This window comes from Xenopus tropicalis, chromosome 4 (assembly GCF_000004195.4).
Source record: "Xenopus tropicalis strain Nigerian chromosome 4, UCB_Xtro_10.0, whole genome shotgun sequence".
NCBI classification, from domain to species: domain Eukaryota; kingdom Metazoa; phylum Chordata; class Amphibia; order Anura; family Pipidae; genus Xenopus; species Xenopus tropicalis.
Window position 1 is genome coordinate 106,448,860 of NC_030680.2, and position 126,425 is coordinate 106,575,284.

Genomic DNA, 126,425 nt, shown 5'->3' on the forward strand with positions numbered 1-126,425 from the left:
CTGCTATCCCACAGCCACAGTCCCTTCCCAGAGGCTATTATCCCACTGCTACTATAGGCACCATCTCTCCCTACTATACCTGCTATCCTACAGTCCCTTCCCAGGGGCTATTATCCCCCACTGCTACTATAGGCACCATCTCACCCTACTATACCTGCAATCCCACAGCCACAGTCCCTTCCCAGAGGCTATTATCCCACTGCTACTATAGGCACCATCTCTCCCTACTATACCTGTTATCCCACAGCCCCAGTCCCTTCCCAGAGGCTATTATCCCACTGCTACTATAGGCACCACCCCACCCTTCTATACCTGCTAGCCACAGTCCCTTCCCAGAGGCTATTATACCCACTGCTACTATAGGTACCAACTCTCTCTACTAAAACCTTCTGCTACTACTAGGACCATCTCCTGCTGCTACGCCAGCTATGTTAGTGCATCAGAGGCTATTATCCCCACTGCTAATGTAGACATCATTCTATGCTACAATAACAGCTAACCTATGGTCACTGTCCCTTTCCAGAGGCTATTATGTTTATAACTACAGGAGCTACATTTCTGCCTACATAGTTATGAGGTTCATTTGTGGTGTATTATTGGCCTTTCCCTTATTCTTCATAAATACAATTCCTGCTCTGTGGGGTCCCATTATGTGAGTTATGAAGCCCCCTGAAATCCTGCTAAAGACAGCTCTTTGGAGGTTGTTATACTCCTTTCCCTAAATATGCTAAAGGTGCCTCAAGTGTATATGTATAAATTGCTGTAGTGGAGGGAACCAAAGGATACATATTTTCTGCAGATCTGAACAAACATAATGATCTTCTCCAGAAGCCAATCATTATTATTGTGTAAAACTTCTAACCTCTAATAGGAGTAAATTGCATCCAGAGGTGATTCTTATGATATTGTTTCACCCTTTCACATGTTCTTGGCTGCCAATGTTCTTTATGTTAATACTATGTCATTTATTCACTTCCTTAACATGATAATTCTACGTCTGTACGGCAATTGCAGAGAAATGTTGTATATTGAACTTGCAGCATCAAATAACAAGGGTTGTTGCTTCAAACTGTGAGACAAAACCACATTTGGAAAAGTTGTGTCAGAGCCTCATTAAGATAACTAAACCAGGTGGGAAGTTTCGTTTAATGAGCACTTCCATGAAAGCAACGAAACTAATGATAGTCTCAAAGAAGCCTTTGTCTTGCCATGTTCTAATGATCACATTTGTAATTATGCAGGAAGGCCCCCTAGTTTGTTGCTAATGATCAGTAAATAAGAGCAAGGCGTGGGCACATGAAAGGCCAATAATGACAATATGAACTAGGAAGAGTAAATGAGAAAAAGAATAAGTCTAAATAAATATACATAATAGTAAATGTAGTGTCACAGAACTACAATATATTGACTTTTCTTGTGATAGTTCTTTAAAGTGATGCACCAAAGAGGGAAGTAATAATCAGTAGAATGTACAACTTATTTAATATATTAGAAAATACACAAAGCCAATATTAATATGAAAAAGGCATATTTTTTCCCAACTGTGTATGGCGAAACATTTATTCCTGCACAAATGAATTCCCATTAATCTCCCAAACCTTGAACTGCCCTCTTGGTATAGACCTGGAATGGATAGTATTTCTGTTAATATCCCTGATTAGCTTGTGCCTAATTCTCTGAAATCATTTTAGAGACTGACTCCATTCATCTCCTGGAAGGATATGTTTCTTCTGTGGGAACGGTGCTCACTGGGTGTTGTTACATTAGCAAGGGAAATATTGGGTGAGGCAAATGAAAGAATTAAATATGTCCCAATAGATTGATAAATTGCACAACTACTTAATATATTTATTTATTATTAGTGTATTATTTTATGTGTGGCTTTGCATTCACAAGCATGTTTTTTTACTTCCCTGGCCCCCGTTAGTGTGTCCTTGTTCCTCAGAGGGGCACTGGCAAATTTTGTGGGGTTCTCTTGAAGCCATTCGGGAAACATTAGCCAAAGTGCTACACCTTATCTCACCAGATGGTTGTAACACGCAGTACATCTGGAGATGCACGCTCATGATTTAATGTTGATAGCCCTATAAAGCAGGATTTACACAAATATTCAAATTATCAGTTGACCCATATGAATACAATGTGGTTGTAATGTATAATATGATGTATATTGCCTTGCAGGGTTAGCCTGTGCTAGGTGAAAATCCCTGCAAAATGTGCTCCGTCTAACATAATGTATGACTGGATTCATTCTATATTCCCATGTAAGCTCAGACTGTATTTTGATTTCATAAAGGCCGTAATACTTGCCTAAATCTATTTGCCGTTTCCTTTGACGTACTACAATGCACTTTTTTAATGTATCTCATTCTGCTGGTTTTCTTTTACAATACAAAGAAACAGTTTTTCTAAATCTTCATGTTAAAAATAATGGTGCTTTTTGTGCCAAGTATGGTTCATACAAGGTAATAAAACCATTCTGCTATTCACTTAATCACCTATACGGCTAAACAACAACTAGAAGTGAGAAAGAGTCACCCATTTGAAAAGCAATTAAGAGATTTTTTTTTTCTTTTTCTTTCCTTTAGATCTTGTGTAACTAAACGTACTCAATGGCCATTTATTTTTTCTATGCACTGAAATTCTTGGCTTTTCCATAGGGCAATGCAAGCGACTGTTGTGGAAACTAGTATATATTCTCAGTGACTGCTCCACACCTCTAACAATATTAGTTTTCAGTTGATTCAAAATGTTCTGCTCCTAGCCGCATTTAATCATGTTGTGGTTCATAGTCAGAATTTTAATAATATTAAAAAAAAAAAGGTAAATGGAACACAGTGTCATTTTCAACAAGGTTGGGAAAGGGTATACAGTGATAAGTCAGCTTCATTTTAGCTTTTATGAGTTATGTAACACAGCCAGACTGGTTTAACAGCTACATAGTCATTTCATTATGTCTAAAACATAGAAGCCCAGGAGGCCAACTGATCTCTGCAACACTTCCTATTATATGTGGCCATGTGAGAATTCAACATATTGCTAAGGAAGTACATTTAATAGAGGTTAGTGTCTCAAATTCCATGTGTTATTATCTGCTATTTAATAGAGAGTTTAATTTCTGTATTTCAGCAATGCTGTATTATAGACACTGTGGCTTGGAGGAGATTGCCTCTGGAAATTCCCATGCTGTGCTCAATATAAAGACATTATTACACATAACATCTCTCTCACCTGAATCAGGGACAGTGAACTCGGAGGCCCAGGAGTGAGTGCAGCTGTTCTCTTTGTGCTTTCTGGCTGCTCATATATTACTGGTTTCAACATTACAACAAAGTCAGGGATGTACTAACAAGGAACCTTTTAGTGTTTGTAAAACTACAGCTCCAACAAGCAAATGGGTTAATAAATAACATCAATATATGGAGTCTTCTCTAAACTCTATATATTGCTTACCAGCCAGCACTATCTTGTTCATTAGTTAGCTCTCATATTAAGTGCCCGTGCAATAGAGTCATTGCTTTATTTAAGTTACTGTAAAATTCATTATGAGAATTTTTCAGATTTCTGTTTCAATGGTGGCTCTGCCTCCCAGTTTAACTTTGCTTGGTTTAATACCCTAGGAGCAAATCCAACATCTGGCATACAGGCTAAGTGCTACTTACAGGTGCTCACTTTAGGCATTTATCTTCTTTCAGTAGTTATACAGCGCTGTGTGCAAGTGGCAATTTACCCTGCCATGTTCCCCCCATAGACATTTAAGGGGTTACTAAACTCTAAAATTGATCTTATTACAGGAGATAATCCTTTGCAACATAGTTCATAGTTCATATGTTTGTACTACAATTGTATGTCATGACCAGTCTTTTTAACACTAGGCCAGTAGGTTATTTCTCTGCTCTAGAACATCACATTGCTGCTCTCACAAGTCTCTAATGCCTTCTACCTCTTACTGGCACAATGACCATAACGTTCTTTCAGTAGGTTAGGAACATGACTACACTAGTGTAAAGGAGAAGTCAGTTTGGCAAAAATATATCAACAGCTAGGTGCCCAAAGTTTTCTCTTTTATCATTTATCATGTATGGGAAAAAGTACATTGCCAAATTAGCAAAGGTATTTTACATGTCAGCATCTAGGCAGGCCTGGTAGGGAACTGAAGCTTGTCTTTGCTTGTGTCGATGCAGGGCTGTGATTTCCCCCTTCTACTTTGCTTCTGGCAGGGGCCATTAGGACACACCCACCCCTCGTTTCAAAAGGTGTCAGGGACCATAGCAGATTCATGGGGCTCCAATAAAGAGGCCATTTTAAAAGATAATAATGTTGAGCCCAGATTGAAACCAGCACCATTATTATTGCCTACAAGATGGGGGTGGGGCTTCAGTTATGCTATATGTCTCCTTTAACACTAAAATCCAGAGACCAGAGGGAGAGAGATGAAAGGAAGTTGTATCATTTCATGCAATGAAAGTTATTATATATTTTAGTATATTTTTTTTTATTCAGAGAATATACAGCAAGCAGTGTGTGTTCATTAATTAGTGACCAGGCAAGCTCTGGCTTTGAATTGGAAAGCTTGTCTGATTAGCTCATTTGCTGCAAGAGATCAACACATGAAAACTTACTTTGAGCAACACGGCTTTTAGGGGATTTAGGGTTCGTGTTTAATTAGGTGTGAGTTGGCAGAAAGACACTTTACAAGCCAGTTTGACACTTTCTGCTAGTCAATTCAGTGTGTTAAGCAGCCCTCACACCTTCCAGTTTTGACACTTTGCACACAGCTTCTGCCCCCATAGAAATTAATCTTGTGCCAAAGCTAATGCTGATCAAATGTAAGCACTAACACATAACACTTGTACATTTAGATGGGGGAGCAGACCTCCCCTGAAAAGTGCTTCCTGATCTGAAAACATTGCAGTAGCGCTTACTTTTATAAGACTTTCTTAATAAATAGGTGATCTGGTCATCTGAAGTCAGCCCTCAGATAAAGCCAGTATTCTTAAGCTTGGCTAAATAGCTTTCTTTGTAGAAACACGATGGGATTTAACTCTTTCCCATGTGCTACTAAATCTGCCTCTAAATCTACCATTTGCGGTACCATTTGTTACTGTTGCTATTCATCATGTCTGTGTATTTTTTTGTGCCATTAAACAGTGGCAAGGGTCCCAGTTAATCTAACAGTGTTTTAAACAGAGGGTTAAGATGTATAAAAAACACAGAAAACCCTATAGTCTAGAACAAATGTATTGAGATCCATATTGGTGGGATCCACAGCATTATTCTAGGCATGGTCCCATGTACTACTTAAGTTGGCCTGGCTTGAAATAAAGTTTGTCACCTTGGTACTGCTGAAGTGTTCATCCTGCTTTGTATACCTGAACCTGCACTGTTGCTAAAAACAGTGTTTGTTTGTTTTTTTTAAATCTTTGTTTATTAATTTTCAAAAGGAAATAGGTGGTACAGAAGGGAAGAGGGGGACATAGGGGGGAAAAGTATACAGGAGATATGAGATTAATTTCAAAACATAACATAGTCTGTGCGGCATTCATGTATTACATCGTCTCACAAATAAGTAGGTTTATCAACATCAAACTGAGGGAGAAGGGTGTGTGGTCCCATCTTGCTGGAATGATTAGTCACTGTATCACTACAGTCTAAGCCATTTGGGTCTAGGTATTTTTACAATGGCAATAGTGGATTAAAGAAAATGTTTTCCTTCAGTGAATTAGCTGAAGGTGTTTTACCCATGGGTTCGCTTATTACGGAGTATTGCTGTCATTTTTCTCGTCTCTTCCATAGGCAGTACCCAATCAGTGTGGGAGGTTTGGTTTTTTACCACCACTTTGGAATAAGGGCCTTAGCTACCTGCAACATATGAATTAATAGCTTGTTCTTAATTATTTTATTTGAGTTGGGATCAAAGTGGAGGATTACTTTGGGTAGTATCTCTGAGTCAATTTTTTCTTGTATGATTGTCTCTACATTTTCTAGGCTATTTCCCCAATACTTTCCTAGGCTTTTGCAAGTGTACCTTATATGAGTGAAGGTGCCTTCTTCAGACTGACATCTGTAACATTTGTTGGATGAACTAGGAAATATTTTTTGTAATCTTAAGGGTGTGTAGTACCATCTGGACATCAACAGAATTCATTTCTTGTGTTTTGGAAGCAATGGATGGCTTATGGATTATGTTATATATTGCATTCCAGTTTTTATCTGTTAGAGATAACTTTAATTCTTTTTCCCATGGATCTCTATGTTTTTCCCACCAAGGTTGTTGTGTTCTGTCTCGATTAACTTTCAGACTGTTGATGTAATTGTGTATTTGGTTGTAGCACCAGCAATCTCTTGGGTGCACATCCCATCACTTTTGAATTTTAGCTAAGGATATCAGCCTATTATTCTGTAGAAAGTCAATTATTAATGTTGGCCTGTTTTTGTATGTTCCCCAGTGTCAGAATGCTTGTTTGTCTATGCTGGGTGGGAAATCCAGATTTTGTATTAGTGGTTGTAGGCTGTATGGAGAGTAGGAAAGTTTGTATTTGATGTAGTTGTCTTTCCACACTTGCTCTTATTGTAGGGTGTTGTTTAATATTTGTTGGATTATTACTTTCTTTTGCCCATAGGGCGTTGAGGAGGGGTATGTCAGTCACTGCCTGTTCTGCTTCTCGCCATATTTTATCTTTAGTTTGAAACCTCCATTGGAGTATCCTGGACAAATGAATAGCTACATAATATAGATATATATTTGGAACTGATAAACCTCCTTTAGATTTGTTCAATGATAAGATTTTATTATGTATTCTCAGATTTTTGTCTCCCTATATGAATCTGGTTATACTAGCTCTCATCTTTGTAAAAAAACTGTTTTGGGATGGTAATTGGTATATTTTGTAGGAAAAACAATAAGGCACTGCTACCATTTTAACTGCTTGTATCCTTCCCATCCAGGATAGGCATAGTTTATTCCATTTGTTCAATAAAGATGGTATTGAGTCCAGGAGTGGTGGTATGTTATCTTTGTATAGGGAAGATATTGATATTTTGACCCTAGGTATGTTATTTGTTTTTTTTGGTCCACAGGAAAGGAAAATTGTCAACAAGATATGCGCTGTTTTTGTGGGTAAATATATGTTGAGTGCCTCTGATTTACTACAATTTTAAAATTGTATAATTCCCCAAATTTTTTCAATATAGTCAGTGCAATTTTTGGTTTTGTAATAAATAGTAACAAATCATCTGCTAATGCTGCTGCTTTGTGCTTTCTATTATTAGCTATTATGCCTGTTTTGTCTGGATTGTTTCTAATAGGGTTGAGTAAGGTTTCCATCACCATAACAAAAAGAATTGGTGATAGTAAAAACAGTGTTTTTTCAATTATATGTCAGCTTTCATTTTGCAAGCAAATGCATTCTATATGGAAATAGGAAGATCTTGGGAAATAGGGAGATCTTGGAGAATGTAAGGCATAGGTCCAAACAGTATCTTCTGAGAATAAAGATCTCGCCATGCAAAGCACCCACTTTTGTAATTTCTACTCCATTCAGGCACTCCATATCTACTTTAGTCACATTGTTTCCTCAGCTATCAGGGATTCCTCTTCTCTTTCCAGAGGTTTTACTTTAAGAACAAGCTCCTCCCAAATGTGTCAATTTAGACTCAGTATAACTCTTATTTTGTGCTCTGTGCTCCTACTAAGGGCTGCTTCTTCCTATTCCAAAGGGAGACTGGATTACAGGTAACATTCTTTTCCTGGCATGGAGGCATTATCATACAATATGAATAATATGTACAGAAATATGAGTGGAAAGATAACACCTAAATAAATAGAATTTAAATAAAACACCCTAGGCAAAAGGGCAATTTGTGATGGTGGGGGTGGAAAAGAGTTTTAGTTTAATATATTTTGATAATCTAAATACAACTTTTTATTTCCTACACTGGGAGTTGGGCTACTATTGTAATGTATAGTATATATGTGGGGGCCCTGCATAGAATGGGCTATAAATTACAGTGGATATAAAATCAAGTATGCCCTGTTTCCATACTGCATTGTATAAGAAGCCATTTGTGGTAAATTTGACAAAAGCATACAGTATAGAGAATAAATGTGCCTTGCTTATACTTTTTACAGCTATCACTGCTGAACCTTTTGAAATGCATTCTTTGCTTCTGTTTCACAAATGAAGCCTTTAAAATTACTTTTTAAGGCCTGGGGCTGAAGAGACTAATTTTCCTCTTTTAAAATGTGTTTTATTGATTTATATCTATTTTATCAGAGAGTAATTTGAGAACAGCTTGTTCAGCCTGTCTGGACTTGTTTTCTGTGTCGTACTGACCCACCAGGATACCAGGAAAACTCTCGGTGGGCACAGGTATCAGTGGGCCCTCCTGCTCCTGACCATTAGTCCTGCTTCATGGTCATTCCCTATATCTGAATGAGAACAAAGAGGAGAAATAGATGGAAGAATAGATGCTAGCATGTAAATAAAAGAGACCAGGAGAATAAAGAGGTTGGGTGAGGAAAGGAGGAAAAATAGTGTGAAGACTGGGCTTATAGACTAAGGTTTTCTGGTGGGCCCCTGGGGTCCCGGTCCCACACTGCTTATTTTATATATGTTTTATATATACATGTTTTGTGAAAGGGTATGGTTTGAATATATGCCTACATTTGTATGTTGACATGTGTGGCCCTTTCTGTTATGGCAGAATTATAGTCAATGTATTACTATTATGAAAGTATATGTACATGGTCAAATCCGGGATTTCATAATTATATGGTCATTGGGAGATTGTTTTACAATCTGAGTTTATTCCAGAGTTTAAGTGTGTGTGTTGGGTGGATCCCAGGGAAGTTGGTCATAGGCTTGTTTTCATGTTGGGCTCACCATAGAAAACTCGGCAGAATGAACTTGTATTGACAAGGTGAAATTGTAGGCCAGGTTTTTCTGCTTCAGACCATTAACTGGGTGAGACAGCTACACACAATTAGACTAAAATGGGTCAGAGCACCAGAGTTGCTGTTTCACTACTGAAGTTATATTTAGTCACAGCACTAATGCATCCATTGGGCTTGAATAGCCAGCTTTAATTTTTATTTTCAAAAAATATTTTGCTAAATATTGCCCATTGTTTCAGGCAAATAGTAAAACTTTATTTTTCGAAGAGCATGTCCCATTAGCCCTTTAGCTTAGAGTGACCGCTGCAACCGGCATCATGTGCTGCAGAGAATCGTATTTTTTTATAGTGGAAAAACAAACTGACCTACAAAGGGTCAATTAAAGGGGCCTAGCAAAAATAATCACTTCAGTATAGATTTCAGCACATCCATGCCATTTCAATTTCATTTCCATCCCGGATTTATTACTTTTCTTTATTATATGCTTGGCATTCAATACTTTTGTTTTTAAGTTCTTTTATTAAGGCCAGTATAAAGAGAAAGGTTCCCAGAATATTAAGTGAACAATAATGCATGTCTGTGATAGGACCCTGATGATCAAGGAATCATTGCAGATTTCATTCTACTAAGCGTAAGGCAAACAATATTACAAGACTTTATTAAAACTGTGCTTTCAACTTCCAAACAGCATTGTATCCTTTTTCCATTTATCAAATTGCAATCTCCTATATTTCAGTGTATAAAATATTTTTCGGATTTTTTTTTCCCAAACTGTATTTCATTTTATGGCCCTGATTTTGCTCCGTAACTAAATGAACCTCAGTGTCTAGACATTAAACTAATTTGTTGCCAAGTATTAATCTTTTATACTGACCTGGAGAAAACTGGCTACCATGAATTGTCAAATATTTCCCAGGGTGTGAAACAAAGTGCACTACAGGTGTCACAGTACAGATATAAAGCTGAGTAACGGGGAGGCAAAGCCACTGCAATGCCTGAGTCTCCTGTGCTTGGAAAATCATTTTTTTTCTCATTACATGTGAGTTGATTTACTAAGAGAGTATTGCCCACTGTTTAAATGGAGAAAAAGAAATGAAGGAGTAATATCAGTAGTATCACTTAACAACATATGGTCCAGCAAATTAAATTACAAAGCTTTCCACATCTCATTAAGTGCAATGAGTACAGTGAGTTAGTTGAATAAGTCACTTCTTTTTTCAAGTGAGTGGCTGGCAGTGAGTTTTCCTCGCAAGATGTTCCTCATTCTGAGATTAAAAACAAATCTAGAAGGGATTAAGTCAGTTGGTCAAGCCCTTGTATATTTAATTTATTTTCTTCCTACATTGACATAGCAGTGATTCACCTGTCGCATTGTCTAAGAAAAGCACTTTCCCAAAAGCAGATTAGCCAGTGTAATTATAATGTGATTTTAGAGTCAGTGTGAGAATTCCTCCTTTCAGCACTAGGCAACCATGATTTTGGGTAAAGATTTCTTGCAGCAAGTTGTGTTTTTTTTATTTAAGAAAATCATTTTTAAGACCTGTAAAAGTTCTTAACATATTTGGGTACACATTTGGCAGAAGTTTGCAAAATGTTTAAGGAACAGTGAATTAAACAGATAATTAACATTTCGGGATAGTTGGTTGTATTCCAAATTTGATAGAAGAGGTCAGGCAGTTGGACTCCCGCCAGCTACATGGAATGCCATTGCCTTGTTTCTTCTATTATAACTAAAGTCACTGAGAATGATGGAAACTACCTATTTGGATTTGACGAATATATGATATATTCAATAGGTTCTCATTGTGTTTTGAAGAATCATTTAATATATTCATCGAAGACAACAATTTCTTATATGAATATTTAGTTGGCACTTTATGCTGAATATCAATGGCAGCCTAGTTTTAGGCTATTTTTCTTTACAAGGTATGAGCCTACTTTTGGGTTATAGAGTCTGTCACTTTGCTTGCAACTTTTCATTTCCAGGTCTTTTTTTTATTCATGCCCCCAGTAATCTTAAACCACACCTCTTTGGACACTGGTCCACATGTAGCTTCTTGTGCAGGAATGATAATACAGGAGGGAAATGAATGGGGATCAGAAGCGTTGTGAAAACTGGAGCCATACAAGGTTGAAAACTACACTTACAAAAGTTAGGGAACAACAAGGAGGAAGTAACTATACATGCACTTTCTAATATTTTCGAAAGACAAATACAAAGAGAAACATTTTAATAGAAGGCATAGTGGTGCACAGATATCTGGAATTAGTACAATGTAACTTTTTTAAGGGCTTTTACAGCAGATCAACAGTTGAAAAGTGTAAAGTATTTGAGTGTTATTTCACATACGTGCCACTAGGTGGCAATACCGTGGTGTGATGTATGTCTCATGCGCCCCGGAAGTAATAAAGCAGAAGGGAAATACCCTGTTCACTCTCCATGCTCTCATGGACTGTTTTCATGCTAGTTATTGTGCACCTAAAACCAAGTATATAGTTAACATAACTGTGCATATTGATGCCGACATAACAAAAAGATTGTGGTCCGCCTCCTCTTCTTGAATTGCTGCAGATTATAGCATCTACCAACTATATTTCTTCAGTTTCTTTATCCATAGATAACAGACACAAATTGTACACGGAAAGTAAATCCAAAAAAAAGACTTATGTTGTAATTGATATATGAACTTACTGTACCAGCCCAGAGGTTCGGTAGCCCTGTAACGTAGTAATGTCCATGTCTTAAATAGCTGTACACAGCAGCTCCCCACCTTGGATCTTTTAAGGCTATCTTATAAGGGCCAGTGACAGTGCACATGTTCAGTATGCTCGGGGCTGATGTTAAGAAGCTAAGCTTAGGGGTCCTCAGAAATATTCAAAACATTACCAGAGAGTGAGGTTACATTCATCATACCTCGTTCTGCCGATTCAGCCCTGAAGGTAGATTTTGCTCAGGCTCCTTCAATGGCGCCTGCTCAAAATCTTTTAACCCACCCGATCGGCGAGTTGACCAATATCTGCAGCCTTTTGCGATGTTTGTCGCCACGCCGAGTCGCCATACACGCACCGAATATTGTACAAAACAAGGTTTCGTCCGATACCATCAGTGTGTGTATGGCCAATTTTTGTCCTACCCCTCAGAAGCCATATACCAGTGTGTTGCACTGATGGGATCTAAAGAGATTGAATCTGTCTTGCTGTCTGAAAGTTTGGATCTATGGCTCAGAATTGTTAGTATTATCTGTATCTGTGCATAGTTTGCACATAGGGACATAAAAGGCATTTACAGAAGGCTTTTTATTGCATTTCTTGCATTTAGAGGGGTCCTTTTTGGCCCTTGCTAATCTAACCTTAATGTTTTTTTCTTTTTGTTGCACTCCAAGACCTAACCCACAGCAGCCATGTTCCAATATCATCTTGCACTGATGAGATCTAAAAAGATCAAAACATTCTGTGTGCAAGTTTGAAAATGTGGAAATGTGGTCTGAATTATTAGGCTGTAGCCAAAGGAACAAAACCAGGTCATTTGTATGTCTCCATCCATGGTTCCTTATGTGAGGGGTATAACCTCTCAGTTTTTACCTTTTCTTGTCCTTTAAATACAAAAATAAGTAAGTTTTATCAGACAGGTCTATGTAAATACAGCCATAAGTCCTCTGTCAAAAGAAACACAGGATTTATTGTCTTTTTTTGTGTTTACATGTTCTTCTGTGTCAAACTTCCTGCTCTTGAAAAAATCCTTCAGGGCAAGGCCCAAGTCTGCTCAGTTTGCTCCTCTCTCCCCCTCCATTCCCCCCTCACAACTCTCTCCCCCTCCCAACTGTGCTGTGTAATCTGAGCTACCAGCAGCAGCATGGAAACTACTAGAGGTAGTGTCTAGGGATGTTTATCAGGTATGGTAAAGCTTTCTGCAGAATACATATACTGTTCTAGGTGGCACTATTGTGACTAATCTATTGCCAATAACATGCCTTTCCTTCTCCTTTAAAGTAGTACTATGTGTTCAAAAGACTAATTGTACTTCTTGCATTATTAAGGGCCTTTTGCCCACTTTTGACTTTTTCTTTTATGTTTAAGGTGTTAGAATAATAGGATACATAGACAGAGCCATTGTCACAGATTGAAGATGATTCAGTCAGACATTCTACATGCAAGGTGGACATCCATCATCACCTTGTTAGTGGTACACATTATGAACATTATTTTATAATGCACTTTCAGGGTACTATGTGCAACACACTTCAAATGCACTCTGGGACATCATGTGATTGAGGCATCACTTAAAGTAAAACTAAATAAATGAAAACAATAGGAGCCTAACTGATATGGGCTTGGAGCAATACAAGATTTACAAGGGAAATAAATGTACCAATAGTCCTTAGTGATAAACTGAAATAAAATCAATAGAAAAAGAAAAAGAAACAAAGAATAATAATATTAACACTACACTTGCACTTTATGTTTATATTTTTATGCTTTGTGTTTGCTCCCTTGCTTTTAATATTACACCCTATGTCTCCCTATTGTGTGCTGCCCTCTCAAGGTAAGTACTTGTTTGCTTTCTCCTGGATGATCTGTCAGCCAATGGTGCTCAGCTAGTCATTCAGCTGGTAGCTTTTGTTTCCCACTCCTTGCTTGGTTGTTAGTGGCTAAACTCAATGCCATCCTGCCTGACATTCAGTCCAGCAACTTCCATTTGCAGAGTTTGTACTTGTCTGTGTCCAGCGGCCATTCACAATAAATATTACTGCTTAAATTAGATCTTAGAAGGCCTATACTTTCTAACCCTGGATACTTATAAATTTAGTTGTACGTCTATGTCTCTGTATTTCTTCCCTTCCATGTTATGAATAGAAATTCATATAGAGGTATGGGACCTGTTATCCAGAATGCTTGGGACCTGGTGTTTTCTGGATAAGGGATCTTTCTGTAATTTGGATCTCCATACCTTAAGTCTGCTAAAAAAGTAATTTAAACATTGAATAAACCCAATAGGATTGTTTTGCCTCTAATAATGATTAATTGTATCTTAGTTGGGACCAAGTACAAGGTACTGTTTAATTATTACAGAGAAAAAGGAAATATTTTTAAAAAATGTGATATCCTTAAAATGGAGTCTATGAGAGATGGCCTTTTCATAATTCAGAACCTTCTGGATAACGGGTCCCATATCATAATCATATATCATCATACAGTACAGAGTGCCATGTTCCAAAGTTTCAAGCACTAACAGTGCTCTTCTTCAGGGACAAATATATATAGATATATATATATATAATATACACTACAGACCAAGGAAACCTCATTATAGTATTTGTCTTTTCCAATTATCCTTATAGTAATGGGTAGGGCTCCTCCTTCTCTTTCTGTATATATATATATAATATGTATCGCATTACTGCTTGTATCTTTTCATGCCAGAATTCAGGTTCACAAGCAACGTGGCCAGACCCTTCATGGAACCAATTTTTATTTTAGGGAACCTTACCGTTATCTAAGACACCAACTGAGAGCATAGGAGCGGCTCAATTTGTCGATTTTGTTTATCTGCGCGTTGATTTTAATTGACTGAGACTCTTTTTATTATCAGGATAAACAGGTTTTTAAAGCCATTTGTACAACAATTAGTGACTATATGCTCATCTATGTTTCTTGGTATCTGATGCAACTAAAGGAAGAAAAAAATGATATAACAAGTCAAAGGTTAGAAAAAAGGCTCTGCTTAGACAAACTTACCTTTTATTATCCATTCAGAGGTCAAAAAAAGGCTCTGTTTCAAATTACTCTCCTTTAAATCTGTAATGTCTTCCAGGTCCAGATGGCAATCAACAACTAAATTAGTTTAGCAAATATGCTCTTTATTCCTCACTTCACTTAATCCACAGATGGATCGCTATAGAAATAAAGAGAGCATGATTAGTCAGCCAATCAAACTTAAAAACTTTTTTTTTTCATGGCAATGAATAATAACACAATTATAATCCATTAACTTCCTCCAAATCAACGTAATAGAAAACTAAACCTTAATTGTCTCCATTTAAAACTTCGTTCCTTTTGTTTGATGCTGGGAACGCTCCCTCGTATGAAATTAGGAGCCCTTGAACAGCAAACAGTAAACACATATATGGCTCCTGCTATCATTTATTTACAGACAGGCCTTGACAAATGTAATGTCTTCATTAAAAATAAAAAGGGAGCACAATAATCCATGTAGACGAAGGGCTTGAAAAAGAGCACTATCTACAAAAAGCTTCGCCATCGCAAATAAAGTGACTTTGAAGAAAGGGCAGGTGTTCTTACTTTTGGAATGCAGCATCTAAATGCTATTTAGCAAAGAGCTAGGGGCTGGAGCTTTTTTTTTCCTTCAGGAAACAATTATACAAATTATATCTATGAAAGCCAGAGACTAGCTGTGCCTTGAACTCTGTCTATGCGAAGGGAACAATAAGAAATTAATAATTAAATCTATTACATATGCTCATTGCTCAAAACAAAAGATACCTCGGCAGTTCAAATAGTTCGGTATTTTCATTTGAATAGCACTTCCATGTGTTCCCTTTTCCTCATTATATAAGTATTGTATTTTAACTGTAACTGATAAGTTTGCTGCCTTTATGGCTCGAAAACGGCTACATTTTAATGCACAATGTGTGATTGGCATTGACTTCCTTCAGCTTTCGCTTCAAGGATTCTTTGTTTCTTATATAATGAAATTAATTTGCCTTTGTAATTTATCATCTCATGCAGTCAAAATAGCACTTTAAAACTCATTTAAAGATTGTTTCAATCCAAGGCAACTCTTGCCAGGAAAATTGGATGGAAAGCAAACAGCAACCTTGTGGCACTTTTAACTCTATATAAATGTGCTCATTATTGTACTCAGGCAGAATGTGTGCACATTATTACATTCTGCACATTTTGCAACACCACACAACTAAGCTCTACGGTTTCTTTTCGCCCAGGGCAAATCCTTGAGCTACAGTGGCCTGAAATGTGCCAATGCTTTCAGGCATTCACCATTGAACACTGAGCATTATTAGGCTTTTTGGCACAACTACATGGCAGCCAAAACATCTAAACTCTGCCCTGTGCGCTGTTGTACTTGTGGTGTTATTGAGATGGCAGTGTTAATGCCTATACCGAGAGGTACTAAGCCACACATTACTTTCTAGAAGCATCCTAACTTAAACCCACTCACTTGGCTCCTATGACAAAATATGTGAGCCAGCCCATGCAAATGGTACTGCCACTGGTATAGTATTAAAAGGGGAAATCTTAAAGTTACTCTGTTGGCAAATAATGTGGTGGATAGAGGGAATAAGCAACCATAACAAAAAAGCTAAAGATACTTTTGCAAATACATATTATTGTAGTATACAAATGACAGAAGAACTAAAAAGGATACAAAAAAATATACATTATCTTTTAGGACTTTCTGGCAGAATAAGGTCCAGAACAGTTAGGAAAATGGCAAAGGGTAATAAAAGTCTACTAACGTAACAAAAGCTAGCATATGTAACTATCCCTTTAAATTATTTCCTAAACTATAGGTACACAGGGAAGGTTTAATGGTTCACATTATGTCAGTACAAACACTAATAGAAATTCTATTAATATACTGTGGTATGGTACCCAGCATGGGACTCTATTTTAAGGAAATAATTCACATTTATAGACAACATTTTATTTTTCTCTGTAATTATAAAACAATATCTTGAACTTGATCCCAACTAAGATGAATTCTTATTGGTGGCTAAATGATCATGTTGGGTCTATTTAATGTTGAAATGATTTTTTTAGCAAATATAAGGCAAAACAATCCTACTGGGTTTATTCAATGTTTAAATTATTTTTTAGCAGACTTAAGGTATGGAGATCCATCTTACAGAAAGATCCCTTATCCAGAAAACCCCCATTCCCAAGCATTCTGGATAACAGGTCCCATACCTGTACTGTACAACTAGGACCCAAGGTTCAATTCCAACAGGGCGTTATGTGAAACACGATTAAGTGGGGTTCCTCTGGATACTCCCAACTTCCAAAAATATACAGTCAGGTTAACTGCATGATTAAATGTGATAGGGACTTAAGGTCCCCATACACGGGCCGACTATAGCTGCCGATATCGGTCCCTTGGACCGATTCGGCAGCTAATCGGCCCGTGTATGGGGAGAGCAGAGAGGCCTGGCCGACCGATATCTGGCCTGAAATTGGCCAGATCTCGATCGGCCAGGTTAGAAAATCCGGTCGCATCGGGGACCGCATCGGCTCGTTGATGCTGTCCCCGATCCGACTGCCCCATTGCCGCCCACATAATCCGATCGTTTGGCCCCAGGGCCAAACGATCGGATTATTATTTTTTTTTACCTAAATGCTCCCCGATATCGCGATGTCGCCAAGCGAGCGGATCTGCTCGTGTATGGCCACCTTTAGAATGTAAGCCCCACTGGGGCAGGCAATTATATATAATCTCTATAAAGCACAGTGGAACATGCTGATGCTATATAAATAAAGGATGGTGATATTACAGACAATAAAAAGTAATGTCTTTAGACAGCTCAGACAGCTAATACTGGACAAAGTTTACCTTAGTTCTATGGGTGTTTCTAGCTTCTCAATGTCTGAGGGCATAACATTTCTGCAAGTGCAATTGTGTACTTTTAATGGGGTTATTCTGTTACCTTAAGTACCCACAGAGCACTGATACATGATGCACACTGGAAGCAAAGTCATTAAATACCATTTGCCTCCAGGGGGTTTCAAAATAGAGATTTCTGTTGCAGGTGGTTATGTCTTGTAATTTAACTGATATGAACCATTTAACAGCTAACTTTTATTAGTGCAATGAAAATGAGAATAATGAAAATCAACACTCATTAGTTGCTTTGTGTTAATCGACTAGACAAAAGAATGTATAGTTGCATATTGGATGAGGGTGAAAATGACAGCTGGCCATCAGGTTCTACCTTTGTTTCCATAGGAATTCTCCCTAACGGCCTTACTAGGGGCATGGTTCATTGTATCTTACCAATTGTTCTATTGGTGAAAGGTTATCTCACCAAGTCCAACTTGGAAAATGACTGTACACGAATTGCCATATGCTATGGACCCAATCATTAGGATGATGGCCCAAACCCAAAGGAATTGCTATGACAAGAAGTGGGAGAAATGTGTAGCTCTTCTTTTTTTCCCTAATCTGCCAACATCCATGTATTGAAAGGAACCATAACTGAACTAAATTTTCTTTCCTGGCAGATTGACTGGGATGCAGAATTGTCCAAACCACCTGCAGTGGGTCCATTATCAGCCGGTAAAGGCAAAATGAGCCAGACCGCCCAATCACGTGTGCTTTATAGTGACTTTTTGTTACTACACCATTAGTGTAGAAGCAATGCTACTCACATTGGTTTTGTATTAAGTAGCAACTATGTAGCATATTTATTATTGCTTGTGCCTCGGGGCTCGAGCAATTGGTTATAGAAACTGCACGTGATCTCCTGAACCGAAACCTTCCAAAACCCTGTATTGTTACTTTTAAAATCCAGTCAGCAAACAAAATTAATTGATTATAAAATACACATGTAAATTCAGGAGCTCACATGTGGTTTCTGTAACCTAATGCTGGAACAATAATAAATCTGCCCCCCCCATCTTAATCAACCAATGTAATATAGATGCAGTCTGTCCATCAATAAAGAAAGGGGGGGGAAAAGTAAATGGACTAAGAAAGAGCCCTTATTACTGCATGTGAATTAACAATAAGCTTTTGATGAAGAATATACTTAAAGCACTGAAAGCAGATCCTCAGATAATCATTTGGTAATCTAATGTGTCATCAATTCACTAGCATCTAAGGCCGCCAAAATATTACACATTCACAGCACTAGCGACAGATTGCTTCAGTGCGGAAGTCATTGAATTGCTAGTTAGTTAATTTGACTCCAGAAGAAATTCAGACTCAAGAAAGCTTTGTCATCACAGGAAGGGATAGGCAGCAGGGTTAGGCATTTAAAATTCTTTAGTGATGAGTAAGGAGCATTCCTGCCCTGCTGGGGGAGAGAAGGATTGGAGAAGATGCCTGCGGTGCCAGAGGGAGAGAAATCAGCCACAAATAAGGGATTTACAAATTGCTGAACGCTACACTCTACTTTGACTTCATAGACAAGTAATGACTGTGGGGCCTTGCAATTCACAGAGCAGTCCGCAGCCCATAAAAATAGCACCAAATCCAATAGTATAATTGCTTTACAGATTTTTATTGTAATTAGCCATTCCTAAAATTACATTTAACCAAATTAAAGACTCTAATTTCATCTTATTTTTGGCTTTCAAGCAGATTCTTTATTGGATATGTTTGTTGTGAGTGGTTTTGGGGAATAACAATGAGTGAAACAGGAGTTCCATTTAAAGCAGCGTGACTGATACAGAAGCTGTAGGATGAATGAGAGGAAGCAGCATGGGTATCGTTTTTCTTTACAAAGGGGTCAGCAATTAGCTAGTGGCCACTGGCAGAGCAGTCTGTAGGAGATAGTGGAGAAAGGACGGCTGCTCCGGGCCCCGCTCTGTCTGGGGCCCCACAGCAAACGTTACAAAGTCAGATTAAAAAAGTCTCATTGTGCAATACAAATGCTACTCTCGGCTGTGCAGGCAGCAGTGGCATCAGTAGGAGCTAGAAAATTAGTTTCTGGGATAGTAAGGAGAGAGTTGAAGGCTGACCAAATGGTGGACTCCAGCTGTTGTTGACCTACAACTCCCTATATCTGCTGGCTGCCAATGGCTGTGTGCATTTCTGTACCGCAGAACTTGAGGAGCGATCAGAGGTCCTTATCTTGCTATTATTGCTTTACTGCTGTAGATAACACATTAAGGATACCTTCATCGGACCTAGCAACCTTTTTTTATTCAACATATTAATACTTTTCATTAGAGCTGCCGTTATCAGTCAAGTGATTCAGTTTTCTTAAAACTATTTTAAAATAACCAGCAATGATGAAGCCTGCTACATCCCCATGTGTGTAGTGCAGAGCTGGGCCAAGAAGTAATGGCACACCACTCAATACTAGTTGACCCAGAACCCTGCTTGCTGCCCCCCATCTGTCGCCATGCCACCCCCACTGGTAATCAGCCCCTGTTGCTTGCTCCACATGGTCCCCTGCTTCTCCTCTTTGCTTACCCTCTGATTGCACCCACAAACCCTATTGCCCAATAGACATATGCTTCTGCTGCCTCCCCCTATTTTTAGCCCTAGAGCAGTGACAGGCATGAAAGGTGCTGCACACATGGGCACGGAAAGACCCAGTCATTGGGGCGGGGGGGGGGGGAACTAAAGAAAAGTCACTTGAGGTGCCTAACAAATTGCCCACCCACCCCAGTGACTGAGGCTTTCATTGTCTATTAAGCAGGAAAATTAACCAACATATAAGGAACCTTAAAAAATATTGTTTAATACTGTAAATAGATTCAAATGAATAGTCGTATAGTTTAGAGTTATTCCTGATAGTTATACTAAGCCACTAAGTTGCAAGTTCTGACATATTTTTGTATTGTTTGCCTGCCTGAGAATGTTTACTTATCTAGTCTATAGCCTGGCTGGTCTTCAGCTCCTGTCATCCTGTAGCATTCTCTCACCTCAGAAGGATGCCATAGAGCGCAAACTATATATGCACCAAAAGAGGAGAATATTTTAACCCCTTGTGTCTGGACCAGGATAAACCTCAAGGTTTCACTGCAAGAAGAGACAATAGTGTTCGCTTATCACTGCAGTTAGAAGGGAGAATTGGCTTTTCCTTGTCCCTCACTAGTACTTAAGTTCATATACTCTATATAACTGTCTGGACAGCATGAGCAAGCCCACTAAAATAACTAAAATAATAACATACTTGAATAATAACCTGCCATTTTTTGTGGAAGTTCTGATTTAAAGCAGGTAAGATGTCTTTACAAAGTAAAACATGGCCGTTATTCTGCCATTCAGGAACCCCTTTTCTTACTTTTTTGTGCACCTGATGGACCCAATGGCAGAACTTTTATTTTATGGAATGATTCACTGCATCAGAATGAAAAGCCGTGGCATGTACCAAAGCAGAGGGCAGCCCGGGAGCCAGTGCATTTGTTACACAACATTCGGGTTCCCTGCATTATTTAATGACACAGAACCAGAAATGACAAGAAACGTATTGTGATTTACAGGGCAAATCCTTTGCATTTCATACTGTAGGCTAAAAAATCCACAAAATGGACTCACATTCCAAGATACCTAAATAGTTGCACTGGGTAATAATATGGCTGCATGCTGGATATAGAGAACAATTGCATCATATAGAGGGTATAATTATAGCAGTATTGTTTATACATCGAACATATCACTTGGGATATATAGCCAAATATTGTTCTATAGGAGTGCTGTCCAACTTATGTGGTGTCAAGGGGCTGGAATTTCTCTAGCATACATAGTGGATGGCCGCTAAAGGAAACCAGTTTTGACCACTCCCCTTTTTTAAACTGCACTCACTTCAACCACACCCATGCTATCACAAGACCACACCCACATTAATGGCGGTGGCGCAGCAAAAACCCAAATGGTTGGTACTCACTGCTGGGATATCAACCATCATTCAAATGTGAAATAATTATTTTAGGTCATATTAAGACACAACCTTAAATCTGTGGATAGCACAACAACCCCCAGCACATAATTACACACCTTAGGGACCATTTAATGGCTATTTCCAACTACTAACAAACTCCCAGAACAAACCTCTGCCAGGTTCACCAGAGTATGGCACACACAGGCAGCTAAGGGAAGGCAGAGTATGGCACACACAGGCAGCTAAGGGCAGGCAGAGTATGGCACACACAGGCAGCATAGGGCAGACAGAGCATGGAACACACAGGCAGCATAGGGCAGACAGAGCATGGCACACACAGGCAGCATAGGGCAGGCAGAGTATGGCACACAGGCAGAGTAGGGCAGGCAGAGTATGGTACATACAGGCAGAGTATGGCACACACAGGCAGGGTAGGGCAGGCAGAGTATGACACATACGGGCATCATAGGACAGGCAGAGTTTGGCACACACAGGCAGCATAGGGCAGGCAGATTATGGCACACACAGGCAGTACTCTGCCTGCCCTATGCTGCCTGTGTGTGCCATACACAGTACATACAGTTACGCATTGCTGGCACTGTTCCTACAGTCTGAGGTGTAAAGAAGTGAATAATGTGGGAGCTTACAGCCTGAGCCTGAGGTGTGAACAATGCAGTGGGTGAACAATATGTTTAAACAATACAGGGATTTACAGCCTGAATCTGAGGTATGAGCCATGCAGGGGGCCAGTTAATCTCAATGTTGAAACCATTCAAATCTTACACAAAGGTAAACCATTAAAGCAGCCAGACAGGTGGGGGGGTCACACAGAGGGGGTCGCCAGTTGGACAGCACTGTTCTATAGGATACAGTACTTTGTACCCCGTTATAAGGAAGTCAGTATAAATACTAGATTACTATTACTGCATTTAAAGTTATCTCACACAAAAATTCAAAATTAAAGTAGGAAGTCCATTATCTGTGCCTATTGGTGCCACAAGGATGACAGCAAGCCACAATATAGTATCAAAACAATGAGATAAGGGAAGTTGTAACAAAATCTGGAAGGGTTCAAGTTGCCTAGTCCACACTTATATAGTAGTATCACCCACTGTAACCATCAGCACTATTATTCTCTTATTTCTGTCTGTAAGTTACCCTCCTATTTAGATTGTAAGCTCTACAGGACAGGGACCTTTATCCTCTTGTCTCTTGTCACTTAGCTCGGTGGAATCTTTAATGCAACTGTACTTTTAATATATTTGTATTCATTATTGTACTCTGTAATTATGAATTATTGTATTGGTGCCCTACTTTCTTTGTGTCAAGGAAATATCTGAATTCCCCAAATTATCTTTCCTACAAAAAGAAATAGTGCATAGTGGGAGCCAGAAATGCTTTTTCAGCAGTTATGTGTAATAAACAAGAAAATTGAGCCATGTGCCCAACAATATAATCTCCACCCCCTAGTGGTTACGGAGACGTCACCTAAGTCGATGTAATTAAACAACAACAACATAACAAGGAGCAATGGAGAACTTGCAGATCCAGGATGGAATAGGGATCTCAGGGACAATATGAACTGCCTGCCACTGGCCATACACACACTGATAAACTATGTTTCATATGATTTTCTGACCGTGTGTGGACCAATAAATTTATTCCATCTGCGTTTTAGTCGATCAGACAGTCGAATATGGTCAGATAACGATAAAATCTGCACATGTATTGTGTATCTGATGATATCCTTGGGGGACCTACAATGCATTTCCAGGAAGTCACTTTCCTACGATTGGTGTCTGCCAACTATTTCATGTTCAAAACATCCTCCGATTTGTTATTTTTAGGGCTTTACCCTACAATTTCAGTCCGAACATTAGTTTTAGATCATTGCATTTCAACATACAATTAATATCTGAGCGTTCGAGGACTAAAATCTGAACGTGTATGGCCATCTTGACATCTCTACTGTTAGGTCTGCGGACTCGTCTGCCTTCTCCTGCCCCCTCCTTACAAAGTAAAGTTTTACTGAAAATGTGCTTAGTGCTGCTTGCTAGCCTGACCAATTTAACAGCACTAATATTTCATAAAGTAGTTCTATAGACTGTAGAGAGGAAACATTTTGGCATTTTTTACTGCTCTCAATGAGAGCCAGATGTGCTTTACTCCTCATATAGATCAAAGGCGTCAGCCTAGTATGGCTCTGCTCATTAGTTACACTACATACATCCAATGTATCATTTTCCTTGAGGGTGTGTGACAATTAGCAAACAGTTATAATGCATGTTCCACAGATAGGCAATTTGCCACCCATTGTAATATGTGCCTAAGTGGCGATTCTAATTGTTTGGTGGTATTTAAACATGTCACAGTGCCCTCGATGGGCCCTTTATAATACTAATAGGGCTGAGATACTTTTATAAGGTCAAAGACATGGTTTTGCTTTTTAGAAAGAAAGCTGATCAGGCTATTGCTGAGCAAAGTCCATTAGTTACTCCCATATGTGTGTGTGTATTATGCTCTAATGGCAGCCTGAATGTGCCAGCTGCACAACTGATCAAGTCTTGCATTTCTGAATTAGACTTTCACATTTCACATTTCAAATTTTCTTTCACAATAAATGGCCATTTGCTATCAAACAAAGCCAGTTAAGCAGTCTGATAATCTCAACACTTTGGCATAAATACAAATGACAGTATAAGCAGTAGCTATGGCACTATATGTAAGAAATAACCCTCCTGCCTTGAGCTAAGGCCACGTGACATTTCATCGCTCAGTTCCCACTTAATGGCAAGGACCATGTGCCAAGAGTGAATGAATTTACTGTGTAAGCTTGTCCACAAAGGTTTTGGAACAATTAAGCACGCAGGAAAGTAAGATAGTGGCAAGAGGAGCAGGACTTGAAAAGACCCTGTAAAAAGGACATTAAGTCATTTTGTGCATGGAGCTACCAAAAAAACCCATACAAATCAGGGATTGTTTGTCCATATATTTTAATATATCCAAGCTGCCCAACTACATCAAAGTCATCCCTGGTCTGGCCAGTCCTACACTGACTTTCATCTGATTCATTAAGAATTCTACACATTACACAAGGTCTGGGTTTTACCTGCAACTTACTTGCTTACAGGGTTAAAACTTCCAAATGGTTGCCCTTTTATTGGCTCCACTGGGACTGTAGCTAAGAAGGGTGGGAGCTACAACATGGAGCTGGCCTCTGCTCCTGTATAAATTATAGCAATAATGTGGAGTTCTGCTTACCACTAAATTGTAAACCATTAAGCAGGGGTGCAATTAGGCTGTGACCATAAATTTCATTCACAAAAATACATTAAGCAAAATAAGACATTTTGTGCATTAAGTTACTAAAAATGCCTTCCCTTTTAAACAAACCAGGGATTGTTTGTCCATATTGCAATATATTCAAGCTGGCCAACTGCGTCAAAGTCATCCCTGGTCCTACACTCAGTTTTATCTGACCTAACTTACATCAAGTTCAGCCCTTCCAAGTGAACCCAGTACACACAAACCCATACTGACCTATCTATACACTCACATACATAAACCATATATATACAACCACTGATAACCACTAGATATTAGTATCACAATAGCCTTGGATATTCTGCTTGTTCAAGAACTTATCCAGGCCCCTCCTAAAGGCATTAACAGAGTCTGCCATTACCACATCTCTAGGAAGGGCATTCCCCAACCTCACTGCCCTCACCGTGAAAAACCACCTACGCTGCTTCAAATGGAAGCTCCGTTCATCCAGTCTAAAGGGGGGGGGCCTCTGGTGCACTGATCCTTTTTATGGGAAAAAGAACACCCCCTACCTGTCTATAATCCCCCCTAATGTACTTGTACAGAGTAATCATGTCCCCTAACAAGCACCTTTTTTCCAGAGAAAACAACCCCAACCTCTAACCTCATAGCTTAAATCTTCCATCCCCTTTACCAGTTTAGTTGCAGTCTCTGCACTCTCTCCAGCTCATTAATCTCCTTCTTAAGGACTGGAAAAAGAACATGGCAATTGCATTTGAAACTACACGTTGCTGATAGCACTATTGGACATACATGTGCCCTATTGTGCCTTTAGACACTTAACCCTGACAGGAGTCGGCAGGCACTGGGGCATTGTGGGTATGAGCATGCAGGCAGGAATAGCAATCTGTTTCACAATGCCTGGGCCGTGTTTGGCAACAGTTTAACCATCTCTGTATAAACATTTATGGGATTAAATATTGATTAGCCCCCCCTCCACACCACAAATTGTGTACATGTTCATGCTTGATACCTACTTGTTCCTTTTGTGTACAGCACTAAGGGTATATGGGCAGTGGAGGCTGTAGTTTCAATTGCCACCCTCAGCATAGACGGAATCCATTGGGCAGGGAGCTAAAACCAAAGTTTCACAAATAATCTGTTATTTTTTTGTAAGTTTGCAGCAGGAGTCAGTGACCCTGACAACTATGACAACTAGTTCAGCTGTAGGCAGAAAGGCTAGTAATTAAAACAAAAGCAAAAAAACATACAAAATAAAAATGAAAAGTTGATTAGAATAGGTTTGTCTAAAACAAACTAAACGTTCATTTAAAGGTTAACATTCCCTTTAATGTCATTAATGTCATCTAAAGGATCATAGGTTGCCCATGCCTTCTGTATGGCTTACTGACCACAAAAGTTTGGTCTGGTTCTGATACAGGTAAAGTGCTGGGGTCTAGTGTAGCCCTAACTTTAATGTTTGAGGTACCGCTTGGCCAGGGGATAATATTCATTGGACTCCAGGCAATGTTATAGTTATTCTAAATAAGCATGCTGAGCCCTAATACTGTACTGCAGTGTTTCTGATTTGGGTTAGAGGGAGTTACTGAGTATAATGAATAAGGGTTATAAAAGCACCGAGTGGTATCAGTTTTCAGTTTCTAAGGGAATCAAATGTTTGTGCCTTCATTAGGAGAAAAATAAATTGGGCAGATTTTTCCTATTAATTCCTACTGCTTTCAACATACGCTAACTGGGAAAAAGAGCCAAATCTTCCCTTCCTCTTGAACAGCATATGGCCCTAAATTATAAATAATCAGCAAGTACTTATATTCGCTTTCCTTTTGCGCCATCTAGAGGTAACAGAAAAACTTCTGCCTAACCAGCCACATTGCACATTACATGTTGTTCTTATCTGTTTGGGTCTGATAAGAGGGGAATTATAGGGTTTTCAGCACTTTATATAGGGTCTTTCCACAATTTATATAGGGTCTTTCAATAATATCAATGACAGAGCACTTAGATTTTCTGCATCATGTTGCAAGTAAACATACAGCGGCACATAGATCAAACTGTAAATATGAAGCCTCTGTCTGCAGTTTCTTACTTCTAGTTTATTACTTAATTGTACACAGTAGCTCTAAACAAAATGTTAGTATTATATAAATAACTACATTTATATAAATTCATAAAATTTCAAAACTATTAAAATGTTTCCAGTCATTTGTATTTAATTTGTCATTCTGGGTAACACTAAAGGGGTCGTTAACTGACGGTAGGGTAGGGTGCAATGCTCAAAAAAAGGTGCAAGCCACAATGCTTTTTATACTTTACACCCTCTCCCACCACTAGTGCCTATGGCTGCAGTTCTTGCACTTCAGACAGAGCACAACACCTGCATTTCTTCCTTAGACTCAGCACTGCCTGTGTTCATGAGGGGCAGGTAGGGGGAGACATGTAGGTGTACCCCCTCCCATCCCCTAACTCTGCATCATTCAAAGCCTATGGCAGGTACTAAGGATATGGCTGTATTGCCCCCAATGCCACACTCTGCACCACTTGAGTAGAGGGCACAGCATGACCCAGGGCACAAGTGCTTCTTGTACTCACCTTAGGATTTCACAATGTACTGAAATAAATTTCCAGAAACCTGGTTACCCGGTTACTTTATCTAAAGTCTGATAAATGGGCTTGCCATTTGGATCTAGGGGTAAGAAGGGTAAGCACCTGCGTAGGGCGTGATTCTGAGAGAATTTGCAGGCCAGACCTGCCAGCTGACCAGTGAGGAAGCAAGTGGTGGTGTCATTGGGGGTTAAGGGAAGTGGTTGAGAGCATGTAGGGGGCAGGTTTGTGGGGCAACAAGCTAAGCAGCATTGAATTGAGAGGCAACACTACTTGGCCCAGCTCTGGGTAGTTTATTGCCCTGGGCAATAAAATAAATGTTTAATGCCATTGCTTTAGTAGAAGTATTTAAATATGGATAGTATTGTTTTCTGAGAGGTGGCAAGTACTGATACATACAAGAAACATGGTGAGAGGAAGTGTGTGACCCATTAGGGTGAAGACACACAGAGCTATTAAGTAGCAGCTACTTGTCACTTCTATTAAACCCCAGAAAATACTCTGCCTCTGCTAAAACACATGTAGAGGCACTTATCAGTAAATGATCAGCACTGTCTATTTTTGTAGCAGTGACAAGTAGCTTTGTGTAGCTTAATGTTTCAGTCATTATGCATACAGGGGCATTGCGGGGCTCAGGGCTGCCCCGAGGCAGCCAAGTCAATGCTCCCCCCTTGCCCCTGCAATACAACTCCCTGCAGAAGGAGAGCTAAAATTCTGATCTTTAAGGTACTAGTAGCAGCTTTTTGCTGCCCTTAGTAATTTGCAGGGCGCTGCCGCCTGAGGCGACTTTCTCAACTCACTTTATAGCAGCAGCACCTCTATATGCAAGTAAATGTCGTATTATATGTAATGAAACTTTCTCATCTCATCACAATGTACCATTTGCAACATGCTCTGTGTAACTCTTGCACTCTGTGTCTAGCACAACTGCCTCCAGTTTGTCAAAATGGACACAACTGTGCTCGCACTTTGTAAAACTTTGCAGTAAATCGCACGCAGTTGCACCAAATATTTTCACAGTCAGTCCTGGTATTTGCTCCCATCAGTTTTTGTGTTCAGTGTGCAATGATTTCTGTGCCCGATTCTATAGACACAAATGTGCTGCACCTATTGTGGACCTACCACCTGGTCAGAAGGAGACAGTAGCTCGAAAGGTTCACACAGAACGGTGCGTCAATAGATGCAGCAGCGCTTAGTTTAGAATGGAAGGCAGGAAGGACTGATCTCAACTATACAGAAGTGCATAGAGCACATTTGGATGCAAGTTCCTTTAATGAAAGTTGTTTTAAACACAACTCACTGCTGGGAAAAGAGCAAGTTACCCACTGTGTCTGTGGCTTTAAATGAGTCTTTTTATATATATATTATGTACCATATCCAGTAAGTTGTTTCACAGCACTGAGGGGCCCATTTACAAAACAATTTTGAGCTAATTTCATATATTTTCTAACTTTGTATGCGAAAAGTTTGTTAAAATTCCATGAGTTTTCCATGGTTTTCGTTAAATTTCCACAAAAAACTTGTACTTTGTGCTAAGAATGCGAACATTTCGGAATTCGTAAACACTTTGGTTACTTTCCTTGGGACTACCTTTTCGCCGGGTTTGATCTGTCGAGTACTATTGAGTCCTGTGGAAGGCATCAAAGCCAGACATGGAAGGCATCACAGCCAGAAAGGTTTTCGTGGCATAACAAACTTTTCGGCACAAAAATATTGTGACTTTTGGTATGCAATTGCAATATTTTTGTACGAACGATAAAATCATTTTCAAAACATTTTAGCTCTTCAGTAATTATTGTGATTACTCCAAATTTATACCATATTGTGTTTTAAGTCCAGAAAAAATGGATCTTAGTAAATGTGCCCCTGAGTGTCACGTGTAAGCAGCATGCACTGTTGCTTGTTCCATGTCAAACATCCCCTTCATCCCCTATCCTTAAACTGCATACTTTAGAAAATAAATATTTTTTAAAAATGTGCATCATTTTATATGTTTTTTCTTGGCTTGTAGAATCAGAAGTGCAGTTAAAAAGATACACAGGTTCCCTTGTAAATAACATCAATGAAATCACAACAGGTAATTGGTACAATAATACTGTGTGTACTTTATAGATGCAATTTGTCTCAAGTTAATTCTAAACTCTCCCAGTACTTGGATAAATACAAAAAAGCCTCATTATTAAAGGTTTCTATAGTGATGCACTGTAAGTATATTCATGCAAGCACCGCTCCATCTGACCCAGCATGGCACACAGCCCAATGACACAATAATGATATAATAAATGTGAGGAGATGGTTCAACAATTCTGCCACAGTGATTAGACGTGTGTGAAACCTGCGCTGCTGTTGGAGGCACGGTCTAAATGGAAAGGCCATTTGGGGAGAAGCGGATCTTATTCAGCATAAGTAGAAGTTGGATATGCTATCTGTTTGGACCTGCTAAAAACTGCAAATCACGGGCTAAATAAAACTTTCAAATAATATAATGCATTACTGGGGTTACAATCGATCTTTTCTTCTGTCAAAAAAATTGGGGGTGCGGCTGCTGACTAAATTGTCAGCAGTATCACAAGGTCTCAGGACCAAGTGCAAAAACTGCATCTACTGAAGTTCTACCCTCTCTCTGACCATTAGCCAAACTGGCTGCGGCTGGATAAATAAAATCTTTCCCAGCACCCCCCTAATCCCCAACGACTGTGCTCACATTCTTTATAAGGCAAACTAAATCTGAATTAGTATTGCATTTGTACAGTGAATTGAGTTACATTTTGTCATGTTACATCGTTCTGCTAGATGGGATGGCACGAGATGGTATTCCAAAGACTTTAGAATTATTCTTATTTTCAGCTTGTCTGCTCATTCTGATTTTGTTTTGTTTTAAGCCGTCCATACACGCACCGTTAATATTGTACGAAACCTCGTTTCATATGATATTCGGTGAGTGTATGGCGGCTTGTCAAGGTGACTGATATCACAAAAGGCTGCGGATATCCATTGACTCGTCGATCGGCCAGGTTACGGTAAAAGATTTTGAAAATCTATGTTCAGGGCTGAATCAGCAGAAGGAGGTATAATTTCTATTGTTTCTCCCTCCATATCTGACGATTCAGCCCTGAACGTCAATGGAGGGTGGGAACGATATTTCATGCAACCAACGGTCGCATGAAAGATCGGAATTGCTACATGTATGGCCACCTTTAGGCACGTTTGCCACACTGCACAAAGCAAAGTCTTTGAGGTACAGTCCTACTGATCTGAGCTATGGGTTACTGAGAGTCACAGTTCCGCCCTATGATGGGAGATGCTGGGAGTCACAATGCTTGGGGTCACAGATTAGTTTGATGCTTGCTTTACTGTGCTAAGGTTTACAGGGATCACAGTACCATTTCATGCAGTAAAACTAGTGTGGTCCTATGCTGGAGTAGGTGGGAACCCAGTACTATTTTATAATGGAGTATGCTGGGCATGGCCTGGAGTCACAGTGTCTTTTATGTATTATATGAAAGAGACCTTAGATTGTAAGCACCACTAGGGCAGGGATTGATGTGAACAATGTAGGATCTCTGTAAAGCACTGAGAATATGTTGGAAGTATATAAATAAAGGATAATAATAATTACCAGCAGCAGTAAATTTCATCCAGAATACAGGTATGTCAGCACCATATGCACAGCAGTAGGGAAATTCCACAAGTAACGTGTTTGCTTTCAGCAGTATCAAGAACGATCTGGAACAGCACCATTTTTATTCCTACTTAAAAAGCCTTTATTGCACACTTCTTTATTGCACACAGCAACGTTTCAGACCATGTGTGGACTTTTATCAAGCTTACTAAAAATTAAACACCTTCCTTTTTATACCCTTGTACACGTCTAGTGGATACAACCTTAATTGTTAGTAACCTTGATAAAAGGCCACACATGATCTGAAATGTTTCTCTAATGCCCTAAGAAGTGTGCAATAAAGGTTTTTTAAATAAGAATATAAGTGGTGTTGTTCCAGATCACTCTTTGTTGGATATACCGATGGGAAATGGCCATTGGAGAACCTGCACTATTCCAAAGCAAATTCAAGGTGCCATGCTGACTACTATCTATAAAGTTGCTTTCAGCAGTATGTCTGCCCTACAAGTAGTCTGTAAATTGCCTTCAGCGCTATTCTAGAGCCGCAAATGGTGCATTATGGCCTAAAGCAGTCTATCTACCCTACAAGCTGTGTCCGAATAATATAGCAGTATGTAGCAGTAAAAGAAGTATGTGATTTTCAGCAGCAATATCTGTGTCCCACAAGCATTTGCATTGCCTTCAGCAGTATATCAGTCCAGCCTTTCCCTTTTGTTTATTTCCTGCACACATGATATGATGTCCTGCCTTTTGTGAATGTCACTTTCCAGTAGAAAAATGTATTTTCAATATATAAGAGATTTGTTTCCAGACCGGCACACCGTTATTAAAATTTTATACTTTTATTGCAAGTACATTACACAAATGTCCACCATTTCAGTCCTTTTTAGGACCTTTCTAATAAGCACCAAAACGTTGGACATTTGTGTAATGTACTTGCAATAAAAGTATAAAATGTTAACAAGGGTGTGCCGGTCTGGAATTGAATCTCTTATACATTTCCCCCTCTGTATAGAAGGGGGTTAATTCCATTTGTTTTTTTTACCCTCTGGACTGGGATTCAAAAGTACACAGAGACCCAAACAGCCCCAATAAATAGCTACTGTCTGTAGTATCTTATTTGCCAGTCCGGGCCTGATTCCTGTAATGGCCAGGCCTGTACCTAAGAGCAAGTTAAAATGTAAAACTTGTGCTGGGGCTGAGTACTACCCAGGGTTCAGTGTATTCTCATTCTGCCGTTAGTGGCTTCAGTGTCAGACTAGGGTGCCAAGGGCCCACCAGAAAACTGTAGTCCTTAGGCCCACTCTCCCCTTCTCTGTTCTCTCACTTTCTTTAGTCTCTTAATTACTTCTTTATACATACTATTAGCTATCCTTTCCTCCATTTCTTCTGTTTCTTCTCACATGTAATTGAGTAATGGCCATGGTATAGGCATACAAAGCAAATGGTTGGGTGAGCAGGAGGGTCCACTGACACCTGGGCCCACTGGAAGTTTTCCTGGAATCCTGGTGGGCCTGTCCAACATTGAGTGGCCTACTTATAACATGTCAGAAACCAGCAGTGTTGTTATTGTTGTTTTATTATTGCTCAGATACATACGTATGAATTAAACTTTTGTCTATGACTTTGCCATCATGACATGGTAATCTGCCTATGTGAGCGAAGAAGTCTTGCCTTTTCGCGCTGTCAGAATAAAGACAGAAACAGTGTTGTACATGTGTTTTATTCCTTCAGTTCCCAGCTAACTACATCGTCCTGCAGCACATTACATATAGTGCCCCAGTGTACAAATAACACAATTTCCAGCCCTGATTAATTCAATGACTTTTCCACCTTTGTACCCTCAGCACATGGAACATTTTCTTAAAAACCCAGAAAACTTTGCGGGGTGTTTGGGGGGTTTCTGAAATGCCTAAAACATGGTGATAAAAATGCATCATGAGCTGTATGTAACCTGGTAGTAGCAGAGTTCAAGCCCTTACAGCCCACTATACAGGCCCCAAGAACTCCTGATGATTGCAACACTTCTGTCGTCTCCCCATTTTCCTATATTTTTAAATATTTTTATAGTCTAGGAACTTTTTTGATCAAAAAAAAGATGACTGGCAAAATCAAAGGAAAGTATTCTGGAATAAGGATTTCTCATTAGAGTAGCTATGACTACTACTATATATGGTTTTCAGTGCAGAATAAGCTTTGCCTTTATAATTTATAGAACATTCATAGAAATAAGTATATATAAAATGCTTCTTAAATGAGACATATAGCATAACTAAAAGCCTTCAAATGAGGGGTGGGCGTGTCGAAACGGTCCCTGCCAAAAGCACAGTAGGAGGGGGATAGCCAATCACAGCCCTGCAATAGCACAAGCAAAGACAGGCTTTAGTTCCCTATCAGGTCAGCCTAGCTGCTGATTGGTTCCTACAGTGCTGTGTACTGGGTGTTGCCTGCTGCCCTGCTCAGCCTGGGAAAATATGCAGCAGAAAGTGGAATACATGGGTGGCATTAGTAAGGTTTTTGCAGAAATTTTTAATAAACTAAAATATTTTTTTAATGCACATTCCTTCTATATTTAAGGAATAGTATAATGCACTCCACATTCATGTTTTTCACACAATATGTCTCCTTTATATTAAAGGTATATTAACCTTCACTAGACAAAACCCACAAACTTTTAATAACATATCTGGATTTTTTTTTCAAGCTAATTCCTTTTTTATTATAAATAGTAATAATAATTAAAAAATTCCCGAAGTGCCTTCTTTCTGAATAAAATAAATGCATACTGAACTTAACAATACTGAAAACTTGCTACAGCCTGTTCATAGGGTTTCTCATTAGGTCCATTATATCAGCTTAAGGGAGGGAAGTGCTGCCATTGAGTTCACCCACTATTATAATATGGGTTATTCAATGGGTCTTGCTTTCTTTTTTATCAAGACTTGAATTACAGTCCCAATAAGGTTTGTGCTAAATACAGAACAGCCTAGGATGCTTTAAATAAAAAAAAAAACCCTTAGGCTGTATAACATGGTGGAACGGCTGCAGTATTAATAATTGCCTAATAATCTTTATGTGAACATGACTTTCTATCTTTTTAACACTAGATGGCAATATGGGCATGAGTATGGGGAACCCTTATTAAGAGCCTCTACACTAGTTTGCAGACTCTTAAACAACTGGTTAAACATATTTCAGTCTGACAGATTTTAATGTATTCTATAAAATAATTAGAATGGATAGTTCAAACTGTATTTTCAGTTGCCACTGATGACTTATTAAGTGGTGTGTTCTTTAGCAAAGCAATGTAAATATTAGTGCCTAGAGAATAATAATCCAGCGTGTAAGAGTTAGTATACAGAAATAGAGCTGCTGTGAGTGGGCCCGAGATACAGTTTGAGTGACACTATGTAGTAGGGCAAGGTAGCATGGTAGGGCTAGGGTCTGTGAGGAAAACTGAAAACTACAGCCAGTTGAGAGTAGTTCCCTTGTGACAGTAGATCTTGGTCAATATGTGATAATCTGTTTGGTAAATATTTGGAAAATGATTGTTCTCTGGTACATAATGTGGACTGTATGGCCGACATGACAGTTATTGGGTGGCTTCTCATTTTAAACTTGCTAATTATGTGCCCCTGCCCTACTTTTAAAAGAAGAGGAGAGTCTAGGAGAGTCAAAAAGCAAACTAGTTCCCAGCTTCCCATGGGTGCTGCTGGAAGATACACTGGGAATCACTGGGTGAGTGTGCCAGGAATGTTCTTGGCAAGTAACAAGGGGGTTTCTGCTTATGGTTATTTACACTTACTGTCAGTGTGGTGTCAACCCAACAGGGAAGATTTATGTTCTGCTGAGATTGCTTCTCTGATGTTAATGTGGGCTGAGCACCTCGTTTACTGGGAGTATATGAACCTGAACATGACCTGTTGTTTTGGACTTGAAAAAGTCTTAGGTGCTGTGTGCCAACTGTTAGATTAAAGGCTCAACAAACTTTAATACCCACAGCCTGTAGGAATAAATCAATGCCGTAAATATATTAATCAGTGCACCATCCAAGCAACTTTATGGTTGCACCTAAACTGAGATTAGTTGGATAGAAGTGCCATCCTTATCCCTAAATACAACATGGCAGCCATCACAGAAGCACAGATTTGTAGAGCATACGGTGTATTTAACAATAAGTATGTTCCTTTTATACATTATTCTTTTGTTGGTAAAGGAGAACCAAATATCTAAGATAGATGGTTAAATCTTGTCCTGTCTGTTGAAGCACTTGCCTTGGAAGTGTCCATTATTTTAAAGAACAGGGGGCCCCTAGTAACAAGTTGTATTTTGAAACCAGAACCAGGGAATATACATGTGCAGAAATATGCAGGGGAGATGTTTATGTGCATTCTAGCGATATAATCAGACATAGTACACATATAATGCACAAGGTTTACCAACACTAATGGGAAATGAAAGGTAACACTTGTACCAACAAAGTGAGGACAAGGGAGAAGTCCTGAGAATATTTCCATTTCAGACATTCATTCTCTCATGGGGGAAAATAAATAGTCATGTTATTACATTCCCTACTTGGTGCAGATAAATAACAGGACCAGGTAGCTGCATTTCCTTAATAACAGATCTAGGGAGCTGCTCTATTTCCATTCTGTGAGACTGAATTGGCAAGTGGCCCTCAGTGGAGTTTTCTTTCACATGTTCTGGTTTGGCTTCTGGATGGAACAAGTCATTTCATTTCAGCCTTTCCATAAGCAAACCCGCTTTGTGAGCAGTGTTCAAGTTGTTATAGCACAGTCTTGTGAATAAAGCAATCCGCTAGCATTGCCCTTGTTCTCCTGTGACAACAGCCTGCTAATGAGCAGTGCTGGCCAGACATGGGCACAGGATTTAGCAACTATTTGCTACTATTTCCCTATCTTCTACTCAGGCACATACAGATCACATCAATTTCAAGACCAACCTTCTCATTCTCCAACTGTCCTCTTTTCACTCAGTGACAGAAAATCTTCTATCACCATCCAAATCTGATCCTACCTTCAGCATTAACTTCTATAGCATAACAATCACAGGCAGTGCCACACTACAGTTTAGCCAGTATCCTTCTTATATAGATTTATGTTAAAACTGGTGTAATGTTTTGCATACTGGATATTGTATAAAACAAACACACATTAACTACAGCAGTAGATGCCAGACTTTTCCCATTCATGCCTTACTCATGTTCCAACCTTTGTTCAGGCCCCTCAGGTGTATGTACGAGAGAAAAGGCCAGCTAGATTGAGACCGAGGGTGAATAGCCTTCCGCATGAGCCCCCTTAGCACTGGTACAAGCTGGGGGGGGGGGGTTAGGAGACATTGTTCTAGAATAAACCATCCCATCATCATTTATTTTAACCTCTTCTCTTCACACACATCATGGTTATCACATATATAATTATGAATATCATTGAATTCAATCTGGTCATATTATAAACAAATATTCAAATGTAACCACCATGGGTCACCAAGGGACAGTCTTTTTGGGGAATAATTTTCATAGGGCAAAAACAGACCTCGCCACCACCTCCTCATATGGAATTTTTTGGGGCATAGTTATCAAAGGGTGTAAATAGAGTTCAATACTCCTGCACAAGTTCTGCTGAACTTTTTCAATCGATAATAAATATTCCCCTAGGATGAAACCCTAACAAATCCCAGGGGTGATCATAATGGTGGATTTGAGGTTTGTAAGAGTAACGCCAGTGTGCGTGTTAGGAAGTGTTAGCTCACAAATATGTATTTTTTCAAGACTCCACTGAATGTAATAGACTGAGTTGGACTTTGTAAATACAGCAGATAAAGTTGAATGCTGTAAGGCAGTGATCCCCAACCAGTGGCTCGGGGGTAACATGTTGCTCACCAACCCCTTGGATGTTGCTCTCAGTGCCCCCAAACAAGGTAGTTATTTTTGAATTCCTGACTTGGTGGCAAGTTTTGGTTGAATAAAAACAAGATTTACTACCAAATAAAGCCTCCTGTAAGCTGATAGTGTGCATAGAGGCTACCTAATAGCCAATCTTAGCCCTTATTTGAAGTTTGTGTTGCTCTCCAAGTCTTTTTACATTTGACTGTGGCTCACGAGTAAGAAAGGTTGGGGACCCCTGCTGTAAGGGCATGTTGGTTATTAGCCAGTATGGGCATGGCTGTTTGCTGCAGCAACATATTCTTTCGGGAGAGGCTGCAGTTACCCCTTTATGTGCGCCCAATTCCCTTATCCTTGCCTTTTACTCCAAGGCATGCGAGAACATATGAGTGGAAGTGAGGGACGTCAGACATCTAATAATAAGTATAAATGTACATCCTAATAACAGAGTTACAGCCCTCGTTGCTATTTGAATACAATTTTTAGCAGGAGGACAATTTATAAGGCTGAAATATTGATTAGATATAAAAACTCAGAGATGAGCCAAGAGAAAATACATGGCTGAGTGCGACTCTCCAGCCCAGGAGATCAATTTTTCATCCGGAACAATCAATATTGAAAACAGAAGTTCTGCGGCAGTTTGTTACTCTGAAGACTCCGGCTATTACAGAGATATTACGCCTTAATGCAGTTGTATATCAAATGCACTTTTATGGATCACTGCATTCATTTCATGAACGAATCCCAATTTTAGAGCATTTTAAAAATATATTACCTTGGGGGTCATCCTGCTGTGAATCATTTGTTCTATTTATGGAGAAATTCTATGGAGTAGTCAGCTGCTGGCGTGGGCACACAAAAAACAAAGGAAGGAAAGTACATGACTGGGGGAAGCCGTCATATCGTCTCTTCATAAATCCCATTTGCAACTTACACACTGGCTTCCTATATTAAGTTATGGTACAAACAGGCAAAAATAGCATGGTTGGTTGTGTACTTGCTTTCTGAGACTGAGCTGCTTACATTTTCATACAGGTTTCATCCCTTTGTGCACTGGATATGTCAGCTGAAAGTGTCAGTGTTTATTGTGGCTTAAAGGATAAGTAAACCTTACAACATGATGTAAAAGCAATTTAAAATTTACAATCTTCTGGAAGAGATCAGAAGACCCAGATTCCCATCTCCTTCCTGACCTAACAGTACATGCAGGTAACCAGGAACCCCCCCCCCCCCACAAAATGAAATGCTCCCCCTCCTTATGTAGCCAGGGTGAAATGGAGCCCAAACATTGCCTGAAGCAGGACAGTGGCTTGGATCTCCCCAGAGCAGAGCTGGGATGGGAGTAATGGCAACCACTCATAGTCATATATCCATTCATTACGGAGTCTCTAATCCGTAACCAGTGCAGGACAAAAACAAAACAACTGGTGAGAACAGAAATTGTAAAGTTGTTGTCCTGCATCCAAAGTGTATTGGGAAAAGCATCACTTAATAGAGCGTCTCCAGCAGAATCCTGTGTTTTTTTTTTTTTAACACAAACAGATGTTTTTTTATATTTAAATTCTAAAATTTCACATGGGGCTAACCATATTCTTCATTTCCCAGGGTATAACAACCATGTGACTTGTGCTCACACTTTACTACTGTGCTGCAAGTTGGAGTGATATCACCCCCCTCCCAGCAGCGGATCAGCAGAACAATGGGAAGGGAGCAAGATAGCAGCTCCCAGTAGATATCAGAATAGCACTCAATAGTAAGAAATCCAAGTCCGGCTTGGGACTCCTCCAGTTCCATTGGAGTAGGAGAAACAATAGCTTACCTAAAAGCAGTGAGATGGCTGCCTACACACCAATATTACAGCTAAAAAACATACATTTGTTGGTTTAAGATTAAATTTTTAAATGGTAGAGTGAATTATTTGCCATGTGTAATTCTGAGTTAAAACGTACACCATAAAAATCAAGACAGTATCCCTTTAAGCCCAATACTGGGCATTTGAGTTCAGCATTAGCTGAGAAGCCACAGGTTACACACCTTCATGATGACATTTATACAACCAAATGAGAATGAGCAATATTGCTTAGAAGAGCCTGGGTGAAATCACATGGTCAATATACATAAATCTGTGCATTATTTACAGCTTTTTTTATTCTGGTTTGAAATGCTAATATTTAAAACACATTACAAAGCACTTTAGTAAAAAATATCCTACAAGTAAAAGTGTGGAAGTACGAAACCTTGTTACCACAGCTCATCAACTGGATTTGCATTGAATTGCTAAACACTGCAATATACAGAGATCAAAGCAAGGAGCCCACAAAACCAACATAGGAACCAATGATGGCAATGGCAATATCAGTGTTTTCATCCCTGCAATCCTCTATGGCAGCAGTTTTAGTTTCTTTGCTTGTTCAATATGGCTGGAAGGGGAAACAAAATGCAGGTGACTTTCCTGCACTTTAGGGACCTACATCAGCCCTTTTGTTGCTACTGTGCTTTGGGAATTGTGGTTCAACAACAGCTGGGCAGGTGCTTATTGGCCAGGCCTGTAGTAGAGTTTGGCTTTACATAGCTGTAAACCATATACAAAAAGCAAATCTCAGCCCCCAGGGAGGAATAATTACTTGGAAAGTGCCAGAGAAAAATACATTTTAACTGTATTGTTCTACTTTAACTCTTTGTGTACTTTTTCTCAGGAAACCCAAATTACATTAAAAATCAGCTTTGTGACCCAAAAATTAGTTTATAATCATAAATACACATTATTTTAATTACTAATTTCTACTGTAGGAGAAATATCACCTTATTTAAGTAGAAAAAAAAGAAATAATCACAGGAGGGGAAGGGTGATTAGGCACCCTGGGCCAGTGCTTTAAAACTGCAACACTCGGGGGTATTTATGTAGCTGCTAATTCACCACAATCATTTTTTCACTTCTTTCTTTCCCTATTACCACATGCAGATAAGTGCAGGTCAAGAATCGGTATTACACTCCTAACAGCATTCTTACGTGCCTGCAATTAAAGCCACTGTGTTGGGCTGGGTGCAGGCACACAGAGCAGATTTCAGCAGCAAAATGCATACTCAAGCATTTCTGCCCCATGTACCTGCACCCAGGCCAACCCAGTGGCTTTAATCTGCGTAGGCGCAGATTCTCTCCCTGCGTTTATCCACAGACCAAGCATCAACAATGTGTGCAGGTGCCTTTGGGTTGAGTCTACATCTGGCTATTCACTCTAATGTGTGTGTGCAAGAACAGAAAGAAAAGAAGAGCACATAGAAGACCTGGGGGGGAGATTTAAATTTGATTTTTTTTTTTCACAATTCAAATTTTGCTCTAAAAAAAAAACCTCTAGTTCAAATTATGTTTTAGAAACACGAATGTCTGGTATTATCTATAGTCAAGGGAGTCAATGGGAGTTATTCTAGGTGAAGTCAAGTCTAAATATTTGAATGCATAAGAAATATTGGGCAGAATATATTGATTAATATGGCAATGCCTATCCGCCAAGATTCTCTCTGCCCGAATATAACTATTCATTTTTGGGCCAAAATTACCTCCATATACATATGGAAAGGCATTTGGCAGTAGACTGGGGTTTTCTTCATTGGCATATTTATATTAAATGCCACATGTTAACTGCCCTCTACTACCAACATCCCAGTGTACTAGGGGAACAAGCTGACAATGAAATCCAATTGGCAGATTTCACCTTCCCTTAGCAGCAGGGTGTGTGTAGCCAGCAGAGGTATTCCCACTGCATTAAGAGAAATTCTGCCACAGAATTGAAGAATTGTGGACATACTGTCCCTATAAAGAGAAAATAAAAATTCAATCAGTTAGTACTTAATATAAGCTTTGCCTGGATGTGCAGAGGATACATGAGTGCCCTCAAATTGATTTAGATTTCTCAATATACAAAAATGCAATGTTTCTCATTTATGGGACTGTGCTATTTATACTTTGACATGTAGTGGCTTGGGCACGATTCACACTTATGCATTTTTAAGTAGAACGCAAATTAGGACCTTGACTGATTGCCATGATGCCTCAACAGGGGAATTATTATCTAGCCAGCTATTGATGCTTGGGTTCTCTAGATAAATGGAGCGAGCACACAGCAATTTAGAGCTATTTTATTATGTACAGCAGTGGGATGGTCAGTTTGTAGCAAGTGACTATTAATTATAGCAACTAAATGAATGTGAGTACAGATAAATGCATTCCCATGCCTGGCTGCTGCTGCTGCTGATGATCACTCTCTGCTAGTAAAGTACAGATGCTCTGAATAAAAGAGATTTGCATTATATTTCTACTGTATCTCTTTCCTTTACCATATTTACTACTCATATTCAATATTAAATGCCATTATTATGCACTTGTTTATGCCAACTTGTTCCTAATGTAAAGAATAAAGGAACAGCAGCTTTACGAGATAGGAAACTACATCCCTAAGGACTATCAGATGTGAAACAAACAGGTATAAAAAGTAACTATAATGGCACATTTGGTGATTTTGTGTTTGTCATTAGTAGGAAACCGTTCGGACAAGACAGCTGACAAACCACTCAGAATCGTTCCCCATTTGCTCCTTTGGTAATTAATTGCATCCTTAGAGGTATATAAAATCCCTCCCCCCAGCCTGTCACCTCTTAGTTCTGCCACCGGATTGCATCGTAAATTTACTAAGAGGGAGGGGGTTGTACTGCACACACATGACTGATGAAGGTGGCACAGTTAGCAGCAGACTGGAATGCACCCCTGAATGTGGGGGGGGGGGATTCCCAGTGCCCACCCAGTACAAAAAAGCTCAAACATCTTAACGTGCAGCGCAGACTCATATGCCATTACCTTAAGGGTCAGTAAAATACCTTCAAAGTAGCTGTAAAATCTATTTGTCTGAACAGCAACTAAAAAGAAATACCTTGTTAGTAACAGTATCATTTGATAGAAGTAAGTTTTTCATTTACTGAACTAATCCCCATGCAGTCTGTTATTGGTTCCAAGGAACCCTTTTAACTGGTAACATTTCCTTCTAATATAGAAACTAGTAATTAAAAGTAGGCACATAATTATTGGGTCACAAAGATGAATTATACATTAAACCTGTGTCCTATGAGTAAAGGATGAAGAGCTGCTCCTCAAACTGGGCCCCACAGTATGATATGTTCTTTTATATAGGTGATAGAGATACTGAAGGACATTTTTACAAAGTAAGAGTTACTATCTGATCTTCTGCTATAATGTAACTCATTAGGAGATCAAAACATTCCATGTGCTATTGCCTCTAGTGTTTTGCTTAAGGGCAAAGATACACTGAGCTACTTAGTAGCAGCTACTAAATGCCAGAAAACACCCTGCCATAGACAATACAGAGAACTGCCTCAGCTAAAACAGACATAGAGACAACTATCAGTAAATGATCAGCATTGTCTATTATAGTAGCCACGACATGTAGCTGCTACTAGTAGCTGCGTGTGTCTTCACCCTAAGGGCTCTGGCACACGGGGAGATTAGTCGGCCGCGACAAAACTCCCTGTTCACGGACGACTAATCTCCCCGGATTGCCATCCCACCGGCGAAAATGTAAATCGCCGGTGGGATGGCATACGCGGCAGCGCAAGTTTCCTCTCGAGGCAACTTGCACGATTTCAGTGAAATCGCGCCGCCGCGTATGCCATCCCACCGGCGATTTACATTTTCGCCGGTGGGATGGCATTTGGGGGAGATTAGTCGCCCGAGACACAGGAGATTTGTCGCGGGCAACTAATCTCCCCGTGTGCCAGAGCCCTAAAGGATGATGGCAGTTTTGTGCTATTTATAATTCAACTGCACCTATTGAATTGGGCGGTAAAAACAGCTCTTCCCATTACACACAGAATTGCACCATCAGGTGGTTATGGTAGAGATGGTGCTGTTGTATTTACCTGTAAGTGTACACAGTGCTAAAGCCAAGGCAAGCAACCCAGCAATCCCCACACGTGTGTATAAGTGCTTACATTTAAGGAGTGTCCCATGTACACAATAAGCTATGCCACCAACTTTGTGGTCTCTTTATGGAAAATAAACTGAATATAAAAAACTGAATGGGGTATATTTCCCTTGAATTGCAATTATAGTATTTAATTGGCCTAACCCTGTAAAGTGTTTGGAAAACCCTCTACAGGAATGACTGGTGGTATGCATTATTCTTAATGGCAAAACAGTTTTGGCATAAAGGCACCACCAAAGGGTTGTTATGAAGCAGGTACAGAGGACATGATCCCCAGAAATGAGAACACCACCACCACCACACCATTCAATGCTATACCAGTTTCTCTTTAAATGAAAATAAAAAGTGATTTTGTCTGTACAGTGTATATCTGGCGTCATCCAGTGTTCCTTTGCTAAAGCAAGTCCAGATTTGAATTTTGTTTCTGCTCATGGACATGATCTGTTGGCAGAGTTGTTTAGCTGGATATCATGTGAAGGTCACAGTTTCTTAGTGGTGAATATTTGATATGGCTCATTTGATGACAACCATACCAAGCTATTAATGAACCGTCTCAGCGGCACAATTACCAGGTCTGTTGGCCTGAAATTAAGTCCTAAGAACAAAGGTGTAGTCCATTAAACATATACTGTCCTTAGTTCGACTTTGGGTAAATTTTTTCATAGAAAAAGTTCTGTGCTAGAACATAGAGTTCTCCGTCTTTTTCTCGTACTGCATGTGCTCTGACAAACTGGAACTGCTCTAGAGCAAACTCATAGAACTCATTCTCCATCTTCCATATGTCAGACTGCTGAAGCTTTGCAGTTGTCTCCTTCGAAGGGGCCTTCTTTTCTGTAGTCTTTCTGAGATGGGATTTCTTCCCTTAATGCATAACAGAACAGAAGATATAGTTAGAAAAGTGGAGAAATTCTGAATGAAAATACTGACGCTCATTTCACTGATCGGGTCCCATTGTTCTAGTCAGTAATAAACTATTAATGCTATAGTCAGAATCTGTGCCTGTTCAGAATTATATCCCTTTATGTACATGACCAGAATACACTATAGTTGTTATTGCCACATTTACTGGTCTGAATGGAAATACAAGGACTGAAGAATTTTCAGTTTTATCCGATAAAATTAAGTATAGAAGCTGGTATCTGTAAATGCACTGTAGGCAGTGTTTCATCTTAACAGAAGAAGACTAAAATATATACAGTTGAACAAAGATAAAAGTCAGTGCCATGTGCAAAAGTTTGGACACCCTAGTAAGCCACAATTTAGTAGCATCCCCTTAGGCACAGATGACAGTTTGTAAATGCCTTGTTGTTGAAGCTGGATTCTCTTTTCACAGTTTTACATTGGCATCCAAAATGTGCTGATATTTAGTGGAATCCATTCTTCCCCCTACTAGTACATTGTTTCCCGTGCCACTGGCTGTCACACAATACCAAAGCATAATGGAGCAACCACCATGGTTAACAGTTGGCAAGATTTTCTTTTAAATGAAATGTTGCTCCTTTTTTTCTCCAAACAAATCTTTGGTGATTGTGGCAAAAGAGTTCAGTTTTTACTTCATCTGCCCACAGCACTTGTTTCTAAAAGGCCCCCGGGTTTGCATAGATGTTGCCTTGCGGTTGCCGATAATGCCTTCTCTTCATGACTCTTCCATGCAGATCACGTCTGTACAAGCAACAAAGCACCATGTAATGTTAAACATCACCCCTGTACCATCCTAAAATTCCTTTAGTCCTTCTGCCGTCATATGAGAATTTGTCTTTGCGTTTCTGCCATGCATACGAGCAGTTCTCTCTAATTTTGCTAGGTGTTCCAGACCTTGCCAATACTTTCATAGTTCCCCTTTAACTGCAATTTATGATGACAGACAGTAGAAATTGGAGCTGGAAGCATTTTGCAATCTTTTATCACCTTTACCTACTTAGCTTCATTTCCAGATCCACAGTCAGTTGATAAGAGGAGCCCATGTTTACTGAGTGACAGCCCAAAGTTTGAGGTGTCTCTTAATGGCTATTAAGGCCTAAAGAGGTAATTAGGGCTAGGGGCTTTGAAAAAACAGGGTTTATCACCGGACAAGTGGAAAGATGCCCAAACTTTTGTGCATTACGCAATGACTATTTTCTTTGTTCATCTTTTTTTTTCTTTGTTGTTGTGTACTCTTTTTCCCAATTTAAGTCAAATATGTAATTTGGCCAGGGCTGGACAAACGATAACATTCTACTGTATCTAGCACATGCATTCCTTAGTGTCATGGGCAAATAAAATGTGCTAATTCTCTTTTAACAATATAGGAGAAAGCATTATGGATTATGCCTTTAAAATAAAAGATGAATTTATGAGATATTACAACACAGCTATCTTTGAAATGGCAATGGAATAAACTAGAGAAATTAATATAAATGAGTGTTACATGCATTAAAATACAGACTAAAGCAATGTAAATAAAGAAAAGGCCAAGAATGTAAAAAGACCAGCGGCTTTAAATTAGTTTAACATGAAATGTAATCTGTGAATTTGATATTACAAATGGCAGTATCACATAACCACAGTGCAATTAATTTTAAGATAATTTTTGAAATTTATGATTTTGGTGAGCATTTCTCACTAACTGGATTATGGCTTTGCTGTGAAAACTAAAAAACAGGAATCCAATGTTGTTGTAAAATCACCCAGTCCAAGTCAATGCCAAGACCTAGAAAGCTCAGGCTTGATGGGACTTGTTGTTAAATTCATCAAGAGACAAAACCAGAACAACTAACAATTAAAATTTGGCATCAAGACCAGTCTGAAACACTGCTTAATTTATAAGCACTCTAATTCCAAATGGCTGAAAAGCACAGTAGCTCCACATTATATGTATATAATGTATCTCTGCTATCTTTTCTATCTGCTGAGCAGTCAGCACTGAGTTTTTTTCTTCAGTCTGCAATTAACATGCATTATACAGCCAAAGTCAAAAACGTCCCTTGTTAAAAACTTTAGAATGAAAATTGTGACTGTATAGTTCCATATATACCTGAACGGTAAAGCTCTGTTGCACCCCTGAAGAATCTAGGTAATGCTGCCTCTAATAACATAATGAAGTCTTCAAGTTCCTCCGTGACGCCAACTAAAAAGTATTCATTAACAAGGTTGTACTTGGCTTGGTCCAAAGCCCATCTGCTGCCCACATTCCTGAAACGACAGTTTTATTAAGAGAGATCTTTTGGAACAGAGGGAAAAGGGATTTATACATCGACAATTTTTATGCTGGGCAGTCAGTGCAACAGAAGAACCTATTTTATTTCATCAATTTGCATCTCCATAACTGTTACTATGGTAACTGTTGTACTAAAAAAATACAACTGCTAGGACACATTTTTTTTTTGCCAGTGATAAAAACAGAATCAAGAAGAATAGCTGGTAGTAATATTTTATACACTGCCTGCTCTCTCGTTGGCTTTGTTGGTCCTAGCACAAAGCATGCATTGGGACAACTATCTTATATTAGGGAATTTAAATAGCTTTGTTAGGTATAAAAGCTGTTTCTTACTTATGCATTTATTTTACTAATGGTTTCATGAACCTTACCCTGAAGCTACCATTCCAAACTGATATTCAACATTAGTGTTCTCAATGTGTCATGAAAGATCTGCCCCCTTCGGTAAAGCAGGGGGATCCTGGTGAGTGAGGCTGATGTCCATGTGACATCTTGTAAAGCCTAATATATGAATGAATAGATTAGAATCTATTTTTTTTTTTATTATTTCATGCATGCATAATAAATATGGGTGCCACCATGCCAGTGACAATATGGGCATGCTTCTGCACAGGAATTTGAAAGATAACTTAAATGGCTCTCTCTATTTGAATGTACTTAAACCTGCAAGTGCCAGCAAAGGTGGCCACACATGAGCCAATTTGTATAGTATTCCTGTTGGCAAAATAGGCTGATGAAACGTGTGTGGTCTCCCAGGCAATTTGATATTGTTCTGTTCATTTGGGAATTCATCCAAACAATTAGAACACCAGAAAGTGAAGAAGACCTATTTCGTGGTATTTGTCCAAACGGCGCCTTGACTCCTCATACATATCCAGATGGTCAGGACAGTGGGGTCTAAATAGGCCAAACTGCCCAAGCAAATCTTAGCATGCCTTGCTAGCTTTGAAACTTTTGCTGCCATGTATCATACAGGCACTCATGTATATCAAAACTCACAAAAATACCTATATGAAAAATTGAAAATGTATTCTTTTGTCTACAAGATACCTGTTGGATGTATGAACTGCAATCAGCATCCACAATGAATCATTTTAAATGTCTTAGCTTGGTCCAGCTACACCAGCCCTTGTGTACTTTGTTTATGGCATGGTAAATCCTACTCCTTCATGGTTGTTGACCTCCCCCATACAGACACAGGAAGCACTTAACAAAAATTATTTGTTTCAGTTTGTAAGATCCCAATGACAGTTGCATCTCTAAAACGTTATTGCCAGAACATCACTGTTTTAGACAGCGGACGGCTAAATGTCACGGAGAACCTTCTGTACCTGACAGGAGAAACCATAGGGCTCCAAAAGCAACCCCATGCTAACTGGCTGGTCTGCTTCTGATTCAGGTAGACCAGTACTAATTTATCTATTAGCAAATATGTACAACCAGGACAAGTATAATTTCCATGTCACGGAAGAGTGACACTCAGCCACGACAGTGCAGTTATTAATTCAGCCTCTGAATTGGAATAGTTTGCACACAGCAGGATACTAAGCAGTAAAACCGTGCCACTTATTGGGAGTCTAATGAGCTCCTGATCTTTTCATAAATATTTAAATGAAAGTGTTAAAAATTCATTAATATCCTGCTGTCTGTTTACAGAGAGCTTGGCTAATTAGTAAATTTCCAGCTCGCAATAAGCTTTCATTCCATCCTGTCTCAAGCAGATACTTAAGGGCCTATATTCTGTTTGAAAAGGGAAAAGAGTCTAGGTTATATTTTATTTTCTAAGCAGCTTGATTGTTTGGAACATCGAATCAACAATTTGTTTTCTGTATTCAGAACTTAACCTTGGCAGCCATCTCCTGGGAAAGTGGAAAGAAATGCATGAAATATATATAATTCTTCAAAAACTGCACACCTGCAGCTGAAATAACAGCGTACTCTTGGCATGGGCAATATGGTATTGGCGTTACCATCCTGGCTGCACGTGAGCATCTGTTTTGTGAACTACTCCTTTCATTGTGCAGGGTTATCAGTATGGTGCACCCACCCTGGGACAAACCAGTGCTCATGTTATTTCCATTAATTTAAAAAATAATCTATGTAATAAATAAATAAGTCTGCTAATAACTTCAACACAATGTTGGCTTTATAAACCTCAAAAGAAAGCCTATAATGCTAAACCTTGGGGAAATTAATGAGAATGTATTCATGTGAAGTTAATTATTTGAAGTTAATTACTGTTTTAATTGCACTATTTTCCCTTTGTATTTGCCTTATTTGAAATATTAAGAGAAAATGAATTAGTTAATCTCCTACAGGCCTTCCCTATAATTCTACAGTGGAGTTGGGAATTCAACCTGAAGGGTTTGCCTACAGAGGCAATTCTTTTCTCTCTCTCTCCCCCAAGATCAACCGTATCTACAGTGAAATGGCATGATTATCAGTGCTGTGGTTAGCCAGCAAGACACTAAGAGCTGTCTTTCCAAAGGCTTGAATGGTAATTGCCTGGACCCTGCCAGTGAACTCATGGGTCATACAGTTTTTATGCTGGAAACCCCGTGTGTAATTTTCCTACAAGCTGTCAGATGGAAATAGATTGGCTTTGGAATGCCTTACAGTGGCCATACACAGGCCAATAAAAACTGTCGATGGACCGAGTCAACAGCTTATTGGTGCATGTATGAGACCCTCTGACATTTATTAGGCCCACTTTACATTTATGAATATTGAAACAGACATAATATAATGTTGAATCTTTTTTATTTCTTAAGAAAATAGTATTTTATTTATCCTTTGCCAGAGAATCATTTCTTTGTAATTATGAGCACTGACTCACTTAGAGAATCTTGTGCAGAGATGTGTGACTAGATAGTAAAATCCCATGGGCCCCAGTGCATTTGGGCAAAGAGAGTTGTACAGGGAAGAGCAGATGTGATAGTCGTTGCTTTCATACCTAAGCTACCAGTTATAACAGACAGAATGCACTAAAGGAAAGTAATCAGTAAAATAACAATTTCTCTCACTTTACTTAAGATATACATGGGTATATAACAGGTGCTCCAGTCTAGGGTCAGTTTATTTGTAAAATCAGTGCACCCCAGACTCAAATATATGGTATCCCAGTAGTCAATTAACTGGGGGCTTACATTTTTTATGCATTTTTCTTCTGCTGGAACTTATGCAAAATAGCGGTATAAAATCTGGAGTTCGGACAGCAAAATTGCCCATTTAGTATGAGGGCCCAGACTGAGGTTAAATTATAGGGTACATCTTCTATACTGAATACCTCTGGTAGTATAGTAGTGTATCTGTTGCCATGCATTTGCTAACATGATCTGAGCTAAGGGGTGTTTGAGAAAATGCTAATGCACAAAAGGGGAGCAAAACCCCTTACAAATCTCTGCTGTACAACAGAAGTTCAGAGCAAATTACAAGAAAATGAAGATTTCATTGGAATATGCCTTTAGAGCCCCTTGGGTAATTGGGGTCTATCACTTGAACATCTTCATGTTATATGTTAGCCTTCAGCTGGCTAGTTTGGGCAAAACAAACCACAAGAGATCTGAATAACAGTGAAGCAGACAGAGATAACAGCCTGTGCCTATGCATTCACCACTATTTTGTACAGAGGTGTTTCTAAATAAAAATGTGTATACAGAAAATGTTTTTATACCTATTAAATTTTATATTCCCTTTTATATTCTTCCGCGCTTCACAACATAGATTTGTTTCTGGTTTTTAAGCATATGAATTTAGAGTGAAGCACGCTAGCCAAAGGTCTATGAGGGTCACTTTATCACTTACCATTGGTGCAGTGAAGCATGTGACCGGCTGTACAATGCTGAGCTAAAACACATATTAACTTGCCGTCATGGTTTTTTCAGATGCAACTAACAGCAATAAAGTGCCTGGGACTGTCCCCATATTAAGGAGGTAACAACTGGAAATACAATATGATAGTGGCCTAAAGGTGCAAAGGTATACCAATGTTTTTTTCCTGTATCCTTTCACTTTTATCATTCCTACTAAACCAATTTAACTAGCTGTTTGGTTTGCTAGTGGTTACTGTACTGGTGCAAATATGAAACACAGCAGGAAATTATACCGGCTAGACTTTTCCATTCTAATTGTAAGTAACAAAAAGGCCAGTATGTCTTCCCCATGCTATCTGACCTTTGTTTTACAGTGGCTTGCGAAAGTATTCGGCCCCCTTGAACTTTTCCACATTTTGTCACATTACAGCCACAAACATGAATCAATTTTATTGGAATTCCACGTGAAAGACCAATACAAAGTGGTGTACACGTGAGAAGTGGAAGGAAAATCATACATGATTCCAAACATTTTTTACAAATAAATAACTGCAAAGTGGGGTGTGCGTAATTATTCAGCCCCCTGAGTCAATACTTTGTAGAACCACCTTTTGCTGCAATTACAGCTGCCAGGCTTTTAGGGTATGTCTCTACCAGCTTTGCACATCTAGAGACTGAAATCCTTGCCCATTCTTCTTTGCAAAACAGCTCCAGCTCCGTCAGATTAGATGGACATCGTTTGTGAACAAGTTTTAGATCTTGCCACAGATTCTCGATTGGATTTAGATCTGGACTTTGACTGGGCCATTCTAACACATGGATATGTTTTGTTTTAAACCATTCCATTGTTGCCCTGGCTTTATGTTTAGGGTCGTTGTCCTGCTGGAAGGTGAACCTCCGCCCCAGTCTCAAGTCTTTTGCAGACTCCAAGAGGTTTTATTCCAAGATTGCCCTGTATTTGGCTCCATCCATCTTCCCATCAACTCTGAGCAGCTTCCCTGTCCCTGCTGAAGAGAAGCCCCCCCAGAGCATGATGCTGCCACCACCATATCTGACAGTGGGGATGGTGTGTTCAGAGTGATGCGCAGTGTTAGTTTTCCGCCACACATAGCGTTTTGCATTTTGGCCAAAAAGTTCCATTTTGGTCTCATCTGACCAGAGCACCTTCTTCCACATGTTTCTTGTGTCCCCCACATGGCTTGTGGCAAACTGCAAACTTCTTATGGTTTTCTGTTAACAATGGCTTTCTTCTTGCCACTCTTCCATAAAGGCCAACTTTGTGCAGTGCACGACTAATAGTTGTCCTATAGACAGATTCCCCCACCTGAGCTGTAGATCTCTGCAGCTCGTCCAGAGTCACCATGGGCCTCTTGGCTGCATTTCTGATCATCGCTCTCCTTGTTCGGCCTGTGAGTTTAGGTGGACGGCCTTGTCTTGGTAGGTTTACAGTTGTGCCATACTCCTTCCATTTCTGAATGATCGCTTGAACAGTGCTCCGTGGGATGTTCAAGGCTTTGGAAATCTTTTTGTAGCCTAAGCCTGCTTTAAATTTCTCAGTAACTTTATCCCTGACCTGTCTGGTGTGTTCTTTGGACTTCATGGTGTTGATGCTCCCAATATTCTCTTAGACAACCTCTGAGGCCGTCACAGAGCAGCTGTATTTGTACTGACATTAGATTACACACAGGTGCACTCTATTTAGTCATTAGCACTCATCAGGCAATGTCTATGGGCAACTGACTGCACTCAGACCAAAGGGGGCTGAATAATTACGCACACCCCACTTTGCAGTTATTTATTTGTAAAAAATGTTCGGAATCATGTATGATTTTCGTTCCACTTCTCACACGTACACCACTTTGTATTGGTCTTTCACATGGAATTCCAATAAAATTGATTCATGTTTGTGGCTGTAATGTGACAAAATGTGGAAAAGTTCAAGGGGGCCGAATACTTTTGCAAGCCACTGTATATCATAGGGAATTCTTTCATAAAATGTCACAAGCACAGATCTAGGGGGCTTTATTCTATTAAGGCCTCACAAGGTTTTGGTGCTGTTAATATTAGAAATACAGTCCAGGAGATATGCAGATAAAGGATCAATAACTCTGCTATATGCCCCACCACCACCACAAAAATGGTTACAAAACAAATACATAAAAACATTTATTTTTTTGCCTGAAATTGTACTTGTTTGAGAAGCATGAACAAGGCTCTGTACCCATAGAGGTTAACCATGCTTTTGTTGGTGACACAGAACTATTAGTTGCGCTGCATGACAATGTCTTCATTAACCTCATTCGGCCCCGTGGGCCTGTTCCACAAGGAGTGGAAGATAAACCCTGAACACAGGAAAAACAAACTTTTGATCAATTTTCTGCATTTAGCATTGGTCTCTGCTCCTATGGGAACTCCTGGCCATGCTGTGGAACACAAAAACTGTACAGCAAACGCTTGTCTAAACGCTTGAGTTTACAGAGCCTTGGAAGCACAAATGAAACCTCTGAGGGCTGTAACCCTTTAATGGAGTGATTAGATATCAGATAACTGCTTGATCTAGCAAGTCACTACCCAGCAGTAATGGCAATCCTCAGAACAAATAAAGACTTGTGAAATTCAGATGACTGTGATAAGGTGCTTAATTAACAAGGTAAGCCAGCTTTATCTTCCTACCAGCATTCTGAGCTGTGGCCACAGAAGAACGGGATCTGCAGCCAAAGTTTCTCTGGAGCACAGTCAGAGCCTCCAGCTGCTACACATTCATCAAAGGTCTGGAAGAAAGATAAAGATGCACTGTAAGATAGACATTCCAGCCCCACACAACACATTAACCCACTGCACACACAAATGGTTACAAACATAAACACAGTTCTCAGAAAAACAAGTGTTTCTCAAAGTGCACAGTGTTTGCCAAGAGTGATGGAGCCACTGACTGCTACTGGGGCAAGGGATGGCCTTCAGCAACTCTACTCCCAGGCAAACAAGGATGAGGGGAACTGGCAATCACAACAGCTAGTAGACTATTAGCACGAAAACACACGGAACTACTTAGTAGCAGTTACTTGTCACGGCTACTAAACCCCAGAAAATACCCTGCCATAGACAATAATGAGAATTGCCTTTGCTAAAACAATCGTAGAGACAATTATCAGAAAATGATCAGCATTGTCTATTTTATTAGCCATGACAAGTAGCTGCTACTAGTAGCTCTGTGTGCCCCTTAGGGCAAAGACATACGGGGAGATTAGTCGGCTCTTAAGCCATCTAATCGCGACGACTTTTCGCACATAGAGTACAATGGGCGTCACTGCAACTAATCGCTTGCGCATTTTCGCTGTCTGGATTAGTCGCGGTGACTTTTCAAAAAGTCGCAGCGACTACTCGCCCTGTGTGTCTTTGCCTTTAAGGTGGCTGACAAACACTGATCTAAACTTTGTTTTGTGCAATTTTCAGATCATGTGTGGGCTGCAAATAATCATCCTGACAATATTCGCACCATGGCGATTGGTTGTTTAGTTGATCTGTACATGTATTGCCTATCTGACGACAGTCTTCTTTTCCTAATGTGCTTGTTCCAATACTTCTGCAAGTGCTATGACTGTTGTTCGTCACATAATGGCCAAAACATTGTCCAAATTGTTATTTTTCTGACTTTAGTCTTGCAATTTTAATGTTGGTTTTAGATCATGCATTAAAACGTACAATCGCTATTTAAACCTTTGTCGTGCGTCGACTAAAATCTGAATGTGTATGGCCAGCTTTAGTACAAGTATGGTTATCCAGAATGCTCAGGATCTCCATACCTTAAGTGTACAGGTATGGGATCCCTTATCCAGAAACCTGTTATCCAGAAAGTTCCGAATTACGGAAAGCCTGTCTCCCATAGACTCCATTTTAATCAAATAATTCAGAATTTTAAAACTGATTTCCTTTTTCTCTGTAGAAATAAAACAGTACCTTGTACTTGATCCAAACTAAGATTTAAATAATCCTTATTGGATGCAAAACAATCCTATTGGGTTTAATTAATGTTTTATTGATTTTTTAGTAGACTTATGGTATGGAGATCCAAATTACGGAAAGACCCCTTATCCGGAATAAGCTTGGTCCCGAGCATTCTGGATAATGGGTCCTATACCTGTACTAAAAAAAATCATTTAAACATGAAATAAACCCAAGAGGATTGTTTTGCCCACAATAAGGATTAATTTTATCTTAGTTGGGATCAAACATAAGGCACTGTTTTAGTATTACAGATTTTTAAAAATGAGAATAATTTGTTTACAATGGAGTCTTTGGGAGATAGCTTTTCCATAATTCTGAACTTTCTGGGTATCGGGTTTCTGGATAACTGATAACATACCTGTATAAAATACCTGTTCTTGGCATATTTAACTGGAGGACAATGTGTCAATATCCCCTCTACACCTTATAGCATTCATTACATATCTCTTTTACTCATAGGATTGCTCTGTAATAGAAAGTTGCTGTGTTTAAAATAATCTGTTCTATAAACACAATGAAGCATTCTACTTTGTTGGAGGGCATGGCTTCACCAGAGTATAAAAATCACAAAACTAGTTGTTCTGTAGAGAATATGAATAAACAGAGATGAACAAATAAAAAAGGCTCTCTCTGCATTATAATCAACGTCCATAGGTCTCCCTAAATATAAACCTTACTTACGAGAAGAATATTTATTTTATTGGTGGGAGGCATCATCTTTGTGTCAAATTCTCTTACTATAAAAATTAATCTTTAGCCCTCTGCACTAAGAAGATGCTCCTCCAAGGCCAAGAGAAACTTGCTGGGACTCAACCCCTGCCCAGTATGCAGCTGGAGTTCAAACAAGTGCTGAAAATCTGCCCCAGGCCCTAAAGGTAAATGAGGGACCCATTGTCTGGCTTTATTGTATAGAAGAAAAAACACATAGTTGAAATACCTGTTAAGGGCAAGATCCTATAGCTCTTCAGCTTTGCCTGCCTCTGTGATTGCATTCATTCAGCTAAGTGATCTATATAACCTAAAGACACCTTCCCAGCAGCTATTAAACTAAGCTTCAAATCGCTTTACAGCTGAAGGCTTTTAGGGATGCTGAGAGTTGTAGATTACCCAGTCCCTGTCTTGCTTGTTTCCACTAACAACCCATGAGGTATAATTTTCAGATGTATGATGGACATTCCCAGGTGAGAAGCACTGGTTTTCCAGTGATGCTTTCTCTCCACAATGAAGGAGACTGCAAGCACAAAAGAGGGGCTACACAGGCAGAAAGCGGTCAGGCACAAAAACCAAGTAGTTAGAAGTTACTGCACAAGGCTCATTAAATACCTTTTTATCTCCCTGCTTACGTCTCCGTAAACCTGGTCGATAGTCATCACCAAAGCGCAGAAAATAGTAATAGGAGACAAGTCTTTCGATAGGATCTCTAATCACATTTATGTAAATAGGTTTCTTTTTAACGCCAAATCTGAAAGGCACAACATGACAGGTAAGTTCAGGTTGAGAAAGCAGATGAAGGTTAATACTATTATTTCTATGCTCTATATATTGCAACACTGTACAATAGAATAGGGGACAAATACAAACACTACAATAAGACAACCCATTTACAAACACACTTCACAGGGAGATGCAAAATTACTCGGGTAGTACTGGGATAGTACAGGCAGACTGAAGCTGGGATGTTCAAAATGTGTTCTGCCAAACACTGTTGAACTACATCTCTCGGAAGTCCTTGGAAGCCTTCAGCTGTTGGGGAATACTGACTACTGAAGTTCAGGAAACCAGCAGAGCACCAGGAATATATACATCCTTTATAGTGTATTGCAGAGCCCTCTGTTTCTATTAACCCTTGTTTGTTAAAATATTGTGGGACCCATATTTGTTGTAAACTAATGTAAAGTGTTGCATAACTTGTTGCCGCTACATAAATACACAATGATGATCCCTGTTTTAGATAATAATTTATTATTTTCTTCTCATTTTCAGTAGCTAAACACTAGAGGGCGCTGGGGTGCAACATGGATGGCCATTACAATGCTAAGAGGTATAAATCAGCCTGCAATGTGTAGCAACTCCCCAAAGTAACAAAAGATTAGCTAGCGTCTGCACAATCACATGTCTCGCAATGCAAGTACCTAACAATCTCTCACAAAATATAGTTACATACTTTGTAAAATCCAAAAAGGAAATGTGTCCATGATAGAAGCCTGGTTTCATCTCTCTCCAAGAACTGACATTCTTCACAAAGCGCATCTAGAAGAGGAAAGAATTGGTTTTAAACAGTAGGATGCAATGCTGCATTATATGGTCACCTACAGACTGAATCTATGCAAACTTATGGCTGTAATACCCCCAGCTGTGTATTACTATTACAGTATTAATGGGAAAGAAGAGACTGCAGCTGAAGGAATAGTATAAAACAGCAGTCTAATAAAGAGCAAGTTGCTCATGGATGAATAGCAAATGTCCAAGTTCCACAGCTGTTCAATACAATAGGGTCATAATGTGAGTACACTCCACAAAAACACATATATTTTACAGGTAATGGCAAATGGGGTTGTTTCAGGACATTTGTCACACTTGTGGGGCTCACTTGTCAACACTGGGCCACTTTATTTTTGCTTTAATCTTTCTACCTGCAGCTGTCAGGAAAAAAAGCTAATAACTGACTGGTTGCTATGGGTACTGCCCAGGAGTAGATTTGCCCAGACTTATAGGCAATGTAGGCAAGTTTGTTTGGGCTACTTAAATACAGACAGTCATTAACAACCAGCGTTCCATGGCCCCAAGGGGCATATTTATTAACATTTGTAAAAATTATTTTTGCACCTCAACATTTTCCCCTTGAGAAAATTCTCCAGATTTTCCATAGTATTTGACAGAATGCTGGAAAACTAGCTGTGTGTAATTAACCTATTACACACACTTCTGGCATAGAAACTATTTTGTAAATTTTATTTAAATTAACATGGGACTTTTTTTTCAGATTAGCAGGAATCATTCACACATTAAAAGGTACACAAAAAACTGGGACACATGCCCATGAAAAAGTAGAAAAACAGGAGAGCAGGAGTAACATGCAAAGCACATGTAATTACCATACAAAACACACGCGGTGGGAACACTTTACTGCAAGGCAAAAGAGTAAATCACTCCAACTGGATCAATACTAACATGGGAGAATTAATTCTCAAAACTAAAAGGGATTTAAGATCTTTAGATACAAATTCCATGGTTTAGCCTAATAAACGCAATTAAAATAACCATTACCCCAAGAATATCGCACGTCACTCAGGCCATGTCTGTGTCCATGTTGGATGCTTACTTTAAGTCAATTAACTCTGAACTTACTAAATTTATATGGTCAGGAAAAGTCCTGCATTGGGATTCAAAATAGTGCCTAACAGCCCCCACCAGCCCAATAAATAGTGACTGTCTATGGCATCTTACAGCAGCCCCTCTGCCGTTTGCCAGAACCCACAGAATGGCAGTCTAAATAACTTTGTCAATCTGAAGAAATGTCGGCGGTTATGGACGAGCCATACACGTGCTATACAGAGATACAGAGCAATAGACGTGTAATACTTATTGCTGTACTATATTTACATTGAATAAAAACAAAACTGAAAAAATGGAAAATCTGAAAAATCCAATTCACTATTAATACACAAATAAGGCTAATGGCACACAGTTTGTTTCTGTGCCGATGTATATATAAAAAGCTGATTTGCTGCCTTTTGTCCCTACTTTGAGTGTACATTGACAGGCAAGGGATCAGCTTGTAAGCATACACAGAGCGGATCTTGGCATGAAAATTCATCTGAATGCCAGTAGCCTACTAAACAAAAATGACAGGAAGGAGGAATAAGTAATTCAATGCAGAATTATATAAACAAGTGGAAGATGCAAAGGTGGAAGCCACCTAATTTGTTTTTTTAGAAAATAAGAAGGCGCCTATACACTAATCCAGAGCAGAGACCCAATGCGGTGTGTGGCCACCATTGTTTCCAGAGGGCTAACTCCTGATCACTATCAACATCCCATACAGCAGCACAGAAACAAAACTGTTTCATGTGCAGGATTTCCTTCATGCTTCCCAGGATACTCTGTTAATACAGAATGCGGGATGGCACACGCGGCGGGGCGATTTCAGGAAATCGGCGAAAAAGACTCACGAGTCTTTTTCGGCGATTTGAACGAAATTGCGCCGCCGCGTCTGCCATTCCGCTGGCGACTTACATGTTCGCTGGTGGGATGGCAGGGGTAGGCAACTCGGGGAGATTAGTCGCCCACGAACAGGGAGTTTTGTCGCGGGCGACTAATCTCCCCCATGTGCCAGAGCCCTTAGACACCATAGTGACAGAGATTTTGGGACTACATGACATTAAGAAAAGTCATCCTTCTGGACCACAGATACTGGCAGAAAAAGGAAACTAATGGACATTAAATGCCTTTTTGTGCACGAGACAGACAGAAAGACTACTGGTTCTCTTCTAGTTCCTGGGTGACTTCTTATACTGTGAGCTTTCCAATAAACATCTGCTGATCTTACTGTGGGATTCAGAAAACTTAGTTTGATGGGCAAGGCTTGTGCTGACATATATATACCAGAAATATACTGCTTCCTCCCTGCTAAATACATATATAAATACAGACTCCCACATCAAATTCTGATTAGAAGCCAACTGCTATAACGAACATTCTGATTTCTGCTTGATAACTGCACTGCACTGTAAATGGTGTAATCAGATCTCTTGCATAACTAAGTCTGTAATCAACATTTGCAACATTTGCAATTCATTTATTGATATTAACATATTATTATGTCTCCGAGGAAGAAGTATATGAATACTTTTAAAAGAATATGTCTGAATAATCCCATATATGAATCTGTGAGGGTTTACTAAATTGACAAATTTTGAAAAAAATATTACATTCACTCCTTGCCTCCTAAATGACATTTTATTTAGACATTAAAATCAACCAAAATTAGTAATTCATAATTTTCAGCCTCTGCAATTATAATCTCCTCCTAATTGGGGCCCCCTAAGGCACAGATTCAGTCTCCCACGAATATATTGTGGTTTTGCTCCTTGTCCTGATTGACGGCATCACCCTGGCGCATCTTTAGTATAGCATAACATTTTGAAACCCCATTCATTAAGTGCACTAGTACAGAGGACTATGTCAGAGAAATGTCAAATGGGTGTTAAGGTTGCTCAAACACAGTGGCCCGAATGCTCAACCTTTGGCCAGAGCCCCTCTTGAAGTCCAGCCCCTTAGCCTATGAACTATGCTTCCTTAGCTATGTGCAGACAGCTATTACTTAGCTACGTACAGACATAAGAAAATTATTGATATATAAGTGATTCAAACATAGTGCCAAGGATATCTAGGACAGCACATACATATTCACACCAAATTTCACCCTATCTAATCATGCCAGTCTGCCAGTGCACAATGCAGTTCCTCTTCACTATACATGTTCTACTGGCCAGCTCCCAGTAGATCCAAATAGCACTCAATAGTAAGAAATCCAAGTCCAGCTTGCGACTCCTCCAATTACACGGGAGTAGGAGAAACAATAGGTTACCTGAAAGCAGTTCTAATGTGTAGCGCTGGCTCCTTCTGAAAGGCTCAGACTCAGGCACAATGCACTGAGATAGCACTTACACACCAATATTACAACCAAAATATATGTAGTTGTTGGTTTAAGAATAACATTTCAAGTGACAGAATGCGTTACTTGTAATGTACACAGTGTAATTTAGTGATACAAATTATACCATAAAAATCATGGCAGAATTTGTAGCGGAACAGAAGCATGAGGGATGAGCGCATTTTGGCCCAACGTGACAACAGTACTTTTTCTTTTTACTGCCCTTGAAAACAATGAGAATGTAATATAAGGCAATCGCTCGGAGTGCCAAGAGAGATGTGGCACCCTATATTTCTCTCTCTTTTTTGCTAATTGAATATTTAATTTAGTATGTTTCCTATACAATGCTCTGACCTGCTCTAAATGACTTTTTCACAGAAATGATTAGGTACAAAGCACAGCAGTAGCTGCAAAAATAATTGCCTGCAATATTCCTCCAAACAGAAAAGTGCGGCGCAATAAGCAAGACTACAAGAAATGGAAATTAAAACAAAAGACTCACTTTGTACAGCCTGTAATTTTCTAAAATAACAAAATAAATAATTGGTCCAAAGGCAGCAAGATAACAAAGCCACACAAAGCACAATTCACTTTTATGACAAAAAAAAGCTATTTTCACACAGTGTTCTGTGTCTAACAGAACAGACAAGGAATACTGAGAGGTTAAAACCTAAGTTAAGCTACTGGCAATGAGATATTTTTTTACAAATAATTTCATAAATATCAGTATCAGTATTGACTGATATTTATAAGCAAAATAGTTATGGTTCAAATTGAATTAATGCATAACAATATTAGAGCACTCAACTCCTTAACAGTTCTAACAGTCTACAGTGCGGACTATTGGTCAAAAAAGGAAGTAAGAATTCACTTCAGATCAGAGCTTAAATGGTCACCCCAAGAATCAGAAGCAAGGGGCTATAACAATATCAATGGCAAGTACATTGCTGGTAAATATGTTGTTCTTGCCCTGGCTAGTCAGGTGTTTTACTGTTAGGCCAGAGAAGTACTGGCACTGTTGAAAAACATTACAATATTTGGAAGCATATCTACATGTTCCTAAAGATAATCATGTTTATCATGTTTTAAAGAATATTAATTGCCCATTCAAAAGAAGAGCTTTAATCCAGTACTAAAGAGCACTGAAACTAAGATATTACACATAATTCAGCAACCTTAAAGGGAAAAAACCTGCTAGATTCCATAAGGGCATAACAGCCAAAAGCTTGATCAATTTTAATGGCTTAACTCTGTAGTTACGCCGCTGACCTATAGAGTTCATAAAGCACACAGCCCGAGCCAGCACCATGGAAAGAAATGCAAATATTGCCTACCCATGAGAAGCAAATGCAAATTAAAGCAACCAGTGAAGAAATGGCATCTCTCAATCAGCTCCAGACTTGGGAACTTCCAGTAACCTCAAGGCAAACATGCAATGGGATGTACAAAGTTTATAGACAGTGCATAGATTAACACCAGAACCAAGCACATTGATGTTGCACATCATTATTTGTGTGATCTAGCGGAACACAATGTGATAACAGATGCTAGTTATAAGTCATGACTGCAGCTGAACGTTACAGTTGCTCTTCACACAGGGCAACTGTACCAACAAAACCATGATACTAACCAGTTTCCACCCCCCCTTAGGCTCACATTGTTATGCAACCACTTCTCTCACCTTGCTCCATTGTGAAGTCATGGACTCTGGGATGTGTTGTCCCTCTGCTTTCCATAGTGGGCGGTGCACAAATTCTCTGCAAAGCAGAGGGACTTTAAGTCCCAAAAGCCATCACTTCACAATGGAAGAAGGTGAGAAAACAGCTACAACACTGTGAGCCTAAAGGGGGTAGAGAAGTGGTTAATGCAAGCCAACCTGTGGTATCAGATATGTTTAATTTTGAGATGAGATAGCCTCATCTTGCCCTTCCATCCTCAACTATGCCATTCCCCATCCCCTGCAGCCAAAGTCCATATGCTTCACTTCAGTGACAAGACACCATCGTTAGACACTAGTAGTAGACACCTTCCTTCTCACAATGCCTGCTCTGTCAGTCCTGTGCATTGCCCTTAGCTTTCTGGAGGAGCTAGCCATGCTGAAATCTTTGCAGGTTAAAAACAGGAGGTCCAGATGATGTGACCCCACATTTGCAGTATGCCCTGTAGCACGATGATTCACTTAAGCCTCAAGTTAGCATTGTTGTTTCTGCAACAAGGAGTTTAATTATTCTGGTATTATATATATTAAACTGAGGGATGTACAGTGATGAACATAAGTATTTGAATAGCCTGCGATTTTGCAAGTTCTCCCACTTAGAAATCATGGAGGGGTCTGAAATTCACATTGTAGGTGCAGTCCCACTGTGAGAGACAGCATTTAAAAAAAATTCAGGCAATCACATTGTATAATTTTTAAAGAATTTATTTCTATTGCACTGCTGCACATAAGTATTGAACACCTGGCAATCAGCAAGAATTCTGGCTCTCAAAGACCTGTTACTCTGCCTTTAAAAAGTCCACCTCTACTCCACTCATTAATCTAAATTAGCACCTGTCTGAGCTCTTTAAAGACACCTGTCCACCCCACAGTCAGTCAGATTCCAACTACTATCATGGGCAAGACCAAAGAGCTGTCAAAAGACACTAGAGACAAAATTGTGGACCTCCACAAGGCTGGAAAGGGCTACGGGGCAATTGCCAAGCAGCTTGGTGAAAATAGATCAACTGTTGGAGCAATTGTTGGAAAATGGAAGAGGCTAAAGACGACTGTCAGTCTCCCTAGGGCTGCGGCTCCATGCAAGATCTCACCTCGTGGGGTATCACTGATGAAGGTGAGGAATCAGCCCAGAACTACAAGGGAGGAGCTGGCGACAGCCCCGAAACCTGACAGATCTAGAGGAGATCTGTGTGGAGCAGTGGGTCAAAACCTGGTCAAGAACTACAGGAAACGTTTGGCCTCTGTAATTGCAAACAAAGGCTTCTGTACCAAATATTAACCCTGATTTTCTCAGGTGTTCAAATACTTATGTGCAGCAGGGCAATACAAATACATTCTTTAAAAATCATACAATGTGATTTCCTGATTTTTTTTTTTTTTAAATGCTGTCTCTCACAGTGGGAATGCACCTACAATGTGAATTTCAGACCCCTCCATGATTTCTACGTGGGAGAACTTGCAAAATCACAGGGTGTTCAAATACTTATGTTCCTCACTGTAGTTTACCATTTATGTAACCTTTCCATCTCATTAACTACTAGAGGATGAATTGTAACTAGAGGATGAAGGTAGGGGACTAAGATTCATGGAATGTGGGCAAGCCTAAATGAATGTTGCAATGAGTGCAATAGAATATACATGCCAGATTCTGAAAATGCTTAATTAGAAGAATAATTAGAAATGCAAGATTGGTAAGTGTCCTATAAATAAAACATTGATGCGATTTGGTGTTGATCTTTTTAATGAAACTGTAATGCTGATAAAAATGATAGGGTTTATGTTTCATGACAGTTTTCCATAAGTTAGATAGAAGTACAGGTATGGGACCTTTTATCCAGAATACTCCAGATAAGGGATCTTTCCGTAATTTGAATCTTCATAACTTAAGTCTGCTAAAAATCATTTAAATATTGAATAAACCCAATAGGTCTGTTCTGCCCCCAATTAGGGGTAATTATATCTTAGTTGGGATCAAGTACCAGGTACTGTTTTATTATTACTGACAAACGGGAAATCATTTAAAAAAATTAGAGTTATTTGTATAATGGAGTCTATGGGAGATGGCCTTTCCGTAATTCGGAACTTTCTGGATAACGATTTCTGGATAAGGGATCCCATACCTGTAGTACAAAATATCTGATTAAAGAGCTAGTGGGTTTCTCACTGAAGAGTTAAATAGCAAGACCCAGCATACCTACTAACATTATGGCAGGTCTGTGACATTGCAAAGAACAGACAGGCTACAGGGTCTTTCTCATAGCAAAAAACTGAACCCCATGGGATTGACGTCTTACACACAAAGATACTGATAAATCAGCAAATACACTGAAAATAGCTTCAGTTCTGCAATGGCATGAACATTTTAAATACATATTTATGAACTTTAAAATGCCATTTCCCACAAGATCAATATGTACATTAGCTATATTTTGACTTAAACTGGTATTTTATAAATTGCTGATGTAAGAAATATGTGCCTGAGATCTGTGGGGAGTGAGCTGCAAAAGGATTACTGTAGATAGATGGTTTGTTAGCATTACTTCAGGAGACTGGAAAAAGATTATGCAAAGGCACATAGCAGCACACTGGCTTCTGCTATTTTGTGTTGCCCTTGCTGGAAGTGTTCATTGGGTTGCTGGATTGTTAGATACTGCAAGAACACAACGGAAAGGTCAGTAATCCAGCATTTGAATGCGTGCAATAGAAACAATGAAAACCCTTCACTGAAAAAAGGTAAGGACTTGGCTAATGTCTCAACAAATGGTGAACTGCCCAAACCACCCACGCTGTTAGCCATTGACTTTGTATGCCTGTACCAGCACTTACAGGCGGTTTCCATTAAAGTCAACAGGAGGAGTTACAGGCACCAACAGAAAGGAGAAATTACCTTGTGTGCCATCAGCCTAAAACTGACCACCAACAACATTAGGCTATGGAATTTGATATTCATCTTACCTGATCTTGAAGAGACATGACTGGATTATTTTTGGTTGTGTTTATGTGAAGTACATGGTATTTATTTTTTGCACACAGGTCGTAGGCAATATTTGTGAAGGAAGTGCTGGCAGTCTTTGGAACTCTGTTATAAATTATTAAAATATCTTCATCATCATCAAGCACAATTTCCTGCCGGGTGCCATCCATGGAATGCCGCTGCTCTATTTCTCGTACCTCATGACGTGCTATTGCCCTTTCTGAAATGTAAGCAGAGAAATAAAAGATGAACCTTAATAAATTCTTATGGTTGCCTGGTACAGGCAATTTTGGCTCATTAAGTTACCAGGAGCAGCTTTTTGCCACCCCTGGGACCTCGCTAGGCGCTGCCGCCTGAGGCTTCTCAACCCGCCTATGGCAGTAGTGCCCTTGATTTTGTACCATTTTAAAGCTGCCCATACACTTTGTTTGGCAACATCTTTGTCTGAACTGGTTATATATGTGATGGACCAAATCAGGATGATCTGATTGCTGGCCCGGGCCAACTACTGGATCATACTGTGGGCCCATGGAGATCTGTTGGCATCAATGTGGTCCTTGTCTTGGCCAGTATTGGTAGGGCATACACACACCGATATTATCGTACAAAAACCTTGTTACGTCAGATATTCCTTGCGTGTATGGCGGCTTGACAAGACCACCAATATCGCAAAGGCTGCGGATATCGGTTGTCTCAACGAACGGCCAGGTTAAAAATCTACGTTTAGGGCTGATTCGGCAGGTGGAGGTAGAATTTCTATTGTTTCTAACTCCATATCTGACGATTCAGCCCTGAACGTCAATGGAGGGTGGGAACGATCTTTCCAGCGACCGATGATGGCACAAAATATCGTTACTGCTACATGCATGGCCACCTTTATATGGACCAATAAGGTACTAAAATTGTCTGAGTCAACAGCTTTTATCAGCCTCGGTATAGCCAGCTTTACTGACAACACACTAATTGAAGGAAACTGTTCAACATGACAGAAATAAAAATATATATTCAGTATTGAAATTTCATTTTTTTGCAGTTTTTAAAAACTTAATTAAAAGAGCAAATTTTTAAAATATATCCTTTTATTTAGTTTCCATTTAAGTAAATGCAGGAAAACTCTAATCAGTTTTAAATCAGTTCAGTTTGTGTTATAATCCCAAACAGAGACTATAATTGAATTAAATAGGGTACTTGGGACAATATTTCTTGGCATAATTAAGTTACAACATTACATTACAATAAAGCGTTTTTAAACTCAGTGTTATGAGAATTTATTCTTGCTCTAAAGACTATATACCTTTATTAAGCTTCTGACAGAATAGCGCTCAATTAAAGTTCTGCTTTGCATTAAGCAACACAATAGTGAGACAAAGAATAAGTCAGTGCAGGAAAAGTGGCTAATTAGCTTTATTTGCCAACACTTGGCACAAACCCTGGAAGTTATTTTAGGCAGCTAGCTACATTTTGTTGTAAAGCATTTTTGTTACTAAAAAGTCAGATGACGTTTGCTAAATTGCACCCAGCTGAGCCACAACTATTCTGTCTGGTTATTAAACAGAATGTAAATGGTAAAACCCCTCAACAATAAAACACCTTGATTTTGGAGCCACACACTGTAATATGTGCTGAAAGCCACCTTTTGGGGACAGTGTTTAGTCTGCAAAACTATGTTCTATTCAAAGCAACAGTAACACAAAAACATGTTTTATAATTTGCAATTAACCCAGATATGCATATGACTATAACATCCCATCAAACCGGTTTTGTAAACTAACCAAAGACTACAATTGTATATATGTTCATCTACTTTATTTAGTTTTTTCTTTCTGTCTGAAATTGAAAATCTAAATAAAAATATATTGAAAAAAAATATCTGTTAATACTTAAAGGAGAACTATACCTATACCCCCAGGCTATAAAACTTATAGCTTAACTGGCCTGCCTCGACCCCCACCCTCACCTCTCCCTTTTCACATACTCTGTAACTTGCCCGAAAACTGCCCCTATCGCAAACCCCGACCTGAAAGAGCAGAGCAATGTATCAGCATACCTGGGCGCCATCTTCTGCTCAATCATAGAAGCTTCAGGTCTCGCCGCCGACACGGACTCTGCTTGAGCATGCGCAGTTGGGGCAATCAGGAAATCAACTGCAACTGCGCGTGCTCAAGCAGTCTTAAGGAGGAGTAAGCTTTGCCTGATATTATAGCAGTTTTGGGTTGAATTAAATATTAACTATTTTCAAGTTACTATGCCCAATTTAGAAAGAACAATAAAATAATATTTACAGAAGTGTGAAAGTTGCCACTGATTTAACTGGGGAGAACCATTATGCTTATAGGTCTATAGAACAGCCCCTGAAATGGACGAGTAATGGTACCAGTCATGAATATGTAAGTCTATGTAGACTGCTGCCCCAGCTAAGGCAAACAATGTTGCATATACAGTTCTACTGCCCATCGATGGAGAAGAAAAGGCATAATCATTGGGGGTCTCCAAAATGTTAGGCACCCCACAGGGATTATAACCTCCTAACTTTTCTCTCTATGGTCTGGATGCCCATGTGCAGTAGAGTAAATACAAACAGCTTTTCACTTTTACTCTGTATACAGTTATTATTATTAAGGAGGAAACACAGATAGAGACAGGAAGGCTAGTATTTTTTCACAAAAAGGGGGTAAACCCTAATTGCCAAGTAACAACACATGCTTCTTAAGAGGACCCAGCCCAGATAAAGATGGGCAGTTTGGGACAATTTTGAGTATGCTGTTTGACCATCTGGGCATGTATTATATCCTGCAAAATCCTCGCAGATCAAGGATTATCAGACCTGAGCCTAAGCTCTGCAGCTCATCTTCACTTCCTGCTGCTCAGGTAGTCTGCACAAATGGATGCAACATAATACAAAGGTAGGCTATTTTAACCCCAGTCCAATGGAAGTATTGTCCAGGTCATCCTTTGTATGGCTACCTTAAAGGAGAAGGTAAAAACTAAGTAAGCTTTATCAGAAAGGTCTATGTAAATACAGCCCTAAGCACTCATAGAAATGCTGTGTTGAGTCCTCTATCAAAAGAAACACAGGATTCCTTGTCTTCTTTTTTGTAAACATGTTGTTGGAGTGTCTGACTTCCTCTTTTAGAAAGATTCTTCATTCCCGGGGCCAGAGTCTACTCAGCTCTCTCCTGCTTCCCCTCCGACAAGAATGCTAAGAACTCCCTCCACCCTCCCTTAGGAATGTGTGCTCTCAGCTATAACTGCTAGACTGCAAACAGGAAGCTATTTAAAATGGTAGCTGCTGTCTTAAGCAAACAGAGAAAGCTTCTAGGGCTGTTTACTCAGGCATGGTAATGCTTTCTGCAGAATAAATATAGCGATCTAGGTGGCACTAATGTGGCAAATCAATTGGTAGTAAAATGCCTTCTCCTTTAAGTGAATGGCAAGTTATATCTACCAGCAGTAGTGGTAGATTGCCTATTACTAACCTCTCTGAATCTTGTGCTAGAAGAGCAGGACCCACTTGCCTCCTGCACAGACACGCCACAAAATGAAATCTTTCAAGGAAAGGCATTTTGGTATTTTACTGACAATAGATTTGCCACAATAGTGCAAACTAGAACACTTTTTATTCTGCAGAAAGCATTAGAGCCCTAGAAGATCCCTCTGTTTGTTTAAGATAACAGCTGCCATTTTAGCTTGGTCTCAGTAGCTTCCCTGCTGCAGCTCTAGAGGCTGGTAGCTCAGATCACACATTCTGATGGGAGAGGGAGTGAATTCTTGTGGAAGGGAGAGAGGAGAGAGCTGTGCAGACTCTGCCCCAGGAATGAAGGATTTTGAGAGGAAGTCTGATACCTAAGTACATGTGTACACATAAGACAAGAAATCCTGCATTTCTTTTGATAAATGACTCAGAGCAGTTTTTCTGTTAGTGCTTATGGCTGTATTTGCATAGTCATTTCCAATAAATCTTACTTAGTTTTTACCTTTCCTTTTCCTTTAAGGTGACTGACACATCTGCACCAGTTTTACAAGGGAATGGACACTCTTTGCTACAGTCAACCTGCACATCTGGCTTTGGCAATCCACGTGACTCCAGTGCTAGGCAAAAAAGATGGCAACCGCAAAGCAGAATACAAAACAATAAAACTCCAGCACACAGATATCTTTCCAAGCAAATTCAAGTGGGTGGAGGTTTTGGTATAGATCAGCTGATGAACATTGGGGGTTTTTTTAGCTTGACACTTGTAAACACAGGGGTTTGTTTTTATTATTCTGAACACTTTTTGCCACTTTGTCATGTTTTTTTTGATCATGTTGTCTGAACACTGTGATAGCTGCCATGTTTCTCATTTTTTACCAAGGTATGCAAAGGCTGATAATTTGTAGAAACCAAATGACTGAACAAATCTTTGCCAATTCTCATGTATAATTTGCATCAGCTCCCAGCAAGCGCACTAACAGTGCAGCACATACTCTCTTTTTATACAGTTTTATAACATCATCCTGATGTTCAGTTAACACTTTCAATCTTAAGATCATGTACTATGCGATTGAATACACAGCCTTTATTATGTTCTAAGCTGAAAATACTTTATCTTTCTTTGTTACCCCACCCTAACCACTTTATCCTTCTGTAACCCCCCAATTTTTTGTTTCTCTATGAAAAAGCAATAAATAACGACTAAAAAAAAAGGAAAGATGTCTGCTGAGGTTTGCTGTTGTTAGTGACTCTACGGAAATACAAATTCCTGTTTCATAGTCAGAGACTGTGTGTGTTTTTCAGCAGCACTCAGATCTCCCCCCTATTGTGATCTTTCCACTTTTTGTGCCCATTAAAAAGTTCTCTCTCAATATAATTCAAGTTTAAAAAACAGTGTAAAATAAATTCTGTAACAATATTTTATTTCATGGGACGCAGAATGTCACAATGGAGAAAATGTCAAACCTTGAAGGAAAAAATATGATTCAGGGGATATGGAAATAGGACGTTAAACATAATAAACCTTTTTTTCCTCTAAGAGCAAGAACATGGTGACATTTTCCCCAGTAATTTGTATCCCACAGGAAAGCAGATTGCGGTTTATTATGTGCAGCTTGGTGTCCAATTAAACACCCATGTGGCATATATTTTCATTGCGTGCTGTGGTTATAAAGTTATTACCAGCAATGGAATTTAATAGGCAACATGTATTAAAATAGACTTTATACGGCAGATACATGGAACAAAAAGGTTTGTCGCTATGGAACAGACCTTAAAGAAACCAGGCACATGACTCTGCAACAGCAATATGCCTATTAGGCTGATGCCACACGTGGCATTTTTACGTTGCATATTTTCTCAGCCTAAAAACGCCGCACAACCCACACAGCCCCTGACTATGGCATTTTTCAGCCTAGTACTGGTGACGTAGCAAATCCCGTTTCCATGGTGCTAATAGTGGGAAATAGTAAAAAACGCTGCGTATTTCCGCTAGGTCTGGCATCTGCCTTTGTGTATACATAGGAATAGGTTGCTGTGCAAATAACGGCGTATTTCGGCAAACACTTGAAAAATACGTGGTAAGGCGTTTTCAAGCGTATTTATGCATTGTGTGGTTTCCTTCAAGTCTTTTCAAGTTATTTCTATGGATGATGATTTCGTGCGTTTTTCAGCCGCCGAGAGAATTAGAAAATATGCAGCGTAAAAACGCCACGTGTGGCATCAGCCTAACATGGAACTTTTTCAAACCAATTACCACTTTGTGACAGCCTGTATGTTGGTAGGCCCCCCAGAAGCAGATACATTCTAGTGAAATTGCCCTATAGTTGATTGGTCAAAAAGTAAATTAGGGCCAACCTGTGCCTAAGTAAGGTGCATATTTGGTGCATTAACTGACCAGGAATCACAAGCGAGAGAAGAACGATAAAGAATTTTGTTTCAATAATAATTTTATAGGAAGCCAAATGCTTTAGCAGACTAAACAAACAGCCTGCTTTTATACACTTTCCACTAAGCAGATCAATAAAACGATTGGCAAGCATTCCTATGTCGGTCTCATGTAAACATATGTTTTCTATTATTTGGATCACCATGAATTCAGACTCCTCAAAAACAATGAAAATTCACTGCAATGAAAATACATTCATGCAGCTTAGTTACCCTCAAATACAGGTACTGTTTTATCATTACAGTGACAGAGAAAAAGGAAATCACTGAAAAAATGTAAGAATTGCTTGCAAAAATATGACTCTGGAAAAGGGCACTGCTATATTTCAGAGTTTTCTTGATAATGGGTTTCTAGATGAATATCCTATTTAGTTAGTTTAGTTATTTAGCTTTTTGTTCAGCAGCACTTCAGTTTGGTTATTTTGGAAGCTGCCTGGTTGCTAGTGACTTATTTACCATAGCAACCAGGCAGTGGTTTGAATTAGAGACTGGAAAATGAATAGGAGAGGTTCTAAATAGGAATATAAATAGGAAGATAAGTTATAAAAATGACCAGTAATAATACAAATAAAACTGTAGCCTCAGAGCGCAATAGTTTTTTGGCTGCTGGTGTCAGTGACCCCACTTTGAAAGCTGGAGAGTCTGAAGAAGGCAGCAAATAATAATAAAAAATACAAAACAAAAAACAATGGATCATAAACAATGAAAAAAAATGAAAAACTGCTACCAATAGGCCACTCTACAACATACTAAAAGTATGTAAAGGTGAACCACATCTTTAAAAGCTGCAATATTTTACCAGCTAGAGGAGCAGCACGGCCAAGATGTACCCAGATATGAAGGGAGACAGTGTCTCTGCAAGTTACAGACATTTGCTCATGGGTGGTAATAAATGTGTACCAGGTGGCAACAAGGAAGGTAGAAGGGCAAGAGCTCATTAGGGGATTTCTCAGGACCCCTTAAAGGAGAAGGAAAGGTAAAAACTCAGTAAGCTTTATCAGAAAGGTCTATGTAAATACAGCCATAAGCATTCACAGAAACGCTGCACTGAGTCCTCTATCAAAAGAAACACAGGTTTTCTTGTCTTCTTTTTTGGGAACATGTTCTTCGGTATCAGACTTCCTTTGTTTTAGGGCTCCTTCAGGTTTGGGACACGAGTCTGTGCAGTTCTCTCCCTCTCCCCCTGCCTTCTCCTGCTCTCCCCTCCTAAAAGAATGCAAGAACTCACTCCCACCTCCCTTAGGAATGTGTTTTTTAAGCTTCCAATGGCTATATGCAGCAGGAAGCTACCAAGACCAAGCTAAAATGGCAGCTGCTATCAGAGGGAGCTTGTACGGCTCTTTACTCAGGTATAGTAAAGCTTTCTGTAGAATAAATACAGCGATCTAGGTGGCACTAATGTGGCGAATCTATTGGCAGTAAAATTCCAAAATGACTTTCCTTCTCCTTTAAGGCCAGTCTGGCACTACCAAGTATTAGAAAGGGCCATGATATGCTTTATATGACACACGTTAATTGGGTTCATAATTACTGAATATGATCATTGTAAGAGTAAACTGCAAATGGCAAAGAAAGCCTCTGCAGAAAGTGTGGGGTTAAGATTTAATGTACAAATAACCATATTTAGTAATGCCATCTCCAATGGAATAATCCCAAAGATATTGGGACAGAACAGAAAGGGATGCTGTAATAACATTATTCTGCACACAGTAAATAATCTTCACACGCCAAAAGACACACCTGGCGCTCTGCGCTACTGGTGTGTGAGAGAAATGAGCAGCGGGCTGGATTGAATTCCAGCTGGGCCAGAGATCATTAACCAGAATCTAATGCAGCAGCTGTCTGAGAATGTTTATCTAGTGATGCTGAAATGCTGCTTCTGTTTCATTCACCTTTTAGATTCAGCAGGAAATTTGATATAAGCGAAATAATCATCACTTCTAGCAAAGAGTTGCCAGGACTAAGCCTAGAGAAACTCTGCGGCATTTCACTGAATGCCAGGTTTACTGCTTGTCTGTCCAAGTTGGTCAGTGGTATGGTGATTGGAAAATGGAAAGAAGACAGGACATTCTATTAAGCCATTTACATTGCTCACTTTATTATAGTGCAGCTATATAGAGCACAGGGAATACATAGGCACATTAACAAATACCCATATAAAAGCATGCTATATATACTAATATAGCTAAAGCAAATTATAAGATTATTTATCATTTGCATTATTCCCAGCTCTGACAGACTCCGACAAGCCTGAATTGCAAGACAGTAATAATGCTAACTACTGTACCATTGTGCCACCAAGGTAAGGCCCTTCCTGCCATGAGTAATGGTAAGAATCAGTAGTTACCAGGGGCGGCAAAAATCCACCTTTGCACTAGAAGAGCCAAATTTCTGTTTCTTCTGTTTCAAAATGCAATAGCACTCTGTGCACTATCAACACGTGTTGAGAACAAGCAACTTTTAATTGGTAAGGGCAATAAAATCTACATGGGTCGGGGGGGGGGGGGGTTGGGGGGGAAGGATGTCAGGGAATTAGTAGCTGCTACTTGTTTCCAGAGACATAGTCTAACTGGCCAATAAACCAGTAAAATGTGACACTACTATAAAAAACAAGGATGATAATACTTATCCATAATACAGTTAAAGGGACTGTATACGCCTAAAAACACCTTTTCCAAAAATGGGCACAAGAAATAGGGATTGTGTTAAAATTACATTTTGCCTAAAATCTATATTTGCCTATTTTTTTGTCATTATAAAGCACTTGTTTAAAAGTTGCCCAATTTTTTACTGACCTTACTCCCCTCATCCTTTATAAGCTAGCCTATTTCAGAACTGCCTATCTACTTTAAAATAAACAAACCTCTCCCTTCTCTAAGGGCTCTGGCACACGGGGAGATTAGTCGCCCGCGACAAATCTCCCTTTTCGTGGGCGACTAATCTCCCCGAATTGCCATCCCACTGGCAAAAATGTAAATCGCCGTTGGGATGGCAATTCGGGGAGATTAGTCGCCAGCGAAAAAGGGAGATTTGTCGCGGGCGACTAATCTCCCCGTGTGCCAGAGGCCCTAAGCAGAAGCCTTTGAGCAGATTATTATCAGGGGCTTCTCTGTGAACTGGTAAATAGTTTTATGAGCTCCTCTAAGGTTCTGAGGGACCAAAAGTGGCAGAAGTACTAAAGTTAAACTGGCTTCATATGCCAGAAATAACAGAAAGCATAGTTAATTATTAATTAAAACAACAGGCAAAACCTACTGTATGTTCAGAACAATTCCTGTTTATTTAGCTGATGTTGAAAAGGGGATCAGAGTAAAAGAAGACACATATTTAAACAGCGGCAACAAGCTGCACACATTTAACAGATTCCTATATTAGCAAAAGTATATTAAAAGAATAGTAACATCAAAAAAATAAAAGTGCATAAATTAATTACAATATAATGTACTGTTTCTCTTTACTGGTCCAACTGGTGTGTTTGCTTCGAAAGTTTATATAAACAAAACTGCTGGGTAGCCATGGGAGCAGCCATTCGAAGGAGAAAAGGCACAGGTTAAATAGCAGATAACAGATAACCTCTGTAATCTACAATGGTGTTTTATCTATTATCTGCTATGTGGTTGTGCCTTTTCTTTAGCTATTCTGGCTGCCCCCATGGCCACACAGCAGGGTATATATATATATATATATATATATACACAAGTGTAGAAATCAGGCACTCACATAAAGGTAGAGATAAATAATGCCTGGGTGCAGGATAGCAAAGTATAAGTACAGTATGTATACTATAGTACACTATAGTAGTGTTTCTGTAGCAAACATACAACTTTTACCAGTGCAGGGCAACAGTACATTATATTTTTATTGCTTTCTTGCTTTTATTTTTTGGTGTTACTGTTCCTTTATTGGGACATAACACATATGTGCACTAATAAATCAACTGTAATTTTTTTTAATAGAGTAAGCAAATCAATAAGGTGTCTCCTCAGTTTCCCTTTAAATGCATATAGTAGACAATGTGGCATCTCAGGTTAGAAAGCCCTTGCAGACTCGGCATTTGGCACATAGTTATTTCCTAGACAAGAAGCAATTGATCGAGAGTTAGTTGATCAGTTACTGCTCTAAATCACGGCTCGCTAGGGAATGAATTTAACACTAACGGATAAAGGAATAGGCAGCATGTCAGTTATTCGTCATCAACAATTAAAAACTCTGCTCCTGATGCATATGCAAATCTGACTGCATCTTAACCTGCAGAAGCTGCACCATGTAGCAGGGCACAAATAATCCAATAAATCACTATTGCCTACTGCAATGGAATGGATTGCTCTCTCAGGGAAGTAATTTTTCTGGTTAGTGGTGCTAATGTAGAGAATCTATACCAGCTAAAACACATGCAGAAAGCAGACATATTTTATCAGTATGTATAAAACATATCACAAAGAATGTATTTTGCAGGTATGGGATCTGTTAGGCAGAAAGCTCCAAAATATTGGAAGGTCATCCATAGACTCAATTTTAATCAAATAATTCAATTTTTTTTTTTCAATTATCTCCTTTAACCCTGTTAGTTTAAATCAAGTACAAGGTACTGTTTTTTATTATAAGGTAAAATTAATCCTTACTGGATGCAAAAAATCCTATTGGGTTTATTTAATTTTTCAATTATTTTTTATTAGACAAACTATGGTGAGCCAAAGTATGGAAAGATTTATTTCCCTTATTTGGAAAAGCCCAAGTCTCAATCATTCCAAGCGTGTAAGCCTAAATGGAGGTGAGGTGTGTTCCAGAAAACTCTCTGCTCACCATACAATACCCTCGCATATTGCTGGAGGATGGATGTCGCTGAACTGGAATTGTCAAGTTCATTCAGTAAACTGGGCACCAGTTCTTGAAACAAATAACTCTTTACTGCAGAATACAGAACAGGTTTCATGGAGGACAGATATAGATAATACAGTACAGTTGTGCAGTACTACTCACAGATGGAACCTCCAGGAGTGCTTTCCCAGATCAGGGGCTAGTAGTCAGTGGAGAGTATACTTAAACATACTCAATCCTCAAGTCAGGCCCTCTAAGTGGAACCTAAGTGAGATACAGTAGTGCCTAAATCTGTACACTGATGCTTTACAGCATTAAATGCACATTCATAATATATTAAAATATAAAAATGTAAAAAATATGGAAATGTAGAAATGCATTTTGATCTCACAAAAACACAATTACTTGCAATGTATGCTAATTGATGCGTTCAGTACACACTTCAATAGACATATATTCAAATTTCTATGTATAAGGGCTCTAAAGCTAAATTTTAATGAGAAGTTTGAATAATTGTAAGCTCTTTTGGGCAGGGCCCTCTTCACCTTTTGTATCGGTTATTGATTGCTTTATATGTTACTCTGTATGTCCAATGTATGAAACCCGCTTTATAAATAAATGTACACTGCTGCGCATGTGCTCATCTATCTGATTTCTAAATAAAAAGTAAGGCCACCAGAAATCAACAGATTTGTGTCAAATGAATACACAAATGAAATGTGCCAGCTCTGCAAGAACTACACTGCTTTAAAGATTATATTTGTTACACGATATTTTAATTTACCAGACTTAAAGGGGCCCCGGAAATAAACGAGGCAGGAGTGAGGGCACGGGGCCATGATAAGGCTAGGAAAGGCCCGGGGGAGATATGTGTTTAAGGGGCAAGGCATTATGGGAATTGTAGTCCCCAAGCTGATTGGTGGAGAGAAGGAAGGAAGTGATAAAAAGGGGTGTGCGCGAGTCGAGGGAACCATTTTGGAGTTAGCAGCTCCCACCCTTAGTTATGAGGGGGGGGGATAAGGGTAATGGGGAATGGACACTCAGAAGTGGCTTAGTCGCAGCCGGGATGGATTGAGATCAAGGTAGGGCGGAAGGTTAGACGGAGGCTAGTGAGTACAGCCATAGGTTGGTGGAAAATGGGGGCTGTGGTGGCTAGAGAAAGGGGGTTCCTAACCTCAGGAAAATGATTACGGTGGGGGGGTGCAAAGACAGCTTCCACAAAGCAGCCTTCAGCGGCTTGTTGTTATGAGGTTACCAATGAGACTGTTATGTTGTGTTATTTATTTACAGTAATATGTTATTGTTTAATAAATTTATAATGTTGTAAATAAACAGGCTGCGGCCTTTTCTATCCACAAGAGGTTGTCGTGTGTAAGTTTGTTAGGGGAGGTGAGATAAGTGTGAGGGGGTAGTTTGGGAGGGCCGCTAAATTGACACTGCACTTATCATGCTAAAAACCCGCAAAATGTTAGGGAACTACTGGAGCCATTAAGTACTAATAACTACAAATACTAATCTTTCACATAGCTGACAACTCTGTTTATGAATGCAGAGACTGGCATACATAGTGGGTATGTGTGGGCATAATGGTCTTAATGATTTAACCTCATAATGTCACTGTGGATATGAATGCTTCTAAGTACAGAGGGTAAGAAGTACCAGAGAGTTAAAACTGAAAAGTTTTCCCTTGATACAAAGAAATCACAGGACCTTATACAGGTATAGGACCCATTATCCAGAATGCTCGGGACCAAGGGTATTCCGGATAAGGGGTCTTTCCGTAATTTGGATCTCCATACCTTAAGTCTACTAAAAAAATTAATAAAACATTAATTAAACCCAATAGGATTGTTTTGCATCCAATAAGGATGATTTATATCTTAGTTGGGATCAATTACAAGGTTCTGTTTTATTTCTACATAAAAAAAGGAAATCAGTTTTAAAATTCTGAATTATTTGCTTATAATGGAGTCTATGGGAGACGGGCTTTCCGTAATTGGAGCTTTCTGGATAACGGGTTTCCGGATAAGGGGTCCGATACCTGTACTAGTATTCAATTACACATGCTGTCACAAAGTGTACACAGTGCAAGCCATTTGCTTTATGTAATCACCCATTAATGGTGCAGCACTGTGAAATATGTTGGCACCTTTTATTAATAATACCAAAACATGCAATATCTGGTTAGCAATGTACATAGACTTCAATGGAATCACTATGGCTACCTACAATTTGTGCTGCAGACAAAACAGCTATGGAGAGAAAGCAATGGTAAATTAGCCTGAGAACAATGGAGACTCACGTAAGGTTGAAACTGCAGCTTGAGTCAGTAAAAGCTGCCTTAGAAAAACAATGCAATGGAAAGAAAAAATATTGACATTTTAAAGCAACAGTGAGCCCTGCCAGGCTTTGGTAGGAACATGTCAGTATCACTATAAGAAATTTTCAGGCACAAATCTATTGTTGATGCAAAATAACACTATTCTAATATGTTTAAACTAAAACCCTGCCTTTTTCAGCCCTCCATTGATTATCAGTGTTGGTTAAAAAAAAAAACCCTCATTGAAGGCTGCTGCAGCATTGTAATTGGGCTTGGGGAGTAGCAATGTTGGTTTGCCATGCCCCCAAACTTGACCTAAGTAGGTAATACTAGGCAGGCAAAGTATTTGTTTTTACATACTGGATTGGTGTAAGGACAGCTTTTAAAATGATAGACATTTTTCTGTAAAAATCTGTAATGTGTCAGTATCAATAAGGTTTCTATCTGACAGCTCCAAAGGGAAAAGGAAATGAGGCAAAGTGGCACTTTGAATAAATCAGTCAACAGCCTATTACTGAATATTACTGGGTGATGAGTTTATTAGGTAAATAGGAGAATTTGGGCCCTACTGCAAAGAATGACCTTTTCTCTCCCCCACCCTCCTTCCTTTATATTGATATAAATGATTGAAGCATTTGCTGATCTAAGACAACTTGTTATCTAATAAAACTGTGAAACACTCTAAAGATAAATGTTGGTACTAAACCATGAACAGTTTTCAAAATGTAACATTTAATTTGTTGTTCAGCACTTAATCAATAGCAAATCACTTATGGCCATATTTACCGAGAAGCAACACAACATTTTTTCTGGCAATGTGTTTGGCTGTGCAGGCACAGACACTCTACTTACAGTTCTCTTTTTTTTTTTTTAACAGTCTTTATAAAATTTACATTTCAATTCTCCAACCCAGGTTTCTGCAGCTTAACAAGTCTGTCCGCTAGCTATCACAATTTGATACATTATCTGATATATGTCTCAGCAGCAGAAGCTTCCACACATACTCAATATGTTTGCAGTCAGCAGATGAATAAAGTTTTATCACATATTAAAAGTAAAGTGTAAAAATAATTAGCATGTCCATTAATAGAGATTCACTCAGTCATCATCTGTCACAGCTGCATTCTTTGCAAGGTTCAACATCACTTCTTCCTGTGCCATTGCTGAAACCCGAGAAATATTATGGGGGTGCCCCTCCAATAAGGCCGCTAGTAAAAACACCAAAAACATACCTAAATCAATTTTTTACCTCTTTACTTCTAAAAATGACATGATGTCATAGGTCACAAATTACCTTTTACCGAGATAAAGATAAAAGATACATGCCCATGGGTTATACTGGCTTTGTTACTGAGCAAGAGAACACTGCTATGGCCTCAGTATTACAGACCCAGTAATACAAATGCATAGGTAAGAGAACTAGTATGTCTCTTAGGGGCTGATTTACTTACCCACGAACGGGTCGAAATGAGTCCGATTGCGTTTTTTTCGTAATGATCGGTATTTTGCGATTTTTTCGTATGTTTTGCGATTTTTTCGGATTCTTTACGAATTTTTCGTTACCAATACGATTTTTGCGTAAAAACGCGAGTTTTTGTATCCATCACGAAAGTTGCGTAAAAAGTTGCGCATTTTTCGTAGCGTTAAAACTTACGCGAAAAGTTGCGCATTTTTCGTAGCGTTAAAACTTACGCGAAAAGTTGCGCATTTTTCGCGTAAGTTTTAACGCTACGAAAAATGCGCAACTTTTTACGCAACTTTCGTAATGGATACGAAAAACTCGTGTTTTTACGCAAAAATCGTATTGGTAACGAAAAATTCGTAAAGAATCCGAAAAAATCGCAAAACATACGAAAAAGTCGCAAAATGTTCGTTTTCAAGTCGGAACTTTTCCAATTCGGGTCGGATTCGTGGGTTAGTAAATCAGCCCCTTAGAGTAGGGAATCATAGCCTGATTTTGCAATGCAAAGCATTAAACTTGGGTTTCCATTATAGAATGCCCAGAATGCCATTTGTAGAAGCTTACTCTATGAAGTAAAGGGATCACTGAGGCATGGTGGGAAGGCCTTCCCTTTAACAAGCAAACTCAGATTTCCTTGAATAGGCAGTCTGCAAAAGCCTTAACGTGGAAGGGTAGGTGAATTATATGCATAGTTTAAGTCACAAGTATTTTTTGGGACATAGGAAATATACATATAGATAAAATAAATCATGCTAAACGACTTGTTTAGTAGTCGGCAACCTTTAAATTTAATCAATGTTTTTCAAATTAGAAAATGACTTAATATTAATTAGTTAAACCTTTGTGTTCCAATTATTACAATGGAAACAATTTATTTTCTTTATATACACGTCGCCTTTGGTTAAGTGAAATCAGGCACAATGCAAATGATGGATTTACAAACAAACCAGGTCCTTAATGTGTTATTTAAAACTATTAGAAAACCAATTAGGCGTTTAAAGAAAAACATAATAACAGTTCTTACCTAAAAATCACATTCAGATAACTGTAATTCAATAAGAAGACATGCTTGTCAACAGAGACATAATTGTTTTACATAACACTGAATCTTGCTGAACACCTTGACAAGACATTATCAATTTGAAGAAAATAATGAACACTTGATAAACTCTCTTTCATACATTCAATGACTTTACCAAATGGAATTGGAAACAGAAAAAAAAATGGATTAAGGCATTTTACAAGATAAAGCCTGTAAGGGCTCCGAGCTCGAAATGAGAAAAAAAATATTATCTTCCCGAGCTGAAGATTTGCTTGCGTGACCATTTTTTCAGTTTTACAGCAGAGGTAATAAAATGGGCTTAAAATAAAATGACATTATTCTTAAAATGAAGATTGCTTTTACTGATGGAGGGAAAAAAACTGCAAATAGAGATGACACACTTAACTGGATGACAAATAGGGCTGCAGCTATGTTAAATGAGCGAGTAGGGGCAATTTGATGGCTTTGGCATTTCTATTGCATTTTTATATGAGCTGGTATAAGAGAAAAAATTGTGTGATTGTGTTTCATATCCAAAAATTTGAACTATACCAGTTGGTGAAGTAAATATTGCCCTTACAGATTTTATACAAATATATCTAAAGGCAAGAGAAACTAAAAGTACCAGGGGAACCTGAAATATCAGGCCAACCAAAGCACAATTCTGTAGGAGTTCAAGTATTTTGAAGACTTTTAAGGTCAGCCTTTCCAAAAGATAAGTTGAAAACCTGCATTTGGCAGCAAGTTGCAGAAAACAATCTTTATTTTGCACAAAGGACAAAAAATTTGGATAACTTAGGATAACAAAGGATAACTACAGAGGAGAACCACCCTATTGGCCAAAAGAGTAGTGGCATGGCAAATTGCAAGTTTTACTTGTATTCATTCGCTTTTGACACATACCCCACACAGGGCCGCTGCTGGCCAAATGGGTGCCCTAAGCAGAAATTTACTTTTGTGCCCCCTCCCCCAAATATTACAGAAGTTAAAATAAAATAATAAAAAAAACACCTACTATAGGGGCCCCACACACAGTGCCCCCAATTGCCCCCATAGACAATGCCCCCATAGTAAGTGCCCCCAATAGCCCCAATAGATTGATTGACCTATCCGGGACAGCGGGATGCACTATAAAAACCATCGGGACAGTGTTGGGGGGTATGTTATAATATATAAAAATGTTTCTTTTTTGGAGCAGCTGGGATGGTGCCCCCCTGGGAATTGGTGCCCTATGCAGACTGAGTACTTTGCTTATAGGGAGCGGCGGCCCTGACCCCACATATAGCAGGGCCCATATTAGTCTTTTTCTTTTCTTTTTCTAAGGCGGGTGACATTCGGTTAATTTAATCGTTTGGCCCTAGGGTCAATTTTAGGCCAGATTTTGTTCAGGTAGGCCTGTGGGGGGTACCACCTTAAGTCATGCACTGTCAAAGTAGTTTTATATTTAGTACACTTTTTTTTTATTTTTCACAATGTGTTGTGTGTAATTGCATCAGTGTAATCCTCAGCATGAACAAAAATATGCAGGAGGCAAATTTTGTAATGTGGCTAGGGCTTGGCTGCTGTCTTATTGCTGGACATATAAATAACAGATGTATTTGGCTCAAATGTGACAGCCTGCGACCAAACTAAAGCAGTGCCTATATATACACACACATCAGGGGGCTGATTCATTGAAGTCTGAATTACAAGTACGGATTTGCGACAATTTGCATTAAATACGAAAATTTCTGATGTGCGTTGCGAAAAGTCACGTCGTGCTTGTACGAAATTTTGGTATCCAAACGATTGTAAACGGCGCAAATACCTTTGACTTTGAACCTTCAGTGCATGATTTTGGAAGCCTCCCTTTGCATTCAATGGCACTCTGCAGCTCCAACCTGGTCCAAGGAAAGTCATAATACTGAAGCTTGAATGAATTCCAAAACATTTGTACTCGTTGCGACAAATATGATTTTGTCGCAAAGTAAGAAAAAGTCACAGAAATTAACGAAAAAGTCGCATAAAATACGCACAGCTCTAAAAGTTAGAAAAAATTTTAAAAAATTCTATTCATAACCAAATCACACGTTGATAAATGGGCCCCAATGTGTACACGCTGCACTGCTAGGTGCTGATGGCATAAAGGGCTACAGTCACTATGACCTTAGGAAATGAATACATAAACTGCAAAGCTGAACCACACAAGAGCCAATCTCTATCTCTTTTAAAGAAAATGACACAGATATCACTAGACTACAACCCCCAACTATCCTAAAACATAACTCAAGTGTACTGAAACGTGGGGAATTTTGTTGCCTGCACTAAATTGCCAATGGTGTGGTCAACAAAATGCGCCAAAAAATATCTTTGCACTGAAGTCAGACTGAACCGCTGCCATTAAAACATCTATTTGTAGAGGAGCAAATGTTATGTACTCATGCAATCATATGTGTTCAGAAGCAAACATCTGATTGGTTGCTAAAGTTTAAATGTGCATTTATATTACTTATCACTGTATTATTCATAACTCATTTTACTTTTAGGAAATGAAAGTAAATCAAATCTTGAATACTTGATACCTCTATTGCTTCATAAGTTTTTCCCTGAAAGCTTTTAAGAAAGCAGTAAAAGTGCTAAAATATTCCCATTATTATCCATCATTTCCAAGGGCAAGAGACTGTTATGATTTATCTGTTTCTGCATGTGTACATCTAATAGAGGTTTGACAACTGTAGGAAAATCATCAAATCCTATTTAACAATGTGGGCTTTTGTCACATTGTAATTACAAGGACAAGAAAGCCTATCAAACTTCCTGCCAATCAATATTTTGACAGAACAAAATGGACACTTACTCAAAAAATATGTATATGCAGAGTAATGCTACCCATCTAAAGACATGGAAGACAAATCTGCTCTCTGTCTGCTTTAATTCTCTGCAGGCTAGGAGGGTTCCAACCTTTATAGTGCTAGTCCAATATTTGCCCTTGGAGTCATCGAGGTGTGGACTGATAGGCTATGTTCAAGGTGTAGGTAGGAAAGTGGTAATTAGATATATTATTAATTAGATATTACAGGATGTACTGGAGAGCAAAAGACATAGGTGCTCACATGCCTGTTTCTCAGTATACAATCCCTGAACTGACACCTCATTGGAGACACCACCGGCATATTTAATTAACGCTGCAGCCACACACAGAACTGCTGAGCAGACAAACAGGCAGATATTAGTAATATAAAACTGCTAATAGCTTTCAAATGGCTGAGCACAATGAAAACATTTACTTTAATGCTTTGTGTGGGGCTTAACAAAACCATTAATCATTTTCAATAATTTACTTAAACACAAAATAGACTGTAACTACTATGCACATTTACCTGCAAACGCCTACTGCACTCACTGAGGTCTGATTCACACATCAATAGATGTGCCAGAAATGCACTTTCGCAAGCACAAAGCCTGGATACTGGTGCAGACTAAAAAGACTAATGTACAATTGCTACTTGGATCAGATTCTGTACAGTACAGATGTAAGCTGCCAGAACCACAATAGGGGTTTTACTTTGGCTTTGGTATGGTGTCTTATTTATGACCATAAACTTGTAACTAAATACTGCTCTTTTTAAAGTAAAGACTATCCCTGTCTGCAAATTGCTATTTGTCCACTAAACCTTAATGGCATGTAAAAATGTTCCTGAAAGTAATGTAGAAGGGTAAATGCTTTGCATACCTTTATTCAGGCAGTCCCCATAAGAGTTAAGCCAGCTAAGAGCTGTTTTGTAGTTGGGAGGATGACCTGTTTATTTAGCAGTTTTATAGTTGGAAAGATGTCAAGCTTCCCTGGTCTTTAAAAAGGGAAATCACCATGTACTAGGCCTCTTCAGTTCACATTTGGAGTAGGTGAAGACAAGCCTCAGTAAGAGCAGCTAGTGTGAGGCGGGACGTGGTTATAAATTGCTCTTAGAGAGCTAGGGTCATGGTAGCTAGTGAGCAGCCTGAGGCTCAAATGAGGAAAGAATAAGGATTTGTAAATCCTGGGTGTTCTGGGATTCAAGTGTACAGACTTAGGGTCAGAGTTACATCCCACAGAAGTTCCACTTGGAGAGCCTTGTACTCTGGGATTTGATATTTTAGGTGAATATTAAACCAAGAAGACACTGTTAGAGAAGCCATGTGTAAGCTAATCGCTGAACAACTGTACTGTATCATCTTTATTCAATCTCCAAAGAGACAGAAGAGAGAGAGAGAGACACCAAAATAACAGCCCTGGTGCAGGTCAAAAGAGAAAGAGTACTGCACGCTAAGGTACTTGGTGCAAAAGAGAAAAAGTTAATTGAAAAAACATTTGGTACTCTTCTCTCTGATGCTCAACTGATTTGTTCAACTAGGCTCCCCTTCCTCTACTAATACAGTGAGGGACCACCCTACCTGCAATTGTATGTGAAACCTGCTATACTGAGAGTTGCTTCTCACTTGGTTGGGCTGAATGCAGGTAAAGGTTAAAAGAGTTTCCTCTACTGACCCCCGGGCTGAAATCTAAATGTGAATTTAAAATTTTGTTTATGTAGCTTTTGTTGGTTTTTTTGTTATCCTTTTCTCTTTCCCTTTCTCTTTCCATCTTTTTTTCTGTACCTTCTTTCCTTTTCTTACTTTTTACTTTAGCAATCAATAGAATAGAATTGCGATAATTTGTCTAATCTGTTAAAAAATATAAAGAGTTAAAAAAAAAAGAAGTTTCCTCTGTCTGTAGTAGCACAGAGTACTGCACTGCATTTACCCCTAATGTTACTCAACTATTTCATCTCCAGTAACATTATACATATAAAAATATCAGTAACTTTGCAAATAAGAGAATACAAGAATTTCTAAGAATTTCTGTTATAGGGATATCTTCTCTTTAATTTAAGAACCACAGAGGTTAGAGTAAGGAGGTCAAAAGCCTTTCCACTCTTCAATAAACCAGTGATCATTTCATGATGATCATGATTTTTCATATTTGAGGAAATGCTGTGTAGTAAGGGCATGTAAATACCCTATAGCTAAGCGATTACTGCTTTCATAGCTTTCTTTTTAGAATACCATCTGATTGTTACACAAGATTAAACAGTGTGCAAGTATTTGGAGGTAGCAGAGCAGTAAATAGAAATGAGCCATTTAGATAAAGGGTGACTTAACCTGCTTCATATCTTACAACGCACCTGCTCCAATACTGTATATGCACAACCCCTGCCATAAAAGAGAGAGTGTTGCTGATTTCTGTTAGAACAGAAACAGAGACTCAAATGAATACAGGCAAAAGTAGGATGTGCATAGAGTTAGCCCAGTGTAATTACTGTTAAAACCTGTAAGCTCCTGGTAGAAAACCACTATTCAAAACATTTGTATTGTATCTGCAATTTCTACTTTTGCCTTTTTATAATGCACCTAATACTCTGGCCTTGTTCTTTGTAATGAATAAAAATTATAGTGCATTACATTTGAGACATTCCTGACCATAATACAATATAAAACAAAATATGAAACGTTTTATTGTTCATAAAATAAAGATAACCTCGAAAGTAATAATACCTACAATATAATTTTATTACACAATTGTGCTTTTACAGGTAACCGCTGGATGAATAGGCTTTGTACAAAAGGACTTTAATTTGGGTTCCCACCTCTCCTGCCCACAAGGAAGGCAGGGCTTGAAATCACAGGGGGGTCAGTGACATCAAGGGGTGGGTAACGATCACAGGGGGTGGGGATTATGATGCAGTGATTGAAGATTCGCCAATCGCCATGTCAATCTTTGAGACCTACAGAAAACCGGGCTGTCAGGGTCAAAACTCGACAGGGGGCAACCCTTCAACAGTAGGACTTCAGTGTCCATCTTAATACCATATAGCTGCAATAAGCTAGGACCCTCAGACACCTCACCCAAATGCACACTGTAGTATCTCTAGAATCAAGCTCTAAACAAGCCTGACTAGAGGTTGTCAGAGATAATTCTGTAAATTAACAAGTGCAGTCTTTTTTATGTAAAGGATCAAATTCAATTTCTGCCTCGGAAAGCAAGATCCTAATTGCTGTGACGGAGGACAAAAGGATTTTTCCCTTGTAAGTATAAATGCAGCTGTTTTATTCTGCTTTTTACAGTGCTTCTGTTGGAAGCTAATCAAAAGCACTGCCGTAAGGTCTGTTCCAGTGGAATAGCTAAAATCATACATTTCTATCCATTTCTATGTACTCTGCATGTCATAATGGTGTTAAAAAAATGAATGAATCCATTTGAGCGATACATGCATTAAACATCTTCTGGATCACTTGCCTTGCTGAAGACCAGCCATACTAGGCTCAATATTCATAGGAGATAGCACAGACCTCTTAGCATTATCGTTTTACAGGTCAATGCATTTGCTATTGAACTGCTTCTGAGAACTACTTTTAAAGTACCTTCTCAAACATGCCCAAGTCAATTTGCCTAGCTCCCAGCAAGGAACATTTGAACAATAAATAAAAGCCATTATTATGAAGCTGGCAGGTTACATCCATTATTGCTTACAAAATTGCCTTTTGTACAACTTTGTGCCACAGCTTTAAGGTTTTAGCAAAACAGGGTGGAGAGAGTATTCTCTTTATTTTTGGTTACTTGTTTGAGCTACTCCAACATGGGCTACTTTTAAAATTTTCTCCCTACAGCTAGGCAGACAGGGGCCAACATTTGCTGCTGACTACTGAATGAGGAGGTAGCCTGTGTGTGGTGCCAAAACTATGGCCTTGCTCAATAGATATCTGATCTGGTGGCAGAATGGCATTAGACAGTGCCAGAAATGATGACCACACATACAAAAAAAATAGATCATTCACATATAATAAGAACAACGCTTGGTGAACTGATTACAGTTACAGTAAAAGGCAACTAACCTCTCCAAACGAGTGGATCTTTCAGTGTATGGTCAGCTTTAGTTTTACAATTGGATCCACTATTAAAAACAGACATAGTTGAGGATAGTGGACTTCCCTTTACTCACAACACAAGGTTACTCACATATCCTTTGATGTAGTTATCAACAGAGCACAAACTTGTTACACCCCCGTGGAGATCCACCTGGGAGGTTTCCAGGTATACCCTCAGGGCTTGGATTCCCCACACTGGATCAGAGAACACACATAACCGAAATCCCTATTTTACTTTTATGGTCCCTACACTACAGTAATCCTTGCTGGAGCTTACCTTTGTATCTTACATTACTAGAACATACTTTGACAAAGCTAGACCTAACAACAACTACGCCTCAGGCTGACTACCCTTGGGGCTTATCCTTACTGAAGCCTAGGTCCCAGGCTCCCAGCAACAGACACTATTCCTCAAGTGGAGGCCAAAGAGGAAGTGTAATTGTAGAAATACTGCTCATCCCACAATTCAGATAAATTTTAAGTAAAGTAGTTTGTAAGTATGTAACCAACCAAACCATCTCTTACCAAATGTGGAAGTTTTACCTTTAACTTGTGTAAGATCTGCATCTAGTTTTCCTTTTGAGTTCTAGGGAGTGCATTTGAGAATTGGTCAAGGGTCTGAATACCTTTGAAAGGTACAGTAGGTATGCCCCTGTGCCAATTAAAATCTAGCAGAAAAAATGTTAATAGAGGGTAGTGGCAATGTCCAGATTTCTCTTCAGTACAAAGAAGGATAAAATGTAAAACTTATCTTTTAGCCTAAATGTGATGCAAACATTAAACATGTAAAAGAGATTATATAAACCATCAATTGACATTTTATTTTAGTATTCTGAATTGCAAATAACCAACACTACAGTTCCAACTGCAATTGCTCCATTACCATGATTTCATGAAATTACAGTTATTAAAGTAATATTATGATAAAATGCAAATGCTATGGCAATGGCCCAGAAAAAAATAGGATACAGGAAAAGTGAATGTGATCCCACTACCTTTAGATTTCCAAGTAATGCAGTAGCAAAGGCCAACTGGGTATTATTAGCAGGAAGGAGGTAGCTACAAATTACAGATTACTGGCAAAATGTCAGCTGCTAACTCCAGTTCTACAGGGTGCATTTCCTGAAAGACAAATGTACACTGTACTAAATAACCAAACTAAACACTGGGGCTCTATAAAACAGGACAGCTGGGGGGGGGGGGGGGTTTTGTATCACAATTTAATCAGTGAAGACAGGATATTATATTTTACTCTTTAGAGCTCCAACTAGCAGAAACAACCATAAAATAAATCTTCCAAAAATATGTTTAAAAGAAAAATAATTATATATATATATATATATATATATATATATATATATATATATATATATATATATATATATATATAATATAAAGTACCACACTCACAGGATTAGTGATGACAGTTTATTGCACAAAAAGAATTTCACTACATTGTGATCTAAAAAAAAAACAGCTATGGAATCCCTTATCAAGAAGGTTATGGATAATGGGAAGGTCGTAATACTTTCTTTGTACTTAAGGGTAACTCACCTGCATGAATCCATATTGGTGGAATAACAATCCTTTTGGATTTATTTAATGTTTAAATGATTTTGAGCAGACTTATGGCCTTACCAAGCAGATTTAAAGAGATACTGACACCAGAAATTAAACCTTTTTTTACATCTATCACAACATTTTTGCCATAAAAATAATTTGCCCAATGCTTTTATATTACCTGTCTGATTCCCCATGTTCCCCTATAAGGGGGCTGCCATATTTGTCCAGCAGGAGGCCGTTAGCATTAGAAGCTATAACTGACAGGCTGAGAAGGGACAGTCAGGTTGGCAAAACAGTCAGGTTTAGGAACTTCAAGTAACAATTATTTACAAAAGCAAATCTCTCAGTGAAAATCAATCAACATGACCTATAGGCAACTTTTTATGTACATTCATATTTTGAGGAGTAATTTTTTAGTGTCAGTATCACTTTAAGCTGCCAATTCGAGTCCTTTAGACTGAGTCAGCAGCTTATCTGCCCGTGTATGGGGCAGACAGGCCTCCCCGATCAATATCCGGCCGATTTTCCCATCGGATCAGGGACCACATCAGCTCACTGACGCGGTCGTCTGTCTGATGGCACTTTTGCCTGCCACTGTAATGGCCTAGGGCCAAACAATCGAATTAGCCCCATATAGCCCACTCGCTTGGCAACCTTGGCAAACAAGTGGATATTAACATGTATGGCCATACCAAGGTATGATCCAAATTACGTAAAGATCCCTTATCCCAAAAACACTAGGTCCCAAACTTTATATATGTATGTAAGTCAAGTTCAGTCAAAATTCATTTATTCCCTGTCAAACAGAACTGGAAACATGAACAAAGACTACTTTAAAGGCTATTGCTGGATTTCTGCCAACTAATCAATCCTAAAAATGGCTCATGACAGTGCTGAATAATTTGAGTTTAAAATTATATATACTATTTACAATGAATTATTGCTATACTTAGTAAGGATATACAGTAGTACATGATGTCACGGTGGGGGGGAGTTGGGGGCAGGTGCCTAAATAGATAAATAGATGCTGCCAGAGTCGGAAGCATGGCTCAGTTAGGTCCCGGGCAGGGAGGGTGAAAGAAGAGCTCGGCATTAACCCATCCACAACCCGCTTCCGATGTGCGAATGTTGAAACAAACCTGTCTGACTTGCGGGTAAACCCATGTGTTAGGGAAGCAGAAGTTATGTATTCAGCAGTGAGGCAGAAACCATGTTTTGTTTCAGCACTTTCATGTATGTGTTTAACTCTCTAAAAACACAAAGCATGTAAGTAAAAATCAAGGAGGCATCATATCTCATCATAAACATCATATCTTAAAGACACATACCCATATATACCCACCAGCCATGAAATGCAAGTATCAGTGAGAATAGGCTTTTTTTATCCATTACAGAAATAAGAAACAAATTGTGCCCTCATTCCAGTACAACCAAGTAACACCCTTGACCAGAACAATCTTTCGGTTTTTCAAATAACAGAGTTCACTTACAGTAACAATAAACGTACAATTCAGTGTTCTTGGAAAAGCAGCAGAGTGGCTTTTTTTTGTTTTGATTTTTTTCTTTCAAATCCATTTAAAAAACATGAAATCAAGTGTTTGGTGGTGGACAGAGTATGCTCTACAAAAAAAAGTGTACAGTAATGTGGTTAGCGATCAATATGGAGACAAAAGAAAAGAGAATGTAGCTTGAAAGAAAATACCTTATTTCAACAGACAGACAAAAATAGGATCAATACACACTGTCTCTTCGTAGCTATTCCAAATGTGACCATTCAAACAAGCACTTTTACATGCATTTTCTATTCACTAGCACTGCCAGGTCAAAACTCACTTTAGTTAGGAGATTGTGCTTGAATGCTGACTAAGTGTTATTTAAGCTGCTTTTGGAATGAAACCCCAGAAGAAATATAACTCAAGTCCTTAAATAGACCATATTCTATCTCCCTTGACTAGCTTTCATATTATTCATTAAATATGGGACAAAACAGTTTTTTTTGTTTTATTTTTTTTTAACTCTGCAAGAACTTTATTTTGGATAGGGAATATTTTACCTTGCCACACTACATGTTGCTAATAAATTTGTAGGTCCATATATTAAACAGCAAATCAAAAACATAAAGTATATGGTGCTAGCAGTATGGTACTTTAGAAACTGCACCAGTGGTTAAATGGTTAGCACTAAATGTATGTATGTATGTATATCTTTATTTATAAAGCGCTACTTATGTACGCAGCGCTGTACAGTAGAATTCATTAATACAAAACCGGGGGTTAAAGATAATGGATAAATACAAAGTACAACAATAAATACAAATAAATACAAGGTACAGTTGCAATAAGAGTCAGAAACACAAGATGAAGGAGGTCCCTGCCCCGTAGAGCGTACAATCTATATAATCTATAAATGAGTGCATCTTTTGGGCGATACTGGATTGATACAATTGTTCGGCTCTGGGGTCTGACGATTGGATGACATTGACGGGAAACAAGCCATTGCGCTCCTCACCCCAATGGGAATTTTAAACCTCCCCAGATATCAGTCAGGCAGGCCCATCTGAGGGCCCTATACTTGGTCTGATAAGCTGTTGTATCTGCCAGCAGCTTTTATGGGCTTGTGTATGGCACCCTTTACCCTGTGCGGCTCCAATTTTATTGTTATTTATATTCATTTTTCTGTCACTCATTAAACCCCTTGTCCAGTTGTTGGGTTTATCTCTGCTAGCAGCAACCCATCCTGAGAGCCACAATGGGATTGCAAAATATGCATGGAGCCATGTGTCCTCCACAGTAAGGCATGCATTTGCTCAAACTGATTAAACTATAATAACCTGCAATATACATGAGCTGACAGATAAGTAATTTTAATTAAAATCCAGTGTCAACAAATTTAAAAAAAGCCTTTTACTTGAGCCAATTAACACCTTTATTGAAATTGAACTGGTAGATGCTATAATAGGATCTTAGTATTCATAGGTAAGCACTTATTTATTCTACCTAAAAGAATAGCATGGCCATGGCTCTACAGTCACAAGCACAAAATAATTCACCCCTGGCAGTCCTTACAGTGACTCCGTATTTCATTGGCAAAGAAACAGAATTGAAGTTAACAGCTCTGCCCGCATTTGAATGAATACTGATGCTGCTAATTGAGCTAAAACTGGGCCTGTGTGAATATTGACGGTCTCTGTAGGGGAACATGATTTCATTATCTGTTTGCCTGAAAGAAGGTTGTTATAGTTAATTTATGCCAGACTTGCTAGTACATTTAAAGGAGAATGCAAGTCAAAATGTAAAAAGCATACTGCCCAATAGTCATCCTATTGTTTAGTAAAAACGCCACACTTTTGGCTCACCTAATCAAATATTTACTCAGTCACACTTACTTCACATTTTCTAGAACAGGCAGCCATCTCTAAAAAGGTATTCTCCCTTCCTTTCCCTCCTTGCTTCATACTGCACATGTGTTTCATTCCCCCCCCCCCCCTCCCCTCCAGATCCGCTTCTAACTAGCTGGTGGGCATGTGTAGCTCAGAACAGGAGACAGGATCAGGTTACACACATGCTCAGAGAATAGGAAGGCTGCCGCTGGCACCTACAGGAAGGACAGAGAGATTTCAGTGATGTCACTGTAGTCTTCACACTGCTGTAGGCTGCCAGCACCATATCTCAGAGAAGCAAGCAGGGATCTGGGAAATTAGATATGCAGTAAGCACTTAAAAAGAATGTCTTTAGACTTACTTTTAATTTATATTAACCTTTCATTGTCCTTTAATATAAGGTTTTAAAGGAGTTGTCACCTTCTGAAACACATTTTTCAGATGGTAAACCATCAATACTGACTTGTTTGAACTGCTTTCTATTTGACCGGTTTTCTAATATTGAAGTATATAGTTTAATTGTTCACCTGCTTATGTCCCCCTGGAGCAGCTGGGGGGGGGGCTGTTCAATTCAGTACATATATGGCCCTTGAGCAAAATCTTAGAGTTTTATTAAAGTCAGTTATAAATGATACAATAGTTGCTAACATTCTATAGTTGCTGCTGAGAAATGTATCAATTAATGCAGAAAAGTATAACTTGTTTAAAATCTGTACCTAGATCACTGAGCTGCCAGACTGAAACACCAGCGAGAGGAACATTATAATTTAAACTTTTAATTTTTCTAAAATTTAAAAATAGAAGGTCATTAAAAAGCCTTTTTTTCTGCTGTACTATCTGAAAACAACTTAACTGAAAAATGTGTTTGAAAATTGTACAACCCCTTTATATTAGTTTACTGTAGATTCACTGAATCAGTTTCCTAAAATCACAGCTGGAACCTGCCTGGACAAAGGGCTAGTGGATCAGGTCAAATGCAAAATAAACAACTTTGTGCCTAAGGCCACAAATATTTAGTTAACCAGCTTGAGATCTTAAAATCTCACCAGAACATATGTGGAGACCAGGTACTTGTGCCACAGACCAAAAGATAATGCAGTATCCCCTAAACTTTGCCCAATTTGGCCACGTACATCCTAGGCCAAGTCATGTTAACCTGATTGTTTAGCCCAGGGTCAACAATAGGCTAATAACTGGCACCTATGCAGGCCAGTCAGAAGAGAAAAGCATCAATCCAGTTTTTTAAACTTGCCGGTAGATATCTGCCCTATTTTAAGTCAAATATCTATCTGGGTGGCTATTGGGTAGGCTGCATATACTGGCAGATAAGCTGGTAACTGAATCTATCTACTCATGCCCCTTGCCACAGCACCAGCTTGCTATCTGGACTCCCTAGTACAGTACACTCCTGCACTATGCCATTAAAGAGTTTTCTTCTCTACCAAATAAAATAGCTATTTTCTAGCACATATTACTATTAAAATAAATAAATAAATAAATAATCAGTCATATTATTTTGGCAAAATGTACCCTAACCCACACCCAACCCAACTATCATCTGCCTAAAGCCTCATATGGGACACACCTTCTTGACCTGAACCTACCCAACCCACAGGCAGGGGCGGGCCAAGCCGACCGGGCGCCCTAGGCAACCTGGTCAGCAAACTCCGCCCACCTGCCCGCCCCCGAACGGCGCATGCGCGCCAAAGCACAGGAGGTGGTGCAGGGGGTGGTGCAGGGGGGGGCGGGACAATTAGATCGGTCATTGCCTCCACTGCTAATGACAAGCGGTGGAGGCAATGACAAAGTAGCACTAGGGGTAGGCAGGAGAGGCTCCTGCCTGGCGCCCCTCAATCGTTGCGCCCTAGGCAGCTGCCTCTTCTGCCTACCCCTAGTTCCGGCCCTGCCCACAGGTACCACAGGTATTGAGTCAGCCTGCTCATCAATACTTCATTCTCATTTTGTATTCCATGTTCTGATACACTGATGAGATAAATAGCAAAGCCACAATAAAATTATTCAATGAATATAAATGCTTTTCCTATATCAGGAGACAAATTAGAACATGAAAATGGCAATTTAAATTGTACAAAAACTCAAAATGCCTTAAAATGTTTAAGTAATTGTGAATTCCAAGAGTCAGGGCCAAGACTTGCCCACACTTGTTACAGTATGACACTGTGCTATGTGGAACAGTCTCCCTACCCATTTGTGCAGGCTTGAAAAGAGCAATCAGCTGTAATGGAGGTAACTTCCAGCTGTCATCTTGTAGCAGTTATACTTTACATAACAATGTTGCATTTGATGCACTAATTACAATCAAGCAAATGGGTGTTAAATGTGCTTGGCATATTGGCTATGTATTCATATATTACATGCGCAACAAATAATGTTACAGATGCTAATGTAAATGCAGAATGTTCAAGTGTATTAAGTGTAATTTAGATTAATGTGGTAGGGAACTCGTTAACCTCTGAAATTCAAGGGAAATAAAAAGTTTAATACAAAAGCTTCCAAGATGACACCATGCCTGCATAAAAGAAATGCCCTTAGCACAGCAAATGAAGGCATTTTATTCCAGTAACCTTGGGAAGCTCTCAAAGCACTTTACTCAGTACTAGCGTTACCTATCCTCACAGTTTCGCTGCTGCGGTGACATCTTTCTTCCCATCGTCATTAAATGTTACCAGTCCAAATCAGAAAACACATTCCATTATTAGCATTTCCCGTAACAGTGGATAATCAATATGCCATATCTGACAAGATTCACGGGACTGCATTCTAACCAGGCAAAACTGTTTTCTCCTCGAAGATTGATTTAAATCAGCCTGCTTTCTAGAGACAAGCAGAATGTCTCTACCTGAAATCAATTATTTTAATCAACTTTTCTGTTTGTGCAATGTTAAATATTTTTCCAACTGGGACAACTCATTTATGGACATAAACTAGCAAAAACACACAGCGAATAAGAAAACTGATTGCAAAGGTTCTGCTGCATCTGGTTGCTCTATACATTCACCTTTTAGACCACAGCCATTTATGTCTTTGTGGGAAGAAAGTTATTGAGTGCTAGGAGACAAATTAGGTATCTGACTATCTTTCAAGCTTAGCAGGAGCCTGTTACTATACTATTACTAAGCTACTTGGCACTAAACCCCACATACATGATTCCACAGATTGAAGGGAATCCATGTTACTTATAAGAGCCATTTCCCAACTCTCTTAAGGCTTACAGTGTAATGAAACCCATCCCCCATATAGTTCCACTGTGAAGTGATGGATTCTGGGACTTAAAGTCCCTCTGCTTTACAGAGAATATTTGCACCACCCATTATAGGAAGCAGAGGAACTTCAAGTCCCATATTTTTTTGACAGCCAAATTGATATTAGAAAGATCATAGGCAGGTATAGATAAGGAAATGTTATGGTTTTGGTACTATACACAGGCTCATTGTCTGCAAATTCACTTTAGAGAGCCCTGTCCCCTTCAATACATCCTGCATACTAGAAGTTAGACTATGGAGCACAGGTATAATTATGTACTTGCTTAGACCAACCTACATAACTGAATACATTGTGCACACTGTTTCTAAAAAGAAAATGTCCAGCAAACTTTTAAAGCACAGTGTACATAAAAAGCAAGGAATCTAAGAAAAATAGCTTGGGCATACTGTGCTGAATAACTGTCTGTACAGCACTGGGAATAATGATTAACACCATGTAAGCACGGCATAATAAATATATTTTTATGGTGGAAGAGTGTACCAACAAGGAAAGACTGTTGAAGCCAAAGCCAAATGGCAGATCAGAAATGAGAGCATTACTTAAATTATGTATTCATTTACAGAAATGGAAGCCAGAACAAAACATCCCATAACCTTAGGACAAGGGAAAAATGTTCCTCGAGGCAGTCAAGCCCTAACTCCTGAAACATTTACTGCCATTGGCCTGTTCATCTTGTATTCCAGTGTTCCTAATTGCTTCCATGTTCCACAGGCTCAGTATTTCCCATACAATATTGTTGAAGGGTATTGCGGCAGTTATATTTGTTTGATAACTGCAGCTTTATCAGAGATCAGAATCAATCCAACTGTGTTAAAGAAAGATTTTATTTGAAAAGTGTTCTATATATTTTAATTCAGTAAAAGTAGTATTAATAGCCTAAATGCTACTAACTGCTTTGCAGAGGGGTAGGAAGGATCTCACTATATGGAGCTCAAAGTCCCTTTTTGCACTGGGAGAGATCAGTAACAGTAAGTAAGTGAAACAAGAGTCCATGCCCCAAAATCTAGCTTTACCACTGGCCCATGCTATTTAATAAAAAGAGAAAAATACTAAAGTTCATGCTAAATAAAGCTATTGGCAATAAAGAAACATTCTTAGGAATAAGGAAAGTAATAACACTGGATCAGTCCTGCGATCTTGCTACTCAGTAATGGCCTAAACCTGATGGCAACATTGGAAATATATAAATGCTTCAATATTTTATGCACTTTAGAAATGCACATTTTATTGCTTCCATTCATTTCTTTTATAAAGTTTGAACCTTAGCACTAGCAGATAAATTATAAAGAAAATTATATTCTTTCAAGAACATATAAAAAAGTGCTGTCCAAATACTTGATACTTTTTACAGCTTTAATAAGGCCCACCTGTGGTTATTGGTGTATTGCATCTTAGTTATGCACATGTAGGACTAAAGGCATCAACAAAATGATACAAAACAAATGCAAATATATAAAGCAAGATCAGATTGCTTAAACGGATAATGTCATGATTTTTATAGTGTACTTTTTATTTGTAAATTACACTGTTTATAGAGCAAATAATTCAATCTACAATTTAACATTTTATTCTTTAACCAACAAACGTATTTTTTTACTTGTAACATTGATGTGTAGGCGCCATCTCAGTGCATTGTGCCCTAGTCTGAGCTTTCAGCACTACACATTATAACTGCTTTCAGGTAACCTATTGTTTCTCCTTTTCCCATGTAATTGGATGAGTCCCAAGCCAGACTTGGATTTCTTATTATTGAGTGCTATTTTGATATCTACTGGGAGCTGCTATCTTGCTACTGTTAAGGTTATATGGATACATATATATTAATTAAACTATATAGAGCAATTTTAATACTATGTTATTCTTTCAAGTCAATATTTCTGAACTAGGCTGAATCACAAAATGACATTCTAAATGACATTTTTGTAAAGATAAGTAAATAGTAATGTTTGAATTAACTATTGATTTAAGATGTACTGCCAAAACTTATAATTAGGGAATAAGTCAAATCTGGTCTCATGATGAGTAGTCCTAAAAGACCATACGTAATCAGGACGTGCTTCAATCTGATTGGTGAAATTATAAGACCACCCTATGTCCTCATTTTGTGAGAACAATTAATATATAAAGATCTGCCCACCAATCAGGTAGGACAGAACAACTAGGCCTCGTGTCTGCGTCTGTTCTCTTGCATGCAATACATTTTACCCTACAGCTGACAATCCTTTGGCTTCATATTCAACATTTGACCTTAACATTCCCATTGTTCTGCTGATCGGCTGCTGGGAGAGGAGTGATTTCACTCCAACTTGCAGCTTAGCAGTAAAGTGTTAGTGAAGTTCATCAGAACACAGGTCAAATGGCTGTGGCACCCTTGTTCTTTTGAAGGGTGTGCTCCAGTTTCTCGTATGTATGTATACATATACTGGAACAAGGACAGCACTTCTAGGATTTAAAGGAGACATATCCTATAAAAATTAAGAATGTACCAGTGAATTATACTCCTCTAGATATAGAAGGATTGTGCTTAAAAAAGTTGTGTTTCAGACTGATTTATTGAGAAATTCCACAAAAACTCCACTAGCCCCGCCCATCAGTTCCACTTCCTGCTGGCTGAATTCTCTGGATGAGCTGGGGAGCCGGCGGCCCTCCGTACACTGCACTGTAGGATAGGAACCAATCAGCAGCTAGGCTGACCTGATAGGGAACTGAAACCTGTCTGTGCTTGTGTGATTGCTGGGCTGTGATTGGCTCTCCCCCTCCTACTGTGCTTCTGGCAGGGACCGTTAGGACACGCCCACTCTCCATTTCAAACTCGGAGGGAGAAGTGATAGGGTCTATAGGGAGCTCCAACAAAGGGGCCATTTTTACAAATAGGATTAATTTTAAGCACAAAGGGAAACCAGCACCGTATATTATTCATAATTGCCAACAATATTAAGGTTTTTCCCATTTATCCAATATGTCTCCTTTAAAGAATTGTGAACAAAACGTAAATGCAAAAATAGAAAGGTTTATTACTCGAGTAATAACTATAACAACGAGTAATAAACCTTTCTATTTTTACATTTACATTTTGTTCACAATTCTTTAAATCCTAGGATATATATATATGGTAATAAAGAAACAGAGTGCCGCACATACTGGGACTTAAGAAAAAGCAAAAAGTATTTATTGAAAAAGATCCAACGTTTCGAGCACTGACTGTGCTCTTCTTCAGGGTTTTGTCCCTGAAGAAGAGACAGTCAGTGCTCGAAACATTGGATCTTTTTCAATAAATACTTTTTGCTTTTTCTTAAGTCCCAGTATATAATATATATACATACAGGGTTGGAAATGACAGCACACGCAAGTTTTTCACAAAGGAGTCTTGTAGTTTTAAAGATGTAAGGCTTTATTCAGTCTGACGTTTCAGCTCCTAGCTGGAGCTTTCATCAGCTTTTCATCATCATCTATATATATCTATATCAATAAAGCCCTACTTAAATATGAGGGAGATTTACACCACGAATTTAGGTCCCTCCTGTCTAAATAGGAACAAGATATAGAAGTTCACCAAACAGCTGCCAAATTCAAGAGAGTAATTACCACAATATCAATGTTACTTTCATGCAGATTGGCGGGTAGAAGAGGAAACAGCATGAAAAGTTACTTTTATAACAACCCCTATTAATAGCATTTCTACTCTATATTAACTCTATTGCCTTGGTTTAAATTGTTCATATTTCTGATTTTCGGTGTAATAATCATAAAAGTGAGATTATGTTCTTGTAATCTATGTAATAGTGGTCTGAATATAGAAAATGCACCTGTGGTGTTTAGCAGCACTCAACTGCACTTGTGCAAAGTTATGAAAGCCTCAATTACACCAAATGAACATTCCTCGTTATGCCTAATGCACATAAGACAGCGCCTTCTGAACTGCTAATGCACCGAGATAAATCAACAGCTGCAAATATAAATATGAAAGAACACCATGCCTTCACCCTTTTCCATGAACTTGCTGGAATCAAAGATATAATGTGCCACTGTAGAACCCAATAATTCATTTCACTCAAGGAAAGTATAATGCCTTATGAAAATGATTTCAATATACTGGGCTTGTGCAAAACAAACATACTTGTATTGCCTATTGTTTTAATTACAAAAAAAATCATGGTTTTTGTTTTTTCTTGAGCTAAACACAGAAAACAGGGAAGCTGGAGCTACTCTATGTTTGGCCTTTGTGAGGAAGATAACCAGGGCACAGAAAAACTCTCTGCACAATGGATTCCTGCAATAGAAACCTTCACAAAAGAGTCACCCTCTTGTGATTGTGCACTGGTAATTTAATTATCCTTCTTGCAAGGAAAAGATTAGTTTCAATCATTAGTGAAAAATGCACAATAACAAAAAAACATGAGATTTTTCATGATTAAAACAATAGGCAAAATATATGTTTGGCACAAGCCATATTCACTGAAGTCATGTCTACCACTTTATATTAATAACTATAGGGATAAGGTCCCCCCCAAAAGCACTTACATTTAATTCTCCTTTAGTATGAGTTCTATAACTAACTCATGTTAAAAAATACAAATAGTTTTTCTGGTAGGGCTTTTCCGGTTAGTCAATGAACATGTTTTCATTAATGTTGCCAGTATGCCAGTAACGTAACAGTCCAACAGCTCTTCCTTTTTTAAGGTGTTATATAACTATAGACTTCCCAAGAGTTTAAATTTGAGACCTTTAAAAAATACTTAATGGCCTACAAAAGCTAGCTTTTAAAATACTTCTTACGTATATTCAACACCTTTTATATGGTCAGCTCACAGATAATGTGTAAAAATGAAAATAGAATGGCTGACAGTTAATGATTTTTAGCAATTCCCAGTAGACTGAAAAGTTGTCTTAATAAAAGAGTGAAGAATTGCATGCCCACTTTCTCTGATAAGTACTTTATAATAACAATTTTCCAAGTTGAAGCTCATATTCAAGTTACCATTTCAATTGGTGTTCATTTTTTTTCAGTATGCTTTTTATTTTAATTATTAGTTCTCCTATTCTGCCACCCTCTATCACTATATCCTAGTATAAAACAGTTTGTATGTTCCAGTTCAGTATATACTGCCCCTTTAAGACCTAGCAAATAGAAGTTTAAAATTCCAAAATGGAAAGTGAAGGTAAAAATTAAAAACCTGAAAACTAAAAGCAGGATACTACTGGCTACACAAAGTGAAACTTTAAATTAAGAACTTATAGCGGAAAATGTAATAAAAGATGCATTAGCACAACATAATTTTATTCATTTGATATTTTATTACACTGCAAATTTTTATTGCACATAGTGGCATAGTTTTGAGCACTAGCATAACTTTAAGTAAGAAGTTTTGTTCTGTACACCACACACTGATGCAAACTATAATATTTACAATCTATCTTCCACTGCTGGATGAGACCATTAAATAGTTTCCAGGTTTGCCTGGTTTTAATAAATCCGCGCAAACAGGGTTGCCATAATGCTTTGAGGAGATGGTAAAATGATTTGCATAAAGCAATCATTTTGTGCGCACATCCCAAAAAATGGCATGGATTGCTTCCTCTCCTTTCAGTAATGATTTACTATCACATTCCAGTTGCTGTGTATCTGTTTACATGCTTCCTTTGATTTTTCCCACACTGGCTTGTCTGTGTTGCCAAGGCTGCAGTATGATACTGACTAAGGGCTAAACTACATGGGAGATTTTGATCAGGTTTTGTGTGTCAGATTTCATCTGACCCACAAAATCTTGTCATGCAACAGCATGAGATTTTGTAGGATCCCACAGCTGTAATGCAAGTCAGATAAAGTTGGATGGTGTTTTTTGTTCCTGCGTTTACATCCGACAATCAGATATCATCTTGTTGGATGCAGATGTAGCATACATTACATATCAGTTCTATTCTTTTTTTTTAAACCATACAACTACATCCGACTTGTAGGATGTCAACTATCGATCGGACACCATCCTACAGTATATGTTGTTTAGCTCTTACAGAAGTACATTTACCATTTTTGCCAAGAACCTGCCAACCTCGATTGCCTCTTTCACAGAAAAGAGCAAGAAATGAACTCTGTAAAAGTGACACAACAGTCTGAAATGTAATAGATTCTGCATTAGTAAATATAAGACAGAGTAGAAGCTCTGTGGCTCAAAGGCTGCAATATTGTATAGTATGGAAACAGTTAAATGAAAAATGGTCAGCTATTAAGGTGGCCATACACGAGCAGATCCGCTCGCTTGGCGATGTCGCCAAGCGAGCGGATCTTCCCCCGATATCCCCACCTACGGGTGGGCGATATCGGGGAGCATTTAGGTAAAAAAAATAATAATCCGATCGTTTGGCCCTGGGGCCAAACGATCGGATTATGTGGGCGGCAATGGGGCAGTCGGATCGGGGACCGCATCAACGAGCCGATGTGGTCCCCGATCCGACCAGATTTTCTAACCTGGCCGATCGAGATCTGGCCAATTTCAGGCCAGATATCGGTCGGCCAGGCCGCTCTGCTCTCCTCATACACGGGCCGATTAGCTGCCGAATCGGTCCGAGGGACCGATATCGGCAGCTATAGTCGGCCCGTGTATGGCCACCTTTAGGCTACAGTAGTGCACTCCCATCATATATCATATCAGATAAGTATAGCCCTAAAGACACAAACACATATGTAATATCAAAATAATTATGTAACATTATGTAATATGTAATATCAAATAATTAAACAATGTTACTTTCTTGATGTGCTTCAGCACTGATTTATTCCACAAAAACTGTTCCGAAGGCTACAGAAGCAGATCTGAACCAAATTTTAATATACCAACCCCCCCCCCCTTCAAAAAGATGCTATGGTAGCACTGCCAGCATAGTTTAGTGGGTCACATTAAAGGGGTTGTTCACCTTTAAATTAACCTGGCAACCTGGCAGTGATTTGAACGAGAGACAGGATTATGAATAGGAGAGTAGCTTCATAAAAAAGTATCAGTGGCCCCCATTTCAAAGCTGGGAAGAGTCAGAAAGGGAAGGAAAATAATTCAAAAACGATAAAAACTAAATAGTGAAACCCAACTGCAAAGTTGGTAGGAAAACAAAGTGATTTACTCCTTTTACACTTTTATAAACTATTCTGCTCTTGGGCTAGTGGACACTGTGTTGATCATGTAATGTTCCAGAGACCTGTAGCCACGTTGCTGCAACTGTAATGCATGGAGGGCCAGTAGCTCATGTTATGCCACTTTGTTGCAGAACTAAAAGGTCCTACAGCAAAATCATTTAGACTAAAAAACTTGGCTAATATGATATGTTTTACACACACACTGAAACTGTATCAGTCAGGACTATGCACTCTTTAACCCCTGAAGAGGCTTGATATTGAGACTATCCTCTTATCCTCTTGATAAAACAAAAATGCTTTTTAATCTGATGATAAAGTAGGGGCTTAAGTGAAAAGTTATTTATAAGAAGACAGATGGGAGATTTTCCCTGTGTAATATTTAATAACAGGCTTTAGTTTTAAACTATGTAGTAAACTGCACAAAATTAACTGCTTAGTGGTTGCTATTGGCAACTGCACTTGAACAATTTAACACCTATGTTCATAAATCAGCCCAGCAGAGTGTCTGGCACTAAACATATCTGGACTGTAACAGGTCACTATACAGATCAAACAATGCGACATGTTGTTATTTGGCTGTTTTAACCCTAGAAGGTTTTACTGTTACAGCTCAAAGTTTTAGTGATGTATGAAACATAACTCAAAGCAACTTTGCAATATACATTCATTACAAATTTGTAATGGTGTATGAATGTAAAGTCCTGTGCTTTTCTGCCTGGTTGAGAGTAGCTGATCTGCTTCCATACACCGCTCTGTGTGTGTGCGCACTAAAACCTATGGTAACAACGCATCGGCGGTCCGCCTGGAAAACGTGAAAGCGGATTAATGCTTCATATGCTCTCTCGCCCTTAAAAGCAGTGTTTGTCTGTCCTTTTCTATTCCCTGCCCTGGTGGTGAATCATGTTTTCTCTTATTAGGCAAACATTAATTTTTGGATTGACATGTCCTTTAAGAATTCCTGCCATACATTGCCAGACTTAGTGAAGTAACTGAGCAGATGCAAATGAAAAGCTGAAAATGAACCTATTGTAAAAACAGCTTAATTTCCATGGTTTCAAAAAATGAATAAGCTACAAGCTTAAAAAAAAAAAAAAAAGTTCCAAAATGAAGGATGCTACAGATTAATAAAAAGAATTCTTTATCCTGATCTTAACCCTCCTCCTTATCATTGTGACTAATAACGATTAGTAATCCCCAGTTTTAGGTTTGATAATGGCGGCAGAACTTGCCGTCAGGTTAGCCGAGAATTGACCAAGATTGACAATGCTTTCTAAGCACCATGCCCTTAATATAGTAAAGTGTGAAAGGAATACTGTCATGGTTTTTTGTTGCTTAAAAAAAAAAAACACATAATTTTTAATAGAGTTTCCCCAGCAGAATCCTGCAGTGGAATCCATTTTTCAAAAATACAAACAGATTTTTTTTATATTTCATTTTGCAATTTCACATGGGGCTAGACATATTCTTCATTTCCCAGGATGCCACAGCCATGTGCTCTGATAAACTTCAGTCACACTTTACTGCTGTGCTGCAACTTGGAGTGATATCACCCCTCTCTCAGCAGCCGATCAGCAGAACAATGGGAAGGTACCAAGATAGCAGCTTCCAGTAGATATCAGAATAGCACTCAATAGTAAAAAATCCAAGTCCAGCTTGGGACTCGGAGAAACAATAGGTTACTTGAAAGCAGTTCTAATGTGTAGCGCTGGCTCCTTCTGAAAGCTCAGACTCAGGAAAAATGCACCTCAGGAAAAGATGGCGCCTACACACCAAAATAACAACTAAAAACATATATTTGTTGGTTCAAGAATAACATTTTAAATAGTAGAGTGAATTATTTAGAAATAAAAAGTACACTAAAAATCATGACCGTATCCATTTAAGCAGTCTTATCTTGCTTTATATATTTGCATCCCTTTAAGCCATATATACTCATATACAATAGGCAATATATAAAGCAAGCTATCCTAAAATTAAAAAAGCCCACTGTTGTGCAGAAGCAAATTCTGATGCTTATGACAGCAGGGAAATATATGAACCACATCTACCAAAGAGTATCCACCCCTAAGTAACAATAGTTTACATTTGGTGAAATACAATACAAAGTCTTTATCCAGGTGAACACTAGGAATTAATTTCTGAAGCTTTTTCGCTGTACTGCACATGTGCGGGCCCAGGGATTGAGAAGAAAGAAGACAGGAGGAAGAGAACTACTTGCTTGCAGATATCCTGAGCCGGTTCAGTTTTCACCAGCCCAGGATATCAGGTAAGTAATTACAATCACTGGGCGGCACCTAACATTTTGTGGTGCCCCCTGTGAATATACCTTTCCTTCTCCTTTAAAAAAAAATATATACCCCCAGAATGAATACTTAACCAACAGATTTATTTCATGTTGAGTGACCTATTAAAGAATCTCACCAAACTGGAATATATATATATATATATATATATATATCAGTAAACATTGCACTTTACATCCTTTCCCTAAATCCTCCTCCATTTAGTGATGGGCTGTGTGCTCCCTCAGAGATCACATGACCAGAAATAATGCAGCTCTAACTGTAACAGGAAGTAGTGTGGAAGCAAAAGGCAGAACTCTGTCCATTCATTGGCTGATGTGACCTAGCATGTATCTGTGCCTTGGCTTGTTTGTGTGCACTGTGAATCCTATGATCCCAGGAGGCACTCAATTCTTAAAATGGCAATTTTCTATTTAGGAGTACCCAATAGCACATACTACTAAAAAAAGTATATTTTTATGAAAAATGGTTTATTTAGATGAAGCTGGGTTTTACATAGTGTAGAAACCTACATTGGTTAGGGGTATAGATTTCCTTTAAGTAATGAAGGTTTAACTTCATGCCCATCATGTTCAACTCTTTGTTCATAAAGTATTAACTTTTCAGTCCTTGATTCACATAAAACTGTATATAATATGCTTTAGAAACTTTAAAATATACTCCAATCTTAAAAGTACAGGGCTTAATATCATTAAGTATTTAATTTAACATTATCTGAAATGCATCTAGCCTCTTCTTGAAACCATTCAATATGCCTGCAGGGATTTTGGAGGAATATTTCCATAGCTTTACTGTTCTATGAAACTTCCCTTGTTCTCAAGAGCTGCCTCTTGTCTTTTGGTACGATAAAATGATTTACACACCTCCCCGAAACATTGTGTTGTGTGAACAAGCTGGCATGACACATACTGACACAAAAAAACTACTCTTCAAAATATTAAAGTACATAAAAAGTTACCTATAGGTCATGTTGATTATTTTTTTGCTGATAGGGAGGAAATGAAATACATCTAATAATTGTCTACTAGAGCATGGGATACTGTGCTTTTAACCATAGCTGGCAGTAATTACAATGACAATGAACACTTTTGCAACCAATATCTTCTAAGCCTATGAAATGTAAAGTACCAGTCAATATGTTATTATAGTTAAAAGAGAAGAAACGTCACAATGGGGTGCCAAATGCTAGGCAGAAAACTGCCCCAGCCTGGGTTTTCCTTAGTGAGCACCAAGGAGCTATCCTGTGCTTCTGCTTTTGCCTTTCGAAGGGCTGACGCACGCACGGTACAGTAAAAAGGCAGCTTCTTTGTTGAAGTTCGGCTTTTCACTTTACTGCACATCTGAAAGAAGAAACAGGGAGAAGATTTCTCCATGCTGCTCACTGAAAAGAAGACTGGGCTGCTGCAGTTTTCTGATGACAGGAGCAATGGCCTGGGATATCATATAAGTAAATACAATCACTGGGAGTAACTTTGGGCACCCCTCAGTGATTGTTGATTTTCCTTCTTCTTCAATACACATGTGCACTAGTTGTCTGTACCACACTGGTACAGTGCCCATATATCCTGCCCTAGAAGACTTGGAAACAAAAGCCATGCCAAAGAATCACAAAAGGAAAGTATGGGGTGTAGGGCGGCTATAATTTAGGCTGCACAGGGTTGTGGGAGTACCAAAATAAGGCCATTTCAATCCAGACAAGGGCTGCCCTCTAACACACACTGGAACAAGAGTGTTTGCAGAGAGACAGACCAGTCCAAAAGTCAATAAGACTGTAGAACCAAGGGCAGGACTTTAATAAAAAGATTGCAAAAGATATCAACGATTACAAAGATATCAACACAGACTGTTGTTGTACATAACACAGATTAAGTCCAATCAGATGATTTACAATTTACAGCTATTGTGACCAATCCCTTAACCATGCACCAAGACCAGATTGTTAATAATACATTGTAAAGTAAACCATATACACTGCAATATACCTAGGAATTACTTGCAAATATGCGATACAGTATAAGGAGATGTGTATTTTTATAAAGTCATAGAATGGCACGTCTAATCATGTCTTTTGTAATATCTGCATGATGAGTATTCATCTCTAAATAGATGGACTAGGCACTGACGGCATGTTCATCAATGACAATTCTTCTGCTGAGGCAAACAATGATTAAGAATGATATATCATTAAGATCAAATGATGATGAAAAAATGATAAATTGTAAATGATGCTTAACAAGTTCATATGCAAGTGACAGTTCTTCAGATTCTTTGGACAGCAATCAAGTGGAAAAGACTCTAACATACCTGGGGGGGGCTGAAATGTAGTATTTGGTATTGCAATGCTTCAATGCCTATTAATTTACAAGGCTTTGTAGTAATAATGTGATGCTCACCAACTATTACAATACTTTTAAAACATTCTCAACACGTTAACTCTATTTATAACAAACTGGTACATTTATAGAACTGTGTGAAACAATGTAGCCATGCTGAACTCAGCAACACTATTTCAGAAACTTTACCACGCATTATAAAATATCCAATCTCTTTATTTTAGCAAGAGGAAATAGTCAAATGTATAACAAGTCATTCAGAATTTAAATTTAATGTTGACATATAAATGGCCTGAACTCTGGAAGAGCCAATTCACCTGATTCTGGTGTAAATGAAATGTAAAGTGATGAACTGTAATACAAAAGCACAACAATTTACTAATTTAGTTCATGAAATACTCCACACACAGATGCAATAGTCTCTAACAAAAGTACTACAGAATACAGTTGCTTCAGTGAGCTGATGCAGTCCTTGATTAGACGAGAAAGCTGCCCCATACACAGGAAGATAAGTTGCTGAATGAGTCTGAAAGGACCCAAATTGGCAACATAGATCTGCCCATGTATGGCCACCTTAAGCCATGATAATAAGCTGATGCAGGAATAAGTAAGATATGTCATTGTTACTGACAAAGCAGTAACTATTGCGATTCTGGCACAAAAGAAGGCTCACAATAGTCACATTTTTTTGTATGAAACCTAAGTGGCCACCACCAAGTTAGATTTGAAATGATAGTGAGTAATAACTACAAGAACACTCATATGATCATATACGTACTTGACTCTATGTAAATCAGCGAGCTGTACATATTGCACAGTGCTGAAGAATAGCAAACTATGACTTCTTTGGTTGTCAGTTGTACTTCAGTCAGTTTTGGGGGAAAGAAGAAATGTGATTTTCATGCAAACCACAGAGAGAGAGAGAGAGAGACAGGTATATTTTTGCTGTCCATGCTACTTGCTCTATGGCACTTTTAATGATTGGAAACCTAAAAATATAATAAAATATTACCTAACAAAAATATATAATTATCCTTATAATTATATATTTTCGTTAGGTAATATTTTATTATATTTTTAGTCACATTTATTTAGTCACATTTATTACAAATTATAAATGGCTATAAAAGTTACTTGTACATTGATTTGCTGTGGAAAGCAGATTTTGTGTAGTTTTCTGAACTGCTGCTACTGTCTCTTGAAACAATGTTAGCAGGAGCCAGCTTGCATGCTTCACAGGTCTGTTAACCAGCTGGCCTCTGGTACATTGTTTCAAAAGCCAGAACCACCAGGACAGAGAACAGCAATAGACAGACAGATGCTGATTTCAGAAGCAGTGACATTACAAATAACTTGGAACCACTGGTATCTTCTAATGAACCTATACTGGAAAGTTACTTAGAATTTCAATTTCTTTTATTAAGCAACATTTTATTTGGGGGTTTACAGCACCTTTAAAGTAAAGGTTTAGTAATAAGTATGGTATGATGGTGGCATGTGTTCCAGTGCCACTCACAATGCTGCCCCATTAGCAAAAGTGTCCGACCTGTTATGCCCCCCCCTGGTGTCGCTAAATTACACCTCTCATGACTTCTGGCTGTTGGGGTGCAATTGCTGACCGACAGCTGCAGAGCTGCAGGTTGGACACCCCGAATAAAGGAAACTGGGATGGAACCTGTGCACATGGAAGATGCATTCCAAACCTAAAGTCTGCTCTTACCAAGCTTCTCTTTGGATTCCTCCAGCTTCTGGATTTGGTTCTCCAGGAAGAGCATTAAGACCCCAAAGGTCAGCACTGCCAGCAGCTGCAACTTGGGCGGCATCATAATCCGTAAGAGACCCATCAAATTGATCTATGGCACCATAACGTGGGCATCGGGAGAGAGATAAGGGCGCTGCGGCTTCCCGCTCTACAGGCACAACTGATACGGAGACAGTGACAAAGAGGAGCGTGTGCCTCAGTCCCCAGCAGCTTCGAGCAGCCCCGCTCCCAGCCTACAGTAAACACCCGCCGCTACTCCGGGGCTAAGCTGCAGCACAAGCAGCGCCAGCCCATTGCGTTGTCCGTCACTTCGCCCCGCCCACAGCGTTTTACGTTTGTCACGTAAATCCCGCCCAGTTAGTAGTCCTTCCAGGTGGTGGTTGCTAAGCAACAAACCACAGCCGCTTTTTAGTATTTCATTGGTTATAGAGGCGGATTTGACGACTGCTGGAATCCTCAGACAGATGAATATTAGGGATTTAAACTGGTTGCATAGAACTCAGGACCCGGACTGAGGAAGAGCTGTCCAAACTATGCCTGCTCCCAGCCAAAGAGCGACTCGGCCTGCAGACCAGTAGAGCCATTGTAGTGGGACAATCTGCCTGCTCTATGCATACACCCACCCATAGACTGCGTTTATGTGATACTTGGAGTTCTAGTTCTACTACAGCTGGTGCTCCACGTCCCTGCTCTGTAAAATAAATATTAGCGTTCCAGGGTTGTGTCGCGTAGTTCCTGGTGCTTAGTGCATAGGCGCTTATAAAAGCAGCAGTTTGTGGGAGGGGCTCACCAGTGCCTAGTGGGAAGATGGCGGCAGAGAGGATGCTGCTGTGGTTAGTGACTGTGCTACAGGCGGTAAGTTCTGCAGCTTTCAGGCAGTTTCTCTCCTGCTTCAGCTGAACTATTAACTAAGTGTTAATGTCCAGAGCTGCAGTCTCCGCGGTGCTGCGCCGTTTAGAAGGCGCGGAACCAGGTAACTGTTTGAGTTTCGTGAGGTGACGTGGCCCAGAGCTGCTTCCTGTGTGTAGAGTGCGGCTCCTCGGCTTCATGTGTACCGGTAGGCCAGGCACATCCGGCAGCCAGGGCTCTCCTTACCTAAACGCAAGGGGTTAGAGGGTAAGGGACTCTTCTGGGGTACGGACAAAGTCTGTCTTAAAGAACCCGGAACACCAAAAACGAAAGCGATTTACAATCACTTTGATATAATGTATTGTTACCCTGCACTGGTAAATACGTTTGCTCTAAAAGCACTGCTATACATTATATAAATAAACTGTTTTGTAGTCCTGGGGCAGCCAGTCAAAAATGCACAGGGTTATAATGGGTTTACTTCTTACACAGAAGAATATACAGAGGTTAAATGTCATTATAGCTATACAGAACTATAGAATGAAAAGCTCTTATGTGATATTGGGCATGTGGCAAGAAATGCTTTTTGTAGGTGCTGCTTCAGCAAATGCAAACGGAATGTAAAAAATGCATGCATAGATATAGATTAGATATAGATATAGAAAATGGATCGCATCACACAGGACTTATAGAAAAACATAGATTTTATTTGGGTGCAAAGCAAAAAAACTGACGTTTCGGCTACAACAGTAGCCTGTCTCAAAGTTACTTTGAGATATAGTTTTATATAGGCAGTAACTCACCTGACCCTTATGGTGGTCCGGGTGCCAATGCCCCAAACCCGTAGCCAGGGGAGAAGTCACCACTTTTGTTTCTAAGAGACTCGCACACTGAACAAGAAATTTCGTCCACAATGAATTTCAGCCTATGATTAAGTCTGTTGTGGATAAAACACGTTCGGCTAATGCCCCGTGGTGTGGTTAGTTGCCCGTGATAAATCTCTGCTACCCTCAGGCCCAGATTTGTGGAGAGGCCACAAAGGCCCGGGCCTAGGGCGGCAGAAATTTTTGAATTTTGCCCCCATACGGAGCAATGGGGACCTCTCCCCACTGTATCGGAGTTTAAATGTATGCTATGTACACTCGCGCTCTCTGCCGCGGGGCGGTGCCTAGGGCCCCCGGAACACACGTCCAGCGTTGGCTACCCTGGGTGACTAATCTCTCCAAAATGCCTTTCCACCGGCAACAAAGAGAATCGACGATGGAAAGGCCTACACAGTGCTTTGTTTTCGCTCAAAGTTTCCTCCTGCAGGCAACTTTGCACGTCTTCAAAAAAATAAACAGTGATGCGTAGGCCTTTCCACAGGCGATTCTTAATGTTGCCAGTGGAAATGCATTTCGGAGAGCTTAGTCACCCATGGTAGCAAAGATCTATCTTGGGTGAATAATCTCTCTGCGGGATTAACCTTAAGTGTCAATGGGCTCTTTCCATATCACTTGTCCTGGTAAAGGCAGACTAAGCTATACTTCACCCAAGCTCTTGCTAGGTTCTCTTTAGACTTACTGAGATCTAATTTTGCATGTTGAGTCAGCACCAAGACCTCCTGGCACTGTGAAATTGTAAAGCATATTTATAAAAACATGAAAGCTTGTCATTCATTTGTGTGGGGTTTAGGGGCATATTTGTTAGTGCGAAAGTGAAGATTAACTATTTGATAACTGTGCCCCTAAATATTTTGTATAAGGGACTAGAGAGTGGCATAAATTCCCTCTGGTGAACAGTGCCGTGTGATTTTATCTTTTAATAAATATGCCCCTATTTATCTGGAACAGCTCCAATAGGAGCACTTTTTACATTATTTCCAATGCGTTGTGTATAATTTAGTCTCCCAAGTAAAGGGTAAATAGATGCTTTTTAGCAAGCAGAACTATCATTTGCTGTTTTATTTAGGCAAGTAACTATCAAATAGTCAGACATTATCTGCTTTGGGAATGTAAATCAGCCTTATAAAAATAGGTAGAAGCTAAAGAGACTATTGGCAACCTAACACACTACTAGTAAATTAAGTGTACAATCCCTGAATAATGTGCAAAATCACCATAAGTTCCTCCAGTATGCAGAGCCAGAACTACAGGAAGGCAGAAGAGCTAAGTGCCTAGGGCACAACCATGGGGTGGGGCACTAGACTTTTTCTGTGTGCCTCTAGTTTGAAACATGGGTGAGAAAACAGGTTACAGCATTACACAATTTACACAAGGGATGTGTCATTGCTCTGAGACCGTCCTATCACGTGGGGGTGGTGCAGGTTTGCCAAACTTTCACTGGCTTTAAAGTTGTTTGTTAATGTATTTGTCTCTTACAATTATTGCGCCCTTTTACCGGATACTCGTACAAGTGCAATCGCTAACTAGTAAGTTGTAGATTGAAAAATTCAGTTTGCAGAAGTTTTTTTTATTATTTTTAACTTTAAGCTTTTTCTTAAGCATCATTCCGGTATGGCATTTCAGAAGCTATCTAGTTGCTAGAGTCAAATTTACCCTAGCAACCGGACAGTGGTTTAAATGAGAATCTGGAAGGTGAATAGAAGTGGATCTGAATAAAAAGGATAAGTAATTAAAAGTTATTTGTAGCCTCAGCATTAGGGTTTTTTTGGCTGTGTTTGGTCAGGTAAATGAATCCTTTATCTAGCTGTCAGATTGTTGTATGTAGTTAGAATAATGAAAGCAAACTCCTCTGTGCTCTATAACATCCCCAGACATATGAAAATAAATGCATTTTATGGACTATATGGAATGTGTCCTTATTACAAATTATGCAACAATTCACCAGACTGACTAAAGATTTAAGATGCCAATTTGAGTCCTTTCAACTGATTTTGCAGCTTATCTGCTATGTATGGGGACCCCCAATGGCCCTCCCTGACAAATATCTGGCCTAAAATTAGCTGCTGCCTGGGCAGGTTTGATGTTTTATTGGGATTAGGGACTACATCAACACATTGATGCAGCCCTCTTGCTGACTGGTCCTATCTCTGTTCTTGTAACTTGATTGTTTGTCCCTATGGCTAAACAATTGCATTAGCCTGATATCACTCACCTTAGGTGGCCATATGGGGGCAAGATCTGTTTGTTTGGCTATCTCTCCAAACGAGCAAATCTTATGTATGGCCACCTTTAGTTATAGGTGCTGAGTGTGGAGAGCTGCTTGCCAGTCACACTGGGCTGGTGGCAGTGTGATCCTTCCACAGGCAGCAGTACTGTTACATTTGTACTTCAGCTTATGGCAAGATCCTACAAGCCCAGCGTGAAGTGCTACACTGCCTGCAAATTATGGGGTTGTTGTTAAGTGCTGTGTGGTTAGTTAGGAACATATCAACATCGCTTTAATGAAGGTATTAGGACTGAAACTTAAACCCATAATAGGGAACTTCACCTTAAAATTATCTTTAATCATTGCATTAACTGCCTGAAAAATATTAAAACCCTCCAAACTCTGTTATTCATCTACTTAAAATATTTTTTTTCAGCTGTCGTCTTATGGTGCAGAACTCTCTTCAGAAGCATGCAGAGATCTTGGCTTCTCTAGCAATCTTTTGTGCACTTCTTGTGAATTGCTTGGACAGTTTGGTCTGAATGAGATCAACTTATTCTGCAGGCAGTGCTGCCAGGAAGAAGTACACCTAGAGTCTAAAAAGGTATTGCTAAAATTGTGTACCCTATAAAAATATGTTGTGTTGCATGGATTTTAAACAACTATTGAGCTCTTATATTTGTGTTCTAATAGGCAATGCTTTAGTATTGTTAACTATAATAGTTGATCGAAATCATGCCGCTTACGACAGAAGCATTTCCTTACAATATACTGTTCCGCCTCTCATTACAAAAGCGCTCCTTATCGATTATTTTCAAAAGCGTTTTTCAGTGAGTTAAGTTGCATTTTCTTGACACCACTGACGAGCTTATTCTAAACTATTTCCTATCCACAAAATGATTATGGAAGAACACTTGTGAAGGTGTACTTACCTCTGACACTGGATCCCTGAAATTATGAATTTAAAGAGGAATCTCCTCTAAAGTATGGATTTGCTTCTCTGCATCACTATTATTGTACAAGAGCACATTACCATTGCTAACTTGCTGCACTATTGGCCTGGGCAAATTTCTAACCAGGACACTATTTGCACTGTTTATGGATTTCCTTTAGGTTGTCACATTTTCTCATTTGCTGGCTACCTTCATTTACCAGTGACCATCAGTCTCTGAACTGACTGCTCTAAACATGCATATTACTGTACCATGTATGGGATCCAATATCCCGGATTGTAGCTAGACTACAATGAAAGCTGTTTCTAGTGGGAAAGTATAATAAATACATTTCTTAAATAAAGAACTCTTCTTTAAGCATTTCTGTGTGGTGTTCTGACCTATTGCGTTCTGCCTGACAGCAGTGGTCAGATTCCCCACTCATTTACTTAGGAGTTGCACTTGAGCTACAGGTGCAGTATTGCTAAACAATACATTTTACTACGTTTGGCTAAAATGGCAAGTTGTAATTTAGGATTAATCAAAAGAATATGCCCTAATTTGCCTGGGATGGTCCATTAGTGAATTTGCATCTGAGCTTGATTTTTAGCTACAGATCTAAAAATTCCTTAATGGCAAAACATACAGCAGGCACTTGTCTGCCTTGCCATCTGTTTCATTTCCAGCATATATATCCTATTGTAACATCTCTGCTTCAACATGTCTGTGCCTTCTTAGCAGACAGGATGGTTTATTTGGCACATTTTTGTCATTGTTATGTGGTGATGTGGTGGCAACTGAAATAGGGATTTACAAGTGCACTATTGTCTGGGAAACTGGTAATATAATTGTACTTCATCTAGTAACAGTCAGCCATTCACGATTCTAAATAAAGCTGATTGAATCCAATTATATTGAGACTAAAAAGCCCAGCTGCTAGTTGTATGAATCTCTGCCATTCTTATGACACAAGTACACTTGATTATCTTTAAATACCAGGGGCTGAATGAGAAAATAATCTTAGAATTATCTCTAGCATCTGAGACTCTCCTGTAACACTCACAGCCTTTTTTTTTTTTTTTTTAAATATTTTTAAACATGGAACTCCTTGCTTGTGTGCTATCTGGCTGCAAACTGGCCGGTTTTACCATGCAAGTGTTAGATGTTGCTGGTATTTATCATGGTGCAGTTCTACTAAAACATCAGAATGGGTAATAGTGTGTTCACTGTTAGAGTATATTTAATTAATGAATGGTTGCCTGATTAAAGAACAAGGACCTTGGGTGTGCCTAGAGCAAGCACATTCTTGTTGGAGGATCCTCTTACATTAAGTGCGACTACTATTTACAAATCTAACTGTTCACATAAATAGAACAATATCTGCCATATACATAGTTAACAAAAAAATTTGCCTGCAGACTTAACTCGTATTGGCTGTGTCTCTGTCACATGCATAGGAAGCAATGTCAGGCTGACCAGAGTGCTGCAAATTTAACATAACAGTATGTTAGATTTGTGATGCTGAGTCTGTTTGCCTATGCCATTGCAAGGGAGAAATTTACCTATGATCTTTCAATTTATGCAACTGGTTAGAGTGCACAAGCAACCAATGAATTGGTCCAGTAGGAAAAAAGTATGGACAAAGTCTGGACAAAAGTTCTGTGTCAAGTTCAAAATAGGCCTCTCCTATCCCTTGAGAAAACTGTTTAGATAGAAGGACTGAATTAACAGGTATAAAAAGTAGCTTTTACAGTGGCCTTTTTACTATTTTTTTAATGGAAAATGGATTTTCTGACAAGCAGAAAGCATTGGTGATGGTTTAATAAGATTTGGCAATTTAAGGTGAACAAACCCTTTTAAAGGAATATAGTCATGGGAAAACATGTATTTTTTAAAACGCATCAGTTAATAAAGCATCTCCAGCGGAAATTGAAATTCATTTTTCTATTCAATTTAGAATTTCACACGGGGCTGGCCATATTCATTTCCCAGGGTGCCACATCCACTTGGCCTGTGCTCTCTATCTTCAGTCACACTTTACTGCTGCGCTGCAAGTTGGCGTGATATCACCCCCCTCCCAGCAGCCAATCAGCAGAACAATGGGAAGGGAGCAAGATAGCAGCTCCCAGTAGATATCAGAATAGCACTCAATAGTAAGAAATACAAGTACAGCTTGGGACTCCTCCAGTTACATGGGAGTAGGAGAAACAATAGGTTACCTGAAAGCAGTTCTAATGTGTAGCACTGACTCCTGAAAGCTCAGACTCGGGCACAATGCACTGAGATGGCGCCTACACACCAATATTAAAACTACAAAAACACATTGGTTCAAGAAACTTTTGTACTTTTTATTTCTAAACTACAGTGTTTACATAGCAAATAATTCACTAAAATGATTTTTTTTTTTTTAACCCTATAGGTTAGCAAAAGCAAATAGTCAGAAGATGCTATATGTATGAAATTTAGTTTCCAGCAGCCAGTCACCTGACTAGATACACTAGATCTAAACCTATGTGGCCTCATCTGTCAACGTTCATTCTGTCACAATTGTTTATATCTTTGTGTAATCTTGTACTTTTCCATCCCTAGAGATATCCAGGTGCTGTACTTGAAGTCTGTGGATGAAAATTGGGAAGGTTTCCTCAAGTCCAGGGTATGTACAGATGAAATATTTTTGTATTTTTTTTTTTTTTAAGTTTTCGGAACGGCCTTAATCATTTGAATACTGTTTTGTATGTCATTCTGGACACCACTTGAATTGCCTTGGGTAATTCAGTACTCCCAAACTGTCAGAACAGATGATAATTTTTAGATTTTCTTATTGCCATTTTACTTGTTAAAAATGTCATATTCAGAAGGATGGGATTTTATTTGGTGAAATTGTCAGACAACTTTGTCAGCATATGAGCCATGAATATGCTTTAAATTATCCTTATGTAATTTGTCACATAACCCACTAAAACGGGTGTATTATAATAAAGCACCCACTGTTAAAAAATATAAGGATATTATGACCCCTATAAAAGCATTCAGCCTTGTGCTTTTTATATGGTCATGGAACTGCTCGGTGACTTATAAGATCCATAGAGCACATTATATAGTGAATATAAGGAAGATGGCCTTCCTGTAATTCAAAGCTTTCTGGGTAACGGGGTCCCATACATGTATAACCATTTTCTAGAAAGTCGCACATAACCATGCCATTTGCATTAAATGACCAAACTGACTTTTGGTGAGATTGTCTTGTATTATTGTATCACTGCTTCTCCTCTTTTCTACCCTAGTGGCTATTCAAACATTTTACCTTTTTTGAATACTTTAATGGCCTCCCTTTCTTTTGCAGCTTTTGTCAGGAGTGAGAAACCCAAACTTTTCAAGGGTCTGCAGATCAAGGTGATTACTTAGTGTGTCCTGTCTTTATATACAGTGAAAGACTATGTTTTACATACCCAGATATAAAGTGTTCTCTCATTTTACACTTTTGTGGTTCCACCAAAATATAATGCATTTCCCTGATTTTACAATTTCCTGGATTTTGCAGAATTTTTTTTCTGGTTCTGTAAAAAAATAAAGGTAACTGGGAGTGTCCCAATGTGTTTTAACTAGTGATGCACCGAATCCAGGATTTAGTTCAGGATTCTGCCTTTTTTTCGTCATGATTTGGGGTGAATTCATGGTCCTGGCTGAACCGAATCCTTAATATCATGTGACTTTTTTCGCCACTTAAATGTGGAAGTTGAAAATTTTTCACTGCGCATAATAGTGGATTCGGTGCATCCCTAATTTTAACACAAGAGATTCTACTGCAGCAGCAATATATATGCCATAGCAAAATTAAAGCATTGTAGCCCTCAAAGGGGGTTAGATGCCAACTGTGAGAGTCACAATGTTCACCCCCTCTCATTTTGTATAAAGGGAGGTATTGAGTGCTGTTTAAACAAACCCCTGCCTTGGCCCAGTGCTCCCCCCCTTTCCCCTGGAGCTTTGTTAGGATGTGAGACAGTGACTTGGTATGCAGATGCTGTTGTAACTTGTGTATGGTTTCCCTCCCCTTAGTCTCACATTCTCATCTGTTAGTGACTGAGCTACTCATTGCTTCACTTGAAGTCAGATGGTGGTTGGGGCCAGTGCCACCAACTTTTCTTACTATAATGCTACCTTGAAAATGTTTACATAAGTGCAAAAGATGTCAAATTTCTTTTGGTTGTGTGCCTATTAACATTTTCTGTACAACATGTTTTACAGTATGTACGTGGCTCTGACCCTGTCCTAAAGCTTCTGGATGAAAATGGGAACATATCTGAAGAACTGAGCATACTGAAATGGAATACAGATAGTGTGGAGGAATTTTTAAGTGAAAAACTAGATAGATTATAAAGAGTTTTTTCTATTTTTAGCCTTTAATTTGAAAAGTTTCATGTACAAATTCTGCTTCTGAGGTCATAACATCTAGCATTATTTTGCATTTATAAAATTCATTGGCAGCATTCCATTTTTAAGTGCATAACCCTCTGAGTGGCCTAGCCAGTGGTAAAGATTTACTACTGCAGCTGTCTGTGTACTGAAAGAAGGTTTTTGCTAGTGGAATAGATACAGCTCTTTCCAGTGGAAGCATTCTTACACTAATACTTTATAGATCAAATAACATTTTTAAGTAGCCAAATATGTAGGGTTAACATGCTGAGAAAAAGAGACCCCCCACCCCATAAGCTATGTGTGCTTGTCAGGTGACAGTTGTAGGAAACTTCCATACATGTTTCCAGGCAGCTATCACCTGACTGCCCCTGGCTTATCCGGAGCTTTCAGTCTATACAGATCTGTTTTAAAGTGCAAGACAGATGTATGTGATGTTGCCAAAGACCTTGTTAAAGTGGTAGGCTTTTTCTTTTTTTAATTGCACAAAACAGGCAAAAATATTAAACTGCAAGGTAGTCCTAATCTGATGCCTTGTTCGTATGAGCACAATCAAAGCAAATTATCTGCCCTCTGTATAAACCAAAAAAACCCTCTTTCCTTTCTGAAATGTTTATCTTTTATGATAAGGAACAGCTCGTTATACAGAGCCTTCTGTATTGATCATTTAAAAAAAAAAAAACCTATTGTAAAGGAATGCTAGAAACCTTTAGCTGAGACAAAATGTAATGTGCACAACTATCTGACCCTCACTTGTAAATGAAACTTTTTGACATGTATAACAAAATATGTTGGGCAATTTTAGGATGAGGATGCCAAACGTAGTCTGTAAACTTGCACCATTGCCATTAGATTATCATTTATATTGTGCATTTCAGTGTTTTCCGTGCACCATACCATAAACACAGGGTGGATTCAGTAAGTTATTTCAACATTGTTTATAAACAGACTTTTTCTCTTTGTTACACTTCTGTACAATTTTAGAAGCCTTAAATGTGTTTAAAGGGAAAGCAAACACCACTGAAGCTTTTGCCTCTAGTCCCAGTGAACATTCCTTAATCACTATTTCCTCGAATTTCCTTTTTGCTATTTTTGTGTGCTTTAAAAACAGAGCAGTTTGTGCTGAGAAGTGGGCTACTCACAATAAGTACTAAATTATTTTCACTCAAAATACTGTGTGCACAATGTTTGCTCACCCAATTTGTATGCACACTCGTGGCTAAGATGGATCAGTGTCCCCATTCCTAGTTGCTGCACTCGCTGCTTTCACCAACATGGTAGCTGCTATAGCTGCAGTTGGAAGGGGGGCCAGGAGGGCTGTATACTGGGTCTAAAGCCAAAGATTTGATTGGATTCTTTCTTTCAAAAAAAAAAAAAAAAACTTATTTGAATTTTACCCTGTCTTTTGGTGTCATAAATGCTTCCATTTGCATTTTTGTATTTCTGGATTTTTCTAAATGTGTCTTGCAAACGCAGGATCCGCTCTGGATGTGCTGTTTTGTTATTAAGAGAGAACTCCTGTTTGTTGTATTAGGTGTAACCCATTAAGGCCATACACGCTTGTGAAGACTACACAGTAAACCTTTACTGGGCTTGTGGATGTCTGATGTTCTGTGTAATGTGTCTAAATGTCTTGCTCTATTGCAGCAAATCGGAGTTAGAATGGATGATTTGTTGCTGAAAGAAATAAAAACAAGTTTCTAAACTGTTGACTTTTCTTTGACTTTTTTAAGGATAACCGTTTTGTGGGTCAGATAAATAGCCTGACACATCAATCTAATATACTGAGGCAATCCCAGTTATCCCCTGTACTGGATCTCTAAGGGCTCTGGCACACGAGGAGATTTGTCGCCGGTGATTTTTAAAAGAGCGATTTGGCGACAAGACGCCAATGCTAAACCAATGGAAATCGCCAGCGTCAAAACATACGAGGCTACTTCAAGTCGCCTGCTGTTTCAAATCGCACAATCGTGGGGGGGGTAACTGTTGAGTGTACCATGGGTAGCAGATCGCCTGGAGCTAAACTCGCATGAAATCTTTGTGTGTATTGTCGTGGCGACTTGTCGCCTAAGCACCTGGGGAAAAAACGCAGGAGACAAATCTCCTCGTGTGCCAGAGCCCTAAAGAATGGCAGTTACTAGTGGGACTGAAAGTTAGGGGTAAAATGGGTAAGAAAATAAATTGGCTTGAATTTTTTAAATACCATTTGAAGGCATGTCTTGTTGAAGTATTTCCAGCAAAGATTTATGGTATCAGTCTAGAAACTTTTGCTTTTTTTAATCTTCTTTACTGTAGGGTGCTGGTAGCAGTGCTGGGAAGGGTGCTGGTAGCAGTGTTTACTTAATTTATGCTTTACTGAACTGTTAGACATTGGCACTAAATGAAGCAGCATACATTGTTTCCAAGCCAAAAAAGGTTTTTGTGCCGTTTAAGATTGTTCAGATACAAAAATTGTGACTTTCGGATCGCAACCACAGTATTTTCGTACAACCAAGAAAAGAATTTTCATGACATTTTAGCACATCAGAAATTATTGTGGTTACTCCGAATTTTTCCAATTGTGCTTTTTAGTAGTGAAAATTTGTGTTTAATGAATGGGCCCCTATGTCTCTTTTTTTTATTACTAATGGCCAATTGTCTTTTTACCCTACTTCAACCTCCTTCATCCAAGATTAAGACAACTAGTTCTGATTTTTTATTCCTTCCATTGCTCTGAAAAAGAGGGGGGAATCTTCTGCATTGTGTAGTGCAGGAAATAACACAAAAAAACACTAATACAATGGGAAGAATGTAGCTCCAATACACAAATTCGGATTAGATACAATAATTTCTGATGATCCTAAATATCCAGAAAATGCTTACGAAAAAAAAAATCGTAATAGGATAATATCATATTGGCGAACGATCGTAAACGCGGGAAAACCTTTCCGACTTTGATCCTTCTGTGCATGATTTTGGAAGCCTCCCATAGGACTCAATGGCACTCTGCAGCTCCAACCTGGCCCAAGGAAAGTCTCCCATAGGGCTCAATGGCACTCTGCAGCTCCAACCTGGCCCAAGGAAAGTCTCCCATAGGGCTCAATGGCACTCTGCAGCTCCAACCCGGCCCAAGGAAAGCCTCCCATAGGACTCAATGGCACTCTGCAGCTCCAACCTGGCCCAAGGAAAGTCCCCGATAGGAATCAATAGCACTCTGCAGCTCCAACCTGGCCCAAGGAAAGTCTCCCATAGGGCTCAATGGCACTCTGCAGCTCCAACCCGGCCCAAGAGAAGTCATGATACCGAAGCTTGAATGAATCCAAAACTTTCGTACTCGGCGTGACAATACGATTATGTCGCAAAGTACGAAAAATTTGCAGAAAATACGCACAGTACGACCAAATACAAATTTATTTTGTATGTGTTGTAATTTAATAAATGTGACCCTAAGTATTGATCCCATGCTGAATACAGGCCCACATCATCGCTTTTGGACAGATGGGAACTTTTGCCTGTGTTTCCCCACAAAAGTAATAGGTTGCAAATTATTTTTTTTTTTTTTTAAAAAAGCTAAAACACAAACGGCATATTCCTGAATTCCAGAGTAGATCTTAATATGTATGCAAAAGAAGATGAAAGTTATACACCTGCGTCCCTTGCACACGGAAGTGGTTATGATAATGCATTCCAAATGCACATACATATAATTTAACTGCAGCTCAGTTTTATTAGACTTTATATTCTAAAATACAATTTACAGTAGCTACTGAATGATCCTGGTAATCTCATAGCAAACACAGACATTTAAATTAAAGTACCAATAAAAAATGGAACTGTTGCACAAAGGTTTGTAAATACATCAGCAGTAACTAAGCTGCCATAAATCTGTTTTGGTGGCAAAGCAATACTGTTATTTAAATGTCTCAGTAGCTTAAAGGAGAAGGAAAGGCTACCAAAGAGTACACCGAGCTTTAAAGTAATTAAAATATAATGCACTGTTGCCCTGCACTGGTAAAACTGGTGTGTTTGCTACATAACACTACTATAATTTATATAATAAGCTGCTGTGTAGCCACGGGGGCAGCCAATCAAGCTGGAAAAAAGGAGAAAAGGCACAGGTTACATTGCAGATAACGGATAAGCTCTGTAGAATACAATAGTGTTTTATCTGTTATCTGCTATGTGCCTGTGCCTTTTCTCCTTTGAATGGCTGCCCCCATGACTACACAGCAGCTTATTTATATAAATTATAGTAGACTTTCTGAAGTAAACACACAACTTTTACCAGTGCAGGGCAGCAGCACATTATATTTTAGTTAGTTTTATACACTTTCATTTTTTGGTTTTACTGTTCCTTTAATCTCAAGCTGCAGGCACACCTTCAGTTGTCTCAATAGTGCCCTTAAGTCTCCCCATATTTATCCTGTTCAGAAGATCAGAAGCCAAACAGGAAGAAAAAATGCTGAGCTGTGTAAAGAAAGTTCCCATAATGCCTCGCTCCTGCACAGACACTGGGACCAAGTGAACATGCTCCGTTACTAAGCTTCCTGCTGATTGGCTCAGATCCACATTCCTAAGGGGGGGAGCAGGAAGATGAAAGCTGCGTGTCTGTGGCAGAGGAAAAACAGACACAACTAATCTTTTTACAGAGAAGTCAGTTCAGCGTTTCTGTGAGTGCTTATGGCTGTATTTACATAGACCTTTCTGATAAAGCTTACTTAGTTTTTACCTTTCTTTCTCCTTTAAATGCATGGTGCTCGAAATGGAAAAACCCTGCCTCTAGAAAGCGTTCCAGATAAAAGATTATACACCTGTATAATACACCTGTATAAAATAAATTATTTTTTTTTTTGGAAGATGTTAAAGGAACAGTAACACCAAAAATTTAAAGTTTTTTAAATCAATTAATATATAATGTATTGTTGCCCTGCACTGGTAAAAGTTGTGTTTTTGCTACAATAACGCTAATATAGTTTATATAAATAAGCTGCTGTGTAGCCACGGGGGCAGCCATTCAAGCTGGAAAAAAGGAGAAAAGGCACAGGTTACATAGCAGATAACAGTTAATCTCTCTAGAATACAATAGTGTTTTATCTGTTATCTGCTATGTGCCTGTGCCTTTTCTCCTTTGAATGGCTGCCCCCATTGCTACAGAATAACTTTATTTATATAAGTTTCTGGGGAAAACACCCCAGTTGTACAAGTGCAGGGCAGCAGTACATTATATTCTAATTACTTTCATTTTTTGGCATTACTGTTCCTTTAACACATGTTTGTATTAATGGTCCTTTTGTTACTGTGAAACCAATCAACCTGATAAGCTAGGTTAAAGCCTCAAGAATAAGGAAAGTCCAACAAAGGGCAGCAGGGCCACCATCGGTTATTAAGGGACCGTATACTACTAAGTTAGCACAGCCTTCTTGGTAGTCCCAAGTATTAGCCCACTGATTGCCGGGGAGGTAGTGGGAGCAGACAAAAAGTACAATAGGGTCCCAAATGGGGGAAAAAATGCTGTCTCCTGTAGAATAACACCCAATTTTGCCCATAACCTACAAGACCTGACCCCCTTTATGATCTGCTAGTTGTGGCTTTCCGTTTCACGTCCACCCTCTGGCAGAAGGCCCCTTATTTCAGTACTCATAGTAAACTAACCATTTTAGAAAAATCCCATAAAATCCTAGGTTAGACTATAGGGAATAGTTGGAACACAAGTGGCTCTTCTTACTGTTTCTGAATGGAGCCATACTCTGTACATTTGCAAAGAACACACATTAAATACCTTTGCTTCACAAGCCAACAGGGTAGCTTCTACATGAGAGTTTTACTCATACATCTGTTCCCATTCATTAGTACTACAATGGCCTAATGTAGGACAGGATGTTTTATTTTTAAAGCTACGAGCATGGAAGGTAAAGCTCTTGTATAAAACCAAGGCAAATTTTGACCTGCTCAAGAATAATAACTCTGCCCCCAGTATGAACACAGTCAGACAAGCAGGAAGACAGAGTTTTTATTGTACAGTGAAAAGTATACATGGTCTCATATTACTTGCATACCTAATACTCCTGAACCCCTACATTTCAGCTCAGTCTATAGCAGTGTTAAATACACGTATAAAACAATAGAAAAAAAAGTATTGGCTGGGTGACTATAACCTGAACAGACTATATACTTTATAACTATACAAAAACACATTATTGCCTTACATTCCAGTCATCTTGTGTGAAGATCTTTCAAACCTGAAAGGTGGGGGTGGAGGAGAAAACACACCATTCATTTTATGGCTTGCCAGGAAATGAGTCCTTATTAAGCTTAATGGGTCACCATCATAAAAATAAAGGTTTATGAAACCAATGTTTGATGTTTGGAAAGGCAGTGTGTAAAAAAAAAAAAAAAAAGGATTTAAAAAAAAAAAAAAAAACAGGATTTACACACATTTTAAAGAAGGAAGACACTCATTATTCACATGCTATGAGTCAACTTCCTTCATTTTGGAACCCAGCAGTTCAGTCATGCAGTTCTTCCTAGCTACAAGCTTTATAACCTAGGATCTCTCAGCAATCAGACTCCTCATCAGGGTTGTCACACAAGAAGCTCTCAACGAGATCTTTTAAGGCCATGAAAGGTAGGAAAGCCTGCCTAACTCATATCTTGGCAAAAAAAAATCAGCCAGCTATTTCCTGGGCAGGTTTGATAATCCATTTGTTTAAGGGCTGCATGAACGTGCTAATGTGGCTCACTACTAACAAGTTTTCTGGAGGGCAATCAGGCCAATTTGGCCAATGAAGTTGTGGGTGGTCAAATTGGAAAAAGATAGACTTCTTCTCACAACTTTACCAAAGGGAGGATCTATATATTATTACTATAATCTCATCTCTGTACATGTGGTATAGAGGATGATTTGCCTACTAAAAATAGTACATTCAATAGTGCATTGTTTTCACTCCAGCATACTGATTCCTGTAAGGCTAGCTTTATCGTTGCTCCAATAACCACTACCTATTGTAGTCAATCAGAGGTATGGCATACTTAATTAATAGTGGGAAAGCGGCATATTTTTTGGGAGCCCAAAAAGAAAGCCTACTATGCTAGCATTAATTCCCCGGGGTAAAGTAGGAATGCACCAAATCATCCCCAAACGAATCAACTGAGCAAAGCTAACTCCAAAACATAAATTTGCAAATAAAAGGTCCTAACAATTGTAGACAAAAACAATAGTTGTGCTCAATTAACCATAGCATTCGTAGCATAACTTTAAGGTTTTGGATTTGCAATGGCTAAACATGGCTGATTCCAAATCTTAGAAAGAGCTTTATTTTGGTCAAATCGTGTATTTGGTGCATTCCTACAAGAAAGCAATCTGAGACAATCCACAGCCCAGACTTTAACCTGAGAAATGCTGTTGCAAATATACCCCATGTGTTACATACAATAGCCAATGCTGGGCTGTTTAACTGTGGTCTGTAGAGTGCATATGGTGCCCCACATGGGATTTTTATGGCCCCCCCAGCCTGTTCATGGGCTCCACAGACTTTATGACAATACCATAAATATGAACATACTGTAGGGTAAGTAAGTGGCCAGCACTAGACGACTGGTTAATAGAAAGGAAAACAGAAGAATTCAACAATGTGGAAATGTTAAAAATATATATTTTTTTGTAAAGAATAGCACTTCTAGTAGGAAGCTGAAGAGTATTATTATGAGTTTTTAAAATCTAATCAAAGAGGAAAGAGTTAGCTGTAGAGTTCAATAATAAATCATTCTGCTTTACATATGTAAATGACAGCTCTACATGACCTGTCACTCCGGTGAGCCATTTAACTCTCTTAGGGACATATACGTTAATCCTTATTGGAGGCAAAACAATCCTATTGGGTTTATTTAATGTTTACATGATTTTTTTTTTAGTGGATTTAAGATATGGAGATCCAAACCGAAAAAGATTGCTTATCTGGAAAACGCCAGGTCCCATGTGTTCTGGATAACAAGTTCCATACCTGTATAATAAACTAAGCATCACAATATTCATGCATTGCAAAGAGCTGACTGCACTAGTTATGAAAGTCTGCATGAGCTTTTTTTTTTTCCTTTCTATTTCACAGAATCTTAGACCTGGCACAACACATAGAAGTTACCTGGGCAATTTCAGGCACCAAAAAAAAAATCTGGTGCGAAAAGCCGCTTAAAAAGTGGGGATGTTCAACGCTGTTTTAAGGTGGCATTTTTCTAGCTCACACCTCTATTTAGACAAAAATTTTACATTGGGCTATACATATATAAAAAATAATTATACAGCTTTATAACTAAGCATCATTTTACATGACGTACCTTGGCACTGAACTGAAAACTTTTGGTGTACACCACTTTTTCACACCCTTCATAGAGTCAAAGAGAACAGGGCACAGCAAGAGCTTGGATGTGCAATGTATGGCAGCCGAGCTATTAAAATACCAAAATCTTAAGCACACAGTTCTATATCTAACTTGTCCTCCCTTTGCCTCTACAAAGACAACTGTCTGAATGTGCTTGTTCAAGTGCTTTCAGGTGTTTCTTGTCTCAAAGAGAACCGCAGCACAGGATAATTTAAATGTGTTTGGGCTACTTTAATTGCAGAGGTCATCCCTAAAATTGCCAGGTATGCACCTGGGTTGTAGTTTAGAAATGATATAGTTATAGAAC

The 126,425-nt window shown here is 38.9% G+C and overlaps 2 protein-coding genes across 3 annotated transcripts; one reads left to right on the forward strand and one right to left on the reverse strand.

The window, feature by feature from the left end:
- Nucleotides 1-42,984: 42,984 nt before the first annotated feature.
- On the reverse strand, nucleotides 42,985-108,740 carry hs2st1 (heparan sulfate 2-O-sulfotransferase 1). Its single transcript, NM_001126991.1, is given in 7 exon segments — nucleotides 42,985-43,750; nucleotides 45,903-46,060; nucleotides 52,571-52,668; nucleotides 55,226-55,364; nucleotides 56,067-56,152; nucleotides 64,231-64,469; nucleotides 108,439-108,740. Coding segments are annotated over 7 exon segments (1,071 nt in total). The 5' UTR covers nucleotides 108,563-108,740; the 3' UTR covers nucleotides 42,985-43,523.
- A 524-nt stretch (nucleotides 108,741-109,264) lies between these two features.
- Nucleotides 109,265-119,474, forward strand: selenof (selenoprotein F). 2 transcript variants are annotated; one of them, NM_001171711.2, is given in 5 exon segments: nucleotides 109,265-109,335; nucleotides 112,856-113,023; nucleotides 115,941-116,004; nucleotides 116,695-116,744; nucleotides 117,597-119,474. In NM_001171711.2, coding segments are annotated over 5 exon segments (462 nt in total). In that variant the 5' UTR covers nucleotides 109,265-109,287; the 3' UTR covers nucleotides 117,729-119,474.
- The last annotated feature ends 6,951 nt before the right edge of the window (nucleotides 119,475-126,425 follow it).